At 36.8% G+C, this 111,831-nt stretch overlaps 8 protein-coding genes and 1 pseudogene across 9 annotated transcripts; 2 read left to right on the top strand and 7 right to left on the bottom strand.

The window, feature by feature from the left end:
• Positions 1-279: 279 nt before the first annotated feature.
• Positions 280-5,929, top strand: LOC114519387 (annotated as a pseudogene).
• Positions 5,930-16,547: 10,618 nt separating this feature from the next.
• Positions 16,548-34,073, bottom strand: LOC114519494 (protein CLEC16A-like). Its single transcript, XM_028539633.1, has 26 exons — positions 33,885-34,073; positions 32,480-32,608; positions 31,226-31,359; positions 30,669-30,736; positions 30,507-30,587; positions 28,820-28,925; positions 28,001-28,124; positions 27,228-27,411; positions 26,461-26,511; positions 26,146-26,262; positions 25,331-25,499; positions 24,642-24,785; positions 24,426-24,551; positions 23,797-23,867; positions 23,435-23,472; positions 23,174-23,274; positions 22,969-23,015; positions 22,403-22,472; positions 21,965-22,080; positions 21,841-21,885; positions 20,476-20,526; positions 20,131-20,259; positions 19,028-19,148; positions 18,883-18,925; positions 18,667-18,772; positions 16,548-17,881 (listed from the first exon to the last, which is right to left on the bottom strand). Exons 1-26 carry the CDS (start codon positions 33,959-33,961, stop codon positions 17,069-17,071), a joined length of 3,261 nt encoding a protein of 1,086 aa, XP_028395434.1. The 5' UTR covers positions 33,962-34,073; the 3' UTR covers positions 16,548-17,068.
• Positions 34,074-37,537: 3,464 nt separating this feature from the next.
• LOC114519344 (suppressor of cytokine signaling 2-like) lies at positions 37,538-39,522 on the bottom strand. Its single transcript, XM_028539465.1, has 2 exons — positions 39,168-39,522; positions 37,538-38,680 (listed from the first exon to the last, which is right to left on the bottom strand). Exons 1-2 carry the CDS (start codon positions 39,256-39,258, stop codon positions 38,103-38,105), a joined length of 669 nt encoding a protein of 222 aa, XP_028395266.1. The 5' UTR covers positions 39,259-39,522; the 3' UTR covers positions 37,538-38,102.
• A 3,152-nt stretch (positions 39,523-42,674) lies between these two features.
• Positions 42,675-55,835, bottom strand: LOC114519342 (GATOR complex protein NPRL3-like). Of its 2 annotated transcripts, none has more exons than XM_028539463.1 (17): positions 55,525-55,835; positions 54,893-54,953; positions 54,782-54,814; positions 54,532-54,664; positions 52,423-52,491; positions 51,596-51,678; positions 50,712-50,782; positions 50,193-50,268; positions 49,371-49,476; positions 48,633-48,667; positions 48,192-48,305; positions 47,741-47,783; positions 47,390-47,496; positions 45,500-45,629; positions 44,389-44,442; positions 43,948-44,090; positions 42,675-42,988 (listed from the first exon to the last, which is right to left on the bottom strand). In XM_028539463.1, the coding sequence occupies exons 1-17, from the start codon at positions 55,631-55,633 to the stop codon at positions 42,826-42,828; spliced, it is 1,530 nt and encodes a 509-aa protein (XP_028395264.1). In that variant the 5' UTR covers positions 55,634-55,835; the 3' UTR covers positions 42,675-42,825. The 2 variants fall into 2 exon arrangements, with proteins under 2 accessions (XP_028395264.1, XP_028395265.1); XM_028539464.1 differs by having other exon boundaries at positions 42,875-42,990; positions 43,952-44,090.
• A 209-nt stretch (positions 55,836-56,044) lies between these two features.
• Positions 56,045-58,774, top strand: LOC114519533 (lysophospholipid acyltransferase 7-like). Its single transcript, XM_028539677.1, has 5 exons — positions 56,045-56,394; positions 57,151-57,277; positions 57,352-57,872; positions 58,153-58,293; positions 58,369-58,774. The coding sequence occupies exons 1-5, from the start codon at positions 56,180-56,182 to the stop codon at positions 58,730-58,732; spliced, it is 1,368 nt and encodes a 455-aa protein (XP_028395478.1). The 5' UTR covers positions 56,045-56,179; the 3' UTR covers positions 58,733-58,774.
• On the bottom strand, positions 58,756-62,670 carry LOC114519534 (BTB/POZ domain-containing protein KCTD5-like). The gene is made up of 5 exons (XM_028539678.1): positions 62,499-62,670; positions 62,298-62,406; positions 60,740-60,828; positions 60,202-60,426; positions 58,756-59,394 (listed from the first exon to the last, which is right to left on the bottom strand). Exons 1-5 carry the CDS (start codon positions 62,661-62,663, stop codon positions 59,356-59,358), a joined length of 627 nt encoding a protein of 208 aa, XP_028395479.1. The 5' UTR covers positions 62,664-62,670; the 3' UTR covers positions 58,756-59,355.
• A 2,290-nt stretch (positions 62,671-64,960) lies between these two features.
• Positions 64,961-72,381, bottom strand: LOC114519483 (hydroxyacid oxidase 1-like). The gene is made up of 6 exons (XM_028539622.1): positions 72,155-72,381; positions 68,942-69,093; positions 68,096-68,592; positions 67,190-67,348; positions 66,359-66,428; positions 64,961-65,927 (listed from the first exon to the last, which is right to left on the bottom strand). The coding sequence occupies exons 1-6, from the start codon at positions 72,304-72,306 to the stop codon at positions 65,860-65,862; spliced, it is 1,098 nt and encodes a 365-aa protein (XP_028395423.1). The 5' UTR covers positions 72,307-72,381; the 3' UTR covers positions 64,961-65,859.
• An 11,515-nt stretch (positions 72,382-83,896) lies between these two features.
• LOC114519386 lies at positions 83,897-84,875 on the bottom strand. Its single transcript, XM_028539511.1, has 3 exons — positions 84,741-84,875; positions 84,135-84,347; positions 83,897-83,935 (listed from the first exon to the last, which is right to left on the bottom strand). The coding sequence occupies exons 1-3, from the start codon at positions 84,858-84,860 to the stop codon at positions 83,897-83,899; spliced, it is 372 nt and encodes a 123-aa protein (XP_028395312.1). The 5' UTR covers positions 84,861-84,875.
• A 6,223-nt stretch (positions 84,876-91,098) lies between these two features.
• Positions 91,099-96,616, bottom strand: LOC114519385 (putative ankyrin repeat protein RF_0381). The gene is made up of 2 exons (XM_028539510.1): positions 95,529-96,616; positions 91,099-91,440 (listed from the first exon to the last, which is right to left on the bottom strand). The coding sequence occupies exons 1-2, from the start codon at positions 96,576-96,578 to the stop codon at positions 91,099-91,101; spliced, it is 1,392 nt and encodes a 463-aa protein (XP_028395311.1). The 5' UTR covers positions 96,579-96,616.
• Between the last annotated feature and the right edge of the window lie 15,215 nt (positions 96,617-111,831).

Genomic DNA, 111,831 nt, shown 5'->3' with positions numbered 1-111,831 from the left:
AGACGTCAGCCACTTTATTTGTGGTTCTCACAGCAAGTGTGCTCCATGTTTTGCATTTCATTTTTCTAATAGTTAGAATTATAGTGCAATTTACAATAACCGTAACCAATGTACGCAATTATTGAAGAAGTGATTGTGATTCTGTTAGATTTTATGTTGTACATACCTTGCTTTTTTTCATTTCCTACGATAAGGTTCCTGCAACACCAGTGAAGCTCCATTTGGAGTAAAGGATGGAAGGATAAAGGATTCTCAGATGTCATCATCAACTGAAAAAACTGGATTTTCTGCATCAAAGGAAGATTAAACGGCGCAGACTCTTGGCGTCCCACAAATAATGATCAGAACCAATGGCTCCAAGTCGATCTTGGCAAAAAGGAACTTTTTACAGCGATTGCCACTCAAGGTTCTGGTGATAGTTGGTTGAAGACTTATTCGATCTCTTACGGTGTGGATAAAGAAAACCTCACTTCATACAAAATTAATGCAACTCAGAAGGTGAGCAACTAAAGAGATAATAATCCTATAATTACCAATTTCGCCCCGTATGTGTCTTATAATCTTAGAATCTATATAATCATTTATAATTTATAAAGGTATTCGCTGGAAATTATGACAAGAATTCTGTCGTGACAAATCTCTTATATCCAGCAATAAATGCGCGTTATATTCGCATACACCCAGTGTCTTGGTTTAATCACATATCCATGAGAATCGAAGTTATTGGTTGTTACACAGGTAAATAATACTCAACATTGAGCATGTCTGACTTGTTTCCAGTCCCTCGTTTACCTTCAACACGCATATGCAAAATTAAATTGAACATAACATTGGATTGCGGAAGAGTCGGGTTACGTGAATTATATTATCTTTCATGATAATATTCAGCTGATCTGAGTGTAAAAATCAACCAATCAAAAGCCAGGTTCTCGACAAAACTGAATTATTATACCCTTCATTTCATATGATATCAGCACTGGAAAATGTTAAGTAACTCTATTATTTCTATGCGGAAACACATTTGTTTTTCACTTTACTTGAAATTAGAATTTAAATTTTTCCTCTTTTACACTATTAGTTGGAAGAACGGGGGCAAAATACTTCAGGGGATTCTCTTAGATCTTACATACGTACTTACTTTTTTGCATTTCTTACAACAAGGTTTTTGCAACACCAGTGAGGTTCCATTTGGAGTAGAGGATGGAAAAATAAAGAATTCTCAAATGGCATCATCAACTGCAGAAAACGAATTTTCTGCATCAAAAGGGAGATTGAACGGTGCAGACTCTTGGCGGCCGACAAATAATGATCAGAAACAATGGCTGGAAGTCGATCTTGGCAAAAAGGAACTTGTTACAGCGATTGCCATTCAAGGTTCTGGTTCTAATAGCTATTGGGTGAAGACCTATTCGATCTCTTACGGTGTGGATAAAGAAAACCTCACTTCATACAAAATTAATGCAATTCAGAAGGTGAGAAGCTGATAATCATATTATTACATAATTATCGTAAAAAAAATCACGGCCAATGACTTCTTCTGGATTTTTTTGTGGAAAGAAAGCTAATTGCTACAAAAGGTCCCTCTAAAATTTCTTTGAATCTCTGAGTCAAGAGCTCAGGGGTCGGAATTCAAATAAATCACCACAGCTACAAAACGTGTACTAAAAAAAGTTTTAGCTGTATTGACAATGAATTTTATATAGTGAATGAGTCAAAATACCTTCGGATATGTTTTATTATATTTTGCGAAATTGTCCGGTGTAGTATATTTATTCATATCTGTGGTGATATATTTTTATTTCTTTTCAGAAATCAGAAGTAGTCTAATGCAAACGTTTTTCTTTCATCCATCATTTATAATTTATGAAGGTATTCGCTGGAAATGATGACAAGAATTCTGTCGTGACAAATCTCTTATATCCAGCAATAAATGCGCGTTATATTCGCATACACCCAGTGTATTGGTTTAAAAACATATCCATGAGAATCGAAGTTATTGGTTGCTACACAGGTAAATAAAACTCAACATTGACTTGTTTCCAGTACCTCGTTTACCTTCAACACGAATATCCAATTATTATTATCATTTGATATCAATATAATATAATATAATGATATAATGAAATTGCTAGAATTTCAATGCATTTAATGATGCTTTTAACGCCATAACATTTCGTGAAAAATATTCTTCTTGTAACTCCGATTTCACATTGCATGACTCATTCTTTTTTTCCTGACATCCTATCCCAGTTCCCATTTTCCATTGTGGCATGAGTTGGTATGTAACATTAATTCACTTGGCCTCGTCAAGTCACCAATGTACGCAATGATCGAAGAGACCTCTTATATCTTAAATACGTATAACTTACTTTTTTGTCATTTCCTACAACAATTAAGGTTCTTGCAACACCAGCGAGGTTCCACTTGGAGTGGAGGATGGAAGAATAAAGAATTCTCAGCTGTCATCATCAACTGAACAAAATGGATTTTCTACATCAAAAGGGAGATTAAACGGTGCACCCTCTTGGCGTCCCACAAACAATGATCAGAACCAATGGCTCCAAGTCGATCTTAATTGGCAAAAAGGAACTTGTTACAGCGATTGCCACTCAAGGTTCTGGTTATAGTTATCGGGTGAAGACTTATTCGATCTCTTACGGTGTGGATAAAGAAAAACTCACTTCATACAAAATTAATGCAACTCAGAAGGTGAGCAGCTAAATAGATAACAGTCATATTATTATTTATTGTACAAAGAGTCAGGATTTTATTTGAGCGCGCTTTTCTTCACTCTCGCAACATTCCCGCTTGTTTTGATCAGGCCATCCAAGCACGGAAACCATTAAGTAATTGTTTAATCCAGCACAGCTATTATTCAATCAGATTGCTATCCATTTTTAACTATCTTTTAGCAGATGGTTTCCAGAGGGAAATGAATTCTTTTTCTGGAAAGGCGTTTAGCTTAAAAGGTGGATAAGTTCAAACAAAATTATTCATTTATTGAACAACTGAGCTGAAATATTTCGATGTAAATAGTTCAATTGTCAATGGAAGTACATATTTAATTCATACGGTGAAGGTTTAGTCATTCATTAGACATAGCATAGTAATATGGGACTTATAACAATTATAACAATTGATTAATTTCAAAATGTCTTCTTTTTTTATGCACTTTGTAAAAACGTCTTCGCTAAAAACTTTTTGCTTCTTTTTCATCATTCTCTTATAAGTACGGTCTACTGTAATTAAAAAGCCTTACCTATAGTATGATGATTCGTGGCATTAATTAAGTACTAAACTTTGATGATTTGCCGGAGTTATGGCTAATTGTTGAGGCTAAATATGACATTAGTTGTTGGCTCCCGCGCCGTGGGTATGTTGATTTTACAATTCTTGATTCATATTAGTGAAGAAAGGACGCGGCAGTCAATCCCGTTCGAAAAAATTGATAATGTATATTGTCGTTCAGTCAACGATAGACGCTTTCGGGCAGGCACGTCTGAGCCATGGGGCAGAGAGAGCGACTTCCTCATTTGTCCTCTACTGACTAAGGCATGCTGGGGCAACTGCGCTTTGCTACTTTGCTACTGCTTAGAAGTTTAAGCCAATCTTTGAAAATTTAGTATAAAAGGACCCAGGTAAAATATGAAAATTAATAGTAAAAATACAGCGACCATTCAACATTTTCTTTCAGGTGTTCGATGGAAATACGGACAAAAATTCTGTTTTGACAAATGTCTTATCACCAGCTGTAACAGCTCGTTATATCCGCATACACCCAAAGACATGGAACTATCAAATTTCCTTGAGAGTGGAACTTTATGGTTGTCAAAGAGGTAGGATTAAAAGCAATACTAGTGAAGGCAGAAGTTTGCAAATAGTGATTATAAATTTGAAAATTTTCTTCCTAATGGCGTTTTTAAAAAATACACCGAAAGGAGAGTGTGACACTTACTAAGGCCCGTATACACTTGCAATTTTTGCGACGATTTTTATGTGCGATTTTCTTCCTTTGAGAGATATGAACGAGTAAATTCGTTACTGATGTTCCAAAAGAGTGCTTATTAATCAGAACATTCGTAACTAATTGCTCATTCACATCTGTTAAAAGAGGAAAATCACACATAAAATCGCTGCAAAAATCGCAAGTGTAAACACCGTTACTTACATATAGGATCGCAGGCGAACAGCAACATCGTGACTGCCGTCCCCGGGTGGGTGGGGGTCGTTATCGTTGCTTGACTATTGGGCACTTCTTTTCACGCCATTCAAATCTACAAACTGCTGCTCGCTGTAATCATAAGAGACTTATTAATTTAGCCGTATGCGCACATCAGTATGGACAAAGTTTCCTTTTACATGATTATAGTTGCGTTTTGCAAAAAATCGGTTACAACTTTGAACGGTACGGAATAATATATCATATCATATTCTAAAAAAGGTAGGCCAATTGATTGCACTTGTTTGGAAGGTATATAGGACTATAATTGTTTCCGCAAGAAATAGTGTTTTGTTTTAAATGTTTAGTACTAAACCAAGTGGTTGTACAAAGCTCATTTGGCCAAACAGTGGTTATATTAGCTCATTAACAGTATAGTTATTAATTTCTTTGACACTAGTCATGTATATCTAGCGCTTGTGTGATATGCAACTAGTCTTATGACTCTTACCCTGTATATTTAGGAGGTGAATAAGCATTTTATCAAATTTAGACTTATCTGGTTTCGTCCAACCGACACAGGCTTAAATTTTTAAAATTCTCTGTAGTGAATGCAATTCCTTGCCAAGCTGGTGAAAAGACCCTTGGCGTGGAAGATAAGAATAAAGTTAAAGATTCACAGTTGACTTCTTCGAGTTATTGGAAAAGTTACTCAGCAGCTCGTGGACGATTGTACAACAAAGATGGAGGATGGGTAACACTAAACGACGAGAACCAGTGGATACAGGTTGATCTTGGCAAGAAGGAAGCTGTCTCAGGGATTGCCACTCAGGGAGGACGTTATTATTATGTAAAAGCTTATCATTATCGTTGGGTGAAGACCTATTCCGTGAAGCATAGTTTGAATGGAGCGACATTCGAGTCTTACAAAGATGAGGGTGATGATAAGGTGAGAATTATTACACTATACAGGGCGTGTAAAAAATACATTAATAAAGTTTGGGGGCGGTTATTCGAAGGGTAGCGGTGGCTCGACATAATTTCTCGACATTTTTGGTGCACATTTTAAACAGGGATGTCGAGCATCTAAATATTTCGCTAGAAGACTAAAAGTTAATATACTGGGCATATAAATGTCGCTTGGCTTACGAAATACTAGAAAGTGCTCATTATGGTATAGATAGAGCATATAGAAGTATTTCTTATCAAAACTCGGTAAAGTCCGATTTGGCGCATTATATTAAGGTGCCAGTAGATTTTAAATATAAAGGAAACATAATAGTCTTCATCACAACAAAGCTAGACTCGGCATCAGGCGAAACCTCATTTCACACTATGCTCTAAGAAAATCCAGCGAAAAATTCGTTCGATTGAAAAGTATCGCCTAGTGGAAGACTGGCTTAAGTTCAAAACGAAATTCCTCGTTGTTTTCGTATACTGCACAGGTTTATGTAAAAGTATGTCTGTTGTTTGTTTGTCACTGAATGTACAAAATTATCATAGGAAGCCTGCATGGTCAAGAGGTTCCATCAAATTAAACCACGGTTTTATTATTGTCTAAACGGATTTGGGTAGGGTTTTATGATTTTCAAGAAAATACATCAGTATTTAATTTGCAACTTTGTCTAGATATTTGATGGGAATAGTGACTGTGATACCATTGTGAAGAATGTCCTGTCTCCACCAATCACTGCTCGTTATATTCGTATACATCCAGTGTCTTGGCATTGGTACATATATATGCGAATTGAGTTTTTTGGTTGTTACTGAGGTATGTACTAACCTTATATACTTCATATAAATATCTGCCTATTATAAAATATTGTGATTAAACCTGAGGGAACAAACGAAGCCAAGGTTACATGCCAGAGAATATATTTGACTGCGAGGAACTGCGATATTCACAAACAAAAACATTTCATGCACAATTGCTTGACATTTATTGTGTTTTTTACCACTGGTGCATCATCGCGTCTGTAAGGTTACATCTTACCGTTTGTTCACGATTTATTTTGAACACAGTTATTAGAATATAAATGGTTTGGAGACTTGATGGAAGTACAATACAACTCATTATCTATGTTATTGTCCAGGTTTATGCAAAAAATGGTTCCTTATCCGTCACATGTCTATTGTATTTTTGCCCAACTAACCAATAGCAATGGCTTGGCTTAGCTCCTCAACCGTGACTTGAACAAAATGTTAATTCAGACCTTGCTATTGGTTTATTTGTTCAAAATACAATAGACACGTGACAAATAAGGAACAATTTTTTGCATAAATGTTCCCCGACATAGTTAATGAGTTCTATTGTACTTCTAAGTAGTCTCTAAACCATGTATATTCTATTAACTGTGTTTTGAACAATTTGAATGTGTATTCTACAAACGTCAGATCTCAGACATGAAATATATACCACCCGATTTGTTGTCTTTATTAGCTCTGCAGCGCTGCAACACCTGAGGTTGAACCAAGTCTGTGTCTTGTTTCTGTTTGAAATTATGTAATTTACGCCTTTTACTACAAAAAAGCAAAATCATGCATTCATCATTTCATATTAAAGGTGCTGTTAAGTCGCCTTCCATTAATTACACTAGGCGAAATTTTTCGATGGAACGAAATTTTTCGCTCGATTTTCTTTTCAATTGTGACCGGTGAAGGGAATCCGCTACGGTCGATTTCTCACAATTAAAAAGAATATCCGACGAAAAATTTCGTAATAAATTCTTCAATAAGGTTATGGTGAAATGCGTGTGATTGCTGCGCCCTTTTCTAAAATTCTCCCCCTACAGCTCTAGACTTTCTCAGGTGCCCGTGTTTGACAAAAAAAGTAAGTGATTGACACAACTGCTGACAGTTGCTAAACATCGAAGCAGTCATTGTGTTGGCTTTTTTAAAAATTCATCAAACAAATCTAACATGCAAATCCTTTGTCTCGTTTCGTTGTTTCGTTGTGTCTTGTTGTATCGTATGGCTGCGTTTCGTGGTAAATGTACTGTGTTTTTTGTAAGGGCCCACTGTAATTGGTGTACACTGTTGTGGTGTCCCTGCCAATTGATTGTTACAATTGGCGAATTTCAATATATAAATAAATGAATACGTATGTTTTTCTTACAGGAAGAGGTTCCCAACTCCACATGCATTTCTAGTATTTTATTGTAGTCGTGGACTTTGCGAGTCATACGAAATAGTTCAGAATATAATCATTAGATGATGAAATGAACAGCTTGTGATGTTCATAACAGATATACAGTGGGTTGACAAAAAAAGTAGCCCCCTAGGAAATGTGGCACATTTATATCATTTCACTATAAATGAAGGTAGAGCCAATAAATGTTTTGTGTTTGCGCGTATTTCTTTTGTTTTTGGAACCAGTTCATGAAAATTTTTTATTATAAACTCCAGATTAATAAGAGAATAAATTATGGCGGTTTTCGAGTACATATGGATGGAAATTATGAAATTGTTTGTGAAATAAATGTCTGTTTCAAAACAAATTCTTCTGAAAAGTAACCTTTAATTTTATTAATAATAGAATTAATTCACAATTAATTGCTTCACGTGCGGAATTGTGCCTTACGACACAACACGGATGATTGTATGGTCATAGAAACGTACCAAAAAACCACCTCTTCAAAACCTTATAGTCTTGTACCTTAAATTTCTACGTTAACGTACAATTCATTACCTTTTAAACCACCTATGCACATTTGAATGCAAATGTTGTGTCTCTCAGACCTACTGTGTTTGGAGAAAGTGGCATATCAAACAACTGAAGCTGCTACTTTTCATGGGGCCACTTTTTTGTCCACCCGCTTTTAGTCATTCAGAATGCAGTGAAATCGAATACAATATATTACTGTCCAAAATACGAGCATGCGTAAATGTAGTATAGTATGTGTGTATGTGTATTGCTTATAATATATAGTATCAATATTAAAGTCTTTCTAAATTGAGTTTTATTTATCATTTTTTTTTCGGAGATGTTGAGATTACAACGGACTACACGCTACGGTTAGTTAACTAGTTTTGACTTCTGTTTACAAATGCTCAACTCTAAGCATTTTATCATATGCTGTGTGTATCAGAAGTTTAACCTTTGCCGTCCCATCCCTGGTTTTCAGAACCATTAATTTTCAGACATAGTATATTTGTTAGATCCACTGACTGCATACACCCTCAGCCGTTCAAGCATTAAATTTTATACGGCGAACGTGAAACACATACGGCAAAGCTGAATTTACCGCTTTTCTAAATATATCAGAAATAGCCTATTGCTTTCTTACATTACTGCTGAACATCACATGTTTTATGCAGAACGTTTGTAATTTTTCGAAATTGCCGCACACTTAAAGATAGTGGAGTTAAAACACAAACTTTGTTAGCGGTTTCGCGTTTGCCATAAACGTCAAACTAAAGGTCGGCGTTAGATCATATCGAACTAACGTACATGACGTCATAAATTTTGCAATAACGGAAGTATAATAACAGAAGTCTTACATGAAGTCTTCCTAGAGCTGGTTCATAAAAATGATAAAATAAAAATGGCGATGAATGATGATACATTTATACATTTATTAATGTACACGAAAGTGTAAATGTCTTTTACCCTCATACCCAGTATAGGAGTGATCATATACTTATGTAATAGTATCTCTGGCTTTACCTTAATTACGGTTAGGGTTAGGGTTATTGAAAATTTTATGACGTCATGTACTTTAGTTCGATATGATCTAACGCCGACCCAAACTAAAGGTCTCTATTAAGAAGCTCCGCGCCGTCGCAGTGAACGAGTAATAATCCCACAATCACCACATTGAGCAATGTCACATATATTAAGACTTCCACAGTAGGCGTTGTACTTCTTGCATCCTTTGGTCTGCATGTTGTTCTTGCTAATTTAAACGTGGCGATGTAGGTTTTGTCTCATCGCGCGTCTTAAAAAGCTGTGGTTTGAATTCTTTAAAAATGTGTTTCGTGATGGCCCTTTGAAAAAAAGGTTTAAGTAAAATAAAAACACCGTCAATTATCTCAAGATCAAATAGTCTAGGGGAGACCGCAGTGGTCTCACAACTTGATGGTTCGAGCCTTGCATGGAGAAAACGTCTTCATCATGACGGAACTTCGTGAAAGCATAAAGTAAATGAAATAACCATAGCTGATCAGCAAAAGATATCGTAGTCTAGTGGTCTCCCAAGTGGTAAGAAGCTGGATTGAGAATCTTAGTATACCTGTTTTTCATTATGCCCTTTAAAAAAAAAGGGTAAAGTAAATTAAATAATAGCCGTCCAGCAAGAGATTTCGTAGTCTAGTGGCGAAGACAATGATCTCAAAAATGGTAAGTCGATGGTTCCAATCCAAGCTTACCTCTTTTTCATTACTGAACTTCGTGAAAAGGTTAAATTAAATTAAATAACCATTGCTGTTCAGCACAAAATCTGGTTGTCTAGTGGCGAGGAAAATGGTCTTCAAAGTGGTAAATCGGTGGTGCGAATCCCACCACAACCGTTTTTCGTTATGGAACTTCGTGAAAAGTATAAAGTAAATTAAATAACCATTGTCGTTCAGCACAAGGTCTTGTAGTGTTGTGGTCAAGATGTTGGTCTCATGTGTCTACTGTCAGGGGTTCGAATTTCGTTTTAGATGAAAATTTTCGTTATTAATAAAACATGGTAAGGTTATGGTGAATAAGTTAGTGTAGGTTTCCAACAATCACCAGTTAGCCTTGTGGTAAAGTCGTGGACTATCAAGTACAAGATCGTGGTATCAGGATCAGCATGGTACGTTCCTCATGGCGGAAGAAAGAAAAAGAAAAAAACAGGAAAAAAAGAAATAAAATGGAAGGTATGTTGCTCTGGGGAGGATAGTTCCCGGTTAATCTTTGCCAATTAAAATTAATCTTTAGGGAAATTTAGGGAAATCAGGGGATAGGTAGGGTGAGTGGAGGGTATATGAGTACAAAAAGACTTAGTAATTGGGCGGCCCCGACTCCCGGGGGCAAGGGTGGGGTATAGGTGAGAAAACAGTATATAAAATGATCAAGTCTTTTTGTACTAATTTAAACCTCTTTACCCCTATTTATCCTCCTGTTTACTCCTATCTATCCCTACTTTTACTTATCCTCATATATCCCTAACTATCCCGTAACACTCTTAAATGATTGAAGAAAGTTTGCTTTGGAAGTCAGGAAAGCCGGGGGAAAGAGAACCCCCCTCAATCTACTCATCGCCTTGGGCGAGGGCATATTCGCCCTCTCGCTCTACTCCTCTCACACTCACAAATTCTCACTTATTACCTTGTTCTTTTTCGGTTTATCCAGGACTTGAACCATCCGCTGTATACTTGGCAGATCACCGTCTTCACCACTGCACCACCTGTTCTTGTGACGAAAGCTTACCGTTTTTCATTTTACTTAATCTTTTTTTGGAAGGACTTTGATGAAATAGAAGAAAAAAACATTCCCATCTGGGACCCGAAACCCGGCGTTTGAACTCGTAGGGCACTGCCTTCTCCAGTACACCGCACGAACTTGTGGTGAAAGGTTATACTTTTTTATATTACTGAATACCTTTTGAGTAGGATCTCAAATGAAATAACAATTTAAATGAGTTTACTTTAATGTTCATAATTTTTTTTTGTCTGAAACGCACACGACTGCATCTTATTCGTAGCTTGTAACTTCAATGTCGCTAAAATATCACATACAGATATGCAGTGCATTAAAACACTATCTTTCCAGTAAGTTAGTTATATGCGGCCGAAGTGAAGCTAATGGTTATGGTGCGGTTTTTTGTATTTTTAATGAAGTGAAGTCAAAGTAATGTTCTGAATGCATTTCAAAATAGGTTTAAAAGAAAAAAGTACAAGAATTAAGAGTAGCCGAATTTATATTAAGGACGGGAAACTTATCTTAGACGGAAAAGTTGAGGTAAAGACCCGTCTGAATATGAATTGAGATATGCATAAATTTATACGTTTGCTAATAATAATAATAATTTATTACTTATATAGCGCAAATTAACATGCATTGATATGATCAAATGCGCTATTTTACAAACTCGTCTGATTTATCCGTCTAAATGCATGCGAATTTAAGACGAGTTTCTCTTCCAGACGGGTCTCTTCCGTCTGTTTAGACTGGAAAGTTAAACGGGAAAATTCGGACGAGAAACCCGTCTGTGATTCACATCAGTTTCCGAGTTACATCATCACACGAGTTTCCCTTTTTCGACGAGTTTCCAGTTAAGACAAGTTTCCCATCTCTAATATGAATCCGGCTAATGTATATAAGATTAACGCGTATGGTTATATGAGGCAACAAGGATGCATTACATCTGAAATCGCAAATGAAGCGAACCTGTCGAACCGGCTAGACGTAATATTTCGACTCTTTATACAACAAAGTCTTGAAATAGATAGTCAATATCGGTTTAACTGGACATTTGCTTCAATTGCGATCTCAGATGTGATCTACGAGAGACTCGAGAGTATATACGAGGTGCATGCTTGTTGCCTCATGACTATACGTGTTATACACATTGAAATACATTCTTAATTCTTGTACTTTTTTCTTTTAAACCTATTTTGAAATGCATTGTTAACTCTTGTACTTTACTTTTACCTCTCTTCATTGAAAATACAAAGCAATCGCACCGTAACCATTAGCTTCACTTGCGCCGCATATAACTAACTTATGGAAAGGTAATGCTCTAAGGCACAGGCATGCTTTAAGTTGTGTGCGTTTTAGACGAGAAAATCAATCATGAACATTAAAATGAACTTATTGAAATTGTTATTTCATTTGAGATCCTACCAAAAAGGTAGTAAGTAATATAAAAAAGTGGAGCCTGTCACCGCAGGTTGTGGTCTTCGGGTTGAAGCAGCGCTCTCCGAGTTTAAAGGCGGAAAACTTTTCGAAAAGGGTTAGTTCAAATAAAGAACAATAGGCTTTCGACAAATGACGCGGTGGTCTAGTGTTTAAGACTGCGATCTCTCAATCCCGGGACAAGGGTTCAAGTCCTGGTAAGGCAAAAAAATTAGCCTTGAAAATTTCGGTATGATTTGTAAGCTTGAAAAAGTTAAGACTCTCAGCTTTCAGGAAGGCTGTAAATTTGAAAGAAATTGGAAGTATAAAAAAATTGAGAAACATTTGAACAATTTTCGCTTAATAAAAGTACGTAAAATTGATAATAAAACGCAAGTCAAAAAAAGTTTGAAAACATGTGTCTCCAAAAAGGCTGAAAATTAAAACATGTCCGACTAAAACTTTAAAAAAAGTTTAAAAATTTCCCGCTTTTAATGCTAATGTTTACGTATCTTAAAATAAATTTTTTTTTCACGAAAATTTGACAGGGTGATTTTCTCGAGCCTGAAAAAATTTACTTTTTTTCACTTTTTTGAAATTCTCTTAGATTTTTTTTTGAGGAAGAAGTATTTTGTCTTGGGCTACCTGTGTTGGTCTTGGGCTACCTGTGTCATGACCAACACAGGTAGCCCAAGACAAAAAACTTCTTGGTCAAAAAAAATCTAAGAGAATTTCAAAAAAGTGAAAAAAAGTAAATTTTTTCAGTCTCGAGAAAATCACCCTGTCAAATTTTCGTGAAAAAAATTATTTTAAGGTACGTAAACATTAGCATTAAAGGCGGGAAATTTTTAAACTTTTTTTATTGTTTTAGTCGGACGTTTTCTAATTTTGAGTTTTTTCAAGAGACACATGTTTTTAAATATTTTTTGACTTGCGTTTTTTTATCAATTTCCACGTACTTTTATCAAGCGAAAATTGTTCAAATGTTTCTCAATTTTTTTTTACTTTCAATTCCTTTCAAATTTACAGCCTTCCTGAAAGCTGAGTGTCTTAACTTTTTCAAGCTTACAAGTCATACCGAAATTTTCAAGGCTAATTTTTTGCATTGCCAGGACTTGAGCCCTTGTCCCGAGATTGGGAGATCACGGTCTTAACCACTAGACCACCGCGTCATTTGTCGAAAGCCTATTGTTCTTTATTTGAACTAACCCTTTTCGAAAAGTTTTCCGCCTTTAAACTCGGAGAGCACTGCTTTAACCCGAAGACCACAACCTGCTGTGAAAGGCTACACTTTTTTATATTACTTACTACCTTTTTGGTAGAATCTCAAATGAAATGACAATCTCACTAAGTTCATTTTATTGTTCATGATTGATTTTCTCGTCTAAAACTCACACAACTTAAAGCATGCCTGTGCCTTAGAGCACTATCTTTCCATAAGTTGGTTATATGCGGCACAAGTGAAGCTAATGGTTACGGTGCGATTGTTTTGTATTTTTAATGAACAGAGGTAAAAGTAAAGTACAAGAGTTAACAATGCATTTCAAAATAGGTTTAAAAGAAAAAAATACAAAAATTGAGAATGTATTTCAATGTGTATAACGCGTATAGTCTTGAGGCAACTAGCATGCACTTCATATAGTCTCGTAGATTACATCTGAAATTGCAATTGAAGCAAATATCCAGTTAAACAGATATTGAATATTTATTTCAAGACTGTTCGTCGCCGCTTCGTCTAGCTGGTTCGTGGAATATAAAATACGCTAATCTAATATTTGAACCTTTGGACTATAAATAGAGACCAACGTCTTAACAACTGCTTGACGACCACATCGTTTGTCGATAAGCTATTGTTCTCTATTTGACTTAATCGTTTCTTCGAAGAACTTTTAAATATGTGTTTAACTGGATATTTGCTTCCATTGCGATTTCAGATGTAATCTACGAGGCTACGAGGTGCATGCATGTTGCCTCATGATCACACGCGTTATCCACATTGAAATATATCTTTATTTCTTGTACTTTTTTCGTTTAAATCTTTTTGAAATGCATTGTTAATTCTTGTACTTTACTTTGACTTCACTTCATTAAAAATACAAAAAACTGCACCATAACCCTTAGCTTCACTTGGGCCGCATATAACTAACTTACTGGGAAGATAGTGTTTTAAGGCACTGCATATCTGTATGTGATATTTTAACGACATTTAAGTTACAAACTACGAATAAGATGCAGTTGTGTTCGTTTTAGACAAGAAAATAAATCATGAACATTAAAGTAAACTCATTTAAATTGTTATTTCATTTGAGATCCTACCCAAAAGGTATTCAGTAATATAAAAAAGTATAACTTTTCTCCGCAAGTTCGTGCGGTGTACTGGAGAGGGCAGTGCTCCACGAGTCCAAAGGCGGAGGTTCGAGACTCCGAGTCCTAGATGGGAATGTTTTTTTCTTCTATTTCATCAAAGTCCTTCCAAAAAAAGATTAAGTAAAATAAAAAACTGTGGGCTTTCACCACAAGAACTGGTGGTGTAGTGGTGAAGAGGGTGATCTGCCAAGTATACAGTCGATGGTTCAAGTCCTGGATAGACCGAAAAAAAACAAGGTAATAAAGTGAGAATTTGTGAGTGTGAGAGGAGTAGAGCGAGAGGGCTAATATGCCCTCGCCTTGGGCGAAGAGTAGACAGAGGGGGGTTCTCTTTCCCCCGGCTTTCCTGACTTTCAAAGCAAGCTTTCTTCAAACATTTAAGAGTGTTATGGGATAGTTAGGGATATATGAGGATAAGTAAAAGTAGGGATAGATAGGAGTAAAAAGGAGGATAAATAGGGGTAAAGAGGTTTAAATGAGTACAAAAAGACTTAAACATTTTATATACTGTTTTCTCACCTATACCCTCCCCCTTGCCCCCGGGAGTCGGGGCCCCCCTTGCCCCCGGGAGTCGGGGCCCCCCTTGCCCCCGGGAGTCGGGGCCGCCCAATTACTAAGTCTTTTTATACTCATATACCCTCCATTCACCCTACCTATCCCCTGATTTCCCTAAATTTCTCTAAAGATTAACTTTATTTGGCAAAGATTAACCGAGAACAAACCTCCCCAGAGCAACATACCTTCCATTTTATCCCATTTTACTCCTTTTTTTCCTGTTTTTTTTTGTTTTTTCTTTTTTTTCTTCCGCCATGAGAAACGTACCATGCTGATCCTGATACCACGATCTTGTACTTGATAGTCCACGACTTTACCACAAGGCTAACTGGTGATTGTTGGAAACCTACACTAACTTATTCACCATAACCTTACCATGTTTTATTAATAACGAAAATTTTCATCTAAAATGAGATTCGAACCCTTAACAGTCGACACATGAGACAAACATCTTGACCACAACACTACAAGACCTTGTGCTGAGCGCATACTGTCGTTTAATTTACTTCATTAAAAAAAACCACCAAAACGGTTATGGTAGGAGGCGAACCATGGATTTACCACCAGAGAAACAATGTCTTCGCCACTAGACTACAAGATCTTGTGCTGAACGGTAATGGTTATTTAATTTACTTGATCCTTTTCACGAAGATTATAGTGAAAAAAAGGTAAGTTTGGATTTGAACCATCGATTTACCACTTGGGAGATCATGGTCTTCGCCACTAGACTACGAGATCTTGTGTTACACGGCTATGTTTACTTAATTTACTTTATCCTTTTCACGAAGTTCATAATGAAAAACGGTTATAGTGGGACTTAGCACTTGGGAGATCATTGTCTCGCCACTAGACTACGAGATCTTGCGCTGAACGGCTATTATTAAATTTTACTTTACCCTTTCTTTTAAAGGATATAATGAAAAACAGCTATACTAGGTTCGACCATCTACTTACTACTTGGGAGACCACTAGACTACGAGATATTTTGCTGAACAGCTATGGTTATTTCATTTACTTTATCCTTTAACAAAGTTCCGTCATGATGAAACATTTTCTCCATGCATGCAAGGCTCGAACCATCAAGTTGCGAGACCACTTTGGTCTTCCCTAGACTATTTGCGAGACCACTGTGGTTTCCACAAGACGTACCATCGCTTAGCGTACAGCCACTTCATTTCCGACAGTTCAGGTTTTCCCCGTTTATTCCCCTCCTAAAAACGTTTATACACCACCTCCTAAAAACGACCCCCTGTGCCCCAAGGGTACCTTACAATTTTAGTCAAAATTGACCATTTTTTAAAAATTTTCCAAAATTGTGTTAACAGGTTGAAGACTGACCTTACCTTTTAAATTAAGGGGTACCATTTTGCCAGATATTGACAAACTTTTCAATGTTCCAGAAACAAACCAAATAAATTATGCTCAAAACCGAAAGAGATTAGTCTTAGTAAATATTTGAAGCCATTTTCAGCATGCTAACACATTTTAGAAAAATTTCGCAAATACAAATAAAAACAACATTCGCGCTATATTTTCACAATGAATGCACGACAAATCTTTTGAACATCCAGCTTCCAGGTATAAAGAGCCATGTTATTATTTGTATCATCGTCAATATATATTGTAATTTTGGATAAAATAATATTGAGCTTCATTGGAATATGACTGATTTTAGAAATTTATGTCGAGAATACACCAAATTTTGAAACCGAAACCCAAATCCGTAAAATAATAGTTACAATAGACTAAAATCAATGATCTTATAAAACACTGGATATAACAATTCATTAATTCAAACTACTTTTTAATAGGTATAGTTGCTATATCCGGTGTATTAATAGATCAGGTTTGGGGTCGATATTTAGGTGCCATTATTTACACGCAACATTTTTTTGCAGATTTTCGGCTTTTGCTGAATGTTAGAATTGTAGTGATTGATGTTGCTGTCTTGCTGACGTTAGCTACATTTTTTTCAGTTATCATATTTTTAAACTGAATTGGATTAAAAAGGTTTAGGGTTATATTAGTGACTGGTGTATTCTGGAGACTGGATTACCAGTCAAGAATGCAAGTGTTGTAAAATACTCTATCTTTCAAAACTATATATAAAAGTATTCCTTGTAATAATTTTGTTCGGTTTGAATAAATATATATTTCATAGTTTTGTATTTGATTCATTTAATCTACGGCCTTATACTGTCTCCACTAGACGTTAAATCATTGTGCTGTAATAACAGCGACGGTTCTGACATGGAATTATTTCTGTTCAAATCGGAAACTCTCCACTCTATGATATGAAATTCTGAGTTACCAAAACGCCGCTGTCCTCTTGGTGTCGCGGGCGCAGATGGGCATTTCCTATCAGCCATTGCGGCGTCACATTGTTGCGACGACATTGCGTCATCCGACGAAGAAGCATCAAGGACATCCGAAGCAAGTTCAATTACATCATCAGATTCTGGAGTATTCCGCTGGTCAGAGATGTCAAGGACGCTAGCGAGAGTGCGAGCTTGGTCCCCAGCGGTCTGAGACGGGTGTAGGCATGATTCTGGGGCTGCCATACGATGGCTCTCATCCTCCATGTCAGTGTTCGTTGACACAGCAGTGTTTAAAGGCTCATCTATTGTTTTCTCTTCCGAATTTGAGGTTACATCCGAGACAGCAACTGCGCCCCCCGGGCGACTCCTGAAACCTTGCGGACTAGCAATACTTGGTTGAGAAAAAGACGGAGGAGTCATAGAGAAGAATTGCTGAGCTGGGCCAGCCATGATTGGAAGTTCCAAAAGTTGAGCAATACGTTGTAATTTAATATGACGTAATGATGTTCGCCTGCGATGCAGACGCTGTTTTGCAGACATGCAGCGGATGTAATCATCGAACATAAACTTTGCCGTCAACAATGGCCTTCGTGGGCCACGCGTGGACCTCGCAAACGGTTCATGGATCGTTATAAATAATGATCGACTGTCGTCTTTGTCGGGAGAGATTTCCACGTCCTAATTATGAGAAGCAGATAGAGAAGTATGTGAATATATATTATAAAATAACATGTATATAACACGTGTTCAGATTGGTCGAAGCCCGTGTTTGAATCAGGCCATGCAAAAACGCAGATTTAATTCGCATTTTGAAATCAAACTTGGCACACTACCTCGTTGTTGTTATTTTATAAAACAATTACTTGATATTTGGAAATGTTGCTTGGGTTACAGAAAAGCTCGCAAAATCACTCGCCTCCGACTTGTGTTTCGCGCGCTTTTTTTAACTCTCGCAACATTCCCGCGTGTTTGGATCAGGCCATCCAAACACGGAAACCTTTAAGTAATTGTCTATTACTAATGTTTTGTGGGAAATATATAGTTTATATACCCAGGGAAAGAAAATATACATTACATATATATTACTATTCTTTGGGAAATTTGTAGCCACGTATAACCAGTCTTTGCCTATATAGTAGAGTATAAAGCATGCATGGATGCGCGGAAATATGAAATTTGTTTGAATGTATGAGTGTTGAGATACTGCTTCCCGATTGGTGAATCAAACACGATAACCGCACATTGTTTTTTTACAATGGGAGGATCGCAAAATAAAACATTGCATATCATAAAATATATATATCTATAACCTTCTGAAAGAAAATATAAAATGTTTCCAATTGTTTCCAAAAGAAAAAACACAAATAGTGCACGCACTCTTCAGACTTGTAATAATTCTACTACAGCGTGATTAAATGCTCCATGACACAAGAGCTTGGATTATAGTTGTGGAAGACACCAACCTGCAATAAAGCAACAAATTTGACCACTCCCCAACCAAGCCTCGTCGTGTCGGGCTCAACCAAAATAAACTGTGCTTCATCGATCACCAGAAAACGCCGCAAAGTTCTAAGGATTAAAAATGAAGAATTAAAAAACAAAAGGCTTATTTCAATTGAATGTAACAGATCAAGCCTGAGTAGATAAATATATAGAGGACAAAATTTGGGCGTCCCAACCTATTTTCATCCACAACAGTACAGGATATAAGATCGCTGTTATCTGAAACATAGATATAGCTTTGTTAAGTTGGAAATAACAGAAGAAGAATTACATATTGGCCTACAACCATGCAGGAATTGAACACATAATATCTATACATACTTAGATCTAAGACTTCACTTTCCTTGACAGAGTATTCAACTTTTGAGAGAGGTAATTGTCGTTCGGGTTCTCTGCGAACTGTCAAACTTAACTCGCGAACCATGAGGAAAACACGGACAGCCTGTGAGAAAGTGATTGACGTAAGATATGTATGACGTTTTCGATAATGCTTTCGATAGTGCAAACTAGTTGTGGTGTTTCCCTGAATGTTGCAATATTGTAATTTCATTATACGAATATTGCAATTTATTATTTATTCAAAAGAATTCACAGTCTGTGATTGGCTAATAGCCATGTGTGAAATCGTCATATCCAACCTGTGACGTCATAACGTGTGATACGACTTTAGTGTGATAAATAGTCGTATCCCACGTTTGACGTCACACGAATGGCGAAGACATCAACACAATGGCTTCCTCAAGTGAAAGGTTCGGCAACTTTGAGGAATACATGTTCGTTCTTTTAAATAAATAACAAAACATTTATTGAATTCGGTTTTCACATGATATGAAGAATTATCAAGTCTCAGTTTGTCATTATCAACCTCAGCCTTCGGCTTCGGTTGATAATGACAAACTTCGGCCTGATAATTCTTCATATCATGTGAAAACCGAATTCAATAATTGCCAATTTTTATACACACAAGCGCAGGATATGAGCTAACTTGCAATCCGCGCGCCTCGGCAGCTTATAAGCACATATACGACTTAAAAATATTGCAATTTTGATTTGCTACTTGCTTCGAGCAATTTCCGACCGGAAGTCGCAAAATTTTCGTGTCGCCGAAATTAATAATATTCATATTTCTGGCCAAAGTTCATTGTCTAATCGTTGAATTCAGAAATTTCAAGAAAAAAAAAAGATTAAACGGAAAGCGAATATAAAAGGCGTATAAAGGGGAAATTCAAGTTCGTATAGTAGCTATATAAATCAGTAATTGACAGTTGCAACTCGAAAGGCAACTTCCGTGCTCTGATCGCAACTTGCATCAGTTGCATGGAGCAGAGCAAAAAGCCAATAAACTTATTTTTCAAGTTCAGGGGAACGCAACATCCGGTTTGGTTGTAAACCTTGAGCTTGTAAACCTTGAGCAAAATACGTACTCTCTGAGTGTGTTCCACCTCGCCACAAGCCAAGCGCTTGGAAAACTCGATTCCAGTCAAAGGCGTTGCAGTCACTGGCAGGAGTAACGAGGCGTCCATCATTAAATGCTCCACGTTTAATGGTTTCACCTGCAAATAAAATTTGTAAATACAGATTGTTCAGCTATCTGTGAGCTATAACTAATGGGCCACTTGCATAATAACTTGTGATCTAGGTAACAAGAAGGACATAAATTACCACAGGTAAAAAGAGAATACTATAAAATAAGTATAAAAGATGGGTATGATTGGCTCGTTTATTTTGGCGGGAAACGATTCCGTCCGATTCCATTTTAATGTCCTCACCTTCATTTGTCTATACTCCGCTTCAAACATGTCAAGAAATACATCATCTCCCTTAAGGCAAATGCACATATCAGCGTTAATAATAAACGAGATTTAAAGGGGGGTTACAGACAGTCGCTTCTGCGCATTCATAACAATGGGTAGTCTACTTCTTTCAAAATTGCTCAAATTTCGCATGTTTCGTATATTTCTGAACATAAACTCTCTCTCATATTCATTTAGGAGTATAGAAAACTAAAAGCGTGTCAAATATTGTGAAAGTTCTCGATATTTTAGGAAATATACGGATTCAAAATGTCAACAAAGCGTTTGTTTACGTTACGGACTGTAACCTTTAAAATGAATAATTGGGTCACACTGGCTGTTTAATTTTCATAATTGGTCAAAAGACATGGTTATTATAACTCTGGGGCCGGTTGTAGCTATAAACCTTGTTAACAACATTTTGCATAGTTAAAAAATCCTAGTTAACTCAGAAATACACAACTCTGATGGGCCAATTCTGTTCTTATAGCTACAGTTGAAAGTTAACCGGCTCCAGCAGGCTAGTTACTCCGGCGTCAGCGACGGAGTTGAAAATTCGCCCCGGTTTTGTTTTGTTTTTGTTTTTTTTTTATTTTTCGTCGTCGCAAGTCTGTAATGGCGCGAAATATACTAGTATTTAAAACGTGTAGGTGACCGTATTTATCTACGTCCCAGTCTTATCTCCCAAGAGTTGTGGTGCACAGCTTTGGCTAATTCTCCAATGCGCGATTCGATTTCGCTCGCATGATACGGCAATTCCTCCAAGAGGAACAAATAAACCGTTCTTTTCATGCTGTTCGATTAAGTTTAGATTGAATTGGAGTAAGAATATATTTGATACATGTAGACCCGGTCCTATTTTAATAATATCGCTGCTATTTCGCCGTTTAACAAGATGATGTGGTCGTGTATGGGCGCGTTGACACGTCGCGTAGTTTGCACAGGATCGAAGATTTAATACAACTATATAAGCGCGAATTCCAAAGGCAAAGTGTATCATGCGGTTTATTTACATTTTTGAACAATTGAACTTCTATACTGCGATGTGCTTCTGAATTTCGCGATCGAACATTTAGGTTCGTAAGGCATCTAAATGCGAATATGTATGCGAAACAATACGCGAACTGTATTGTTTATGTTCAGAAGCTCTATATTGAAGACTGGCACGTGCGCCGGAGTTAACGCCAGAACGGCGTCTTGTTTATTATAAAAAGCTGTCAAAAACACTTGCGATGAAAAATTTGTTTGGTTTGGATGTAAAATCACCCTAAAGTTGCCCGTGGACTGATTTCTAAGCAAATTTCAAAAATTTTCGAAAAAGAATAACTTCAGCTAGCTCACCTTGTAGTAATTTCGAAGTTCCAGTGTACAAGACTCACGAACGTTCTAGGAAAAGAAAAATACCTAAATATCGAATTTGAAGAAAATACTTTCCAATTTCTTACAGAAGGATTCACATTATTACCTCAAGCAAGGCAAGATGAAAGTCTTTTAAAACAGTTTCTCCAGGGTGACCATTGTAAACTAATTGTTTGAGTAAAATAATCCCCATTTGTAGAGTAACCAAACGTACTTTATTCACTAGAAGAAACACAATGATTTCAGCCATTGTTTGATAACAGATTTCGTAACCATTACTCGTCAAATCACTACAGTATTGCATTATTGAAAAGTTTTCTTCTAAACAGATAGGGTAAACTGTTTAGTTTACATAGCAATTAAAATTGACACACTTACGGGAGGTATAAACTGACAGACAGTATTTTCTGCACAAAACAGATTTGTGCCCATTGAGTTACAACATACATTAACTTTAAGACCAAATTAAACTTTAATTGAAACTTTTACCAAGTTTACTAGCTTCCTCTTACGTCCAAAGCTACATGAAGTTTTATGTACATACCGTGTTTTGATGCCTGTTCCATGATTTTAATCAAAGCTTGAATAAGATCATCATTATAATGCTCTGATTGCTAAACATAAATTCGTACAAATTTTAACGATAGGCACAAAATTCTCTCACAGATTTTTATTAAATTTGCTTTGTATGAGATGTTTGCAAACCCAAAAATCTTTTTTATAAAAATATCTCAAAAAGTATGTAAACAGCGCTATTTCTTAAATACGTTGTGTTCCCTTCCTCTAATAAGGAGCTTTAGCAGTGACTACGAGTACGATTACAAGTACAGGGTTCGTCATTTTTGCGCAAAGCTCGGCGCTTTTCCCTACGCCATCTGACAAAACTCGTAGTCGTTGGGTTTTCGTGTACGAGATTTACCAACAAACTCGTACTTGAAAGCTCGATGACTACGAGTTTTGGCTGATGGCATAAGCAAACAACGCGCGAGAATGGCGAATCTCGTACTTCTAGTCACTGCTAAAGCTCCCTAATGTTATGAGCAGAATCTTTATCCCTTATCCTCAATGTTTTTACTTCATATAGAGATAATGTACTATATAAGGACTCACCTGACTGGGAAACAGGCCGAAGGATCTCAAGAGATCTGGATCAACACCTGAATAAAACGACGACATATGTTCTTTCAAACAACTGTCTATAACCATGGTTAAACAAGGGGGGGGGGGTCTGTGCGCTTGGAATATCAAGAAAACAAGACGTCAGTTTTCCTTGCGACACGATTTCGATAAACTATTGTGAATTGTATTACCATACCTGGGTTTTTGATAAGAGAGTGAAACAGACACAGTGTAAACAATGCTTCGCGGTCGTCACGTGAACAATCCAGAGATTTGATTAAAGTTTCAACGTAAGTCCTTTAATAAAACAACGTTGTGCATGAGGATTTTCATCAATTTTTTAGGGTATTGGCAAAAGAGTTTGCTTTTCCCAAAAAACTCAACACTACAAAAACGATTCTGTTATGCTATCATTTAATTTCATAACCCAAGAATACTCAACACAAAGATGCAATACCTGTCTGGTTGAAAATCCACAGGCCTCACAAGAAAGCTCTAAAAAAAACACGATAATAGTGAGAGTTATTATACGGTAGGATTTCGCCTTCGTACAATAGTTTGTAAGGATTATCTTGTATTTATGAGATGTGTTTTTACGCACGTTAAGTATTAATTTCAAAAAATCAAACGACACTTGTTGAAACACAATAAAAATTTGTATGTAGTTTTAGATGGTGTTTCCATTTCCTAAAATCGAAATCAAATTTTCTTTCTAATAGTGCACTAGGAATAGTGTGATCGTATTTCGCCAAGAATACAATAAGAAATATTGAGAAGTAACATCGACAGACATAGTTTGAAAGATATGAAAAAACTTACTTTTGCCAGTGGTGGTGCTACATCTGAGACTTTCACTCTGTTGGGAATGGCTGACTCCTCCGTCGTAAAACCTTCAAAGAAGCAAAAAAAAATCACTGATGCAATAATACACTGGATTTAGCAACCGGTGCATGTCAAAGAGAACGGAGCCAGCGTGAACTCTCCGAAACCTAATTGGAAAGAATTAATCCATCAGGTGAACCCCAGGAAAGATCTTTCTGAGTAATCACGTATTTAAATGGCTTGGGTTTCAGTATTAAACAGGTTTTAAATCAATCTTAATGTGGTGAGCTGTCTTAAAATGTAAACTGCCCGTGCGCTTATATTTTCTCGTCTGTTCTGGGTTCTTAGAAGTTCAATAAGCTTTGGTTTCAATTTTGATATCCAGTGTACTGTTAGACCAGTGGCGCAAATTCGTCGTGGTTCGTAACTGAACTATATACGCTGAACGCAACATTGGTAAGAATTTGACTGGAGTGTTTATTACAAACACAATTCTGACCATTAAAAGCAGGTCGAATTATACTTAAGTGAAAACGACTAGGAGTTCTCTGTGACCAGAGAATTTGGGCGAATATACAAAATATTTAAGCAATCTTTGTATTTTTCTGCTGTATAACAGAACAAACCTTTAACTTCGTTCGATGCTTCATTGCTGCTATTTATCATTAAGCCATCACCATCGTCATCATCGCCGGTCACCTGGCCGAGCGGTGTATCACCCATGGATACTTCACGAGAGTCACTTAAATTTCCTAAAATAATGATTGCGAAAAATTTTAACCAATTTGTATTTACAGACACCCATTTAATATCCGTCACAGTAAGTATAATCCCAACTTTACCTTTCGGCGACCCACGACCGTTCACGTCATTTTCAGATGGGCTGGCGACACTTTCGGAAACGGTGACGTCATTTTTATTACCTTCTTCCCGTCGTGCTCTTTGTCTCGCTTCGTCAGGACGCCATTTTTTCTCACTATTTCCACCTATTGTAAAATGCATGAAAACCATTCTTTTTTTAATAGCTGGCAACACTCACGAGAAAATTGTCTAAAGAGAAAAACTGTCTTAAATTAATGAGAGAGAGACGGAGTTCTGGGATTCTTAATCCTGATTAACAGGAATCTCCCTCTGACGGGTCAAATTGTCTGGAATTACACAGAACAATGGATTACCAAGGAAGACTGTGGATTCTTAACTAAAAGTTATCTCCAAGTTTTCTCCCACTGAAAAGTGAAATTGTCTTCGTTTTCGACCAATCAGTAATTTTTTTAAATTCCTAGTTACCAATCAGAATGCAGGTAAATATTAACTACTCCGGTAAAAAGGTACATGATTTTCCATTTTACATGAAGTACTAAAAATTTATGCATTCTGATTGGCTTAGCCCGAAAATGTAAACAAACGCTCGATTAGTTTAAACCGAAATTCCTCCTTGTTTACAGGCACTTAATTGGAAACATATAGCGTTGCATTCAGTCACTGTATAGAGGTCATAGGGGGGTGGCTACGTAGGTTAAATCGGACGTACCTTTTGTGTAAAATTTGGAATTTGCGACATGTCTTGATCGTTGTCTCGCAAGTTCATTCAATCTATTTGTAATTGTGTAACCTTCGCTGTTAATACCACAAGCCAACAACGCTTGCTCCAAACTTGACTCGGGAGCAGCGAAAACGCGTAGACCAGTTGAAACACCACTCTATGTCAAGAAAGAACACATATTGTCATGTTCTGCTTCATATAACTAAAGGCCCTGTTACACCGTGCAATATTTCTTCCAACTTGCAATGCAATTCTGCTTTTAACCGATGAGTTTTTAGTGACGAGTCTTCAAAATGTAAGTGTAAAAACGTCCATAGACGGTATAACCAAAATTGTCTCGTTGTAACCAAATTTGTTTTGCAAGTTGAAACAAACAATTGTATTGCAAGTTACGTGAAAAATTGCACAGTGTAACAGGGCCTTAAAACAGAAAAAAAAGCAAAATTCTTCCACAGCTGTTATGGCTTGAGAAGGTCCGCCAGCAAATTTCTTTCACATCACAGGACGTTTTTAAAGAGCAGATCGAGAGACGTCACGAATGAATGTAAAAATTACTTTTACTTTCTCGTTCACACAAAGGCCCTGTTACACTGTGCAATTTCTCATGCAACTTACAACAAATTCCACTTCAAGCGTTGCAAGAGCGTTTTGAAAACAGGAGCCTGCGATACATGTGATCTAACATTGCACAATACTTCAAGTAAACCTAATTTCGCCGAAGTTATTTGTGTATGGTTCCTGCCGCTATGAAAAAATAAATCATACAGGTCTGACATCTGTTTTGGATTAATGTTATCCCATACCTTGCGCGCACTGAGTGGTGAATGACTTGGTGAACTGTCCATATTTATTTCTTCTCCTTGTAGGATAACATCAGTCAGGGTAGACACCAGTGGAGGGTGCTTGATTATGAGAAGTATCTGGATGGAAAAAAAGAAATATCATCACATCCCGAAATTGGGACAATGGGAGTAAACAGTCGCTAACAAAGCAAGAATAACAAGCAGAACTCAAGGGGCAAAGACGTTGGAAGTATTTTGAACTGAGAAATATATGTACTTCCAATGTCCTTCGATTAAGATCTAAGCCTTTTTTGTATAAAATCATTGAAAACTCACTTGTGAAAGAAGGTAAAGAGCGAAGAGTTTGCCAACTTGTGGTTTACATTGCTAAAAAGAAAGTCATTTTCATTATAGTTGCAATCATAATGATGCCATCATGGCAGCCTTGGGACGAGAAGCACTGAAATTTCAAACTATCGTAATACCGACACACGGATTTGACTATTCGCTTTTTCGGGAGGACTCCCGAGAAAATCCACTTATGCAATAGACCTTTTGCATTATAGACTTATAGATTTTAACTATGCATGAAAATGCAATCAAATTACCACTGCTGAAGGAAAAGAGCGTGCAAAAATTAGTAGAAATACCAAATTTGGTTGCGAAAATGTTGTAAAATACGGAAAATACAGCCTTGCAAAGTTTGCAAATTTGTTTTTAGGAGAAACGGAAATTGTTATCATTTTTGGCCTGAATGTGCATGGTAAGAATTTCCGTGCGTAGTAAAAAAGGAAAAATTTTGGGAGGCCGTATTTTCCGTATTTTACAACATTTCACAACGAAATTGTGTATTTCTACCAATTTTAGCCCGCTCTTTACAGCAGTGGTATAATTTAATTGCATTTTCATGCATAGATAAAAAGTAGTCTATAATGCAACTATTGACCGATTACATGTACGACACGTGATGTCAATATGACGATCAGAGAAGGTAAAGAGTGGGTAGAGCAGAAAATATTGCAATTGTCTTTTTCTAGTCCGAGGGAAGAGGGTGGCATGCGCGTTTTTAGTGGTTCAAAAAAGTCTGAGTATAGGATACAAACCAGTGGGGCATCTTCATCAGCCACCAGTGAATATAGGTAGAGAGGGATGATCAATCTATCCAGTAGATATTCGGTCAGTATTTCGTTCAGTTCCAAAATATTCAAACACAAGATATCGTTGATGTAATGGAGGTGGTCCAGATGGTCAGCCACAAGATCTTTCAATCGTCCGCAGTGCAAATGGCTGCAAAAAATGTTTGTTTTTAAGAGATGTCTACCTTTCATTTCGTTGCATGGCTGAAACAAGGTTTCAATCAAAATCGTTTTAGACCAATCAGCAAGTTTGGTTATATTTTCAGTAACCCAATCGGAATGCAGAAATTTTGACTACTTTTTGACCGGTCTCTGTTTAGGTAGCTTGAGCACTAATAAAATTGGGCACGGGTATTCATTTTTGTCGTGCTATATATGCTGATAAATTGAGTGTTGTATAAACGGGGCTAAATATCCACGCGTTTTTTCCCCTAGATTATACAATTATACAGTAAAACTGGTTCAAAACTTGTTCAAAACTCGGTTAGCGCTAACCCTGAGTTAAATTTCAATTGAGTGTTTTAGTTTATATGATTCTGAAACCCTGTTTGTTTTAAAACGTTAGAACATATGACTTCTATCCGTCCAGAAAATATTTATGAAAAAAGATATTCAACTTTGTAAACAAGGGATTAAAAATATTAACGTAAAGATTTGCTTTAACCCAGAGTTAAGCTAACCGGCTTTTAAACAACCGGCCCCGGGGGGTTAACCGTTTGTGCAGTATAATACAAACATACTCAGACTCTTTCACAGAGCATCTGTCTAATTCCATCGCATGATTACCAATGTACCAGATTAGGTTGCAAAAATACGCATCTGCCGTTTTGTTCACAATGAAATTTAGCATCGCTTTGTCGCTCACTGAAAAGACAAACAAAAAGAAGCGCTGTCTTTCAAGATTCAGAGAACGCCAGACATCATTCCAGTGGTATAAAGATTTCAGTGATAATATAACTCGAAAGACGTTCAATGTTAGTTAATATTATTATTCTAGAGTAACCAAGGAGCAGCGTGGCAGCGTCTTTAAACAACTTAGCATCAAATGTGTTATAACAACTGCCTAAATAGACAAAACACTTCTCGACGTTTCGACCTGAGGGCCTTCGTCAGGAGAGTTAGTATGTGATAATCACACTAACTCTCTATGTGACTCACTAACTCACTAACTAACCCTATGTGATAATCACACTAACTCTCCCTGACGAAGGCCCTCGGGTCGAAACGTCGAGAAGTGTTTTGTCTATTTAGGCAGTTGTTATACCACATTTGATGCTAAGTTATTACTCCAGTCGTATAAAGAGTTCTGTGATAATATACCTCACAAAACGCCGATCTCATTCCCCGAGCCCAAGATTCCTAGCTTCCGGGTTGTAACGGTTTTTTGTATTTTAAAATTGAAACAGCGTAAACGACCAATCAGAATAATTTCTGATTTCGATTATCCCAGAGCCTTTGTTTTCTCACCAGAGGAATCGCGGGCACGGGGAACGAGATTGACACACGTTCAATGTTAATGTTAATATTCCAGTGGTTTAAAGGGTTCAGTGTTTACATACCTCGAAAGACGTTCAATGTCAATGTCCTAACGGCAATGCGAACCATGTTCTCTTTGTGGTCAAAAAACTTTAATGCTTCGGTATAAAGCGCGAAATCGCTCTTTCTCTAAACAGAAGAGATTGGTATCCATAATTTAGGCCTTTTGACGAAAGCCGTTGGGGCAATTTGTACCCAGGGTTTTTTCCTTGTCACGGTCAAGACCGCAATAGCACAGAATACCTATCAGAAGAATAACTCTATACTATGTTTTCGTAACTGCGATTCGTCACGATTCGTCACTTAGCAAGTGCATTATATTGGGGCAATCACCCCCCTGCCAATATTAACTAGGGATCCAAGGATAGTGCAAAGTTTTCATGCCCTGTAATACCTAAGCAACACGTTTTCCCAACATAAACATTTTGACTTATGCCAGTAAAAATATAATGAACTAGGTTAAACAATAATCAAAAGGAAATTACTCAAAGTACTCAAGTTACGTTAGTCGCAAATACTGTCACTATTAAATTATAATTTTAGTTGCCCATATAAACCGGGCGCGATTTTCTCAGTTTAGTCTCTTTTCTTCGTCAAACAACTGTGACTACATTCACTACATTTATATGATGGCAACAATTTACTGTCATTTCATAAGAATAGCAAAAATAGTTGCGTTGTAAAAAATGTAAATAAACCGCGCTGCATATTATGTCTATGATGTGGATACTTCGACGCGTAAATCGATACAAAACAATATACTTATAATCAATACTGTATACCGCCAAAATGATTTGATTACTGCACAAAATGCCCGTTTTGTATAGTATCATTTATGTACTGTATGCAGAATACCAGGTATCGACTTGCTATCGACATAATATATATTCGTCGTAAGAGATTAGAGATCTATCAATACATAAACAACACAGCGTCGTTTCTTCCTAACCTCTTATGTAGCTCTATTTATGGAATAAACCTTCCAAATTATATTTGTGTCGAATTGAATGCTCGTAATTCATAACATAAGTTCATAAATTGCGTAGATTCTCAAAGAATTGCACGATTCTTACGCCCGGAATGTTTTGAAGCAATGGTCGTCGCTCCTCGTTTCTTTACATCGTGAATAATGTTGAAGGCTCGACGGCACATGCGCAGTTGCGACGTATAGGAAAAAAATCGGGTGTTCCGGGGGCAAATCTGCGCAAATCCCTTTGAAACAAAACCCAAACCGCGGAAAAGCAATGCTTCAAAATTTACAGTAACGGTCAAAATTCCTCAATATTTTGGTGAACTTAGCAAAAGGGATGTAGAGAATTAATAAATAAAGCAAGTTAAACTGATTTAAAAACTTTAAATTACTGATCATATACAAAAAGGTAGTATACGCATAAATCAATCTACCCCCCGTAAAGTTTACACTATGACTGACTGTCTGACTGACTGACTGTCTGACTGACTGACTTACTGACTCGTTTGAATTTTCGCCACTCATCACAATACTGCAAAGTTTCTCAAACTTTGCACTAAAAATGGGGTCATTTTAGACATTCGCAGGGGGGTGATTGCCTTAATTTAATGCACTTGCTAAGTGACGAATCATGACGAATCACACTTACGAAAAAAGCACAGGAGTTCTACTTCTGATAGGTATTCTGTGGCAATAGGTGAGCGAGGGGAAAGGCTTGTTTATTATCTATTTGCAAATACCTCATTGAAGAAGAAGTTAATGACGTGAAGGTTGAGCTTTAGGGAGAGAGTCTTCAGGAAGGAAATGTAATATGCCAGGATCTAGAAAGAATGAGAAAAATTGATTTAGATCGTACGTATTGATAGAGAAAAGAAAAAAGCGACAGCGCTTAAGAATAATACCTCTTCATTTGTGAAGTCAAATTTGTGAATGATGATTGAGTTGACGTGATTATTGGATAATAAGTAATCTGAAAAATATTACGTTGTAATACAAGAAATGAGTGAGCGATTCAAACCAATGGTGCTGAGTTTGAAAAGAAAGTTAATCCAACTTCATCACGCTATTGTGAGTAAAATACTTGATTAACAAGCCGCCAAAAGCGCGATTTTTTGAAACCAGAAACCAGAGTTGATATCTATTTTTACTTGGTCTGAAAAATGGTCGAGTTGAGTGGCGAAAAAACTACGGATAATTGATGTACAATTAGTGATAACTACGGATAATTAATGATAACTACGGATGATTAATGATAATTACGGATAATTTATGCTAACTACGGATAATCAGTGATAATTACGGATAGTGATGATTGAGAAAATCTTCACTTTAGGAATACTAAGGTATATATTACGCTCGTTGATCAAATAATTCACGCAACATAACATGCTTTTAAAATCATTTATGCATAATGTAGCATTATGATTCGATAATTTTTCTCTACATGAGAAGAACTTACAAAGCGATGTTTCATGACGGATATTTTCAAAGAGGATGTTCAATGTCTGCAAGAGCTGGACACAAACATAGGCTCCGGGATTCTGATTTAGGATTTTCAGGAAGAAGAAAAGCATGTTTTTCTCCAAGAAGAAACTAGAAATAAAGAATACAAAATATAATCAATAAAATCTCGCTAAGTTGAGAATTTGCCTGACAGCTATCGAAATGAAAAACAAACGTTTTTGTGAAGGACAAAAGATTTTAAAGCCAGCTTTCCACAAGGCGGAATTTTTCGCTCAATTCACTTCACTTCACCGGTCACAATTTTCGATCGAAAAATTCCGCCTAGTGGAAAACCGGCTTAAGGCCCGCCCGTTTTAAACATCGAACTTTTCGTGTGCCAAATCGAATGCGAATGAACTAATCGAAAGACTTTAGCTGATTAATATCAGGTTCGGCACATGAACGGGCCTAAGATGCACCAAATCTACGACTCCGACGTGAAGTGAAAACAGGCACTAGTATTAAGAACCAGGTTTTAACTTTCTTTCCATATGGTCTGACTTTGTTTACTAAAACTGTTGAAATAACGGCAATATGACTTCACGTCTGCGTCGTAGATTTGGTGCATCTTAAACTCACTAATATTGACACAGACAAATATTTGAACCAGGCCTAATACGGTCTGTACTGTTTTGCAAAATTCTGATCTGAGCAGGCAGATGCTCATTCTAGGTGGTATCCACTGACAAATGCGAGGATAATTTAGATACAATTGAAAAATTGAGGGATTTAATTTCCTTCCAGAAACGTTGTACATCTTCAGCGGCGCTATCACTTCTACAGAAATTTCCTTAGAGAAGTTTGAATCTATCGAGAGATCGAGGGAGGAATATTTAATACAATCTTTTCAAATGCTCGTTGTCTATAGGCCTATTCAAGGCATCTTTCCCCGCAGTAAAAAGTATGCATATTTACATTGTGAGAACACTGGATATCATCACATCAATAGTTAAAGCAATGAAGGTCAACAAGAGAAAGGGAAATATACAGCAAGGCCAACAGGAGAGGGGTAGGGAGGCAGTGATGGGAAAATGCCCAGGGGATCTCAGAGTGTGCTCTAAAGGGGCCAAAATGTAAGAAAGAAATACTCTAAGCGAAACATTGCCATTGCTCTGTAATCACACAGATTAGCAACAAAATATGGCAACAGAGGGATCTTAGAGGGGGGATGTCACAACAGTCAGATGATAAAAAATTGAGAGAGACTTACTCAAAAACTGTGCTGTCATTTTGATCACCCCAGATGAGTATCTCTGCAATTGAACGAAATGTCTCAACCAGCAAGGAACGATTCTGATCTGTGACGACAGCATTTTTCATAAGAATATAGTGGTGATATCTAGCAAAAGTAATTATAATTCATGTGATTAGGACATCTTACAGTCTATGAGTGCATTATGCATTTTCTGCACAAAGGAATGTATCATTGTCTAAATGTTTTCAATGTCACAAAACCAATCAAAAGTTGCAGAAATAGTTGAATTTGGGAACCACTGAGCATTTTGATAAAATTTTACAGCAATAGAAAATCTGTTACATTTTAAATGTGAACTGCACCGAGTCCAATGAAGGCCCTGGTTAACAGACTGAAAGTCCTGCATATAAAAAATACGCATGGTGTTTCTACAAATCCATAATTTAGCTATGAATTGTATTGCATCTATCTAAAAATGTTTGAGTGAACAAATACTTGTGGATGAAATTAAGGGAAATGATTTTAACATGAAATTTGACTTTCATCGATGGCTGATCAGAGCTGAACTACCTGTATGAGAGTATACTAAAATAGACTGATAATGGCCCGGGTTCATATCGGAACAAAGACTCTGTACGGTGTTTCTACAAATTGATAATTTAAATTCTGAATTCACCATGCAAAATTTCAAGATTATTAATCCATAAGTTGTAACACATGTCATATGATGCTTGTCCTCTGAAAATGACCTAGAATATGACCTCTGGCTAATAATTTGTCACTCAAAAAATGACCTGTTGTTAGGATAAAGATTAGGGTATATGATCTGCAAGTTAAGAAACTTTCAGGCCAGAAATTTATATTTTTCCTGCACATGATACAAGTATGTGCAATTATTTTGAACATCCCAAGGAAATATTCCCATTTTCACTCAATCTAATATGCTCTTTCTAGCTCTGGTGTTGAATTTCATGTTTGTACAATCTACAGCGTACATAGCTGCAAATGAACATCGCAAACTCGACAGAATTATCGCAATGTAATATTTAAAAAAAATTTGAGAACACAATAGCATGATTAGCGTCTAGTTAGCCGTGTAGAAGTATTATTATCACATTCTACCAACAATATATTCTTATCATTAGTCACGTAGTAAATATTATTCAGAGAATAGTTGACGTTTGTCGCGATAAATCTAATGTCCTAATCTAATTTTACCCTCGACATAAATGTGCAATATAGAATCTGAACCATTCAAACGTACATTCGTTTGGGGGGAAAATATCAACAAACATACTCATTATTTTACTCATCTTAAAACTTTTAAACAACATGACGTGTCATGAGAGCATAATCTTGTGACCATTGACAACACGAATATATTACAACACAACGATAACACAGGCTATATTCACTTTACCTCAATTGCTCCAAGGAGTGGGCTTTTTTTGGCTTCCAAATAACTTCGGTCCACCAGTTTCTCTGTCTTTGAAACATGATGAAACTAACCGAGGATGCTGAGATATTGTTATCCTGTATAATCTAGTTTTCGCGGCATCATTGCGTATTGAATAAACTATGTTGAAATTTGACCTCGTAGGAAGCCATCTTGAAATCGTACGATTCCTCAGGAGATGACGTCACCAAAACGTCACACATTCATGACAGTACTTCATGTTGTATGGACACAATGTAGATCACGGAATGATCACGAGACCGCACGCGCGACACCGAAGATTCTTATTGGGTTTTAAAAATAATTTAAGGGTCTTTTGCAGAAAAGGACATAAGACTAGCTTACTGACTGTAAAATTTCTTAACATCCGCGCATGTATGAAAATGAATATTCCCTGGGCTAAATAACAGAATATACACTCTCATGCAAGCGGGCGACACTGATCTGCCTTCCATGACCTCCTGGAGATCAAACGCGGCTTTAAATCGACTCTAATGGACTCCAAATCTCCCCTACGCTTTGGTATAACTTCAGCAACTGGCAAAAAAAGTTTCGATACAGCAATTTCTGCTCTTGTGAAAGACTATTAATTAATTGATGTTCGACGCTCGATCCCACGCTATGAATCTATGAAGTTAAAAGCGCTCTTTTTGATTAATTTGGAGGCAAAATAAGGCATTTCGCGTACGATTTCCACGTTCAGTTCATTTTCAACTCGTAATCCCATCTTCAGAATATACCAGTGTAATCCTAGTCTAAAGCCTGGTTTACACTTGTCCTAAAAACGGGGATTCTTTTTGTTTGAATTCACGAGTGCACAAAATGCTTTGTCTATCGGGAAATAATACAATAGATCCCCGATTCTTAGGACCTAGTGTGAATCCGGCTAAAAACTGGTTCCCACTTGTCCTTAGAATCGCGGATGCCTTTCGTTTGAGTCACTAGTGCGCAAAATCCTTTGTCTATTGGAAAAGATTAGAATACGATAGATCATAGATCCCTGATTTAAGGGATCTATTGACAAACGTCAGCATGAAAACAACATCTATTACCAGAATTCACAATTAACACTCAGCAAAAGCAAAAATCTGCCCGAAAATTTGTTGCCAATAAACACACCTAAGGCTGGTTCACGCTTGTCGTAGGAATCTGGAGTTACTGGAGTCTACAGTTCCCTGAAGTTACTGCATTAAATTTTAAGATTGCCACAGTATACGAATGTATTTTATCCGAGTGAATAATATTTTATCTCGTAAAATAGGATAAAATGGCGGCGAGTTGTTTTTGTTAAAATGACAAATGAAAAAATGAGTTATTTTAACCTACGCAAATTCAAGTTATTATAATTATTCATGTTTTTCAAAACCAAAATGTTAGCATAGTGGGACAAATCGTCGGGGTTGCATGGTGCTGCTGAACGTTTCAAAAGTCTGCTGAAAGGTGTACTCGCAATCCAGTATTTCAAAATCAGACACTTCGATCACAAGATGCCCAAACTTGTGCAAACTTGTCAGGAATCTGTTTCACCAATACTTCTCTTTTCTCCGAAATCTTTGGGTATTTTTCAAAACCACCGTCTTTCACATGTCCTCTAAAACGACATGCTTGACCAGTAGGGTTCAGGTTGTTTTGAAGGTGAGCTTTATTCGTTGCCTTTTTTTGGTTAATTTGTTTACATCGCATGGGTTTGTTCCCTGCCTGGGCATTATAAATTCATCACACCCGGGGATCCGAGGGTCATACATGAAGTGCCAGCCCAGATACAACTGCACACAAATGCCATAAAAGTGCTGACAGGAATAGTAGTAATAGTCATTTAATAACCATCCACCAATAAGATTCTTGAACTAACTTATTTTTCGGGTATAGGTAGTATTGGATTTTCTGCTTATTCGTGATCGAAGTCTAGGAAATCAAAGTTTTGCAAATCAAACTCGGAATGGCCTTCATCGGAAGAAGAAGGTCCAGTGGAGGAACCAGGGGTGGATCCAGCACTAGTGCACTAATTTGCATGACACAAGAAAACTGCTAAAAATAACCACTTTGTTTTGTAATGCAAATTTGTGCACTAGTGCTGGATCCACCCCTGGGAGGAACCAACCTCCTCGTCTTCACATTCGCCCACTCCATTTCTGCAATTATTTTCCTTAATAGTTTTCTCTTTGATAGCGATACATAAATGCACAATTATTGTGAACCAGTGATTCGATTTTGAAACTTGATAAACACCAATTTCTGAAAAAGCAGCCTAAACCTGGTTTGAAATCATGAATGAGAGGGAGATGTATCACATCTCCTAAAGTGTAGTTGTTTTTTTTTAGATCGCAGATGCACTACTTAATTAAAAGGGCAAAAAAGATTTTAGAGGACTGAACACTGAGCAATATCAGTTATGGATAATATGCATGAAGTCTAAATATTCGTTGACCTTACGAACTATCATAATATTCTTCTGTGAAGACGACCTCACTAATAAATATCAATTGCTCAGCAAAAATCTTCCCCTTTTTCAAAATATGACGTTGCCAACATAGGATTTACGTCAATCTTATCAGTATTAGGTTATAAATAATATGTGGTGCGTCGGCGGAAACCGCGTGAATCCCTGACTAATCAGTGTTATTAAGAATGCAAATTCAGTTTGAAATTTCTTTGTAAATGTTGCGTGTACCGAGAATTACCAGACTGGCTACGAAATTGAAAATATGGCAGTTATTGCTTTGAAATGTTTAAGAATTATAAGTTCTACAACAACGGTAACGAGAAGTAAACATTTCGGGCGTAATTTAACATTATGTTAATTTACGTACAGATTTACTTGAGAGTAGTAAAGTTTAACAAACATTATTATTAGCAGCATTACTGCAGCGCTATCTGCACAACCCCATGCATGGTTCTCATTCCTGGAGGGATGGAGAGACACGCCATCCAAAGTCCCTGGAATGAAAGGGACGAATACCTAAAATTATTATAGCATTGAATATGGAAAAAATACATTTATATGAACAAATATGTCCAGATGACCTGATGAAAAGTTATAGATATTAATCATTAATTTTAATTAATATTTATGAAATATACTATTTCATGATAATTAAGAAACATTGGATAACATAGAGAATGAAAAGGAATAAAAAGAAAAGACTTTATCGCATTACATTGCTTGAAAAAATTCATGCTACGCGGCACAGTTTGCTAATACTCAAGAAACTGATGACATAATTGAAAATATCCGCATATTTTCGGTCGAATGACGTTAGGTCTTCGCAACATGATGATGACAACATTATTTTAACTGTATTTTAAGGACAGAATTGGCAAAACACACAGAGTCGTGTATTTCTGAGTTAACCAGGATTCTCTAAGCAGAATGTAGTTAAGGAGTTTTATACAACAGCCCAAGCGTTTTGAAAACTCAGAATTTCATAATAGTATGGAAATGTTTCACGTCAGAACCAATGTTTTATTATACAAGAGAATGATTTGGTGTTTTTTCGAGAATGAATGAAATGCCAGAAATTGATATATCAAATACAAAAATATGAAATACATTTAATTCCAACCGTTTTGAATTATCATGAGGAATTAACTTCGTTAGATAGTATTTTATACAAGGTTGACATGTGTGACTGGTAAAAATGGTATCCTAAACCCCAATCCTAATCCCTAAAACTGACCCAAAACTAATCAGGCTCTAATACTGCCATTTATTAACTAGATTTAGGGATAGTGTCAAAGTAAGATTTGGGTTCGTGCCAACCGGGCATGTATTCCAGCTTTTCGGCTCAGGCTAAAACATTTTTCAAATATTCTTCTCATTTTGGCTTTGATTAATGCTTGTTTTAAATCAACTGTATATTGGTGACGTTATTTCGTTGAATCGAGAATGTTAGCAAGAAATACAGAGATTATTACTATAGTCAAACATTTCATTAAAATTTCATTTAACCTGATATTATTTAAATTAGAATATATTGACATAATAAATAATAATAATATACCTATATACACTAAGTCTAAGACATTCAGTATATTTCATCGTTCATTCATTGTCCGATTCATTGATTTTGGATTCGCTCTAACCAAGCGAGGTAACTCTCGTTCTAATTATGCTAATTTGCTCTAATTATACTAACTTGTTCTATATTTCGCTAATGAATAGTCCAAATTTTGAGCAAGATATTATATTGAGAAGGGATATTTCCTCATAAACGATTCGATGGAGTTTGGCAATGGTAGCTGTGATTGTTCCTCCTTGCTTATTGTTTTGTTCACCACACGACGACATAAATGTTGTAACGCGGGAACTTTATTAAACAAAGGCTTTTCTAGTTTAATTTCGTCTTCCCCAACTTCTGTTTTTGCTAATACTTTGCGTTTATCTTCTTTGTTCTGACTGACAGCTACGTAGTAGCATATTAACTTCACGACACAGTCGAACTTTGGTACTTCGTTAATTCTTGTTTTGAAGAAATCCAACATGAATTTCCCGTAACAAAATAGCACCCTAATGTTAAGAATATTTCTCGGTAGCCTCACAGAGAGGGAAAAATAGTAGCGAGAATCTGAACTATCACGTAATAGAAATGTTCCAACGTCAGCATTTTCTAAAACCGTAATCGCCTCGGTTTTTGTAATTCGACCCCAATACCATCCTGTGTCCTGCAGACGATCCATAGAGACCTGAAATAGGTTGCTTATACATTCATGGCTTGGCAATCTTGAATAATACACTTCTTTCGATTCATTTCTTCTGCGGTCTGAAAGATAATTTAAAAATGAATAAGACGCAAGGATTTATTTAACCTGTACTTAATTTCCTAATTATTGTTGATTAGTTATTAGTTATGGAATGGACATCCTCAAAGGGACATCCCGTTGAGATATGAATGTATACATTGCACGTATTTCACTCTTCACTTCACTGCTGAAGAATGAAGCGACTTCGTGTGTGAAAGCGTCACTTTCTCAAACTAGTTTCGGTTAAAAACAGTCACGTTTTATATCCAATGTGAAAGTAAGAGACGTGGAAACTCCCGCACGTTATCGAAACTTCCTGAACTTCGACATTTTTTGTATCTTTCGAATTGTAGTAGGAAAGCATCTAAACACAATTCTGTTCTAAAAACCAGCTTTTGTAACGGCTATTATAATATCTCTGTGTCAATCCCGTGATATATAGTATGATGTGATAATAGGACATTAGTATTGCGTTGCTGATATTGAGAACGGCTGCATTAAACTTGCCTTCTCCGTATTCCGTGTCGGAAAACTGCGGTAGGTTCTCTCGTGGTGGTTCTTTGAATCTACCCAAACGTTTGTTCATAACATATACCATTTTAACACTTTACTTGAAGCCTCAAATTTCCTGGCTATGCCTTAGCCCGCTAGACGTGTTTATTAACACGGAATATGAAAATGACAGCGCTATATATTAAGTATTGTGATATTTCCACGAAATGCGATGTTAATTGTTTTTGTTCCTGGTATAACAACTCACGCGTGGATTGTTGCCATAGAAACTCTGAGACGGTTATTCGCGTGCGCAGTCGGCTTCTATGTAAAAGAATCTTTTATCTTCAGTTAACTGAAGCTATAAATACGTATATACGGCATTTTTAAAGACAAAGTTTCATCCTACGGTAGTTTGGGTTTTAATTTCCTTGAATACGACAAAATATTCAGTAAATAACTGAAACCACAATCATATACAAATTCTGCAAAATAATCACAGGGCGAAGGTCATGTTACGTAAATCGAAAGAGAAAATTACGTCATAAGATACACGTTTACAACTTCCTTTCTTTTATAGCGTAAATTATTTATATACTTTTCAGTTCTTGAACATTCTTATCCCAGCCTACAACGTAAATTCTTCGCAGGAGAACATTCTAACGTCAAAATATTTTCGATTTCTGGAATTCTCGATGTAATACTTGGTAATCGACATTGCTCAACACGCTGTGACCAGCTGTCGTGGGTTTTCCCAGAACAAAACAATGATTGGTCAATGGGAAATTTGAAACTGAATGTTCAGTTCACTGCAGGAAAATGCATGGTGAGATCTGTTCTTCTTAGAACATGAAGCATCGCGTTTCACTTAAACTCGTGTTGTGGAATAACAGAAATCTTCACACGAAATAGCTACCGTTCAAAATACTCAGAGATATATCGCACGCGAGAATGTTAATGACTGTTTTATGCATGCTGAGGAAGTTGTTAAAGACATGCATTCAGCTCATATTCATAATAATCCCACGTAACATAAGACAGAGCATAGTGAATTCGAGATGAATTTTCGTCTCATTATTCTCTATCATAAAAGGGCTCTTTGTTCACTTTAAGATCTCTTTCACTGCATGTTTCAGTGGGGAAAATACTTCATGTCCACAATTACTGATTAAATATCTTATACTATACTAACACATATATAAACCCATCGGTATATTGATCATATGGCTACGTGTTTTATCTTGCATTTTGAATCGAATAATTATATTGTATATCTGTTGTTCTCGTGAAAATTAGCTTCATCAAAATATACAATTTTGGAGCACACACAGCGTTTTGCTACTTCACATATTTGAATCTCGCGACCAGACATACAAATTTAGTGATATTATGATTTGTCAAACATTGCTACAATATATAGCATATAGTGTAAGACGTCAGTCTGATCTTCATCGTAAGACAATAGCAAATTATTTGGCTCAAAGTTATACCTTCACTTTGAAAATATTTCTAAAATAAAATTTATTTCGACAGTCAAGCCAGTCACCTATCTCTACTATTTATTTAAACAGACCTAGAGTGTATGGGCCAGCTGTGTTGTTACATCATAAATTAATAATTGTTATACCTTGTATTTCTCCATTTTTGGTGGTTCTGTACCCGTGTAAATTTGGCAGCAGAATATTTTGAAAACCCATATTCCTGAATTCAGTATTTCAATTCCAACGCTTTACTGACGGCTTTACCGCTTTGCTGAGAATGAGTTGTCTTTCTCTGAAGACAATGACTTTATAAAATCCAATTTCGATTCAAACACGTTCATACTAAGCCCACTTCCAGGAAAGAGCGATTAGCAAAAATTCCACGTAAATGTCTATGGCCCGTGTTGTTGACCTTATGAAAAACGATATTCTTATGCGCACATGACTTCGCGAAAATATCATTGCTCAGCAAAAATCCTTCCTCTTTTACTAAAATTTAACATTGCTAACATAATGAAATGAATTCCAGAAATATTTTGCATTTACGTCAATACTATAAGTTGTATAAATAAGATGGACGTTGGCGGAAACCATGCATTTAAAGATACGAAAGCATTCCTATTATGCAAATTACTTCGCAATTTCTTTGTAAACGTTGTGTTTACCGAGAATTAACAGACTGGCTGTGAAATTGAAAATATGGCAGATATTGTATTGGTATATGTTTAAGTTCTACAACAACGGCAGAGCGAAAATACACGTTTCCCTGTGCATTCTAGCTTTCGGTCATAATTGAACATTAGGATCGAATCCAGATTTTTGATACACCAAAATGTTCATTGCCGGTAACGCAGGCCACCGCTGTCGCAATGTGACAACAATATGACACAAATTATCTTATATTTGATCAGTTATTAATAAGAAACACAGTTGTTTCTGAAGTTCTTTCAGTTCGATAATTGTATATATAGCGGAGGATTTAGCTATCAGTGGTATAGATAAATTGTTAATAGTTCCACGCAGTGAGTTTGACCTTTATTTAAACCCACATGCTTATGCAATAAATATATAGTTACAAACATAAAATGCTCGTATACTACAGCCTATATACTTAAATTGAAATATCGTAGCTTGGTAGTTTGATGCAGGACGCTTATGTCATGAGCGGTCTGGGTTGATGAATGCATTATTTTCGTTTTTTTACCGTTTATTATCGTCTAAACGTGTTTCGAAGTTCGAACAACAGCCCTCAGTTGCGTAAACGGGTAAACGATTAATTTTTAATGTTTTAATATGCTTTATTGCGTAACCAACAGGTTACTAAGTACTCACGCGACAGACCGTAATATTGCATATGAATTATGCAAATAAGACATTTTAGCTGTCTCCCTCGTTCGTATATGTTCCTGTTTCTAATGCAATAGATTATGTACATTTAATACTTTTTAAAATCCTATAACATGTTAAAGATTAAAGCAAAACAAATTATCACTTGACGAGAAAAGGATTTTTAAAGTAACTTCGGAAAAGTGCTACGTTGCAGTTAGCGACAGGTTCGTCTTCCCGGGTCGCTAACGGCTAAATTGGCTATAATGTTAACTGTGATGCCACAAGATCTTTAGTTTGTGTGGTGACGCGGGTAACAAGTATGGAATATAACACGCGGGAATGTTGCGAGAGTTAGTTAAGAAAAGCTCGCCAAACACGAGGCGAGAGATTTTGCGAGCTTTTCTTAATTCAAGCGACATTCCCAAATGATTGAATCTGGGCATCCAAACACGTGGAACCATTAAGTAATTGTTTCACAGAAGACAATTTCTCCCGTAGAAAATGTCTAGATACTTGTGTTACTGGGAATTTTGACTTTATTGAAATATTTTTATTTTTACTTCAGGGGCCGGTTGTTCAAAGCTAGGTTAGCGCTAACCTTGGGTAAAATTTTAATCACGTGTTTTAGTTTATGTGCTTCTGAAACACTGTTCGTTATTAAATTTTAGAAAATATGACTTCTATCGGTCCAGAAATATATTAATGAAAAACGATATTCAACATTGTAAACAAGCGATTAAATAAATGAACGTAAAGATTTGTTTTAACCCAGGGTTCAGCTAACTTGCTTTTGATCAACTGGCCCCAGATGGCGTCCAGATAGCACCCCCTGGAACATGCAGGGTCTACAACTGTTGTAACAATCAGGCCGTTATTGAGTGATAAACTGTAGCAGGATCTTCGTGCTGACAGATGAACAAAACGTTGCGAAACTTTTCCACTAAGGTCAGCACTTCGCTCCTCTGCAAATCCTCATAATACATTATCTCCTCCAAATGGTGATTTCCATCAAAATAATGACATAATCTGCAAGGAAATAAAAAAGATATCTGAATTTTAACGAGTATATAAATACCACCTTTAACAGAGAGTTTATGTTCACATTATATGACAAAGATAAATTTCGTTTTAGACCAATCAGAAGTTTTGTTTCCATTTTGAGTTACCCAATCAGAATGCATAAACATTGACTACTTCCGGTAAAATGGGACATTCTGATTGGCCTGGCCTGAAAAATGTAAACAAATATGCCAATTAGATTAAAACGAAATTCCTCTCTCTTCATTATATGTGCACGGTGAACCCCAGGCAAGAAAAAATTGGGCTAAGACAACACTCGATTTTTTTAACTTCCAGACACAATCAATGTTTTCACATTATAAGAGGAATATGAAATAAAGACGATGAACGAAAATTCAACTAAGAAACGTCGGCCCTTGCGTTTGCCGTTTCCCGGAATCTAAATCAGCGTATCCTCCAGGTACGTCACTTCCGTCCTTCAAAAATCGCAGCTAGTTCCCGCTCACAATACCTCGCGGTCACACGCCAAAAAGCCAACTGTAAGGTCCGAAAAGTGAAAGATCAAATTTTTATCTTATGAAATATCTCGTAAATGTTCTTAAAATCACCCACTCTATCTAAATAGCTTATTATTTCCCTGGGGACGATTATATAAGAAGGCTAGATAACGCTATCATTGGATAGCGATTTTTTCAACCGTTCTAAAAATGCTTGAAAAGCAATAAAATTTCAGCTTTGGAACCAACAATTATTAAACAGGACCCTCAATTTAGGAATACTTTGATTTAATCAACGTTATACCCAACAACGGGCTATTTTAAAGAGATTGAAAAAACCCAGTAACCGGTGGATACCGCTATCCGGCTTTCATACAACCGGCCCCCGAGGTTGATATAGGAATTTTGAAACCCCCAAATACATCACTAGTGTTGAGATGAAATTTTCTGCATCAATTCTTATATTACTTTTTAAAACGCTTTTGATCTTCTGAATCAGACATCTGTGAACGTGGACTTGGGAGATCACAGTCAGATAGTGGCAACTCAGTTCCATTTTCCAAACAATTTTCACTTGACTTCCCACTGATCCAGTAAATATACATGTGTAGCTGAAAATATAGAAAACATGAAAATACACGAAATTGCATGGTCTCTTACAAATTAAAACATAACAAGTTTATCAGTTTAGATTTCTGAAATATTACACGACAAATACCTAGGAGCCAGTTGTATAAACCTCTTCAATACATCTTGAGGGATTAAATCATGGTCAACACCCAAATACACGATTCTGATTGGCCAATAAAACCACCAAGTAGAAGTTAACTACATTTTTTTATAAATAGCCAATGGCACTCCTCGAGTGCCCCCAGTAAATATGTGCAAGGTTTTCACCACGTTCCTTACCTGAATAAGGAGGTGATGCTTTAACATCCAAATTACTCGTTGAACTTGCTCAGCCTGTTTGAGTGGATTCAAATTATAGATTAGATGTAGGGATTTCATTGCGAGGAATGATACATATAACGATGACATGAGCCCGGTTACCCGAGATTCAACGAAGCGTGAGATGATTTTGAAGTATTGAAATGAACAGATTACATTATCCTCGCAGTCGTATAATCATCACAACAAGAGCATGTGCTTGTTTGGTGTCATAAAGACTTATTTCAATACCTCAAAGTCCTCTCACGCTTCGTTGAATCTCATGTAAACAGCCCCTATAAAGCTGCCGAGTTTGGTTGCAAAAATGTTGTAAAAGATTCGAAATTTTAAACTGCAAATCTTGTATAAATTTGTATTCCGCAATTTTTGGGCTGAAAGTGGGTATTACGGCTACCATGGCTTATTTGGATAAGACTTTCCTCACAGGAGGATAGCAATGAAAAAAGCAATAAACAAACTCTTAATATATTTAACCAACACAGTTCCCTCACCCCTCGTGGTTATCGTTTTGCAGGAAATTTCCTTTAACTGTGGACCACACCTGCTGGGTATTTTTACAGCGCGTAACTCTTAAAGAGACGCATCTCACGAACATGCATGTAATTTGTCAACTCGGGTTATTCACTCAATTATGAAAAACCTGTTACCAAAACTAGTGTTCGTCTCTTATATAGCTTCGACATCCCTTCCTTTTTAAATCGTATAAACGACGAAGGGATCGTGAGCAGACATTCGAAAGGCCAAATCCTTAGTTGCTGTGATTTTCTAATTCTTTTCACGGACGCAAGGAAGTAGATACGTTATGCACGTTCAAATAAACACGTCTGTACATCAGAGAATTTTAAGTATTCTCTCGTTTTCATCAAGAAAAACAAAATAATCGCACCGAAAATTGCAGTAAAAATAGACGGCAAAAGTGAGTGTAAACGGCCCTTGATACAAGCGGGACCGAAATTAGAACGACATAATTGGGGAAGGTGAGTAAGATTTGAGGTTTGTAAGTGCAATAGCTTACAAAAGAAATCCGGCAGGCAGAACTGAATATATGAGTTTCGGTCCTGGATATACAAACCTTCTCCTGGTGTGACCAGAAGGGACTTGCTTGCTCCCCAAGTGGTGTTGGTAGGGAGAACTGAGATAACTGGTCGTGAAGGGACATGCCTGGATATTCCACAGCAAACTGTTTTGCTATCTGAGACTTTCTAAAAAAAGAACCAAATTTGGTTGTGATTCCAACGAAGTTGTCAGTCAGTGGCGTAGCCAGGGTAGAAAATTTAGGGGGGGCGACCAGTGAATGGGAAGCCACAAACTATCTGGGGGGGGTTCAGAGGCATTCTCCCCCGGGAAAATTTGGGATTTCTAAGGCTTGGAAACGCCATTCCCCGAATTCTGATACGAGCTTTTAAAAGTAATCGTAAGGTTACAAATCACAAAATTCTGTAACAATACACGTGAAAATCTCTTTAGATTTACTGATTACTCGTTGCTTACCTAACTTGATCCCCCCTCCTCATATTCCGCTGGATTTAAACATTTCATGAGAACGGTTTTAAAGACCGTCGGGGGGGGGGGCGACCGCCACCCCTTGCCCCACCTTGGCTACGCCCCTGTTGTCAGTAGGGAGTTTAAGCTTTGGGAAAGGGCGAACTTTCTTGACCGGTTTTTATTCAATTTGTTTGTTTCATTTTTTTTTCATGTGAAAATATTGGTTGATCCTGGAGTTTTAAAATTGGGGTTTGCATAGGACTGTCCTCAATGGGAAAAGCAATGACAAAAGAAAGAGACAGCCCTAAGGGCTACTTTCCAGTACGCGTTGTTTGCGCGTACGTACACGCAAGGAAAAGCTTAAAACCTTCTAAGTTGTCGTATAATCGCAGTTATAATCCCCGTGCTGGTGCTCCGGGGGTATTAATGCTGCCCGGAGATTAGGAATTACACCGGAACCCGGGAGTTTTGTCAGTTATGCGTGTGCTAGTAACGCCTGGTAATCAACAACGCTCTGATGGCTAAGACAGAAAGTTTGTATTTCATTGAGAACGTCAGCAATTAAACTGTTAAATAATATTTGAGGTTTTTTGTTTTTCTCTGAAGATTTTGCACTGTTTTAATAATTTGAAACTTCAATTTTAAACCATTACTTCGTTGCTGCCATGGCATAATGAAGCAAATATTGAACGGCCAAAGTTTAAACTAGCTTTATGATTATTTTTGTACGAAATGATAGAAACAATAGCTACCTATAATATATATACTCCATAAAATATAATATAGCCTGATTTGATAAAATATAATATACTTGAGTTTTGTGTCATTTCATAATATAAGTTTAGGTCAGGTTAGCTCAGGAGATTGTGTACTTGGTTTGAAATAGCGAGGGGTTGCTGCATGCATGTATTTTTAGCATAAGTACATGCAATCTGATTGTCTGCAACCACAGTTACAAGGTACCGGATTAGTAGTGCACCGGCTCACTTTCCATATCAGATGGGAGAGTTCGGAAGCTTTCGTCCAATTGGATAATGCTTTTCTATGCTTTTTAAAGAACGAAGCTATGCTATTGGTTGAAATGTATAAAGTTCAGCCAATGAAAATCATTCTTTGGAGGAGCCGCGACACTACCCTATCAGATCGACGTCGCAGTACAATGAAAATCACTCCACAGTCCTTAAGGCTGCTTTCAACTGTCGCGTTTTTTGAACGTATACGTAAAACACGCACGTAAAAATTTATAAATGCATATAGGGTTGGATTCTATTGACGATTTAGTGTATTTTTCTGGCATAAAATTAATTATACCATATGCCCCGAGTTCCGACTTGACCCCTAGTAAAATGCCGTTACCGACAAAATTAAACTGTATTCAAATTATTGGGTGGGGGGGCGCCCCTCATCGAACCCCCGTTATACTAACGCCACATGAAATGACAACATGAAGCCTTACAGATTATTTCTAAGCACTTACAAATGTATTGAAGCTGCCGGGGAGACTACGTAGACGTTATTTTCGACAATACGGTAGATGATCCTGGCTTTACCCCAGTAAACAAGATGAGCAGCAATTGAAAATATCTACAAAATAAAATATTGACTTTATTTTGACATAGCCTCCTCCGCAGGCATCTCTTATGTATTTATATTACGCATTTATGCTAACCGAAGCCAAATGTGAATGCCTAATTTAAATACATACGAGGTGCCTGCGGAGGAGGCTAATTTTGACATGCAAAGCTTAAAATTTGTCAACCAAAATGGGTCGAAAACCAAAAAAATGGTCTTAAGAAAACAATAAAAAAAAAACAAATTTTACACTTACGAGTGAAAGTGGGATATCTGTGTCTTGTGATAACACTTGAAAACTATAAAACATCATTAGGAAATTTACAGTCGCGGCAATAGAAGCATTCCGAAAAATATCGAGCAACTCATTTGCACAATTTTTCAGTTGGCTTACAAAATTCATCAAATTTATGAAATAACTCCTTGAAAACTCCTTATCTCCTTCCTGAACCATATTTTCACTGACCAATCAATGTTTGCCTTTATCATTGAGCAATTCTTATTGGGCATTTCACTGACCAATCAAATTTGAATTTGTCTTTTCGAGCTATTCTGATTGGTCAATGAACAGAAAGTAAGGAATTTTTTAAAAAGTTTCCCAAACTATTTCACGAACTCCGTAAAATCGAGAGAAAATTATAAGAAAGTAAAAGACTCAATATTTTTCCGGGACGTTTTTCTCCTCGCGATTGTAAACCGGTTTTTACCTTTTTGAAGGTTTTGCATTTTTGACAAATCTTATGAGATCTGGAGAGCAATCATCAGGTAGCGATGCAGAAAGAGAGACTTCGTCCACCAGCATTAAGACTGTGTGATATGGTCTGAGGAAATATGTTGATATATTGATCAATTTGCCATGTAAGTGTCACAGAGTTGCAAAAAAACTGCGGGTACGCGGGTACCACCCGCAGGAAGGTTTTCTTTGAATGAGATTTGTAAGGAAGGTTCAAAGTTGAAGACTCAATTGATCACATGCATGTACCAAAAGACCAAATATTTCTTTATGCTGGTTGCCACTTGACTCAGTGACGTAACAACATTTTGAGGAAGGTTTTCAAAACTTGAAATCCTACTGGAGAAAGCTTAAACTTTTTTTGCAACTCTGAAGTGATAAATACAAAACATTTTAAACAAACTACGTTTATCACCTCATTGCTGCTAGACAGACCTGAACATCCTCGGGCTATTAAAGAAAAAACGTAAAAATTTTCAAACCCTCTGTGATTTGTGAGATCATTTTTTTTCAGTTTGGTCACCACGGACAGAATATTGTTTAATAATTATTATTGTTTAACAATTATTATGTAGAAAATACATTTTGACAAACGTAATGAAATACCTCGACAGTTTTACGGCAATTTAAATACAACGATATTTTTTTAATGAGAAATAAATTCAAGCAAAGTTCAACATTTTCCAAGACTCCATTTGTACAGAGAGCGATCACGTTTAAAAACAGAAATATATTTTCCACCTTTTCATATTCTATGTGTATAAAGTTTACTACAAAAAAGTCTACATCACTACATGCAAAATCATCTGTATACTTAGTTGCAGAAATATTTAATACTCTCTGTTTTTAAGCGTATATTTCGAGAAAAAAGACGTCATATTGACGTGTTTTTGACAGAAACGTATGTTTGATCATTACCTTAGACAAAAAACTCGCCGCCATTTTGAAAATTAAAATCCGTTAAGAAGATTATTGCGTATAATCCGAGGTCCCTTGACCAATCAGAGGCCAGAATTTTCAATATAATCACCTTTGTATATTAATCTGCATTAAACTAGCTTTGACAAACTTGACAGCGCTCGGAAGTTGGATAACCTTTTTTAATAAAAACCTTTAATAATTTACAACATTTCTAAATTATATATACCAGTACCTTGACAATCATCTCCGAGTTGATATTATGTACTTTATGAGGAAGACAAAATCCAACCCTGACCCAATTATTGATCTCCAAATTGACAGTACCATTTTGAGAAACGCTAAAAAACATTGAATGCGGGCATTCATTAGTCATAGGGTATTCATTTGTTATATTTGTTATGGGATTAGGGAGCGGGTGTCGGGGGAGGTTAGGTGTGTAACTCTACGAGTTCCAGTTGAAACTGCGTGTGATATGGTGTGTAAATGTTTCTAAAAATGGATTAACACTATATCACACATTTCTACACAATATATGAACCTTTTTAAAAACATTTTGTGGCTTTTGAGAACTTCCCTTAAATTAACGCCACTGTATAGCCTACTCCTGAATAAAAACTACTTAGCCCGCATCCCCGCATGTCACAACACTCACTCATCCCACATCACTACAACCTATATCACCCCACCACATCACCCAAACAAACATCACCCCTCCTTACATCACCTAACCCCACATCACCCCAACCTACATCACCCCACCCTGCATCACCACACCCCACATCACCCCACCCTACATCAACCCACCCCACATCACCCCTCCCTACATCACCCAACCCAACATCACCCCACCCTACATCACCAACCCCACATCGCCCAACCCCAAATCACCCCACCCTACATCACCCCACCCAACATCACCCCACCTCACATCACCCAACCCAACATCACCCCACCCTACATCACCTCTCCCCATGCTTTAAATAAATGAAAGGCGCCTTTAGTCGCGTGGGTTTCAAGAGAGAATTTCAAGAGAGAACCAAGCAGACATACAAACCTGTCAAAGGCATCGCACAGAGCTTTTGCCAGGGTACTTTTGGGTAATATCATATGAAACGGTGACGCCTCACTTGCTAGAAAATGAAAATGAAAATAGACATTCAATCAACATTCATTTTCATTTAGGAATAGCTTAATCAGACAATGGCCTTCTGCGCTACAAATGAATTTTATATCTAAGCGATAAGAAGATGATATTCGGAAAGAGTATACTAAAATTAGTAAAATTGCCAAGTTTGGCTGTACAATGGTGTAAAATACGGAAAATATAGCCATGCGAAGTTGGCAAATTTAAGGCTCGTTAACACTAGCAATTTCTGCTGCGATTTTCCTTTTTGGACAGATGGAAACGAGCATAAATGCTCTGATGTGTTACATCATGTGTAAGAGTTCTTATTTGAAAATCCGTAACTTATTCACTCATTCGCATCTATGAAAATTTCCAAAGGAGAAAATCGCATATAAAATGGCAGCAAAAATTGCAAGTGTAAACGGGCTTTTAGAAAATAAACTGCACCTTCGGGTAGCTCAGCCACTTCATCGTGTATCGCAAGCATTGTCTGCCTTTCTGTGCTGAAATATCCACATCTGAAGGGAGTGTTTAAAGATTTTGAAGAAAGAGATGGCAGTCCGCTCTGTGAATAACTAAGTCTAACAAGGGACAGATTACACGAGGCGAGTTGACCCGGCTAAAGGCTCGTTTACACTTGCGAATTTTTTCTTTTGATAGATGTGAACGAGTAATTTGTTACGAATGCTCTGATGTACAAGAACTCTCATTTAAACATCAGTAACTGATTCACTCGTTCACATCGATCAAAAGATGAGAATCGCATATAAGATCGCAGCAAAAATTACAAGTAAACGGGCCTGAAACGAGATTCCTCGATCCCATTACCGGGACGATTCGAAGAGTGCGATTGCATGCGACATGCTGGACTGGTCAGGCAGGACAGGACAGGTCACACAGGACAGGTCAGACAGGACAGGTCAGGCAAGACAGGTCAGGTTAGAAAGGACAGGTCAGACAGGACAGGTGACAAGAAAACGGACCAATGACACCAATCAGCGCTTAGTGAGTCCACAGTTAATAGAATATACATGGTTTGGAGACCACATAAAACTACAATACAACTCATAAACTATGTTGAGGTAGATTTGTGCAAGAAATTGCATGTTCCTTTCTCATCACAGATAAACCAATAGCAAGATAAACCACACTCGCCTCATGTTATCGGCCTTTACAAAATATTTGCTAAATTTTTTCCACTACACTCTGAAAAGTCTTTTAAAGTTAAAGCCAATTTGTTTATATAGAAAGTTTTCTTGTTCCCCCAAATGAACCTTTTACATCAGAATCTTAATTTACATCAGAGTTTCATGTGCTTATGTAGTATGTACCTCAATTCTTCATGTTTCAATGCAATCGAGATCCTCTGAGAGAGTTCATGATAACATTCACAGACAGACGAGTCAACATCAGCCTGTGAGAGAAATAATGTGATCGTGATGCGTATTACAGTACTACTCTTCTAACTACAATCCTGGCCAAAATCATTGACTACACTCTATTTAAATGATTTGTAGTTTTTTACGCAAAACATCAACATTACTGTGTCGATTTTCCCCCACGCCCCCCCCCCCCCATAATCAATGTTGATGATAGCCCATGCTAAATGCTTGAATGAATTTTGACACATCACCCAACATTGATTTGTGGGGGAGAGGGGGGGGGGATTTTGAAATAAATCCCGCGACTGCTGACTGTAGTGTCAATTAACACTGAGTGTCGTCAATGTTTTGACCAGGATTGTAGTTCTTGCAAAGGCTTCTAACTAGTTCTTGTTCAATACAACAATGGCGAGAGTTGGAAAAATAATGACAGGTGCGGTTGGTTGGGCGGAACATAGCAGCTACACTTTACTTTGAGAATATAGACTGACGAGATCGAGTTAATATACTACGATGCAAATATTTTTCCGTACACACTCGGGATGGTCGCGCACATGCATTTTTGTTGGTCGGGCACATGCATCTTTAAATTTTGAAGGTTTGCAAGTATAAAAAGTTAGCTTTGGGAACGAAATGGTTCCAGCCAGAATTGGCTGAATAACTCGATCACTAGTTTAACATTATATATAGCGATAATTTAAATCGGCGCAAATCAAAGATGTTGCTGACTTTTTAAAGTGCATAGACATAGTAACTTTGTAAGAAAACAATATTACCTGCAGGGCAAAAACAATGTTGAACATTTTGATATTGGTGCTGGCAGCTTTAGTTTGTGCATCATTTCCCTAAAAATGTTAAAATACTTCTCATTTTACGATATGCAGAACAAATTCACCAGATATTCAAACAGATATTCACGATATGCACAACAAAATTAATATATATATAACAAGACGCCTACTCAGGCGATCACTCATGCTACAGTTATCTCGTAGTAACATGGCATGTTCGTGACACCCGCGCGAGAAATGATCTTAGGACGATTTCGATTGGTTCGAAGACTTCCTGCCGCCCACGCGTGATTTTTGTAAATTTGCGACGCAAAAGAAAAAATAGGTACGCAATGCGTACATGTGGGTAGCTTGTAAAACTTTATTAATGCGATAAAGCTGCTATAGTGGCGAGTAAATATCAACTGATGCAATAAAATATTATTTTCTAGTCCATAAACAACGGAATAAACGCCCTATAGTTAGCTGGTTGAGTACAGTTATAACGAAGTCGATTTATTACGCAATCTATATATTATAATATTTTATTGTATTAAATACATTTTAGGACAGATTAAAACATATATAAAAGCATTTTTACAAGAGATAAAAAATGAAATTTTTTAAGCGGAATAGGTGAACAGAACAAAAAGGAGAGTAAGGTTCCGGGATGGTGGCACACATCGTCTGATAACATAAAGCTTAGTTTAGAAGGAGAAAGATCTTAACAAAGATTTCAATGAGGATAAACTACTTGATTTGCCCGGTCATTTTACAGTCACATAACAAAGAGTCCAAAATTGTTTCAAACGTTTCGCATTAACATTTTTTAAGGACTTATCTATGTATCTGAACAATATTTTAAAGATTTTTGATCAGTTGAAATGCACTTTTGTTAACACTTTTGTTTTTTGAACTCCAAAGCATTTGGTTTAATAGCCACATGTCCACAAGGAAGAAATTGACAAGTGAGATATTGCATTATAATTTATAAAACAGGGCAACTTGTTACTACCATTAGCCAAATTATAATTTATAAAACAGGGCAACTTGTTACTACCATTTGCCAAATTATAATTTATAAAACAGGGCAACTTGTTACTACCATTTGCATTAAGGTAATGTATTTGGTTTAATAGCTGCATGTCCACAAGCAAGAAATTGACAGGTGAAATATTAAATTATAATTTATAAAGCAAGGCAACTTGTTAATACCATTTGCCAAATTATAATTTATAAAACAGGGCAACTTGTTACTACCATGTGCAATAAGGTAATGTATTTGGTTTAATAGCTGCATGTCCACAAGCAAGAAATTGACAGGTGAAATATCGCATAATAATTTTTAATTTATAAAACAGGGCAACTTGTTACTACCATTTGCAATAAGGTAATGTATTTGGTTTAATAGCTGCATGTCCACAAGCAAGAAATTGACAAGTGAAATATTGCATTATAAGTCTTGTTTGTTCGGAATTTGCTTTTTACTTTACTTTCTTAAATTGTCGGCTGGTCAAGGTTTTTGGTATAACGTACCGTTCGTCATCTTTCGTATATCCGAAGATTGCCGAAGATGTCGCACCCACAAACATACATGCATCCGGACACTTTTTCGACTACATAGTGGTTAGCCGCGCATGCGCAGGCTACCCACAAAAACCGAGCCCGGCCCCATTTTACAACTCGGTCTACCTACGGCAGCCCGAGTAAAAAAAAATTCTAATGATTTTCAGCTAGAGATGCCAATGCTAAAAATCTCTACAGGCTTTTCAATTTACTACAGAGTACAGATTTTTACATAGCATTACAGTGGTGCCAATAAGTTTCAAACAGCTGGGATTTTTCAATCTGTCGATTTAGATTTTAATTTTTCTTTGGTGTTTTTAGTCTTTAACTTTTTTTGGTGACCAATCAGATTTGCTCAAAATAAAATACAAATTGCCATCAGTCAATGCCAATGGAGCTTTTAAATTCCTTCAGGAATTCATGCTATGATTCGCTAGAGCCTGGAATTGCTGCAAACCAAGAGATTAAAATTCTGCAGGGTGTCTTAATTATTCTATTGGTGCAAGTGTAGAGAATTTTTGAGTGAAAAGCAAGCAATGTTTGCCGTACCTGAGTTTGGGTTGGCCGTGTCACAAGTGTAGGATGGCCAACAAACAAAACATCATCAATTCGAAGCTCAAATTTCTTTCCACAAAGTTTTTCACCAGGTGTCAATATGTTTGCAAGAGTCTTATCTGAATAGCTTTAATGCAAAATATGACAAAATAGACTAAGAATTATCACTCTCAAATGCTGGAGGAAAACATAAACTTTTTTTTTGAAAAATCCTTGCTCAAAAATGCTAAAGGTAGACACTCACTTTTGACATGCTTTCCTGGCAAAAGAAAGGGACCTAAAATATAGATCAAATTACAATTAATAGAAATATTTCCCACATTTTTATGATTGAAGAACCAAAAGATGTTCATACCGAATCTTGTTTTCAGATGATTTCTCACTTTCATCGCCAATAACCTGCTCCTCTTGACAGGCTGTAATTATTATTTCACATAATTTAAACATCAACCTTTATTATCTTGATATGGTACTAAAATGCTGCACAAATTGTGTGCTTTCCAGTCTGCAGAGCAGGGCATATTTCGCCAAGATCTTGGGGGTGAAAAACTAAGAAAATGGCTTAAAAAATATAAATGTGGGGTCATGCAAGGGCATGAGATATGAGGAGGAAGAAATACAGCAATTTATTAGAGATGACAAATAGAGTGCAAACAGCGAAGGTACCGGTAATGAATTTTCAGATAAATGATCAATGATGTACGTCTCTGACTTAATAAACTACTCAATGTTTACACTTTCACTTTACATATACAGGGATAGTGGGATACAATAGTGCACGAACAGTGACAAGAGTGATTTTTGTTTCCAAGAAGGAAGTAATATTGAATAAGTAATTGTTCTAATACTGGTTCAACCCACAATATTCACTCCAGCAACTCACTGTACTTTTCCCAGTATACTCATACACCATGTACACAATTTTAAAATATGTTGCCTTTTCAACCATGCAGATACCATTTTTATCTGAAAACACTTATCACTTACCAGTAACCTCTACATACTTGTCTTGACAAAATGGATACCTAAACAATAATTTCTCTCCTCTGCTACCAGCTGTTACTAAAATAACACTTATTGGCTCAAAAGAAGGCATAAAACAACAGAAATAACAAAAAAATCTATGCGCAGTTTGCAACCATTTGTGACCATCTCCAAACCATCACTGATTTCCCGAATCCCGACAAATATTTCCAGCGAAATTAGTCGAAGTACTGCAAAAGGCTTTACAACTCCAGTTTTTGAATATATTAAACAGTTAAACTTGCATAATTAAACCTAAAACATTTTAAACTTCAGGGCAGTCCAAGGATGTTTAAATGTACAATGATAAAACAAAAATAATAAGTCTTGAAACACAAAGATAACGTCGAAATATCGTCAAAATATCCGGCAAAATATTTCTGTGACATAGAGCTCAGTTAGCTCAGTGTCATCCAGTGTCATCCAGTCATCTGTGTCAGTGTCACTGAGCTATATACTAATTACTAAACCATGATGTATTTAAATTATGAAATGGCCAATATTATATTTACTTTATAAGAAGGTCTTGACTGGAAGATAAGAGTATTTATTTTGTATTTGCATAATACTACGGTGGAAATATAGCGTGGCGAGGATTAGTTAGGCCATTATTTTCAAAATGTCTCGCGAAGACGTGGTTTACATGTTGCTGCTGTTCGGAGCCATCCCTTTCGGACATCTTGTCAAAATATCTGGCTCACCTTCAAGGAAGCAATTTCTTGCATTATTTGCCGGTCTGGTCATGATCGTGGCTACCTCAGGCTTTAGAGGAATTGTGCATTCGTTTTGTACAATCTTGGGCACCTTTTTAATTCTTAAAATTGCCGGTCCAAGGTAAGCTTAAAAATTATGACATGATGTATTTTCGCTGACTATGCTAAAATTGACTGGACAGCGTCGTGAGTCAAATCTTTCTTGCGCTGTGTATTTTGCCTTTCTTTAAAGCTCTCAGGTTAACTAAGCTACAACGAATTGCATATAAACAAAATAATAATATTGCTTTCTCCCATCCTTAGCATGTTGTCAGAAATGAAATTTGATTGCTACATGTATTTCCTGCATAGCCAGCATAGCTAGGTCTGGTCATATATTTGTACTTTGCCCTAGAAGGGGTTTGTATGGCCAAGATTATAGGAACTGCTCCATGGGTGAAAATAATGTTTGAACTCCTACACTAAAGCTTTTTGCATATATTATGTCAGAATGTTTGATTTCTTACACTTAGGTTAAATCCTATGGTGAAAACCTTATATAAGGCTTTATAGGGGTTGTTCACATGGGCCTGCATGTTAAAAACGCTTCTTTAACCTCAGACAACTGGGCTCATATGTGAGCATGCAGTGATGCAGTCCCTAAAAAGGTGATAAGCTGATATATATTTCTAACAATGACTTGATGAACTGCTAATCCTTAGGACACATGGTGATTAAGTTAATCTACACATGCTTTGAAAATACAATCCTTTCTCAATATAGAAGCAAGCCATCTGTCTATGAAAGTCTGCCTCTAATAACAACCCTAATTTAAGCAATTAAATTGGCATTAACTTTAACTATAACCACCACTATTTTTCATCGTCAATGGTTTCAGATATGGTCCATGGTCAGCATTTCTATATGTGTTTGGTTATTTGTTTTTCTTCCGAACATGTCACTGGTACGGGCTTCCCCAACCACCTCCTTATTCAAATGCAGTACAGCTATTGGTTACCCTGAGGGTAAGTTCTTTTTGTGTTTCATGAAATCGCAAGAGATACCTGCTATATCTGATCTGAATTTTGTTTTATTTTAGATGTGTACCATTGCATTTGAAGGTTTCCAACTGAGCTGTAAAAACAGACCTAGGAAACTAGAGGAGATCACGGCAAACTCCAAGCTACAAGTTTCATTATACGATACTTTTAGTTATGGATATTCTTACTGTGGCCTGATGACTGGCCCTTATTACAGATTAACTACTTATGTAGATATGCTTCACCAGACAAAGCCAATTCCAACATTGAATGTTGTTCTTCAAAGACTTAAACATGTTCCCTTTTTAGCAGCAATTTATATTCCCCTAAATGCATATTTCCCTGTGAGTCATCTTACAAGCATGGCATTTGAAAATCATTCCTGGGGAACGTTATACCAAATTGCATATTTGATACCTTTGTTTGGCTGGTTTCGATTGAGGTTCTATATTGGTTGGCTGTTGGCAGAGAGCAGTTGTTTGTCTATGGCTTTAGGAGCATATCCCGAAGAGTGCAAATGTCGACCAGGACAAGGACCAACAGTTGAATTTCCTGAAGATAAAAAGATAGAAAAATATGAGTATGATAAGTATTATGTTTCATATCTTTCATGCAGAAATAACCATGGTGCAGTAAGCATTGCAGGGTCTTTGAGGACTTCTTATTAAATATAATTGAAACAACTGCTTAAAAGCCCCTTAGGTCATAACTTTGGCATTGCCAGTGTGGTTGCCCAATTTAGTCAAAGAAACAAATCTGAAATCTTTAGCACCATGAAAAACCAACCACAATAGCAGGTTGATCTAAAATTTTGAAAGGTTAGCTCTCATACTGAATTTTGTTCTGCTTTCTTATGATAGTTTTGAAACAATTCGAAACATCAGGCTATGGGAGACAGAATTTGCACCAACTCTTCATAAAACTACCAAGACATGGAACATGACTGTCCAGTGGTGGCTAGCTCAATATTTTTACAAGAAATTCCCATTTAAGCAACACAGGTTGGTTAAAGTAGAGATGTGCCCTGTTTTTGTACCAAAGGATCAACTGAACATTAGTTTTAATGTCTCTTTCAGAATGTGGGCTACATTTTTGTTCAGTGCTTTCTGGCATGGTGTTCGACCAGGCTATTACCTTACATTTATGAGTGTACCTCTTGTCATCTTGGCCCAGTCATTAATGGAGAAGTTAATTCAACCATCAGTAGAATGGAAGACCACATATGATTGGATAAATTGGTTGATTCTTCATCGCTGCTTTGAGTATCTTAGTGTTGCTTTCATACTGTTAGATATTAATGCAATCATACAAACATGGACACAGATGTACTTTTATAATCATATTATGACTCTCTTCTTTATCCTTTTGGCGTTCATTTTGATGAGAAAGAAAACTAACGAACATGGGGTAAAGTTGGAAAATGGCAAAAAGAATTCTTAGTTAAAAAGACAAATTATGAAATATACATTTTAAATGGTTTATTTCTTCTTAGATAAAATTAGCTATCTATAGTTTACATATTCATAAATGTTGCCCAGTTATTTACAGTTGTTGGCAGTTTCATAAATTAAAGTGGGTAACAAGAAAGAACAGGCTGCCATTGTTTCCTTCTCAAAAAAGATCAGCTTCAAGTGACAGTCTACCAGTAAGATTTAATTAGTGATTAATATTTTCTCATTGGTGTTTCAAAGCATTTCTATCAGTCAATTTGGACTCTGCCTTGACACTGTACAGAGACACCATTCCAAGGTGTGACTTACTATGTGTGTTAAATTTAGCATGTTAAAACGAAGGTCCCCAATTGACACCTTAATCACCATGAAAAAGGAGGCAGGATGATGTTAAGCTCAGCATATATAGTAATATCTCCTGTGTTCTGTCGAAGTGCATAAGATCTTTGAAATAACATGTTTGTTGAACAAGTGTTTAGTAAATATATCCCAAATGTATCACAGACAAGTAGACTCGAGTAGCCGACCAGCAGCCAATTGAAGGCCCTTCCATATTTGAAACAATGTTGGTAGGCCTTTAACATTTAATTGTATACCATGTTAATCCATTTTTCACATTCGTGAGGGACGTGAGCCACGTTCTTGTAAAGCCTAAACAACAAAAGAAGGTCTTGATTACGTTGAAAACAGTTGAGGCATACTTCATCACCAGGTAGTATATGTATGTATCACCAGGTAGTAAATGTATGTATCACCAGATAGTATATGTATGTACACTCATACTAGCAATATTTCCATACAATATAAGTGCAATTACAATATATGCATCAGGGTGGGCAGTGTGCTGTTAAATTGACTGGCATGAGCATTCTTTATGAGGCTTATCAATTTTAAAAAAGAATGGGATATTCATTGGCAATTAAGGAAGTGACTGATGAAAAGTTGCAGAAATTAACCCATGCTGCCATGTCTCAAATAATTAATTGGTGCATTTTTTGCCAGAAATTGGACTGGTTTTGTGTCAAATGTCAAACAGATAAAATCTGCAAAACTTGTTATATGCAGAGATGTTCTGTGATTTTTTCACTTTTGAGTTACATGACTAAAAATTGATTTTAAATAGGAAATTTGTTTGTAGGTGAATGAACTATTGTGCATATAGTTGTTCTTCAAATGAACAAAGTTGCCTTGATAAAAACAGGCTTAACCATTTGTTCAAAAATAAATTTCAAAATCGAGCAAATGAATTTCACACCCGACAACTTATATCTATTAAAGCAGAGCAGCACAAAATTGCACAATAAATTTTTCGGTAACTAATTTGTCAATATAATGTAATAATGTATAATTACATTATATTAACAAATTAGTTATTACTGAAAAATTTATCCTGCAATTTTGGGTCACCTATGAATAACATGCATTAATCATTACAATGTTCATCCATATTACTCCTACCTTCGCTCTCTCACTTTGGGCTGCCGCCACTTGCTCCTCAGAGTCTGTGATATCTCGAGAGACGACACACAGGAACTCTGCCTGGTCTTCAGCACCATACTGGTAATTGCTACCAACACTAATTAACTGTTCAAATCTCCACCCATCTGGTAACGACGAAACCATCTGCGTTAGTTCATCCTCATGGTATTGAATTACCCTGTACACATGCTTTGTCGATGACTTCTGCAATTTGAAAAACAGTGAGTTGAGCAATATGGGTGGTGTATTTCTAAGATCATGTTTACTAAAGGTGCTAGTACATGGTTGCAATTTTTCTTGCAACTTGCAATGCAATTTTTGAGAAATGTAAATTTAGTGACTAACAAAATTTTGTGTTTATTACACTCCATACATGTTTCTAACAGTCACATTTTGAAGACTCCTCACTAGTGGGCATCTCTTAAAAGAAGAATTGCAAGAAAAATTGCACCATGTAACAGCATGGTGTTACATGGCTTAAGGCATGTAAATTGTTTTGAGAGAAAAAATTTCTTACCTGAGTTTTTTGATGAACTTGTCTAATTTTATCTTTGACTAAGTGTATAAGTTCTGTAATATTATAAAATTCTGCTTCCTCTAAAACTCCTAGAAGAAATATAATGCCATTCTTATTAGGTGTAGTGTAAATATGCTACATATTAAATCTAAGGCTATGTGCACACGGTTTTCACATTTGTTTTCATGCCAAAATGGTTTCAAACACCATCAATTTACGATAGAGGTTGAAGCTCTATATATTTATATATTTATATATATTTATATATTTATATATATATATTTAGCATATTTTTCCTTGGAATGTGTGGACACCGTGTCAAAACAATAAAATAGGCAAAAACGATTTTGAAAATGCTTGAAAACTACGCTTCTGTGCACATAGCCTAAATGTGATAGAAGCAAGAGGTCTGTGCTGGTGGCCAATGAATAATTTGCTTTGCATATTGTATAAGCACTGGTTTTGTTCATATTTGAACAAATTTAACATAAATAACATTAGAATGTTATCCGAAAACATCATCTTCTTCCAAACCATTAACCCAACAAGGCCCCCTTCAAAATTTTAGTAGTTGAATTCACAAAATGGAATTTTCTGTCTAAAAATATAACTTCCTGCCCAACCTGTGCTGTTCTACGGTAGTTTACTTATACATTCCAAGGAGCAATTGAGATTCCCAACTTTGTGTAATTTGCCCATAGGAAGGTTAGTCATGTGATAAATGTGGCTTTAATTACCCATGGTTTGCTGTTGACAGAGAAAATTGACTAGAATACTCAGGTGAATATTCAAAGTGAGGTTTCATTGTTCGTTCAAATTTAGATTTAGACACAGTTAAGTGGGCCTTGCTGTGAAAATCACATGGTAGGTCTCCTACATCCCTAGGAGCAATTGAAATTGCCAACTTTGTGTAATTTGCTCATAGGAAGGCTAGCCATGTGATTAATGGGGGTTTAATTACCAACACCATAGTTTTCCATTTCACAGAAAAAATTGACTAGAATTTTCAGGTGGCATATTTGAAGTGGGGTTTTGTTGTTTGTTCAAATTTATATTTAGACATAGTGAAATGGGCCGTGCTACTAAAATCTACAAAATGAACAATGTATGATTCCAGCTATATGTTAAACTGTAAATTCTGATCTAGAGGCAAGGGTAATAACACTAGACTGACTAGAGCTTGTAAGAACATCTTATAATAAGTAAATAATGAAAAGTAAATAGGTTGCAAAATGTTTGAAATTTTGGGAAATATAATACTGTAAAGTTCAGGAATATTGTATATTTGGCATCACAATATGTGATTCAAATATGTACTAAATTTACCAAATCCGTAGGGCTATATTTATAGGCAAACTTTCACTTTGTCATTTTTTTTCAAATTTTAAATTCTCTTCCCAGCTTTGGTGTTGAATTTCGTTCTGTGTGCCTGTGTCAAAATTTAACCCATGGCTGGATACATCTATTGAACTTTAAGTTTGTTTTAAACTCGATATAAAGCATGTGCGATGCAACCTTTCACTGAAAACAGGTGTTAAAATTATTGGTAAAATCATACCTTCATCTGACAAGCCTGTGTCTATGATGAGTTTACCATGCCGGAGATAATTTAAAATTGGTCCAAAATATCTCGGGTCTCTATCGATCATATAAGCTCCCTGTTCGTCCTAAATGGATATAAAATATTCGGCATAATTTTAGATATAAAATTGCTGCAAGTTGGAACATGGAATTTCATTGAACGCAAAACTGCACTTACTTTATCGGTCGGAAGCTCGGGATCTTCCATGATAAGCCTCGAAAGAAATGACTTAGGATCTCTACTTAACGTGGTCTTTGTGGTCAAGAAATGCGTGCCGCCAACATTTAGTTTTACCCAACTTTTTGAGCGCTTCTTGCCTTCTTGTTGATTCGAAGCCGCCATATTTGGGATTTGCCTGCACAAAGACGCTACACCTGAACGCCGCGCCCGCGTACTTTCAGGCTGATGGCACTGATCTCAAGTACAATCAAGGCTACTGTAATACTGGCCAAAACACAACCTCGCACCCAGGGGCCAAAACATTGACGGCAGTCGCGTGATTTATTTCAAAACTCTCCCACTTTCCACCACAAATCAATGTTGAGCGATGTGTCATAACTCATTCAAGCATTTAGGATAGATTCAACATTGATTAAGGGGGCAAAGGGAGGTGTAAAAAACTACAAATCATTGAGTGTAGTCAATCGTTTTGGCCAGATTTGTGGGAACGAGGTTGCCCTTGCCATTAGGTCGTGTACTACAAACCAATTTTTGAGATGCAGAATTCGACTCACCTTTGATTGTGTCTATTTTAAATGCGTTCGTATGTGTTGGTTTCGCAATAGCATTTTTTGATCGTTCAAATTCAAAAATTCAAAACACCGAAACAATTTCATAAGATCTTAAAAGCCGTTTCGTTGACCATGGTCAGTTACGGGTGACACTCAAAACTGTGACACTCAAAACATCAAGTCTTATGAATACTGGAACAGACGTAAGTTGCGGAAATTGAAAATATAAAAGTCGTGAGATGCGACATGTTGCCAGGATAGAACGTCATAGACGGACGAGTTTATGTGGTGAGAACGGGTTATTATTTACTATGTGGCTAAAGCTCCCCAAATTATGTCAGATGTAAATAAAACATCGCGCTATGCCAAAAACTATTGGTTGATAAATGCTGCTGAATACTGGATTACGTCATCGAATATCACGGGAAAGAGATTTATTTATATAAGGTATTTTATTTATTTAATTATTTATTTATTTCTACGCGAGTCTGTTTGAAATCACCGAATTTGCGTTGGTTACTTTGTACTGTCTTCTTCTATGTCTGTTGGAGTTTGGTTTTAAGTTGGAGTCCACTCTCTCTCTCTCTCCCTCTTTCTCTGCTGAAGGTTCTGTTGTTGTGCACACCATTTTATGATTAAAGGTGAAGCATCTGTACTCGCTATGTGCGCTAGTGGGATGGTCCATAAATAGCCAATCGACGTTGTAGGTTCCAATTGTGGGTTGGCGTTAGAGGCTAGGTCCAGCTTTCGTGTTTTCTTTAGGTTTACCTTAGCGCGTTGACGTAATAGTCTAGAGATTGTCTTTTGCTTATCCAATCAATGTTAAAACGTGTTCACAACTTAAAATATCTGTCATGCAATTATAGTAAAATTACCGTATAACTCCATGAACCATATCTCAAATTTTATTTTCACTAATATAATTTTAGCAAATTAGGCTTTTCGTCACGTAATGCTTTAGGTTCTTAAGCTTAACCGCGCAAAATATAACAAAGAAATGATCGACACAAGCTAGTATCCGCCTTTTTGAGTAGTGACACTTGAACTTTGTACGACATTCCTGTTGTTTGGCTGAGAATTCCATGGGATGTCACTACACGACAGGAAAAGCAGTTGTATTGGGGATGGGCCATAATATAGTATTTACTTTTCATGCATGTCATGCCAGGAACACCGCAGAAGTTGGTGTTTATGACGTTTCAACCAGAAAATCTGATCGCTGGCTCACATTGTGCATTACTGTATCGCTATCAAAGAAAAAACTATTGAATAAATTTAAAATTTTTGGTTTTTCTTCCGAATACGCATTATGCGATCTTTTGACAGCTCATCATACATATCTGACAGCTGTGAAAAGGCCATTTTGAGGCTTAACGTATACACAAGGTTATTAAATCAGATTCGTTTTTACTGTGTGCAAGCTTTAAATATGCATGATATATTTTGTGTAGTATCTATAAATCGTTTTTCTAACAATGTTTTGAAGTATTATTCAATTTCTCCAATTTCTGCAGTGTCTATGCTAGGTGACATATGCCCTAAGTTATATTCTAAGCTACATTCATTGGAAGTTTTCGAAATATGAAACGTATATTTCAATTTCCGGTTATATAATTCGATGTTCGACAAGTCTATTTTTTATCGTTACGAAATCACAAATTCCGGCAAATTATAGATGTTTTATTATAACTTAAGCCGCGTTTACACTATGTGCTTTGATCTGGCCTAGCTGGACCAGGCCTAGGCCTATATAGATGGATGGGCAGTGCTGCACTTCGCTGTTAACGAACGTACGCCCGCCCGAATTTTAGTAACATTTCTTGTACAAAAGGGCGCTGATGTAATTGGGAAGATGAGTAGCGGGAAGACGGTGCTCCACACTACTGTTACTAGAGGTACGCTGCAAATGGCAAAATATCTTGCAGAAAAGGGCGCCAATGTAAATGTCAAGGATGCATACGGATGTACAGCGCTGCACACTGCTGTTGCTGAATGTTCGCTTGAAACGGTCAAATTTCTTGCTGAAATGGGCGTTGATGTAAATAACAAGAAAAAGAATGGTTGGACAGCGTTGCATAGAGCTGTTACTAAAGGTACGCTGGAAATGGTAAAATGTCTAGTTCAAACGGCGCTGATGTAACTAACAAGAAGAAGAATGGTTGGACAGCGTGGCATAGAACTGTTACTAAAGGTACGCTGGAAAATATATGTGTGTGAGCTATACGGTTATTTATATAGGACAGGTTAACATGCATAATACAGAAATAATTAGCAAGTAATAAGCAAGACCATATTACATGCAGTCGTACACACCTTAATAACTTGAGTGAAGCTCAATGAAATGCCCTTGTACTAAATTTCGAGGTGCAATAAAATCAACGCATGCACTTCATCATCAGCGCACTTTAAACTATGCATTAGGCCACATTTAATATTCATTTTCCGAACGATCATTTTCTTTTCAAATCGATTATCTTTGAAGTCTGGTAACATGAATATATGAATATGTGCCTCCCTCCCATTTATCGATGCCACGCCTAAATTTCACTAACCTTGCATGTGACTCGCTATAGAAGGTAAGGATATTTCTACACAAATGCTCCCTTATAATATAAGTCTTTATCTTCCAACGAGAGTTTGGTAATAATTTGTGCTCGGGAAATTCCTCTCAATGTGCCAAAACTACGGAATGTTTTATGCAATGCTGCTTTTCCCGCGCTCATTTCGACGATGGTTTGTGTATTTTAATGGAATCATTATTCTATTTAGATGCAGTGTTTCACTTGGTAAATTGTTAAATTTACAGTTTAGATTGGTACAATGCATGATTCACGAACCACCATTTCTTTCACAATATCTCCCAAGCTTGCACACCCTCAAAAATCAGGAAAAACGTTCATCAGCTTAAGAAATTATAACTTATTGAATTTGGTTTACTTTTTTATTGCAAGACTATCCTGACAAGAGAAGTTATCACACCGTTGTGTAAAGGTGTTCTTGACTTGAGTACTTGCAGGTCACGTGGTAAGGCATACATCTAGGTCTGATATTTCCGTGATCTCGAAAGAGTGGGAAATTTTGGAAAATATAATTATTTATTTCTGATTGCACAAACGAGAACACATTCCAAACAGGGTCAAATTCATTACTTTTTTTAAATGGGGAAATGAATAGACAGGCCAGTCAAGGAATACACAGAACGAAATAGCAAAAACGTGGTGGTTTGGTTTATTTTCCTTTTTCTTTGCTCAACATATTTCATGAATTTTGCGAAAGATAGATGGTATATATATAAATGAACAGTACCACAAAGTGCCATTGTGATTTTAAGCTCCTCTTTGAAAATCTGTAAAACTCTATACACTCCTTCTTCACCCTTCAAATTAACGAGATTATTTATTAATTCGAATTAAAAAAATCATAGACTGGTTTTAAGTCAGTGTTTGCGATAACATAACTGAATGTTTCGGGGGGGGGGGGGGTTGTGAAGTGAGCTAAGAAATTTCTTTTAACACTGTATGACAAATCTTTGTCAATGGTGTCGTTTTGTAACTGTTTATCAATCGACCATAATCTTATGTAAATTACAGGAGATATCTGGGAAAATATCTATCTCAACGTTAATGTAATAACGTTAGACTACCACCTTCCACTACGGTCTGACAAAATATCTTCCTGACACTATCGAGAGAACCCGACATGCGTATCATTTTTCCGGATCTATCGTATGAAGATGTAGCTAAGATGTTTTGGCTACTATTGATATGAAGCATTCGTGGGTGGGACGAAAAGACTTGTGCTAGTTAACGATAAACCATAAACTCCATCATCTATTACCTACGAAAGTTCTGGATATATCATATATGCACAATCTTGAAGTTAATTTTAAAAACGTACTATCGTACAAAACAGATATAGGGGCTATAGATGTGATATATGTAGACGTGTTTTCGTATTGTCTTTATATTATATTGCAGGGAAAATATATGTATATGTACTCTATGCAACTCAGTCGATTGGCTGTCATATGGAGTATTGATAAATGGTTTATCTATTTATTTATTTAAAAAATATTGCCATTTTACACCCTTTGCACGGTAGCGTAATATAAGGATAAAATTATAAGTTGATTTATACCTGATGGGCAAGACCCCATAAGATCGGTCGCCCGATGAAGACCGCTCTCGCTCCTAAAGCCAATGCTTTGAAAATATCTGAACCAAACCTGATACCACCGTCCAGATACACTTCGATGTCATGACCGACGGCTGACACTATTGACGGTAAGACTTCAATCTAAACAGAGATAGCCCATCAATAATCAATGAATTTGATAGATATACTTGCTATATTAATCAAATTACAAGAACTAAAGTGGTAATTAAACACTATATAAAGATACTTATAAGTAATTAAAAAGGGTAAATTTATTTGCGATTGTTTAAAAATAATTTTTATCTAGGAAAAAATCTGCTTGAATTTCTACTTAACTATCAGTTAAATTTAGAATTCTTTTGATTTAATAATTAATCAGAATGTAGTAAATTCATTCTTTCAAATATTACGAAAAATATTTGTTCGATCGAATAGCATCTTTACCTTTCCAATGCAAAAGGCATAATCGACCTACTTTTGATTTAGGCAACAAAAAGGAATTTTCCAAAAAGTAGATACCTAATTTAGTAAAATTACCAAGTTTGGCTGCAAGATATCGTAAAGTACAGAAAATATAGCCATGCGAATTTGGCAATTTTGTATACTTTTTTTACCAATGCCGGAAGTGTGTAACTAAATTAGTTAAACGCTTCCGGCCGTATAGTAAAAAAGTATACAAAAATTGGCTACTTTGCGTAGCTATATTTTCCGTAATACATGACATTTTGCGGCAGAACTTTGCAATTATACTCATTTTGGTATGCTCTTTTTAGCTGTGGTGATTTATTTCCTTCTTGTTACCTAGATCGTCTAATGGAAAAGGTCCATTGAAAGGAAATTGGACATGAATAGGAATAATCAGCCGGAATACATTAACTTGTTACATACCGTCGCGGGAACACCATTTAGCTGCCGACCCCCGTGATTTGAAACAATGATACCATCAACACCGTATTTTACAGCGAGTTTTGCATCTTCGCCGGTCAATATGCCTTTCATTACCACTGATAATGATGTAATAGACTTCAACCAAGGAATGACCGTGTCCCATGTTGCTGATGGATCATGAACTTCGTCTATATTGGAAGGACCGACTTTTGTCATATTCCTGGATTCGAATACCTTTTTAAAATTTGGGAGCGGTGGTACGGTAAACTGACAACGAATATCATTGTGTCGTTTACCACAGATCGGCATGTCAGCGGTTAATACGATTGCTTTATAACCAGAAGCTTCAGCACGTCTTATGACGCTTGCCATAGCATTTCGATCCACTAAGATGTCCGTATGGAACCATTTTAATCCTTCGGTGTTGGCGGCGACGTCTTCAAGACTTGTAAATGACCAGGAACTCAGAGTCATACATGTCCCAATGCGAGAACTGGCTATACATAAACAATATGGCGATCAGTTATTTCCCAGAGTCATGGGTGTTGCACACATGCAGTGGCGTCGCCAGCATCGTTAAGTGGGGAAGGGGGAAGCATATTCATATATTCAATGTTTAAAAACAGTGAAAACAATAAATTTAAAAAGAAATGAACAATTTCTAGTCGCACACGTTCTTGCTGAAAGGATAAGGAGTTATATTGCAAGCGAGAAAAGAGAAATAGAGTTTTTTTAAGCTATGTGAAAAGTTCTACAAAAAAGTGAAATGTATATCTGCCTAGATCTTTGACACTATATACTTCACGAAATTTAGAGTTAACTGGCTTTTTCATCACAAATACTGACCTTTTGCAGTTCCAATTTCGCCATCAGGATGTGCAAGTTTGTGCATGGCGGTTGGTGCGATACAAAATGGCACATCAATTTTCTCACCAAGGATCGATGTTGACATGTCAACGGAAGACACATTGCGTAGAATTCGTGGCAAAAGTCTGAGTCTAATGAGAATGATGTAAGCTCTAGTGATTTTTTTGAAGCTACCAAACATTTTGGGGTTTTTTTTCTATGTTTTTCCATGTGAGCAAAAGAAGGAAACATCAGTGAGCTAACTACTTCTGGGCTACGTAAAGGCGATTCTCCATTGCGTCCGCGACGCCCGCGCGGGTTAAGCGCGTTTTGTTTTTCAGACCCGTAACGGTCGCATGGACAGAATTTCAAAAGCCGCTTCGCCTGCGCGGGTGAAGCGACCGGTAATGGAGAATCACCTTAACGTAGGCGGGATCCTACAGACCAGCGCGTTGAGAGGCCTACAGTTTTGAAATCGAATCCAGATCATTAATCGTGCAGAGAATCGTGCAGAGAATATGTATGAACTTTATATCAATCTTTAGAGGCATTGTATTTATTTATTTATTCAACTTTAATAATAACATACTTGACACAAACAGAAAGGGACATACAGTGTGCAGACACACATAATGAATCAAGCTGTCATCGAAATAAATAATTGCTATATAATTTATGTTGAGAATAGTTGATGAGTTGAACTACGTTGCGTTACTACGATGTGCTGTTATTTGTAAACTAATGTAAACTGTTTATCATTTTGTTCCAGCTCAGTAGCCACGGAGTGCCTTAGACGAACTACACAACACGAAATGATAGAACTGTCCTGAGGATGTGTCAAAGTTTAATACACTGCAGAGTTCAAAAAGTTTAATGCCATGATTTAACACAGAAACTGTGTCTGATAAACAACGATTAACTACAATTTGGATTTTGGCACGAACTACAACGTGGGATAATTAATTTTGTTACGGCATGGTAGAAAACGCGGGTAGCGGACTACGGACTACGGATTACGGACTACGGCTTACGGACTACGGACTACGGATTACGGATTACGGACTACGGATTACGGACTACGGACTACGGATTACGGACTACGGACTACGGATTACGGACTACGGATTACGGACTATGGACACAATCTTTAAAAAAATGCGAAGATGTTGCCTTCACTCAATAAAACATTTTGGCATTTTTCACATATTTTTTCAGGCTTTAGGTAAATAAAAGATTTTAGCAAAATTTCAGCATAGGTCACCAGACAATTTGATAACATGGCGCTTTTTTGTGAAAATTAATGACGTTAGCAATAAATAGGATTCTCGTTACGCATAGTGACTATGTCACGCAGCTAGGAGTTTTATGTTTTTTTGTGCGCTTTTATAGGCTTGCTTTCTCGACAGTGCAAACTGTTACGCAAATTATTGATTTGGAGCGGTTTATTTGGGACTTCCTCCAGATAACACACGATCGTTTTATGTATCAAACCACCTTATAAACGATTTCAATTTGCACAGAGTGTTTATTCATTACTCTATGAAAGGCTATACAGCAACATTCAAACATGCAGTCGCCCATAAATATTTGCATGTAAACGTGAACGAGAATAAACGCAACACAATGTTCATATAAATAAAATAAAAAACGGCGGAAAGCACATTCAACAAATTCCATATAGTTTTGCTATAATCCCATATCCCAGCTAGCACAATCACGTTGTATTAGCGTTCGTCAAACGTTAGGATAACGTTATTTATTAACGTTGGGTAAACGTTTTTTTGTAAACTCGTAGGAACGTGGTATCAACGTTAGGATTAACGTTACAGCGCGACGTTCAACCTCGTACCCAGGGTCTTTACTCGTGACCACGAGTAAAGACCCTGAGTACGAGGTTGCGCGACGTTAATACAACGTCCGTACAACGTTCAACTCAATGTTCATATAACCTAATGTCCGACGTTAATGCAACGTTCAGCCAACGTTTGGCGCCAACGTTCGGCCAACGTTTAAAAAACGTTCAACCAGCGTTAAGATAACGTTGGATATCAAGGTTGAGACAACGTGAATTATTTCGGGGTATTTGAAAATTCCTGCAACTTCGTTTGCGAGATTGCGAATACGGATAACTTATAGTCATCTGAGTCATTGTTCGCCAGCCTGTGAATACATGTAGATTTTATGTCATTGACATTGATTAAAACATTTCTAGCAAATTGACAAAACGGCTTCGACAAGTCGCGCTGTAACGTTAATCCTAACGTTGATACCACGTTCCTACGAGTTCACAAAAAAGTTACTCAACGTTAATAAATAACGTTATCCTAACGTTTGACGAACGCTAATACAACGTGATTGTGCTAGCCGGGATATGGGATTATAGCATAACTATATGGAATTTGTTGAATGTGCTTTCCGCCGTTTTTTATTTTATTTACATGAACATTGTGTTGCGTTTATTCTCGTTCACGTTTACATGCAAATATTTATGGGCGACTGCATGTTTGAATGTTGCTGTATAGCCTTTCATAGAGTAATGAATAAACACTCTGTGCAAATTGAAATCGTTTAAAAGGTGGTTTGATACATAAAACGATCGTATGTTATCTCGAGGAAGTCCCAAATAAACCGCTCCAAATCAATAATTTGCGTAACAGTTTGCACTGTCGAGAAAGCAAGCCTATAAAAGCGCACAAAAAACATAAAACTCCTAGCTGCGTGACATAGTCACTACGCGTAACGAAAATCCTATTTATTGCTAACGTCATTAATTTTCACAAAAAAGCGCCATGTTATCAAATTGTCTGGTGACCTATGCTGAAATTTTGCTAAAATCTTTTATTTACCTAAAGCCTGAAAAAATATGTGAAAAATGCCAAAATGTTTTATTGAGTGAAGGCAACATCTTCGCATTTTTTTAAAGATTGTGTCCATAGTCCGTAATCCGTAGTCCGTAATCCGTTGTCCGTGATCCATAGTCCGTAGTCCGTAATCCGTAATCCGTAGTCCGTAATCCGTAGTCCAAAATCCGAAGTCCGTAATCCGTAGTCCGTAGTCCACTACTCGCGTTTTCTACCATGCCTTTTGTACGGCATTACATAATCTCTTAAACGATGCTAACTCCAATTTCAGAATGAAGATGAAGAATTTGTGTATTTTCGTAATTTGCTGCAACTAATTCAAATCTACTTTAATGAGTAATGACACTCTTACCGTTTAAAGGCTGCAGTAGATTTAAACAGTGTCTGTTTGTCATTCGCGGCGGAAGCATAATAGTCGAATACGGCCTTTGGTAACCGCTCTTTGGCGAGCATTTCAAAATCGCTAATGCAAATAGGTTCATTATTCATTGTGACGCTTTCCATTTCGTAAAGGTAATTCAAGTTATTTTTGATAGATAACGACCACTTCGGACTGCAAAAAGCTTTGCTTCAAGCGTATGATTTAATAACCAATGCAAAACTATGGAGTCTCGCAAAACAAAGAGGCACTTATATTCTGTCTGTGATCATTGTGATGCAAATTTGATTTCGGCCAGTGTGTGGCCATTATCAATGACAAAATTGCAAAATAATTACGGCAATGATGATCGTGTAATTCAATATCTTTAAACAATGTATATGACAAGATTAAAAAAATGCGAATTCAACTATGACAGACTGCTGTATATAAAGTACTAGAGAAATTGACACAATTTTTGTATGGTATCTGTAAAACAAGGAACGGGGAATCGGGGAAAGGAATGGGGAAAGGAACGGGGAACGGTAAAACCGGGAATGAGAAAAGCCGGAATCTGTAAAACCAGGAATGAGAAAAGCCGGAATCTGTAAAACCAGGAACGAGAAAAGCCAGAATCTGTAAAACCAGGAACAAGAAAAGCCGGAATCTGTAAAACCACGAATGGGAAAAGCCGGAATCTGTAAAACCCGGAATGAGAAAAGCCGGAATCTGTAAAACTAGGAATGAGAAAAGCCGGAATCTGTAAAACCCGGAATGAGAAAAGCCGGAATCTGTAAAACCCGGAATGAGAAAAGCCGGAATCTGTAAAACCAGGAATGGAATTGCTTAACTTGTTATGTTTATGTTCTTTTGAGTTTTGATCATATTCACAACAGTAGAGCGTGTTTGTCCTACGGGGCGACTGGTGTTAATTAACAAACGGGAACAGACTGTAGCATTGTTGTTATCATACATATTTATCATAGACCATCTAACATTATTATCATATCAAACATTATTATGTTTGTTATTATATACATATTCAGTTTTATAATTTTATTCGCAACAGACGTTTGACAGACGTGCGCTTTAATTCTCTGTGTTGTATACGTTGTAAAGTATCGTATTTCATTCTGTCTGAAGATCTCTTTAAAATGAAGTCGAAATTTTGACTCTCAAGATTGCTTTATTTAGGTATTGAATCGTTCGTTTGCGCGTAGATATTGCGCGTAAAATATGAAGTATAAACTAATAATTTTAATAATGATAGGAGACTATGGTAATAATATAGAAGGGGCTAGTAGCTCAGTCCATTCCTGGTTTTACAGATTCCGGCTTTTCCCATTCCTGGTTTTACAGATTCCGGCTTTTCCCATTCCTGGTTTTACAGATTCCGGCTTTTCTCATTCCGGGTTTTACAGATTCCGGCTTTTCTCATTCCGGGTTTTACAGATTCCGGCTTTTCCCATTCCTGGTTTTACAGATTCCGGCTTTTCCCATTCCTGGTTTTACAGATTCCGGCTTTTCTCGGTCCCGGTTTTACAGATTCCGGCTTTTCTCATTCCTGGTTTTACAGATTCCGGCTTTTCTCATTCCTGGTTTTACCGTTCCCCGTTCCTTTCCCCGATTCCCCGTTCCTTGTTTTACAGATAGCCATTACAATAAGGACTAGCCTATTAGGTTTTCGATTATATCTTTCGTATATCAATACGACCAGAAACAACCAAATTATCGTACGAAAATAAAATTTCTTGAAATCAAATTTTCCGCTAATATTAATTCGAAGTGACACCTAAAGACAAAAAATATTGCAAACTTAATTCAACGAAGAAAGCGCTTTTTTTGCACAAGAAGAAGTTTGCGAAAAATTTACATTTCTGTTCTCAGTGATAAATAACATTTCAAACTGCCTTGTTTGACAAATTTTCAAAGAAAAATGTCCAATTCCCATCGGCGGAAGAATGTTATTTTATCGACTTTTTTGTCGACCCAATATTCGTTCATTTTTTAACAGAATGACGCGTGCATAGATGTCATTTGAAAGGCAAATAAATAAACTTAACAATGGTGTTAAAATCAACCAATTCTGCCACATTTATTCTGCGTAAATACAGGCCAAATTTGGGTTCGAATTTTTTTTATACACACACACTGTACATAACTATAACTGCATCTCTCGTTTGCGACTGAGTGACCGTAAACACTTAAAAGGCCTGGGGTGGGATGTATAAAACATTGCATTGCGTCACATATATCGCTGACTATCCATAATTTGTATAGCTTGGATTAAATATCTTTCAAAATTCACCGGATAGTGGTTTTTTCAATCGCTTTAAAATCACCCGTTGTTTGCTACAACTTTGATTAAACCTTAGTATTCCTAAATCGAGTATCCTCTTTAATAATTGCTGGTTCCAAAAATGGAATTTTATCGCTTTTCGAGCATTTTTAGAACGGTTGAAAAAATCACTATCCAGTGGATAGCGCTATCCGGCTTTCATACAACCGACCCCAAGTGAATAAATATGCGGAAGGCAAGGTGATAAGAAATTTTTTCATAACGAGGACAACGGACGCGAGAGTTCGGGATCCATACCCTGCACAAAGACTTGAAGAATAGAGCATGGGTGCGAAAGTTTTTGGAAAATTGTCGACGCGCAGTCGGTGAACGAAAGTATGGTCCAATGGACACGGAAGAACGAAAGAGTCGTTGTGGACATAAAACTAAACTACTTTTTACGGCAGAGTGGGGATGACCATGGCAAAGATACGAAAATGCTACTGGATTCCAAAGCTACGACAAGAAGTAATCACTTGACAGAACCGAGTGATGGGGATGCAAGAGGTGCCTGGTCCAAGCCTATGAAAATCCATCACCCGGAAACTTACCAAAAACTCCAACCAAAGAAACACCGCCGTTCAAAGTTGTTGGCGCCGATTTCGCGCGTCTAATCCAGCCTTTGCTAAGACAACGAAGAAAGCGCACCTGCATGAACCTGCATGGTTCTGTACGGATGCAGCCTAACGTGAGAAACATTCAAGGCAGCTGAAAAATTGCTAAAGAGTGTTCAACGGGACGAACAATTGAACTACTTCCTTTCTGAACGTGTGAACGAATGGATATTCAACGTCTCATTGCGTTGCTCAAACCGTTTTATAACCAGGTTTCTTAACATGAGATTTGTTAACATTTGATCGCTTGCTTCCTATTGCTCTTCAACCATGCACTTATACTTGATTGATGCAACACACTATATCTCGAGTGGTTTAGATACTGGACTGCGCACAAATTATATACAGTGCTTGCTTAATTTTTTAGGAGACAATGAAATTACTTTTAAAATATAGACGCTGATCTTATCCAGTTACTTTATAACCGAAATAAACATTATATATGAAATCTGCTCAATGCGTGGAACAGGTGTCGCAATGATATTGAAATTAATGCTGCCTCAGCCGTTTTCAGTACTATACAATGGGCCAATGGCGAATTGTTTCTGACTTTCTGTCTATGTACAGTAGTCTTTAGATACGAATTTTCCAGAAAATATCCAAGAAAAACATTTTATTAAAAGCTTAACATATATTCCACACATTTACAGTTTAAACTATAGGTTAGAAGTTTATCTACAAAGAATTCTTTTAATCTGGTATTTCTTGTTTTCTTGGTACGTTTCTGTTCTATAAGACGAGAAAAAAATAAATATAGGTACCATGAAAATAGCTGCATAAGATATTCACTGATTCAATTAAAAAAACATAAATCTGAATTTCATCGAACACAATCTAATCGAGGGTAAAAGTCTATGTAATGTCAATCAGGGGGTGTGCCTGGAATTAAATATTCGCGCGCTAAAACAGCAAATTTTGAATTTTATACATGCATGAATACGTATCTACCTTATTTGTTGCAATGTGGAACTTCTGGTGCTCTAACGCAGTCTGATTGTTTGCCACATTCAGGTTCAGCGCAACAACTGTAGCCAGTGGGACTGGACTGCACAGAAGAATAACTTCCGTCTTTCTCACATTGAGGGATATATCCGCCAATCCATTGACAATATTTGTTTCTTGCCAAGCCGACTGCTCGTTTAAATTGACAATTAGAGAACTCTAATTTGAGAGAAAAGAGTAATAATTGTAGAGTAGTTTAAATAATTATATGCTAAGCTATCAATTAATAATTAAAACATCAAAATCATATGGAGCGAAACTTACTATAAAAATTAACCTAAGTTAAGGGAGATTCAATATATTGCGAGTTTAAATGGCTATTTGAATATAATCAATAAAATTTTAAACCCGTTCATTTTGCCCTCTCGATATCTACTTTTTATCTCCAAAACTATGATAAACTTATCATGTTATTGCGTGCTATTCATGTCCCATGTTTAATTTCGATTTGCACCTTAAAATGTAGCTGTATTAATTTGGAAAAACATACAATAAAACAACAGAAACAGTTCGCGAGAGTTTTAACTTTGTTCTTAACCTTATTGCCGCCGTTTCCATGGATTTCGGAAGCAGCGGAAATGTCTCGAAGACAATTTGTAAATTTAAGAAAAAAACTATTACAAAAGATAATATCATAACTTACCCTTTTTGGCGCACTCTGGTCTTTTTGGGCCAATAACACATTCGCTAAGACTTCCGTTGCAAAAATCTGCGCAACAAAACATATTGGCCAGCGGTGTTTGTATAGGACTGTAAGTTCCATCTTCCTGGCATTTTGGAACAAAAACACCCTGAAGCCCAAGTTTTACAAGTTTCAAAGCGTCTGCTCGCCTTTTTTCGCAGTCTAAACAAAAAGACAGAGCTATATGTGCAACTAATCCAGAATATGTTGTCTTATGAAAATCTTATCCCCAAACCATGAAACTTCTAACCATAATGGATCTTTTGCATAATAAAGCAACTTACAACAGGCTTGTAGTTAGATCTCAACTTCTGCCGGGGGGGGGTCTGATAAAAGCAATGCTAAATTTGCTACGATAAGTTACCTAAATTCCTGAAAAATTCTGTTGGATTTCCTCGATTTATTTTCAACTGGGGGGGCACTTCCCCCCCCCCAGGCCCATCCTCAGCTACGGGCCTGGCTCACAACACAGTTATTAGAATATACATGGTTTGGAGACTATATGGAAGTACAATACAATTTATAGTCTATGTTATTGTCCAAGTTCATGCAAAAATGGCTATATTTTCCCTGTTTGTGGCCTAAATCAAATTAATTTTGGTCTATTATGGAAAAGGTCAATTCATATCATGAAAATATGAGTAAAAAGGCCACCCTATTATGTGGAGTGTTGTTTAGATTGAATATATATCATGTCGAATGACCTCCTTGCGATCGCCCAATGAGTTCGTACAACACTTAATTAATTAAGAGCGAACTTGAGTCAAGCCTTTTGATGCCGCTTTAACCGTATTTTAAGTCATGTTGATGGGAAACGTGATTCTTTCCTTTTTCCTAATTTCCAAATTATACTTAACATCGTAATTCACACATTTTTTCAATTAAGCTTTAGACGTAGTTTAGATAAAGTGATCTGTTCATTATTTCTTGTACCATCTAAACTAATAAAAGAACTTTTTCCCTTTGTTCAGACAAAACCATGATTTTATACTGTGATAACCAGAATATCTTTGGATAGGGAATGCTCTCATGCAGGGAGCACCTAAAAGCATTGAATTAAATACCTTTTACACGGCAACACTGGGGTTTCTGTGGTAACTGAACACATCCAGACAGACTGCCAGTGAATGGGTCAGCACAGCAACAGTAGCCAGAAGGCTTGCACTGTATCAGAGAATAACGTCCGTCTTTTTCACACTGAGGAACATACACGCCCATCATTCCACAACGTGTCTTTACCAAGTTCACTGCTCGTTCCTTTTCGCATTTAGAATACCCTGATTTTGATGATAAAACATAAAACATTTATAAAATTACTATTAATTACAATATACAATATATCTTTAAGTTCTGTCAGTGCAATATAGTTTATAGCCTAATACCAGTAAATAAGTCCTAAACGAAGCGTTAATTTAGTGTAGTCGATTGTCCGTTGTTTCAGTCTTTCATGCACGGGCAGCAGCCGGAGTTTATGCGGGAAAAATTGAAAAATCAATTGTCGACGTACTTTTGCAAGTTTGTGACTTCATCACGGGAATGACCAGAAGACAAACGGCAAGAGACAAGAGTATTTTGTTAAACATTGCTTCAACTTTCGTATTCTTCTTCCTGTTGTGCTGGAGATGATAATATCTAAATTGAATTGAAACATAATTATTTGGATTAAGTAATCTGCTGATGTATGAAATGGTCTGCATGTGATAGACAAGTATCCCAAACCATCGTCAGTGATGAATATAGATGAAAAAATGAAGAAAAAGGAACTTATGGTAAGATAAACCACGCATGCATAATCGATCATTCTTCGTGACATAACAAGCTTGCTTGCACCAACGGTTTTCCAGAGGATCTTTGCGATATAAATTTGCGATTATATAATATATAGTGTTCATCGGGCTTACCGTTTATTGAATTTGAATACTCTGGTACATTAAAACCTTTCCAATACAATGTTCTGACAGATGTGGGCTTGTATTTATACCTACTCAGCCACTCAATTATCATGTGATTGTTTGTTGTATGATTTCTTCCCAAAAATATTTTAGACTCTTAATCTAGAGAGCCCTTGAACTTGTACGCATGCATGATGCATGCATCACTTGCCATGCAGTAAAAAGGAAAAAAATTAAACGACTTTTCTGTCAATATCTGTTATGAACAATGAAACTCTTGCTGCTGTAGTTTCGAGTGGAATTAAACACACTTCAAATTCAAGCTAGGAACAGTTGATGGAAAAATGAGTCAACTATATCTGTCCTCCGGCAGGAATCGAACCTACGCTTTTGTGATGAGGTAAGAGCATTGCATTGGCATCGTAAAAGTGTAGGTTCTATTCCTGCCGGAGGACCTATAGTTGACTCATTTTTCCATCAAAGTGTTCCTGGCTTGAATTTGAAGTGTGTTTAATTACACTCGAAATTATAACCCTTTTAAACCTCTAGAATTTACCTGCATCGAGTGAAGTGCCAAAAATCCGGCATAATCGATTTACTCCACAAAGTTAGCAAACCGAATAAGATGAACGGTTTTTAAAGCAGCGTAGTAAAAACTAAGTTCCCTAGTGGATAACCAAAGTTAGTGCACAAGTAGGTATAAATGTTCTGGGGTATATATCGACAATTATTTCAATCTATGAAGATTGCTTCTTAAGGCTGAAACGTCTCATGGACGCAGGTTTAAAGAATAAGGCCAACAAGGTATAATCCCCGGTAGAAGCCAGCTCAGCACATTCTATTTAATGCATCGTAGTTGGTTTTTGAATCTCGGATACCCGAACTCATGTACGCGGGCCCTAATGTTGCATGGTGAAAGAAAAATTTCATCATATTCCATGGTGACCGAATAACCAGCTGTTTGACAGTAGCGACATATGGAATGGAATGTAATGGAACGTAACACATTGGATTTTCTCTGGAGTTAGTAAAGACCCTGTTACACGGTGCAATTTTTCTTGCAACTTGCAATGCAATTCGACTTCTAAGAGACGCAAATTAGTAAAGAGTCTGGCAGAAAAAAAGTGCATGAAGTGTAATAAACTCAAAAGTTTGGTTGTTCCCAAATAGATCTCTCAAAAGTAGAATTGCATTGCAAGTTGCAAGAAAGATTGCACCGTGTAACATGGCCTTAAATTTCGACTTCTAAATTCTAATCCAGTTTGGTTTCTTAATGGCGTTCGTGCGTGACTGAATCATAATTCATAAATAATGAATTTTGACTGCAAATATCTACTTCGCAACAACTCAGCTTTGTTAACATGAAATTTGTTCCGATATTAAGTTCGAGTTGGTTCCCATCGCCTTTCAACCACTTATGAATGATGCAGAACTTATTATCAACTAGCTATAATTATATCTTGAGTGGCTTAATTATAGATTCCGGACTGCGCACAAAGTATACAAGATTGTTAAAACAAATCTATGTCGCAAATGTGGTATAACAACCCGCGCCTGAATTAGACAAAACAATTCTCGACGTTTCGACCTGCATGATGGCCTTCGTCAGGAGAGTTAGTATGAAAATAAATAGGGGAGAATACCTGTTTTGTATGGGGGAAAAACATGTGATAAAAAGGCCCAATATATAGAGAACAAAAAATCAAAACTAACGATTGCCGTAAACGACAAGAAATGCGACTCATCTACAGTCTTGGCACTCTCCATCCCTCTGGCATAAATGAAAGACTCTCTTTCATTTAAGCTACTTCACCTATAGTAATATGACCACCATTTCTTTGTTTACATGAAGCTGGTTGTAATATGTTTTCGTTGCTGATCATATGCTTCCCTCATTGCGGGCTATTCTTAGCCCACAATCAGGCGCCTCCTTAGCAATGTAATGTATTCTAATTTGTTTTGATTTATTGTTCTCTATTGGCCCATTTTTATCACGTGTTTTGCCCCCATACAAAACATGTATTCTCCCCTATTTATTTTCATACTAACTTTCCTGACGAAGGCCCTCAGGTCGAAACGTCGAGAAGTGTTTTGTCTAATTTAGGCAGTTTTATACCACATTTGATGTTAAATTGTTTGAAGACGCTGCCACGCTGCTCCCTGGTTATATTGGAACAAATCTATGTAGTTATTTTATATTTTGGTAAATGTTCTTAACTATTGCTACTTTATAACCAACTATTTTATGTGAATTTTCCGTAACCAGGAATATATGCATGTTGGATTCAAATTGGGAATAATGTTGTTTTCAGTACTATATTTAAGGGCTCGCGTGTTACAGAACAAGCATTCTAGGTGTATTAGGTTTATAAAATTTTATAAAGAGTTTTATAAAGAGTTTCACAATGATAGGATCAAGTCTTAATTAGTCCGGAGAACGATATATCTTTTTTTCGGGCGTAAATAGATTTTTACACTGGCCGCGAAGACCAGTGTCTTAAAATGCCCAGCGATGTCAAATAATCGATCTGGATTATACCGCTGGTTTATAATGGATTATATACCACTTTCCTTATATCAAATCACTTAGTATCAAGATGGTGACATGAATAGTGACAATCGTTGAACAAAATGGAGTTGTTTGTAGGAGCAAGTATACTGCATTTTTCCTTTTTTCTAACAAGCAGTGATGTTGACCTGGACAACGCAGAGTAAGATTGTATGATTTATGTATATTATGCACTCATTTGATATTAGACTAAATGCATGTCATTAGAGATGTCATTTGACTCAATGTCATGCATCCATGCCTCTCGAAAACTTCCGATACGCACAGAACAAAGCTCGTTGCTTTTTGTCTCCAGAAAGAGCAAAGGAAAAAATCAGTTTTAATTCAATTTTAGTGAATAGAAAAATACTATTTAGCGACTCTGTATATGAAAAAGATTCCTTGTGTCTCTACTCAACTCCCTCCAAAATAAGCTCCCTCGAAAAGATATCTTCGCGTGTTTCAAGCATTTAATTCATTCATATAATATCGGAAAACTTCCTATACTCGAAGTTCAAGGTCGTTGATGTGAAACAACCGGAAAGCAATTAGATTAGTTTACAAATCAATAACCATGATCTTCGACATGCATTCCGCCCTCTTCTCTGGCAAAATTGTATTTAGCATTCTATACGTTGCGTTAATCCCCACGGGCAAAAATTCAGAAACAAGTCATTCATATTTGTAGCTTTTATTTATTACTTTACTAGGTCTGAACTGGACTACACCAAGTAAAGATGTTTGATTAAAAACATACGAAACCTGAAAAGGTCATATCGTAAATATTGCACAAGTAAGATATGTGCCGAAATTTCAAGGGCAACAAAATAATGCTAAAAACTCATTTCTTCCTATGAAAGTGTTTTTTACAAAAGACTATGTAAGATTAAAACTCTCTAGACTGACTAAAATATTAGTATAGACATTATACCAGAAGCCTCACTCTTTGCATTTTGCTAATGTTTTCGTGTCCGTTGTTGTTGTCACGGCACATAGTTTTATAATAAAAACTGAGGGATCTGTACGCGCTACTTGCAAAGTCCAAACAATGTCATATCCAATTGACGCTCGGTCCAGCTCTCGTGAACGTTTTGTTTAAGGGCATTGACGCAATAGTCTAGAGTGGGTTTTTTGTTTAATCGATTAATTTTAAAAATTGTTCACAACTTAAAATATTTATCATCCACTTATAGTAAAATTACCGTATACCTCTATGAATCATATCTCAAAACTTAAACTGTTTTCCCTAATAATTTTATCGCAATAAGCTTTTCGTGACGTAATGCTTTAAGTGCTTCACCAGTTACATGTAAGAAAACAGTGGCGGATCTAGAGGTAGTCAGAATAAATTACTATACAGCTTGAAATCGCAATCTCACGGGTAGATTTTTATTAAAAAAGATTCTTTTAAAATCCATAAAGGATAGCATTGTTATATTAGGGTGTTTTTAATTTAAAATTTAGCTGTGCAATCTATTCCGACTACCCCCATAGATTTTTCTATCACCTCTATTTTTTAAGAATTCAATTATACAATATGTAAGATAGCTACCCGTCAAAGAAATGTCACTTACAAGATGCCTATGCTCATATTTCAATTTCTGGGTTCAAGTTCCCAAGGAACAACGCCGTTCGAATTTGTTTGTGTCGATCTCGCGGGTTCGACCCAGCATTTGCTAAGAAAACAACGAAGAAAGCGCACATGGTTGTGTACGGATGCAGCATAACGAAAACTGTGCATCTTGAAGGGCTAAGATCTCTAGAGTTGAACGAGATCTTACCATCTTTGAAACGGTTTATTGCTCACCGCGGAAGACCAAGAGTTATATTTTTGGATAATGATGCAACATTCAAGGCAGCAGAAAAATTGCTAAAGAGTGCAACCGGACGAACAGTTGAACTAGTTCCTTTGTGAACGTATGATAGAATGGCTAGTCAATCTCTCTCGTATCTTATGGCAGGGTGGTCAAAACGAACGTCTCATTGCATTGTTCAAACGTGCGTTTTATAACCAGTTTTCTTAAAATGTGTACGCTGATCTTATCCAGTTACTTTATAACCGAAATAAACATTATATAAAATCTGCTCAGTGCCTGGAACAGGTGTCCCAATGATATTGAAATTAATGCTGCCTCAGCCGTTTTCAATGCTACAAAATGGGTCAATGGCGCTATAAACTAAGTCCCCAATAACTCGTGTGCCCAAACATTTTTGGTACATAAGTTAGATTTTGAGCTTTGCAATGATAGTATTAAATGCGGTTCAGCCACTGCCAGAATTTTACAAAACAACTTCTTAACGTTTCGAAGAAAGAGGCTTTTTTCGATATAAAATAGATGTGCATGACATTCTCTTTTAGACGAATGCGATTTTTTCAACATAGATTACACCTGCATGAGTATGTCATAAGAAAAGGTAAGGGGGGGGGGGGGTTCTCAGTAGCGAAATTTTGATCATTGCTCAAAGTCAAAGACAGCTTCTATTATGATAATTTTGAATGGTCCGTTTCTGTTTCAAAACTCAAGTTGTTTCTGTCAATGTAGTCTTCAGATACGAATTTTCCAGAAAATATCGAAGAAAAACATTTTAATAAAAGCTTAACATATATTCCACATATTACCGTCTAAACTAGGTTAGAAGTTAATCTAGAAAGAAATATTTTAATCTGGTTTTTCTTGTTTTCTTGGTATGTTTCTCTTCTAAAAGACGAGAAAAAAAGACGATGAAAATGTGCCTGCATAAGATATTCACTGATTTAATTTAAAAAACCAAAATCTGAATTTCATTCAACACAATCTAATCGAGGATGAAATTCTATGTAATGTCAATCAGGGGGTGTCCCTGGAATTAAATATTGGCGCACTAAAACAGTAAACTTTGAATTTTGTACGCATCTACCTTATTTGCTGCAATGTGGAACTTCTGGTGCTCTAACGCAGTCTGATTGTTCGCCACATTCAGGTTCAGCGCAACAACTGTAGCCAGTGGGACTGGACTGCACAGAAGAATAACTTCCGTCTTTCTCACATTGAGGGATATATCCACCAATCCATTGACAGTATTTGTTTCTTGCCAAGCCGACTGCTCGTTTAAATTGACAATTAGAAAACTCTAATTTGAGGGAAAAGAGTAATAATTGATATTAAAATACGCTATCGATCAATAATTAAGACATCAAAATCATTTGAAGCGCCTTACAAGTAAAAGTTAACTTCTCTATTAATTTTAATGGGGATTCAATATATTGCAAAGTTTAAACTTTAATTTACATAAATACAATATATTCATTAAATCTTAAAAAGTCGTTTATTTCACCCTCTTCGATATCTATTTTTCATCTTCAAAACCATGATAAACTTATCATGTTATTCCGTGCTATTTATGTCCCATGTTTATTTTTGACATATACACTTTAAAATGTAGTGGTAGCAAAAATATAATGTCTCAAAGACATTTTGTAAATTTAAGAAAAAAACAATGACAAAAGATAATATCATAACTTACCCTTTTTGGCGCACTCTGGTCTTTTTGGGCCAATAACACATTGGCTAAGACTGCCGTTGCAAAAATCTGCGCAACAAAACATATTGGCCAGCGGTGTTTGTATAGGACTGTAAGTTCCATCTTTTCGGCATCTTGGAGTAAAAACACCCTGAAGCCCAAGTTCTATAAGTTTCAAAGCGGCTGCTCGCCTTTTTTCGCAGTCTAAACAAAAAAACAGAGCTTAATGTGCAGTTAATTTAGAATATGTTGTCTTATGTAATCTTATCCTCAAACCATGAAATTTTTTAACAAAAATGGAGCAGTGGGGGAGGGGGGACTGATAATAAAATTTGCTAAATTTGCTACGATAAGTTACCTAAATTCCTGAAAAAATCTGTGGTATTATGTTGATCAAATGGATATATTAGGTCAATTTATTTTCAGTTTCCAACTGCGGAAGCACTAGCTGCTCCTACTAGCTGCTCCTACTAGCTGCTCTGCGGTGAATGAAATACCTTTTACACGGCAACACTGGGGTTTCTGTGGTAACTGAACACATCCAGACAGACTGCCAGTGAATGGGTCAGCACAGCAACAGAAACCAGAAGGCTTGCACTGTATCAGAGAATAACGTCCGTCTTTTTCACACTGAGGAACATACACGCCCATCATTCCGCAACGTGTCTTTACCAAGTTCACTGCTCGTTCCTTTTCGCATTTAGAATACCCTGATTTTGGTTAACCAAACATAAAGCATTGATAAAATTAATATTAATTACAATTTGATACTTTGAGGAAGAAGAAAAATAAATGATGCATGAAAGCCTCAACGGTGGAAGGTAGAAAAATCCCTTCACGCGCCACACTTTATTCAGACATTCTATACTCCTGGCAATACTGTCACCAGGGCTGTAGCCTGGGGGGTATTGGAGTGTGGTTAACCTCAACCCTCAATACTGGTAGTCTGGGGGTATTGGAGGGTGGTCAACCTCAACCCTCAATACTGGTATAGCCTGGGGGTATTGAAGGGTGGTCAACCTCAACCCTCAATACTGGTAGCCTGGGGGGTATTGAAGGGTAGTCAACCTCAACGCTCAACCTGGTAGCCTTGGGTATATTGAAAGGTGGTGAATCTGAAACCTCAAAATTTAGTGGAATTAACGTATTCGGAAAACATTTTGTTAAAAAAACTGTGTTGCTCTCTATACAGTAAATAGATTACCGTCAAACACACCCGCAATCCAATAATAATGAACCACCTTCTCACTACTGATAAGAATTACGCAAATAGATCTAGTTATTGTAACATTTGAAAGTGCTGCGGACGAGAGAGATGAAAACAAGTTTGACTAATATAAATTAATGACTCTTTAAATATATACCACCAATCAGGCCTGAAACTAAAACGATAATCGGGGACCGTTTATATAATTTATACCATAATACCAAGAAATAATTCCTATAAACGGAGCTTTAATTTAGTATAGTTGAGTGTAGGCCATTCAGTCTTTGATGCACTGGATCAGACTTAATGCAGGAAACAATGAAAAATAAATTGTCGACGTACTTTTGCAAGTTTGTGACTTCATCACGGGAATGACCAGAAGAACAACGGCAAAAGACAAGAGTATTTTGTTAAACATTGCTTTAACTTTGGTATTCTTCTTCCTGTTGTGCTGGAGATGATAATATCTAAATTAAATTGAAACATAATTGTTTTGAATTAAATAATCTGTTGATGTATGAAATGGTCTACATGTGATAGACAAGTATCCCAAACCATCGTCAGTGATGAATATAGAGGTAAAAATGAAGAAAAAGGAACTAATGGCAAGATAAACCACCCATAATCGATCATTCTTCGCGACATAACAAGCTTGCTTGCACCCATGGTTTTCTAGAGGATCTTTGCGATGTAAATTGGCGATCATATATATAATATTCATTGCGCTTACCTTTTATTGAATTTGAATATTCTGGTACATTAAAACCTTTCCAATTCAATGTTCTGGCAAATATGGGCTTGTATTTATACCTACTCAACCACTCAATCATCATGTGATTGTTTTTGGTATGATTTCTTCCCTAAAATATTTTAGACTCTTAATTTAGAGAGCCCTTGAAGTTGTACGCATGCATGATGCATGCATCACTTGCCATGCAGTAAAAAGGAAAAATCGAACGACTTTTCTGTCAGTATCCGCTATGAATGAATTATGAACAATCAAACTCTTGCTGTCGTAGTTTCGAGTGGAATTAAACACACTTCAAATTCAAGCGAGGAACAGTTGATGGAAAAATGAGTCAACTATCAGTCCTGCGGCAGGAATCGAACCTACGCTTTTGTGATGAGGAAGAGCATTGCATCGGCAGCGCAAAAGCGTAGGTTCTATTCCTGTCGGAGGACCTATAGTTGACTCATTTTTCCATCAACTGTTCCTGGCTTAAATTTGAAGAGTGTTTAATTCCACTCGAAATTAAGACCTTTAGAATTTACTTCCCTTTAAAACCTCTAGAATTTATCTGCATCGAGTGAAGTGCCAAAAGTCATAATTGATTTACTCTTGCGGCCGTGTATAACTATCACAATGTTAGCAAACCGAATAAGATGAACGGTTTTCAAAGTAGCGTAGTAAAAACTAAGTTGCCTAGTGGATAACCAAAGTTAGTGTGCAAGTATAGTTATAAATGTTCTGGGGTATATATCGACAATTATTTCAATCTATGAAGTTTGCTTCTTAAGGCTGAAACGTCTCATGGACGCAGGTTTAAAGAATAGGGCCAGCAAGGTATAAGGCCCCGGTAGAAGCCAGCCCAGGACGTTTTATTTAATTTACTTTAACCAGAATATAGAACATAAAATGAAATCCCGCCTCAGTCTGCTGTTGATACGGAAAACGGACGAAATCGTAGTCGTGATACCGCATGATACTGGAGGAACCTTGTTGATTTAGACATGGGGTCGAAAGTAACTGTAATTTCTAGTCAGAAGTTACATAAAGTGAGCGGCAAATTAGTCTTGCTCTTCAGTTAGGGAGTGAGGACGCATTCTTATCGAGGGAAAATTGTATAATCAACTGCGTCTTGTTGTACCCAAGTCCCAAGGGAATTGTCTGATTCGATCAAACATGCGTTTGAAATATATTTCCATAACAAAACCGATATTTTCTGAGGACGGATCAATGAAGAGCTGTTTATTTTAACTTGTTTAGTAGAGATTCAACGACGCGCAAAAAGACTATGGGGTATTGAAATGAATATATGAGCATGAACCTCACAGTGGTGTTGCCATCCCGATTACCGACAATAGCTCGTGGTTGGTTTTTGAATCTCGGGTACCCGCGGGCTCATGTAAACTGGCCCTAAAGTTGCATGGTGAAAGAAAAAAATCGTCATATTCCATAATGACCATATAACCAGCTGTTTGACAGTAGCGACATAATTATATGGAATGTAACACTCTGGACTTCCTTTGAAGTTATAGTAAATTTCGACTTCTATAATCGAGTTTGGTTTCTTAATGGCGTTCGTGCGTGACTGCATCATATTCAGTAATAATGAATTTTAAATGCAAATATCTACTTCACAACAACTCAGCTTTGTTAACATCAAATTTGTTCCGTTATTAAGTTCGTGTTGGTTCTCACTGCTCTTCAACCACTTATGAATTGATGCAGAACTTATTATCATGGCCTAGCTATAATTATAAAATTATGTCGAGTGGTTTAATGAGATTCCGGACTGCGCACAAAGTATACAAGATTGTTAAAACAAATCTACGTAATTATTTTACATTTTAGTAAATGTTCTTAACTAGCTACTTTATAACCAACTATTTTATGTGAATTTCCTGCAATGGAATAGGTTTTGGATTTAAATTGGGAATAATTTTGTTTTCAGTGCTATATTTAAGGGCCTGTCCCAAGGACCCGTCTGACCCGTCAGGATCGAGTCTTAATTAGTCCGGAGAGCGATATATCTCTTTTTTGCGCGTAAATAGATTTTTATACTGTCTTAAAATGCCCAGCGATGTCAAATAATCGATCTGGATTATACCGCTGGATTATAATGGATTATACTGCTTTCCTGTGTGGAATCTCAGGCTCGTATAAAAATGTCCGCCGTTTTAGGAGCGGAATAAATATCAAATCACTTAGTATCAAGATAATGACATGCATAGTGACAATTGTTGAACAAAATGGAGTTGTTTATAGAAACAAGTACACTGCATTTTCTTTTTTCCTAACAAGCAGTGATGTTGACCTGGACAACGCAGAGTAAGATTGTATGATTTATGTATATTATGCACTCATTTAATATAAGACTAAATGTCATTAGAGATGTCATTTGCCTCAATGTCATGCATGCATGCCTCTAGAAAACGTCCGATACGTACAGAACAAAGTTCGTTGTTTTTTGTCTCCAGAAAGAGCAAATGAAGTAATTAGTTATGATTCAATTTTAGTGAAAAGAAAAATACTATTTGGCGACTTTGTATATGAAAAAGGTTCCTTGTGTCCCTACTGAACTCCCTCCAAAACGAGCTCCCTCGAAAAGATACTAGTCTGCGTGTTTCAAGCATGTAATTCATTCATATAATTGACTTGCGTATCGAAAAACTTCCTATACTCGAAGTTCAAGGTCGTTGATGTGAAACAACCGGATACTAAATACTAAATACAATTTTGCGAGAGAAGACGAGAATACATGTCGAAGATCATGGTTCTTCAATTGTAACTTAGTATTCTTTAAGTCGCGTTAATCCCCACGGACAAAAATGCAGAAACAAGCCATTCATATTTGTAGCTTTTATTTATTACTTTTATACTAGGTTTGAACTGGTCTACACCAAGTAAAGATGTTTGATTAAAAACATACGAAACCTGAAAAGGTCATATCGTAAATATTGCACAAGTAAGATATGTGTCGAAATTTCCAGGGCAACAAAATATCGCTAAAAACTCATTTGCTCCTTTTACAAAAGCCTATGTTAGATTTAAAAAACTCTCTAGACTAAAATATTAGTATAGAAATTACACCAGAATTAGCCTCACTCTTTGCATTTTTCTAATGTTTTCGTGTCCGTTGTTGTTGTCACGGCACACAGTTTAATAATAAAAGCTGAGGGATCTGTACGCGCTATTTGCAAAGTCTAAACATATCCAATTGACGCTCAGTTCAGCTCTCGTGTACGTTTTGTTTAAGGACATCGACGCAATAGTCTAGAGTGGGTTTTTTGTTTAATCGATTAATGTTAAAACTTGTTCACAACTTAAAATATTAATCATCCACTTATAGTAAAATTACCGTATACCTTCATGAATCATATCTAACTATTTTCTTTAACAATTTTATCGCATTAAGCTTTCACGTAATGCTTTAAGTGCTTAACCAGTTACATGTAAGAAAACAGTGGCGGAACTAGAGGTAGTCAGAATAAATTACTATACAGCTTGAAATCGCAATCCCACTGGTAGATTTTTATTTAAAAATATTCTTTTAAAATCCATAAACAATAATAGCATTAATATATTAGGGTGTTTTAAATTTGAAATTTAGCTGTGTAACCTATTCCGACTACCCCCCTACATTTTTCTATTGCCTCTATTTTCAGTTGAGAATTCAATTATAAAATATGTAAGATACGCGTCAAAGAAATGCCACTTACAATATGCCTATGCTCACATTTCAATTTTTGGGCCATAGTTCTATGTTTGACAGGTATATTTATGGATCGTTCCGAAATCACAAATTCCAGAAAGGTTGAGTCCGCTGAAGATTTCAGTAACAAGCATCCAGGATAAGGCGAAACAGTGGTCAGTATTATTATGCAAAGAAGCACTTGCCACCCACAGGCAAAGACCGAAACTCAATCATGGCATCAAAGCGCCCCGAGAACTATTATAGTCTTTTACTAGTAGAGATTAAATTCCAAAAGATCTGTATATCTTATAATAAATATGAGAGCCCAACATATAAGATTTAAGAATGCCATCAAAACAATTAAGAGTTTGATATAATTTATTTGTAACGTTTCGTCTTCATTTTAAGACATTTTAAGACTAAATGATTTAAAATGACACCGGGTGTCAACAACGGGCGTCTTGCGTGTCTGACAAGGCAATCTAGGTAGCTATTATATAGTATAATATATCCTATAGGAGAGGTTTAATTAATAAATTCAACCCGAAAATCTAATCGTTGGCTCACAATTGAGCATATCTGTACCGCTATCAAAGAGAGACACTTACGCGTTTTTCATACGCACCTACACGCACGTAAAAGTCTAAATCCTTATAGATGTCATATTGGAAAAGACCAGGTGAGTAAATCAAACGAGGCCCATTCGGAAGGGAAGGTGATAAGAAATTAAATGTTTTCACAACGAGCACATTTTTGGACCTTGCTCTTGCAGCTGCTCAATAGTGTGAGAGTCTACAAGTTCAGTCAGGGTTTCCTCACAAAGATCAACAATTAGATGTATGAAATTCTCGTCCTTATGAAAATGTCGATAGCTCACAATAAAAGGAGAATTTTCTGTTTTTAGAAGACTCATAATTTCCTTTTCGTTTTCAGCTATTTTATCACACTTTTGCGACATCATTCTCTTGACAGCAACTTCACTTCCATCCTTCATGAGACCAACAAAAACACACGAATAACCACCATCACCAATTCTGAATTGCTTGTCAGCGACAAAAGCCTGTATTGGAATTTCAGTCTATGGAAGAAAAAAGAAATGGCATAGAAATGGCATTGATGAGTTAAAAATATGACATAATGTACGGGTGCCCCCAAACAAAAAGGACTCCGGTTTGATTGAAAATTAAATAGCTTCTTATCACGTAAAGTTATCGAAATGAAACTACTTTCATTAGTTTGAGGAAAGACTAACTTAGATTTTGATATGTTATAGTAGTTTTTTGGAAAAAAATTCATGGAGATATTACTTTACAAAATCCGTACATTATTTCGGGATGTCTCAAAAAAATGCATTCTTTCAGCTACCCCTCGATATTTCAAACCAGATAGCTACACAATTTCCTGAGCTAACCTGACCTAAACTTATATTAAGAAATGACTCAAAACTTAAATCAGTCAATATTATATAGGTTGAAAGGGTCTTGATTTCCAGTGGAATTATACACACTTCAAATTCAAGCCAGGAACAGTTGATAGGAAAATGAGTCAACTATCGGTCCTCCGGAATTAAGGAATCGAACCTACGCTTTTGCAATGCCGGTGCAATGCCCTTGCTGCTCGATTCCTGCCGGAGGACCGATAGTTGACTCATATTCCTATCAACTGTTCCTGGCTTGAATTTGAAGTGTGTATAATTTCACTCGAAATTAAGACCCTTTCAACCTTTAGAATTTACCTACATCGAGTGAAGTGCCAAAAATCATAATTGATTTACATGCAGTCAATATTATATTTTATTATATGACTAGTGTTTGTTTTTGTAAATCCTGAAATTTGATTGGCTGCTGACGAGGTGGGATTTTCCCATATTGCCCACGGGCAATACGCTCAATTTTTATTGCCCTCGGGAAAAACAACAGCAATTCGAAATGAATTATTATTCGTGTTTATGGTTTTCCCAAATTAAGTCATATAATAAATAACTTACTGACTTCGATTGTTCGGTCTGTACGGTAAAATATCAAACCTCGGTCGTGCCGTATTGACCTCGCTATCGCTCGGTCAATACGGCACGACCTCGGTTTGATATTTTACCGTACAGACCTCACTCTCAGTCAGTAAGTTCTTATTATTGACTATATCCAGCTAATATTTCTATCATTCGGAACGAATATAACCACAAAATAAAAACATTAATATTGGCCCTTCAATTTTTGCTGCATTATATGCCATTAAGACTGATTAAGTTGGAAGTTTCTCCCTTGCAACAATTATGAGTAAATTTTTAAAATTCGAGCTTCAAACCATTAAGAAAGTACAAAATTTTTTGACAGAAAGAAAGTACCTCAAATATATTATTCTATTCTGTGATTGCAGTCGATCCTAATAGTTTTATAGTATGTAGTGATATTTGTCGTATCAAAATTTAAATTACACTTTCAAAAACACTTTTTGAAGTTTAAGCGAAGGTGTAACCCAGGCAGCACACGACGTCATTTCGATGTCGTCGATATATAGTTGAAATGTGGTCGCGACGTCGATCAACCTAATTTCGACGTCGGTTTGACGTCATACAGCCGACCTTAAATCGCCGACGTCGATATAACGTTGTTTCGACGTTGAATAGATAAAGCGCCAATCAAATTTCAAAATTGCTTACAGATATATATCATTGACGTTATTTCAACTTAATTTCGAATAACGTTTAGTGTTCGGGCATATGGAGGTGTGTTATTGAGCGTGATTTTCTGTATTATTCACGGAATTTCATGTCCAATATGTTAGTGGCAAATAATTGCTGTTTTTGCTTAACATAAATCTGCGCTAAATCTAACTGCCCCGACCTACCTTGTTGGAATAAAACCGTATAAATATGCTTCAATGTGTATTACACTGCGCGGCGAATTATTATAATTGTGTCAAGTCGTAGCGTTGTATCATTTGACGAATAATACTGCGTTTTACCCATAATGCTATCAAGCCAGCGTGAGGAGGCTCTCTTGAATTGTAGGAATTGCATGATATTTTATACGCGTTAGCAACGCCAAAATTCAGGGTTGCCAAGTGTTGCTAGGCGAGATCAATTTCTTTAGACGGCGCCAAATGCAAATACAAACTTACAGAATAGCGGAACTTGCAATAATTTGTTACACACATCAAAAGCTACCGAGGTAAATTACCTCGGAAAAAACAAGAAAAGTGTCAAAATTCCTAAAGGTTAGTTTAAAGTTATTGATCTAATATGTTTCTATATTTAAATATCTATAACCGCAGCGATATAACTTTAATACAATCATAATTTCCGCAAAGCGATTTGAATCAAATTTGAACTCCCTCCTGATTAGGTCAGTAGGTCTTTTAAAGGCTTTGTTTTCGTTAAAATTCTTTTTATATTTTGCTCTCATGAGGGTACGGGGTACCCCAGCGTCTTTTATCATTTTATATCACTAATCATAAATTGTTCGGTTTGAAGCTATAAAATTATCTCAAAACCATATCGTGGGTTGACATTCCAATATATAATTTCGGTTACGCTATTGTTTATAAGTATGCTGTATGTAGGTTCACAATCGAATTTATTCCGCCATCTAATCGTCATTAAATAATTGCTCTAGTAAATGATTAAAGAAATGATTCTCCTGCTGTCGCTGTTTAATATAAATACTCATAAATAATTTCACCAAAATAATTTTATTCTAAGCAAAGCAACAGAGCAATTTCAAAAATACCGCGCTAAAATACCAGAAAACAACATACAGAAAATACAGTAACTATGAACGAAAAACTAGTTAATAATCTCAGGCTCAAAGTCTTAAAATACATGTTATTCTCTGAACATTATTTCATCGATTGATATATTTCATCGATATATATATATATATATATATATATATATATATATATATATATATATATATATATATACAGGGTGTCTCAAAAAAAACGCAACCGCTTAAATATGCAAGAACATTAATACAGCTCTAAAGTGCACCTCTGGGAATTGAAAATGGCTCTTAATCCTTCATTTAAAATGCTAAAAAAATGCTAAACGTCATTTTAGTTGAACTATGGTGCAAACCCGAACAATATTAATATTCTTGCATAGTTAACTGGTTGCGTTTTTTTTGAGACACCCTGTATATATATATATATACACCCATTTGCAAAAACGTTGCCCGCAGATAGATAGATAGATAGATACTCAAAGTCTAATTAGAATTGCATATGATTACATTTGCATGGGATTTCAATCATATTACACAACATATGCAATTCCAATTAGATTTCGAGTATTATCTATCTATCTATCTGCGGCCAACGCTTTTGCATATATATATTTTGCATCTATATATATATATATATAGATTTGGAGTTGCAACACAGGTAATAATATAGGCAAAAATGTTCTCCCTGTTTACTATACTAACACTTGACGGGCATATTCAAACCTAAGAATGTAAATTTGTCCCTTTCCCTCACCAGCTCACTCGTTAAGAGTGCCTATATATATAATTATATATATATATATATATATATATATATATATATATATATATATATATAAATATATATATACATATGTATGTATGGTACATACGACCGGCAGTTTTTGACATGCATCGCCATCGCGATTCTAGCGACTTTTGTTTGTGAGGATGATTTTTTGAGCACGCCTACCATAGCTAGTACTGCGTTTTCATCAGTCGTATGCGAATGCGTAACGCTTCATATTCGCCCTCGTGAGAGAATTGTCATTAGGATAACCACGATATAATATTGTATACCTTTATCATATAATATAAACGAGATCAAGTTTTTTGGCACGCAATATTAATTGCCCTTACAATCCTGAAGACTATACTCAAGAGATGACTGGGAAAAGATAAAGACACAACGTGTCTTCAGTCGCTGCATTTCACTTAAAATTTCTAATTCTAGTTTTTAGCTCTTTCTTGGCAAGAGAAAATCAAATTAAATTGGACTTTATATTTTAAATATTAATATTGGAATATAATGTGTTAAAAGGGCAGTTTCCCTCTTTAAAACAAGCTTTGAAACTCATTTCCTCAAATTCGGTGACAGGTTTTTACAGAAAAGACTGGGTAGCTCCAGAGTGTTCAAAACTATAATATCTCATATATGTTTAAAATATATTTCAAGTTTTACCTTCTCTAATTGGTTGCAATTCGTTGTACAAAGCACCTGAATTTTCTCACGATGTCTTACGGACCTTTTCAGAATAGTTGCAATTTCATCATAACCAAGGTGAATGCTCATTTCAAGAAGACTCAAATTTCTTCCATCAATGAAAAATGTTCCACATTTCCATAAGTTCGCGTTCTTTTTTAACAAAAGAGTAACCAAATTAACCGAATTTTTGATAATTGCTATCTTCAAAATATCCATGCCAAGATTATTATTGTGGACTTCAGCGCCCTTTTCAACAAGATATTTTACTATTTCAGGCGTACCTTGTTTAACAGCAGAGTGCAGCACAGTGCACCCGTCAGTATCCTCACCATTTACATCAGCGCCCTTTTCAACAAGATATTCTACTATCTCAAGCGTACCCTCTGAAACAGCAGAGTGCAGCACAGTCCACCCGTCAGTATCCTCACCATTTACATCAGCGCCCTTTTCAACAAGATATTCTACTATCTCAAGCGTACCCTCTGAAACAGCAGAGTGCAGCACAGTCCACCCGTCAGTATCCTCACCATTTACCTTAGCGCCCTTTTCAACAAGATATTTCACTATTTCAAGCGTTCCTTTAGCAACAGCAGAGTGCAACACAGACCACCTGTTTGTTTCTTTGCCATTTACATCAGCGCCCTTTTCAACAAGATATTCTACTATCTCAAATGTACCCTCTGTAACAGCAGAGTGCAGCACAGTCCACCCCTCAGTATCCTCACTATTTACCTTAGCGCCCATTTCAAAAAGATATTTTACTATTTCAAGCGTTCCTTTAGCAACAGCAAAGTGCAACACAGTCCATCCGTCAGTATCCTTGCCATTTACATCAGCGCCCTTTTCAACAAGATATTTTACTATTTCAAGCGTACTTTCAGCAACAGCAGAATGCAACACTGTCCACCCGTCAATATCCTTGCCATTTACATCAGCGCCCTTCTCAACAAGATATTTTACTATCTCAAGCTTACCTTGAGCAACAGCAAAGTGCAACACAGACCACCTGTTTGTTTTTTTTGCCATTTACATCAGCGCCCTTTTCAACAAGATATTTTACTATTTCAAGCTTATCTTTAGCAACAGCAGAGTGCAGCACAGTCCACCCGTCAGTATCCTTGCCATTTGCATCAGCGCCCTTTTCAACAAGATATTTTACAATTTCAAAGGGCGCCTCTGTAACAGCAGAGTGCAGCACAGTCCACCCGTCAGTATCCTTCCCATTTACATCAGCGCCCTTTTCAACAAGATATTTTACTTTATCCAAAGTACTTTTAGTCACAGCGGAGTATAGCACAGTCCTCCCGTGTGCATCCTTGAAAGTTAAATCAGCGCCCTCTTGAACAAGATATTTTACCACTTCAAGTGAACTTTGAGTTCGCTCAAATTGCTCTCTCAGTTCAAACCAAAGGTGTAGTTTTCTTTCTTCTACTCGCACACTCATACTCACACTTTGCTCTTGCTTTTTATCAGTTCCTATACAAAGAAGTGCTCACAAGTTAAAGTAGACAAAAGTATGATGCAAAACAGTATAACTTAAAGAGTGCAATTTTTTATGCAACCTGCCTGGCAAGGCATTGCACCGCAGGGAAATAGAAATATGTCGGGGATTTAGGGGCTCCGCTCAAGAGGTTTCATATGCATGGTTCCCGCGGGACAACCACTCTAAGAAAAATAGTCATTTGAGAGCACAGCTACATGTGTTTCTTCCACATATATGCAATTTCAAATACGTTAGAACTTTAAAATCGTTTCTTTTATATCTTTCGGGGCACTGACTTCTTTTTGCAACGCTAGATGCAATCTGCCGCAACAAGTCAAGTCTCAGGAAAAAGTGCGCCGTGTAAAGCCCGTTTTCCATTACGCAAATTTGTTGGCGAGAAGTCACTACAAATTCTGCAACATGATTAGCTATAAATGCCTTTTAGAACGACGTTTTCACTGACAAACCACGATGCAAAATTTCATAGCGAGAAAAATTTCGAGCGCAGAGCTTAGTCAGCTCCTGCGGCCGTGACAAGTTTAAAAAACAAAGGCAGAAGTAATGGAAATCGTCTTAAAGGCCCACCTACACAGAGCGTGATTCGCCAAGGCGAATTTTCAGTTAAAACCAAATAAATTCAATTCTGGAAGGAAGTTTTAAGAGTTTTGCGCCCGAGACATGTGAAAACGTGTTATCATTCAGTATAATTATCAAGAATTTTATAATAAATCATGATCAAATTTAGTTACCTTTGAAAACTGGAAAACTCGTTAAGATCGCGAGTAATAATGCTATTCTACTACCATTACCAATATCACGGTCCAATACAGTCTGTTTCATCCGTATAGGAATCTTTAGGTAGCTTAGGTGGTAGACATAACTGACATATAACAAAATGATGCCGCTGAAGTAGTTTTGGTTGAAACGTGGGTGGTCAAACAATGTCCTAAGATTTGTTTTGTATGACGTAATCGGTGTGAAACATTCTTTTGTGATTACATGTGAAAACTAATTTTTTTTTAACAAATAGGCCCTATCCTTTCCTTCAAAACATAAATAACATCTTTTTAATCCTCCCGTACGAAACTGCGCGTTTTACAATTAACAATGTTATGTTATGTTGAAATCTTGGTTGTTGTTTTTCAATTGCCAAATATACTTCAAAAGTTCAGAGTCATTTGGGCACCTTTTGTGTCTAAAAGATTTAATATGATTCCTGTATCGCTCTTTAAAATGACGATGTATAGTGCTTTGTATTGTTTGCATTGCCAGTGGTGACAGTTGCCTTGTATATACTATGTTCTTGGTCATGCACTGGTTTCCTAGGGGGATCTTAGTGGTCCAGTTGCAACTGTCTGTGGTAATGCTGTGTGATTGATTTTTCTTAATTATACCTGCATTGTGTTTGGTAACTACGGACTACACGTTGCCCATACAAATGAAGCTTACCTTAACTGTGTTCCTATTGAAGATCTTATGCAGCTTGTGTCGGGCTAGGTGGAGAGTGTTTGTCTAGAAGCTTGAGGAAGCTGCAGCCAACATTGGTCTTGACACTTTTACTGAAATGAGGGCTGATTACCTGCTCCAGCGTACCAATTAACAATGACACAATTTCGATTCGATTATAGACTAAAAATATCCCTATACCATCTCAGGATGCTTATTTGAGAAGTTTGATTGAAGAAGTGAGAAAGTGTGCTAAAACGCATGCGATGGAAGGTGGAAAAGACTCAACCAAAAAACCTTTTGGGCTCCTTTCCACTTGAAAGAAGTAATAAAACTTTTCGAAAATATATGAAACCTCGCTCGACACATACAACAAACTCATTCATGAAAACATCACTAAGACATAAACACGGATCAGAAGACAGCATTCATTTGATTGATAATGAATTAGAATTTAAAACGCATTTCGAATAAATTAGTATAGCAGGCGACCGTATCGAAAATTAGACTGAAAACGCGAAGCATTAATTTATTTTAAAGACCATAACTGAAGATTGCCAACGATCTTTCAAAACATCCTCCAATATGTGCGCTTAGTCAATCAAAAGCCACTTCACACTGTGAATTAGCCCTTGCATACGCTTTTGAATACTTTTTTCTCAGACCTTTGTTTCGCCTTTGCGTCTACCCGCATATTTTAAGGAAATGTAATTCATTTTTGAAAGCCGGAAAACCTTTGTATTTAAAAAAAAATCAGAATTAGTTTCCGCATGCAATCACAAGAGAATGTTTCAGGCCGATAACTAAACGAGAAAAATCCTGGGAATGACGTTTCGACTAAAACTACTTTAAGGCTGGCCTCCTATTGCACGTACTTGAAAATAACGAGCTGAAAATAAGTTTTATTTAGAACATTTGTAATTTAGCGAATTTGCTGCACACTTTAAGATAGTGAAGTTAAAACATAAAGTTTATCGGCAGTTTTGGGTTTGCCTTAAACGTCAACCGAACCGGGTCGCAGTGTTATAGTTATTTCTGAACAGTCATGTACAGGGTGAGTAGCAAATAGGAGGCTGATAAAAAGTGTTAGTCAAAATCGCATATTTTCACCTCTGAGAGTTGGGACTAAAACCATTGAAAATGAACTCCCTTTGGAGAATTTTGCTTCTGAATAAACTACCCGCATATGCATATTAAGTAGGAATAAATCGCACGAGGAGAACATTCTAAGCAATGGGGCGTAAAACCAGTGCAAGCTGTGACATGTTCGTGGTTTATTGTTTTTTTTTCTTTTGTTATGCACTGCTTTAATTAGGCTCAAAGGTGAAAATATGCGATTGTGACTAACATTTTTTATCAGCTTCGTATGTGCTCACTTTTTTACCATTTGGTATTAAAAACATGTCATCTGATAATCAAAAGCCTGATCTTTCCGAATGTGAAAAAAATTCGTTTATAAACTGAGTAGTTCACGTACAATACCGTGTTGAGGTTGGATTATCTTTTTTTTTATACACCCTGTATATTTAGGGGACAGATATTTTGGAACGTTTGATGCAATTGCCGCACGAGTCAAAGTTCAAAGCTCGCCGTGGAAACCCGTTTCCCATCAGACGCGGGAACTGAAAATTCTGCAACGTGATAAGCTGGCGTAAATGCTTTTTGCCACGATTTTTTTTCGCTTCGCATCATGCGAAAAAAATCGTGTAGTGGAAAACTGGCCTAATCAGGTCCAGACCCCACGTCTATATACTTCCAACAAAAGTGTTATTCTATTCCTATAGTATTTTAGGACCTCAGCACTCCCTGCCACACTGGGCGTCCCTACAGGCGTTTAAAAACATATCGGAACAATCAGAAAGAAACATTCCGAGTACTGGTGGGGTTGCTGAAAAACCATACGAGTAGCTATATGTGACGCTCTGTCCAATCTTTGTCGAAATTCGAATTGATTTTGACAGGTCACTCACGCTGTATGGAATGTTGTAGTACCATGCATGAATTTGCCGGTATTTCTGGTTTCAGGTTTGAATTATCTCAGCGTCTTTAAGTAATTTAGCTTGTAGGTACACCACGTAAGTATTTAATATTGCAAAGCTTTCGGTCCGTTAACCCGGGCCTTCGTCAGTTCAATGATGAATGAATGAGTTGCACTGATGAAGGTCCGGGTTAACGGACCGAAAGCTTTGCAGTATTAAATACTTACGTGGTGAACCTACAAGTTAAATTACCGATCGATTGTCACCATGCAAACATTCAAGAATATTGCTTAGCGTCTTTGTTTCCTAGCCAGAAGAAATCGCGGGCTCAGGTAACAAGACTGCTTTGGTATTTGAGGTATTCCAAGTAGCCCAAATTCTATGTCATGGACCTTACAGGTTCAATGGTCATGGTATAATTAATAAAAACATCCCGAATCAAACTGTCATTTTGCAAAAATATTTTTAAAAAATGTTTCGAAAATTATCAGAAGAACACAAACAGTATTAGACTATAGTGGTGGAATAGGAAGGACTCGTAGTTTGTAATCTTTGAACTGGCAGATTCTATTCTGTTTATTTCGTGTTTCCTGTAAGAATGTATTTTGTTTGTATAAATATGAGCCTTGGTATGCCGTTTTGCAAAAACATAACCGCCTATTAAAGATTTACATCGTTGCTTTAATTCAAAAACATTTCTTGAAGTGTAAATCGGAGTTTTGATAAAACATACAACCACTACTATCACTACGACCACAACAACTACTATCACTACGACCACAACCACTACTATCACTACGACCACAACAACTACTATCACTACGACCACAAACACTACTATCACTACGACCACAACAACTACTATCACTACGACCACAACAACTACTATCACTACGACCACAAACACTACTATCATCACTACGACCACAACTACGACTATCACTACAACCACAACCACTACTATCACTACGACTACAACCACTACTATCACTACGACCACAACCACCGCTATCACTACGACCACAACCACTACTATCACTACGACCACAACCACCACTATCACTACGACCACAACAACTACTATCACTACGACCACAACAACTACTATCACTACGACCACAACCACTACTATCACTACGACCAAAACCACTACTATCACTACAACCACAACCACTACTATCACTACGACCACAACAACTACTATCACTACGACCACAACCACTACTATCACTACAACCACAACCACTACTATCACTACGACCACAACAACTACTATCACTACGATCAAAACCACTACTATCACTACGATTACAACCACTACTATCACTACGACCACAACAACTACTATAACTACGACCACAACCACTACTATCACTACGACCACAACCACTACTATCACTACGACCACAACAACTACTATCACTACGACGACAACAACTACCATCACTACGACCACAACAACTACTATCACTACGACCACAACCACTACTATCACTACGACCACAACCACTACTATCACTACGACCACAACCACTGCTATCACTACGACCACAACAACTACTATCACTACGACCACAACCACTACTATCACTACTAACACAACCACTACTATCACTACGACCACAACCACCGCTATCACTACGACCACAACCACTACTATCACTACGACCACAACCACCACTATCACTACGACCACAACCACTACTATCACTACGACCACAACCACCACTATCACTACGACCACAACAACTACTATCACTACGACCACAACAACTACTATCACTACGACCACAACCACTACTATCACTACGACCAAAACCACTACTATCACTACAACCACAACCACTACTATCACTACGACCACAACAACTACTATCACTACGACCACAACCACTACTATCACTACGACCAAAACCACTACTATCACTACAACCACAACCACTACTATCACTACAACCACAACCACTACTATCACTACGACCACAACAACTACTATCACTACGACCACAACAACTACTATCACTACGACCACAACCACCACTATCACTACGACCACAACCACTACTATCACTACGACCACAACAACTACTATCACTACGACCACAACAACTACCATCACTACGACCACAACAACTACTATCACTACGACCACAACCACTACTATCACTACGACCACAACAACTACTATCATTACGACCACAACCACCACTATCACTACGACCACAACCACTACTATCACTACGACCACAACAACTACTATCACTACGACCACAACAACTACCATCACTACGACCACAACAACTACTATCACTACGACCACAACCACTACTATCACTACGACCACAACCACTACTATCACTACGACCACAACCACTACTATCACTACGACCACAACAACTACTATCACTACGACCACAACCACTACTATCACTACGACCACAACCACTACTATCACTACGACCACAACCACTACTATCACTACGACCACAACCACTACTATCACTACGACCACAACCACTACTATCACTACGACCACAACAACTACTATCACAACGACCACAACCACTACTATCACTACGACCACAACCACTACTATCACTACGACCACAACCACTACTATCACTACGACCACAACCACTACTATCACTTCGACCACATACATACATACATAGACTTTATTTCGTCACGCTAGCCTCAACAGTCTTAGACTGACTGATTTCAATGAGGGGCGTGATATTTTAAAAAAAAATGAAGCTACAAAATTACATGGACGTAGGAAAAGGAATTAAGGACATGAAACAGAAACAGATACAGTTACAAACAAAATACAGGAGTATAAGTACGAAACATAGGCAAGTCAGTTCCAACTCATTCTTTGTAATATAGATTTAAAAGAAATCACAGATTCCGCAATTTTAGCCTGAGGTGGAAGATTATTCCAAAGCAGGGCACCATTATAACTAAAGCACCTCTTGCCAAATTCCTTTTTTGGCATAGGTGGTGCTAAATCAGTTTCTCTATTCCTGAGGTTGTATGAAATGTCTATATCACTATTAGGACGAAAGACTTCTTTAAGATTGGGAGCGGTGTGGCCATTAAGAATTTTGTAAATAAAGATGGATTTTAAGTAGTTTCGCCTAGATTCAAGAGGTTTCCAATTTAAACTTCTAAGTAGATCAACTGTTCGAGTATCGTAAATGGCTCTAGTGATTACTCTTGCCGCTCTATTCTGAAATCTTTGCAGTTTATCTTTGAGACCAATGCTGCAATTGTCCCATAATGGCTACAGTAATCAAAATAAGGCTGTACAGCTGCATTATGTAACAATTTTGACGTCGGCAGTGGTACAAAAGGTTTAACTCGTCTTATTGTACCAATGCCAGCACTAACTTTTGAGCAGATAAATTCAATGTGTGTTTCCCACGATAACCTTTCGTCAAGATTCACACATAGGCACGAAAATTTATCCGTTCTTGGAATTGACTTATTATGAATTAAAATGGGATTACAAATTACTTAATTTTGAAGGTTATAGGAAATCCAATAAACATATGTTTAGATTTGCTAGGATGCGTTACAAGCTTGTTTTGTTGCATCCATTTTGATAAATTTTCAAGATCAATGTTTACTTTGTTAACAAGGTCAATGCAGTCATTAGAAGATGCACAGATTACCGTATCATCAGCATAGGGTGAGAGGATTGAATGAATCAGTGAATCAGGCATATCATTTATATATAATAAAACCACTATTATCACTACGACCACAACCACTACTATCACTACGACCACAACCACCACTATCACTACGACCACAACCACTACTATCACTACGACCACAACCACCACTATCACTACGACCACAACCATTACTATCACTACGACCACAACCACTACTATCACTACGACCACAACCACCACTATCACTACGACCACAACCACTACTATCACTACGACCACAACCATTACTATCACTACGACCACAACCATTACTATCACTACGACCACAACCATTACTATCACTACGACCACAACCACTACTATCACTACGACCACAACCACTACTATCACTACGACCACAACCATTACTATCACTACGACCACAACCACTACTATCACTACGACCACAACCACCACTATCACTACGACCACAACCATTACTATCACTACGACCACAACCACTACTATCACTACGACCACAACCACCACTATCACTACGACCACAACCACTACTATCACTACGACCACAACCATTACTATCACTACGACCACAACCATTACTATCACTACGACCACAACCATTACTATCACTACGACCACAACCACTACTATCACTACGACCACAACCATTACTATGACCACGACCACAACAACTACTATCACTACGACCACAACCACAACTATCACTACGACCACAACCATTACTATCACTACGACCACAACCACCACTATCACTACGACCACAACCATTACTATCACTACGACCACAACCACTACTATCACTACAACCACCACTATCACTACGACCACAACCACTACTATCACTACGACCACAACCATTACTATCACTACGACCACAACCATTACTATCACTACGACCACAACCATTACTATCACTACGACCACAACCACTACTATCACTACGACCACAACCACTACTATCACTACGACCACAACCATTACTATCACTACGACCACAACCACTACTATCACTACGACCACAACCACCACTATCACTACGACCACAACCATTACTATCACTACGACCACAACCACTACTATCACTACGACCACAACCACCACTATCACTACGACCACAACCACTACTATCACTACGACCACAACCATTACTATCACTACGACCACAACCATTACTATCACTACGACCACAACCATTACTATCACTACGACCACAACCACTACTATCACTACGACCACAACCATTACTATCACTACGACCACAACCATTACTATGACCACGACCACAACCACTACTATCACTACGACCACAAAAATTACTATGACCACGACCACAACCACTACTATCACTACGACCACAACCACTACTATCACTCGACCACAACCACTACTATCACTACGACCACAACCACTACTATCACTACGACCACAACCACTACTATCACTACGACCACAAACATTACTATCACTACGACCACAAACATTACTATGACCACGACCACAACCACTACTATCACTACGACCACAAAAATTACTATGACCACGACCACAACCACTACTATCACTACGACCACAACCACTACTATCACTACGACCACAAACATTACTATGACCACGACCACAACCACTACTATCACTACGACCACAAACATTACTATGACCACGACCACAACCACTACTATCACTACGGCCATAACCGCTACTATCACTACGACCACAACCACTACGACCACAACCACTAGTATCACTACCACCACAACCACTACTATCACTACGACCACAACCACTAGTATCACTACGACCACAACCACTACTATCACTACGACCACAACCACTATCACTACGACAACAACCACTACTATCACTACGACCACAACCACTATCACTACGACCACAACTACTACTATCACTACGACCACAACCACTACTATCACTACGACAACAACCACTACTATCACTACGACCACAACCACTACTATCACTACGACAACAACCACTACTATCACTACGACCACAACTACTACTATCACTACGACCACAACCACTACTATCACTACGACCACAACCACTACTATCACTACGACAACAACCACTACTATCACTACGACCACATATACTATTATCACTACGACCACAACCACTATCACTACGACCACAACCACTACCACCTTAGATACATTTTAAAATTACCGACTGCTTTTGTTTAAATTTCAAATTACTCGAAATTACAACTACCCTAGATACGTCTCTTAGGAATGTGCGCAGCCATCGTTAATAGTACGCTTAATTTTGTTGGGACATTTTTAAAACTAGGTACGCAGCACGTTCCTAATGTTAAAAAAATAAGAGTAAACCACAAAATATAACTAAACATGAAGCTACAAACAAGAGAAAACAAATGTATTGATACATTATACGACCTACTACTGGGATAGAACTTCTTCGTCATTATATGTATAAATTCTATAAATTCTTACCATTATCACATTCTTCATTTTGTATGTTTTTTCCTTCCACTTCCTCTTCAATTTCCTTCTGTTTATGAACAGTATTCTTGGATTGTTTATTTTCCGACGTATCTATGTCTACCAATCTTTCTGCTAAGCCTGGAGTTATATTGCTCTCGTCATGCTGGGGCATAATAACATCATTATCTTTCTTGGATTCAGCCATTGAGTAAAATGACTATGCTGTAAAACAATTTAAACTTGCTTCAAAATGCCCCCAGCGCTCCCTTAAGGATTCAACTGACCTGCGCATGCGTGATGCGATCTCGTACAACTTCGTACTACGTCGTACAAATCCGTAACGACTTAGGCTGATGACGAAGTAGAATTACTCCGGCGTCAGTGACGGAGTTGTCGCCTAGGTTTTTTTGTTTTTGTTTTTGTTCATTTTTCGTCGTCGCAAGTGTGTTTTGGCGCGAAATATACTAGTATTTGAAAACTTAAATGCTCATTTGTACCCAGTACTTGACTGGGTGCGACGCTCATTCAGAAGAGTATGTGACCGAATTTATCTTCGTCAAAGTCATGTCTCGCAAGAGTTGTCGTGCACTACTCGAAATCTATAGCGAATTTTCCGATGTGCGATTTGATTTCACTCGCATGATGCGGAAATTCCTCAAATAAACCGTTCTTTTGATGCTGTTCGATTAAGTTTAGGTTAAAAATAATTGGGGTAAGAATAAATTTAATACATGTAGATTCTGGTTCCATTTTAATACTATCACTGAACAGTCTGAACTTCTATACTTTTTGTGGCTAATCAGTGACACAATGGCTATCTTTAAAAGGGGGAACGGAGAATGCGGGAATCGGGAAATGGGGAAATCGGGGAATCATGGAATCGGGAAACAGGAGAATCGAGGAATGGGGGAATCGGGCAATGCAGGAACTCGAGAACTGGGGAATGGAGGAACTGCGGAGTGGAAGAACTTGGTAACTGGGGAATAGAGAGTAGGGGAATAGGGGAATGGAGGAACTGGGGAGCAGGGGAGATGGGAGCGATGGATAGAAACAGGGGAATGGATAAACAAGAGAATGGGGAACCAGGGATGGGGAATGGGGAGAAAGGGGAATTCCTCTATGGCTCTGTTCCCCAGTTTTCCTGCTGCCCAGCTCCCCCATTCCCCTGTTCTCCTACTCCCCAGTTCCTCCAAAGTAACACATAAAGTAACAAAAATGTAAATACTACAATTTCTATTACTCAAATGGATCTGATCACAATTATACATTTGTATAATGTATTATATAAAACATATTAGGAAGCAAAATGAAAATTATATACACAGAACAGCTAGTTTCTTGAGCAATTTTATTTCGATATAACATATGTTCTGTTGCCTTTTTCATTATACTGAAAATTTGCATGCCAACTAAATGAACACACTAGCTTATTGTTTCCACATGATTTTAAAAGTCACACAACAATTTCATTGTGCTATTTATAGTTTTAATTTCTACTGAAAGGGATTTATATAATTATTTTTCACTTGAGTAATATCTAAAGTTTCACAAAACACTTGCCAGGTTGGCATTATGCAAAATGATAACAATAATATTGAACAATTTTCATCTTTTAAATGTAGAACAGATAGATATAAAAACAGTCTCTTTCCTACCATGATTGGCACATTAAACAAGTAATATTTAACAAGTAACTTTTAACTGTAATAAAATTTTTGTAAAATAGTTAGATATCTATATATATTTTAACTTTCAATAATTGTAAAACACATTGTAATTCGTTTTTTATGCGATGGTGTGTTATTAAATCTCATCTTTAATAATTTTGAACCTAATTAAAGGGAAAACTGTTACCACATCATAGACGTGTATACAGTATTATCGCTTTTTGCATCTAGAATCCTAATACAAATATATTTATATTGTTATTATTTTGCATAATGCCAAGTCACAAACTAAAGATCATATTCTTCCTGTGTGGCCAAGTGTTTTGTGAAACTTTAGATATTACCCAAGTGAAAAATAATAATATACATCCCTTTCAGCAAATTTAAAACTATAAATAGCATATAATGGTATTGTTGTGTGGCTTTTAAAATTATGTGGAGATAATAAGATAGGGTGTTAATTTAGTTGGCATGCAAATTTTCAATTGAATAGTGATGTTTATCCAAAATATAATGAAAAATGCAATGCAGAATATATGTTATATGGGAATAACATTGCTCAAGAAACTGTTCTGTGTACATAATTTTCATTTTGCTTTCTAATATGTTTTATATAATACATTATACAAATGTATAATTGTGATCAGATCCATTTGAGTAATAGAAATTGTAGTATTTACAGTTTTGTTACTTTTGTGTGTTACTTTGGAGGAACTGGGGAGTAAAAGAACAGGGAAATGGGGGCGCTGGGTAGTAGGAGAATTTGGGGAACAGAGCAACAGAGGAATTCCCCTTCCTCCCAACTCCCCATCCTGTGTTCCCCCATTCTCTTGTTCCTCTCTTCCCCTGTTTCTAAGTTCCGCCGGTTGCCTGGTGCCTCTATTCTCCCGATCCCCATTTTTCCTGCTCCCATCTCCCCTGCTCCCCAGTTCCTCCATCCCCCTGCTCTCCATTTCCCTGTTACCCAGTTCTCAAGCTCCCAAGTTCCTCCATTACCTGTTTCCACCATTCCTCGATTCCCTGTTCTCCGCTTGCTTCCATGATTCCCCCATTCCCCGATACCCCTATTCCCTAATTCCCCCATTCCCCGTCCCCCCTTTTAAAGATAGCCGTCTAAATATCGAAAACAACATTTAGTTTCACAAAGCTTCTAAATCAATGAGTATAAACTGTAGTGTTTATGTTCAGAAGCTTTATATTCAAGACTAGGACGTGCGTCACGCCGGAGTTAACGCCAGAGCAGGCGTTTTGTTCACAATCATTCGATATAAAAGCTACGAAATTCACAATTTTCTTACTCGCTATTCTATAGGATTTCTTATTTCTTATTACAGAATAACATGCTCTTTTATCGCGGTTTGTAATATGAAAGTGGTGCAGGTCTAGAAATATATAAAATTCCGTCTTCAATTCAAAAATATTTGCAGGCGTTTCATCAATAAATTATTTAGCAATTCTGTATACAATGACGCAATAACCATACATACATACACATTGCCTTCATTATATTCTTTATACCATGCAGCCACGATACAGCGTCGTACATAAAAAAGTAATTTCGATAAATTTTAGTGATTGTCGGGTCCTACAAACCTAATCTGCGATCACGAGATCCAATACCTGGAGCCGGAATTTTCCAATTATTAAACGAAAGTAGCTCCCAGGCTTTTGAAAATATTGCGTACTATTACGGATTGTATGATCCGCAAACATTTGAAAATGCTCTTTAGAGTGGAACTTTTGAAAACGCAACTAATCCCGATACTTGTGGACGTAATCACAACGATTGGAAAACAATGAATTGAATGGCTGAAATTTGATATCTACTTCCACAAGACCGTCAAGACGCACTGCATGCGGTAGAATTCAAGCGATTATGGATTAAGATCATTATATGGAATAATTATGATTATGTGGAATAATTTCGTGTAATTATGATTTTATGGAATAATTTCGTGTAATTATGATTATGTGGGATAATTTCGTGCATTATTGCCTTTGATGAATTGAATATTGTCAAAACTTAAAAAAAGCGGGGTCAAAATCTTCATAAAAGAGCTTACTTGATTAGTAGCAGTTACTACAGTTTTTGACATTTTAGCCTTTAGAAATATCAACCGCGTTATTTTACAACATGCGTTCAGCAACTAAAAACTATCGGGCCTATAATTTCGTAAAATAGCTTTATGACAATTTTATTGAGAACCGCGTCATGTCAATTTGGGTTTAGAGTATTTTATAGTACACTAGAGTCAACAAATGACTGGTTGGTTAATATAGATAACGGCTTCTTAAATGCTTGTTAAATGTCAATAGAAAACGGCCTGTTAAATGATAATAATCTTTATCCACCTAAAAAATGCTTTCAATGACTACGAAATTGCTTTGCTAAAGCTAATAAATTATGGAGTTGATCCAGGTAGTCTGGATTGGTTTAAATCATATCTAAAGAATAGAAAACAAAGATGCAAAGTAAATGGCTCTATCTCGTTGACTTGTGGAGTTCCACATGGTAGTAATTTGGGACCACTGCTATTCCTGATCTATATTAACGACCGAAACAACGTACCAAATTGCTTGAACTATCTCAGCCCAGAATATTTGCCGACGATGGAAGTATAGATAGAAGTTATTCAGCTGATTCATTTGACAAAATGCAATTTGTTAAAGCCAACAAGCTAAGTTCTTATATATAGTGAAAACGGAATTCATGATAATAGAATCGCGGCAAAGAACTCAAATACTACGGCGAAAACGACATATCTATCTCCATTAACAATCGTGAAATGTTTATAAATTTTGGGTATGTATATTGATAGTCACCTCTCGTGGGCAGATCGAGCACACTGACAAAATATCCAAAAAGGTTTCTTCGGATACAACCTCATTTTGACTACTATTCCTCGGTTTGGGGTGAATTAGGCAACACACTTTAAAATTACGCAAAAAATTACAAAACTAAAAAACAGATCGGTTTGAATCTATGAATCTGTGCTCTCTTAAATCTTTTGCGATCTTTTCTCTGTGCTCAGATTCTGAGGGAACCCAGAGTCTGAGTACGGAGAGAAGACCCTGGGTACGAGGTTATAGGCTCAGTTGATGTAGAAAATATTAAAACGCCTCCAGATTTACAAGTCTTGTTTTCTCTTCGCAATACTGAGTTTGATTTAAATGAAATTTACCAAAACCACAAACGGATTATCAAAACGTAGCTTATGCTATTGTTATGGGGAAGCTTATTTAAAGAAATTTGTATTCTAACTCACCTTCATCAATTTAAAAAGCTACAAATGATTAGTACTTTAATAATTTATATAACGACTCTCTTACGGCAAGTCTTTAAAGCAGTTGTATTTTTTAGTGTATTGTCGTATCGCAGATACGTGTGGACGGCCGAAAACGCAACTAATCCCGATACGTGTGGACGCGTAAAATTTTGAATCCGGAACGAAATGTTTGCAGATACAAATTAATCTGGTGACGTGTAGATAGGGACTAAATCGCTTCAAAATTGTCGAGATATTAATTTGTTTGCGTT

Source organism: Dendronephthya gigantea, unplaced genomic scaffold (assembly GCF_004324835.1).
Source record: "Dendronephthya gigantea isolate DGI-Jeju-01 unplaced genomic scaffold, DenGig_1.0 000013F, whole genome shotgun sequence".
Lineage (NCBI taxonomy): Eukaryota > Metazoa > Cnidaria > Anthozoa > Malacalcyonacea > Nephtheidae > Dendronephthya > Dendronephthya gigantea.
Note: the sequence above shows the minus strand (reverse complement) of the source record. Positions and strands in the feature narration are given on the sequence as shown.

What these genes read in the sequence shown, in the direction of transcription:
- LOC114519533 (XM_028539677.1), top strand. Translation starts at nt 56,180, where the DNA reads ATGTCTCGCGAAGACGTGGTTTACATGTTGCTGCTGTTCGGAGCCATC. An exon ending in CTTAAAATTGCCGGTCCAAG is followed by an intron (nt 56,395 to 57,150) that starts GTAAGCTTAAAA and finishes CAATGGTTTCAG; the next exon opens with ATATGGTCCATGGTCAGCAT. An exon ending in AAAAAGATAGAAAAATATGA is followed by an intron (nt 57,873 to 58,152) that starts GTATGATAAGTA and finishes TTCTTATGATAG; the next exon opens with TTTTGAAACAATTCGAAACA.
- LOC114519385 (XM_028539510.1), bottom strand. Translation starts at nt 96,578, where the DNA reads ATGGCAAAAAAAACAAACAGGTGGTCTGTGTTGCACTTTGCTGTTGCT. An exon ending in ATTGCAACCAATTAGAGAAG is followed by an intron (nt 91,441 to 95,528) that starts GTAAAACTTGAA and finishes TTTCTTCCATAG; the next exon opens with ACTGAAATTCCAATACAGGC.
- LOC114519342 (XM_028539463.1), bottom strand. Translation starts at nt 55,633, where the DNA reads ATGCCTTCTTTTGAGCCAATAAGTGTTATTTTAGTAACAGCTGGTAGC. An exon ending in ACTCGGAGATGATTGTCAAG is followed by an intron (nt 48,668 to 49,370) that starts GTACTGGTATAT and finishes TTTCTTTAATAG; the next exon opens with CCCGAGGATGTTCAGGTCTG. An exon ending in GTCTGTCTAGCAGCAATGAG is followed by an intron (nt 48,306 to 48,632) that starts GTGATAAACGTA and finishes ATATTTCCTCAG; the next exon opens with ACCATATCACACAGTCTTAA.
- LOC114519483 (XM_028539622.1), bottom strand. Translation starts at nt 72,306, where the DNA reads ATGGAAAGCGTCACAATGAATAATGAACCTATTTGCATTAGCGATTTT. An exon ending in TCTACTGCAGCCTTTAAACG is followed by an intron (nt 69,094 to 72,154) that starts GTAAGAGTGTCA and finishes CATTCTCATTAG; the next exon opens with ACTCAGACTTTTGCCACGAA. An exon ending in TAAATGGTGTTCCCGCGACG is followed by an intron (nt 67,349 to 68,095) that starts GTATGTAACAAG and finishes ATCTCTGTTTAG; the next exon opens with ATTGAAGTCTTACCGTCAAT.
- LOC114519534 (XM_028539678.1), bottom strand. Translation starts at nt 62,663, where the DNA reads ATGGCGGCTTCGAATCAACAAGAAGGCAAGAAGCGCTCAAAAAGTTGG. An exon ending in CCGAGCTTCCGACCGATAAA is followed by an intron (nt 62,407 to 62,498) that starts GTAAGTGCAGTT and finishes ATATCCATTTAG; the next exon opens with GACGAACAGGGAGCTTATAT. An exon ending in CACAGGCTTGTCAGATGAAG is followed by an intron (nt 60,829 to 62,297) that starts GTATGATTTTAC and finishes TATTTCTTCTAG; the next exon opens with GAGTTTTAGAGGAAGCAGAA.
- LOC114519494 (XM_028539633.1), bottom strand. Translation starts at nt 33,961, where the DNA reads ATGTTTCAAAGACAGAGAAACTGGTGGACCGAAGTTATTTGGAAGCCA. An exon ending in TTCCAAATTTTACACAAAAG is followed by an intron (nt 24,786 to 25,330) that starts GTACGTCCGATT and finishes ATTTTACAATAG; the next exon opens with GTGGAAATAGTGAGAAAAAA. An exon ending in AGGTGGAACACACTCAGAGA is followed by an intron (nt 19,149 to 20,130) that starts GTACGTATTTTG and finishes ACTTTCTCACAG; the next exon opens with GCTGTCCGTGTTTTCCTCAT.
- LOC114519386 (XM_028539511.1), bottom strand. Translation starts at nt 84,860, where the DNA reads ATGGAACTTACAGTCCTATACAAACACCGCTGGCCAATATGTTTTGTT. An exon ending in ACCAGAGTGCGCCAAAAAGG is followed by an intron (nt 84,348 to 84,740) that starts GTAAGTTATGAT and finishes CCCTCAAATTAG; the next exon opens with AGTTTTCTAATTGTCAATTT. An exon ending in TCCACATTGCAGCAAATAAG is followed by an intron (nt 83,936 to 84,134) that starts GTAGATGCGTAC and finishes CTCGTCTTTTAG; the next exon opens with AAGAGAAACATACCAAGAAA.
- LOC114519344 (XM_028539465.1), bottom strand. Translation starts at nt 39,258, where the DNA reads ATGGTATATGTTATGAACAAACGTTTGGGTAGATTCAAAGAACCACCA. An exon ending in CGACACGGAATACGGAGAAG is followed by an intron (nt 38,681 to 39,167) that starts GCAAGTTTAATG and finishes ATTATCTTTCAG; the next exon opens with ACCGCAGAAGAAATGAATCG.